The 144,179-nt window shown below is 45.1% G+C and overlaps 2 protein-coding genes and 1 pseudogene across 5 annotated transcripts; 1 reads left to right on the forward strand and 2 right to left on the reverse strand.

The window, feature by feature from the left end:
- Nucleotides 1–673: 673 nt before the first annotated feature.
- On the reverse strand, nt 674–1,856 carry LOC136313177 (cyclin-J-like protein pseudogene; annotated as a pseudogene).
- Nucleotides 1,857–37,502: 35,646 nt separating this feature from the next.
- On the reverse strand, nt 37,503–86,196 carry POLR3A (RNA polymerase III subunit A). Of its 2 annotated transcripts, XM_066242930.1 has the most exons (31): nt 86,020–86,195; nt 81,330–81,465; nt 80,936–81,073; nt 79,826–79,997; nt 79,419–79,573; nt 77,103–77,342; nt 76,823–76,985; nt 76,508–76,644; nt 75,333–75,436; nt 74,774–74,915; nt 72,079–72,219; nt 65,629–65,698; nt 65,084–65,211; nt 64,757–64,895; nt 62,852–63,016; nt 59,649–59,821; nt 57,219–57,330; nt 55,872–55,990; nt 54,133–54,270; nt 52,185–52,355; nt 51,160–51,273; nt 45,997–46,083; nt 45,827–45,909; nt 45,096–45,266; nt 43,966–44,059; nt 43,691–43,783; nt 42,247–42,411; nt 41,625–41,789; nt 41,261–41,392; nt 39,909–40,041; nt 37,503–37,914 (listed from the first exon to the last, which is right to left on the reverse strand). In XM_066242930.1, exons 1-31 carry the CDS (start codon nt 86,061–86,063, stop codon nt 37,766–37,768), a joined length of 4,173 nt encoding a protein of 1,390 aa, XP_066099027.1. In that variant the 5' UTR covers nt 86,064–86,195; the 3' UTR covers nt 37,503–37,765. The 2 variants fall into 2 exon arrangements, with proteins under 2 accessions (XP_066099027.1, XP_066099028.1); XM_066242931.1 differs by lacking the exons at nt 37,503–37,914; nt 39,909–40,041; nt 41,261–41,392; nt 41,625–41,789 and having other exon boundaries at nt 42,398–42,468; nt 86,020–86,196.
- A 613-nt stretch (nt 86,197–86,809) lies between these two features.
- Nucleotides 86,810–94,169, forward strand: RPS24 (ribosomal protein S24). 3 transcript variants are annotated; one of them, XM_066243082.1, is made up of 7 exons: nt 86,810–86,911; nt 88,675–88,740; nt 89,225–89,434; nt 91,100–91,210; nt 91,846–91,863; nt 93,689–93,710; nt 94,083–94,169. In XM_066243082.1, exons 1-5 carry the CDS (start codon nt 86,909–86,911, stop codon nt 91,849–91,851), a joined length of 396 nt encoding a protein of 131 aa, XP_066099179.1. In that variant the 5' UTR covers nt 86,810–86,908; the 3' UTR covers nt 91,852–91,863; nt 93,689–93,710; nt 94,083–94,169. The 3 variants fall into 3 exon arrangements, with proteins under 3 accessions (XP_066099179.1, XP_066099180.1, XP_066099178.1); XM_066243083.1 differs by lacking the exon at nt 91,846–91,863; XM_066243081.1 differs by lacking the exons at nt 91,846–91,863; nt 93,689–93,710.
- The last annotated feature ends 50,010 nt before the right edge of the window (nt 94,170–144,179 follow it).

The following is a 144,179-nucleotide window of genomic DNA, read 5'->3' on the forward strand; positions in this document are numbered from 1 at the left end:
CGACAGCCTGCACATGAGACAGGCAGTGTGGCAATCAACATTGTTTTTCTCCTAAGGATTTTTCAAGTATCACAAAATCCCTGATATAGTATGTAAACAAGATGTTTTACTGACCAAAAAAAAACTAGATCGCTTTGGGAAGCAGCAGCATGTGAAATGTCTAAAAGGGCAACTAAGGTTTTAGGTTCAACTTTAAAGGCGAGACAGCCAGCCACCATGCCTCAGAAGACAGGTGCTCAGGCACCCCACACTCACAGGCCCCTGCATGGAGCCAGGGGGAGAAAAGCACCTGGTCTGCAATCTACTGGAGTCTTGAGAACACATCAGGCTGCCCCGTCTTCTTCATTGGCAAAGAATGAAGGAGTCGTTGATGCTAAACACTGGGCATGCTCGCAGGCGGGTATCTGCATCCAGCTCCCAGTCTCCTGGCCTCTTGCCAGGTGTTTCTTGAGCCTCTGGGACCCTGCTCCAGGGGATGGCCACCAGGCCACCCTACTGCACCTGAGGCACATGTGGAAGACTTTTCCAGAGGAATGCTCTTGGGCGAAGTATCTAATTGGCTTGTGCTCTGGATCCACTTTATTTTAAAAGGGCACAGACCCTCTCCAATCAAGGGCAACGAGGTTCTGCAGGGATAGCCTCCCAATCAACTTGCTCTCCCGAGCTGTCCTTGTCAGTCCTTTGCCTGGCTCTCCAAAGCCTCCCTGGGTGGCCCAATAAGGCTTTGTCTGTTGAAACAGCCTGTGGGGCTGCTTCTGTAGGTGGTCTCAAGACAGTGCCTTGGCTGGGCGGCTGGGCTGCGGTGGCCATCTGCATGCTGAGGGATATAGGGAGGGGCATAGGGCAAACATCCAGAGGCTGGAGGGAGGATTATAGGGTGTGGAGGGATAAGCCAGTATTCCCTGAGAGCAGGCTCCCTGAACTGTGGGCCTGCAATGAGTCCCGATAGGAACACAGGTCCTGCACAGGAGTTTGGAATTGTGCTAGGGCCACCAGAGAAGGCTGGCCGAGGGCAGGGTAAGCAAATGGCTGGGACAGCATTTGGGTTGGGGTTGGGGGTAGGCTGGGCACCATCACCAAGGTCTGACTTCATGACATCCTTGAGGACATTATCATAAGCTACCATGAGGATTTAATGCATGTGCTGAGATGTCACAAAGAATAGTTTGAGACCCTCTGCAGGTCTCTGGTCCAGTCGGGGAAAAGCTGAAGACAAATTCTAGAGGGCCCAATGCAGGTTGCAGTGACCACAGAAGGCTGGAATTGTAGAAAATACAATCTTGCAGGCTGGCCTCTAGGAAGTAGTGGGCGTACTCCTCGAGGCACTTTTTTGGTCTTGCGGGACAGGTGCTGGGCCAGCTGTGGCAGTGCTGGTCTTTCTAACTAATAGAGGCCAGGAAGTAGCTGTCTAGGAAGTGGGTGAGCGTGTGCAGGCAGAGGCCCCAGCCCAAGGCCTCCAGGAGCAGCTGCTCCATGCTCAGGAGCTCCTTGGTGAGGGTGAGGTTCGGGCTGCTCAGGATCCTCCTACTGTGTATCTGCTACAGCTTGGGCATATATGGTCTTCCCTATCCTCGAATTTCCTTGCTAGCAGGAGGCAGAAGACCACCAGAACGTACAGTTGCTTGAGATGGTAATGTTATAGTGAACCAGGAGTGGTCCAGCCGGTGGACATCCAGGTGCTGGCCTCAGGGCAGAGCTGGCTGTGGCTGCTCAGCAGGGTCAAGATGCCCACAAAGAACTGACGGCTCTTCAGGAGCAAGGAGTCGGCTTGGAAAGGCAGGCAGCTTCAGTTCCTTCTAGAGCAGGGTGCAGTGCGTATCTGAGGCAACAGACCCTTCCCACAAAGACTCCTCCATCACCACATTTGCAATGCCAGACCCCAGCTACCAGGCTCTCAGGGAGCATCGCATCCCCCTCTGGGCGTAGGGGGCTGCCCTCTGGGCGTAGGGGGCTGCAGGCATCAAGCCCCTCCCCGAGGCGAGGCAGCAGGCCATCAGGTGCCAGCAGGCAGCTAAGCCCTCACTTCCCAAACCCCACACTCTCCCTGGCCACCTCTGCAGCCCAGCTTGCCACCGCATCCCTGCTTACGCTGGGGTCCCACCAGGTCCACAGTCTGGGGGTGGTTGGGGCCTCCCTCTCTTGCTAAGACATGTGACATTTAAAAGGATTTTCTTTTTTATCCACTCATCTACTGATGAGCACTTGGGCTATTTCCAGATCTTGGCTGCTGTACTGCTCAATAAACATAGGGGTGCATATATTCTTTCAAATTAATGTTTCTGATTTCTTTGGACATAATGCCAGAAATGAAATCGCTGGGTCAAAAGCAGTTCCATTTTTAATTTCTTGAGGAATCTCCATACTGGTTTTTTGTTTTGTTTTGTTTTGTTTTGTTTTTTCATTTTTCCGAAGCTGGAAATGGGGAGGCAGTCAGACAGACTCCCGCATGCGCCCGACCGGGATCCACCCGGCACACCCACCAGGGGGCGATGCTCTGCCCCTCTGGGGCGTCGCTCTGTTGCATCCAGAGCCACTCTAGCACCTGAGGCAGAAGCCACAGAGCCGTCCTCAGTGCCCAGGCCATCTTTGCTCCAATGGAGCCTTGGCTGAGGGAGGGGAAGAGAGAGACAGAGAGGAAGGAGAGGGGGAGGGGTGGAGAAGCAAATGGGCGCTTCTCCTGTGTGCCCTGGCCGGGAATCGAACCCAGGACTCCTGCACACCAGGCCGATGCTCTACCACTGAGCCAACCGGCCAGGGCTCCATACTGTTTTCCACAGTGGCTGCACCAGTCTGCATTCCTACCAACAGTACACAAGGGTTCCCTTTTCTCCACACCCTCGCCAGCACCATTTTGTTGATTTAAAAGCTGTAATACATTTACACAATGGAATACTACTCAACTGTAATAAAGAAGGAAATCTTACCTTTTGCTACAGCGTGGATTCACTTATGCTAAGTAAAATAAGCCAATCAGAGAAAGACAAATAACAAATGATCTCATTTGTATGTGGAAGCTAATGAACAAAATAATTTAATAAACAGGATAAAAACAAAAGCAGAGATACATAGTACAGACAGCCGTTAGAGGGGAGGGTAGTTGGGGGCTGGGTAAAAAATGGTGAAAGGATTAAGCAAAGCAAAGAAATATATATATGTGTGTGTGTGTGTGTGTGTGTGTGTGTGTGTGTGTGTATATATATATATATGGAGAGAGAGAGGGGGGGGGAGTATATCACATAGACACAGACAACAGCATGGTGACAGCCAGAGGGAAAGGGGAGTCGGGGAGGTAGAGGAGGGAAAGGAGAGGTAGATCCATGAGGATGGAAAAAGACTTCACTTCAGCTGAGGACGTACCATCCAGGGGCCAGATGAGGCTATGTTAAGTTGTGCACTTGAAACCTGTATGGTTTTGTTAACCAATGTCCCCCCAATAAATTAAATTTTAAAAGTATAAAAATAAACAATTTATTTGAAGTGTTTTTAAAAACAATGAATTCTCCCAGGATACTGAAAATGAAATTCTATTTATGAAAATGCCATGTTTCACACAACTTTTAGGAATGCTATGCCAATGAAATGAACTATACCTGTTAAGAAAAATATTAGTTTGGCCCTGGCTGGTGGCTAAGTGGGTAGAGCATTGGCCTGGCGTACAGATGTCCCAGGTTTGATTCCCAGTCAGGGCACACTGTCTGCTTCTCCTCCTCCCTCCTGCACCCCCTTCTCTTCCTCTTTCCCTCCCACAGCCAGTGGCTCAGTTGGTTTGAGTGTGGCACCAGGCAGTGAAGATAGCTCTGTTGGAACTTATTAGCCTCAGGCACTAAAAATAACTTGGTACTCGAGCATTGGCCCATGTGTTGCCAGATGGATCCTGGTCAGGACATATGCCTCACTATCTCCCTTCCTCTCACCTAAATATATATACTTTTTTTTTTTACACTTGATTTTTGGTAGCTTCCCCAATCATAAAGATATTTTTCTTCCAGACCACTTTTGTTCTGAGTTCAGGAATAGCCCAGAGGCAAATGCCCTAAGATTTTATTTTATTTTATTTTTTAGAGAAAGAGAGAGTAAGGGGGAGAGATGAGAAGTATCAACTCATAGCTGCAGCACCTTAGTTGTTCATTGATTGCTTTCTCATATGTGCCTTGACCAGGAGGCTCTACCTGAGCCAGTGACCCCTTGATCAAGCCAGCGACCTTGGGCTCAAGCTAGTGACCAGTAGGTCATGTCTATGATCCGACACTTAAGTTGGTGACCCTGTACTCAAGCTGGTGAGCCCATGCTCAAGCCAGATGAACCCACACTCAAGCCAGCAACCTTGGGTTTTGAACCTGGGTCCTCAGTGTCCCAGGCCGCCAACTGCACCACTGCCTGGTTAGGCAAGATTTTAAAATAGGAAATCTAAGAGAAACTCATATCTAGTAATGAATCCTGCCCAGAGTACTGGGACAGGGCAGAATTCGGAGATCAGAGATTCAGAGTATTTGAGAACCTTAGAAAAGATAAATGATTAATAACTAACTAACTAAATAAATAAATAGCAACTATTTATTGAGTGCCTGCTGTGGACCAAGCATCAGGCTAGGCCCTCAGGCTACCCACCTCCTTTTGCAGATAAAGGTCTGAGAGTGGCTTGCCCAAAACCACACAACCAATCACTGTGAGAAGAGGGGCAAGTATTCACGTTCATCTCCTAAATTCATTGATCTTTGTACCCGAGCCCATGCCCTCCTTTGGAGTCCTCAACTTCCGTTTTCAGTCCTTTTCAACACCAACCCAACTCTCTGCAGCAACCCTGCAAGGCTTCTGCCCCAGCTCCTCACAGTTTCTTTCCCCTTCCCATTAAAACACTCCTAAGGTGTGTTTCTTCCACAAAAACCACTTTGAAGTCACATTTGGAAAGGATCTGATACTAATCGATAACTTCCTGGTTCCTTCTCCCAAAGGATTGGTAGTTTGACAACCGTGGTGCTGAGCTCAGCAGCTGTCTGGATGAGGTCTCCTGGGCCAGGACTGGCCCACATGGTCTTCCTCCATGTTCCATCCATTCCTCAGAACACTGTGCTACTTACTCTCTTCTTCCTCGCGTGTCTTCACTGGCTCCCTGTTGCCTATAGGACAACATGCAACTCCTTAGATAGACATTCAATGCTTGTTGTCTTCCGACTTCATCTCCTATTAGCTCCTCACCTCCCCCAGGGCTCCAGTGACCTACCTACGCTGCCCTCCCCTTGGGACCCCACTTCCTCTGGCTCCTCTTCACCTGTACAACCCACTCTCATCTATTAGGGCCAGGAAACCCTCCTGCTGACTTAACCTGAGGGAAGTTGCTCCTAAGGTTCTATCTCATTCACTCTTAGTTCATTTTGGCTCCATAGACACGTGCTAACCACCACGAGAAGTCCAGGAGGACAGAAACGAATAAGGCTTTCTCCACCTCAGGTCCAGCACTTCTCTGGGAATGAGGAGGCCACCCTGCTAATCCTCCCGCCAATCGCTTCAGGGCCTTCCAAATGGTGAGATTTGTCTTATATTCAGAAGAGGGCAGAATGTATGCGTCAATAGATAATACATGTGACAGCAGAGGGGTACATTTGATACCCAGATTCTTGGGCCCCAGCCCAGACCTGCTAGGCCAGGCCCTCCAGGGCAGAGGCCTGAGTCCCTGCACCCCAGATGAGTCTAATCAGTAGTCTGGGAAACTTAACCCAGGACTGGGACTTTATGAAGTCCCTTTTTAGGGACAGTCAATGTAGCCAGTATGTTAAGCTTGGAGAACTTCATCTTGACTTGCATATGGGCCCTAAACAACAATCCCCAGTGCTGTGCTATGTGGAGAGGCAAAGAGCTGCAAGAAGGTCCCAGCTAGATCACTCCTTAACCTCTGGTGCGCCACTTCTACTAGAATTCAGTCCCTGAAGGCACAGGGCCAAATGAGGCCTGTCTGTCTGTTGCTAGACTCTGAGCCACAGGAGAAAAAAGGCCAGGTTTGTTTGCTTTTATTAGTTAACTCCCTCCTGTCACCATCTTCCCTCCTTCTGACACTTTGGGAATTTCAGTAATTATCAGCTGAATGAATATATTAATGACAGAGGGAGACAGATGCATTAATAGTCAACAGTAATTGAGCAGAACAGAGTAGTAGGTCGAATGAGTCATGATGCCAACAGGAAAGGAAGAGGGAAGAGGTAGTCTTCCTCTCTCCCCTGCACTGTCTCAGCAGACTCTTACCTCTTCCTCTGCCTTTCTCCTGCAGACTCAGAAGAAAGCAGAATGCGCATGTGTGGAGTTTAAAGAGTAATTCCAAAACAAACACCCATATAGCCACCCCTCTCCTACCACCATGGTAAGCAATAGAACCTTGCCAGAACCCCAGAAGCCTCCTGCATTCTCCTTTGTGACAGCCCATCACCCCTTTCTTTCCCTCTTCCAACCTCTGTCCTGAATCTGGTCTGAACCATTTTCTTGCCTTTTTTTTTGGGGGGGGGGTAGATTGGCCATGTATCAATAGGTAACACATTATTTAGAGTTGCCTGGTTTTGAATTTTCTACGACTTCACAGTTTCTTCTGTGGCTTGCTTTATTGTGCAATGTGATATTTTTGGAGTGTTCCCCACGTAGATGCTTTGGTGGTAGTTCATTCCTGCTCACTGATGCTCATTAGATTCTTTTATGTAAACACCCACGGATTTAGCCATTCTCCTATTGATGGCTATTAGAGTTGTGTCCAGCCTTTGGCGGTTACTAACACTGCTGCTGTATGTGACTCCTTATATATGTGACTCCATGGTGTAGGTTCCTTCCACCTTGTTCCTCCACACGCGGCTTGAGCTGCTTAAACTCCCATGAGGCTGCTTGATCTCCAACCATCACATCTGTATTTCAGCTAACAAGAAGGAGAAAAGAAAGTTTCATCACTTTTTCTGAATACACTTTCAGAAGATACAGTATACTGTATTCAGAAATACACTGAATACACTTTCTGAATACACTTTCAGAAAACAAGAGACTTCCTCTTATGTCCCAGTAGTCATACTTAATCTCACGGACATAACTCACTGCACGTGACCCTAGGAAACATCATCTTTATTTTCCATGTCCTATGACTACCTATAAGCTGGGAGTTCTATCATTTAAAGAAGAGCGAACACAACTGTAGGGCAATGAATACTTTCTGCCACAGATGTCCTTGCTCAGAAGGGAATTTCCAAGCAATTCTGCCTAATACTCTTGTCACACAAACGTGCACACACGTACATATGCCACAACACAAAATGCTGGTGAATAAAATATGTATTTAACAGGCTACATCCTTAAACACTGTACTATCTTTTCATCTAGGAAAGTGTGGTGTCTACATGGCCAGTGTTAAAGGATGTTTTCCCTCAGTTATAGTCTTGTCTTCCTCCTCTCAGGGTTCTCTACTCCTGACTTTCTAAGTCTAGGACTTTTCCCCAGAGGCCTCTCCTAAAAAATTGGTTATTAAAGTTCCTTTGGTACATAAACATGGCACTGAAACTAGATGGGATGTCTTAGAAGCCCACACATCCAGCCCAGGTAAATATGCGGTAAAAACTCAACTGCAAACAAGTCCATATATCATATTCCAATAAGTCTGCCTCCAAAGCTCCCTAACTGCTAGAAAAATATGACAAAACTCTTGGCCGTTTAAAGGCTCTTTGTAATCTGACTCAATTTATCTTTTTAGCTATAACTGTTGTCACCTAACGTAGACCAAAAACAGTAACAATAGCCTGACCAGGCGGTGGCGCAGGAGATAGAGCGTCAGACTGGGATGCAGAGGACTCAGGTTTGAGACCCCGAGGTCACCAGCTTGAGCGCGGGCTCATCTGGTTTGAGCAAAGCTCACCAGCTTGGACCCAAGGTCGCCGGCTTGAGCAAGGGGTTACTCGGTCTGCTGAAGGCCCACGGTCAAGGCACTTACAAGAAAGCAATCAATGAACAACTAAGGTGTCGCAATGAAAAACGAATGATTGATGCTTCTCATCTCTTTCTGTTCCTGTCTGTCTGTCCCTATCTATTCCTTTCTCTGACTCTCTTTCTGACTGTAAAAAATAAAAATTAAAAATTAAAAAACAGTAATAATAATGATGATGATGGTGTTGGGTAAACAAGAGGTTTTTTTAGGTTTGCTCACCTGTATTGGGTCAACACCTTGTGTGTATCTTCTATGGAAGGCTGGAGGGGGGGCAGGGGCTTGTCCTCGAGCAGCAGATTGCAAATTGAGGATTGCCTTCCTGCTTGGGAGGGGTCATTGCTTGCTATTGTTTGGTTTAGAAGGGTTTTTTTCCTCAACCTGTTTTGCTGGCAAATGCAGAGAGAGAGAGAGAGAGAGAGAGAGATTGAGATTTTGGCCAGGCCTGTTTGGCGGGGGACTGCTGCGATTGGTGGGTACTGAAAGAGTTCTTTTACCATCTGCCTGAATCTAATGGGAACCTGCATGGCCTTGACGGCAGCCCCTGGCCTTATAGATGGTAATAATAATAACAACAGTACTGGAAATTACCATTATATGAGTATATATTATGTGCCAGTCCTGTGTTAAGGTATTGACATACATTCTTTCATTTAATCCTCACTGGACTCTCAAAATATTGTAATCTTTTCCCCCCTATTTTACAGATGAGAAAACTGAGGCTTAAGGAGATTAGTGAATTTCCCTAAAGTCCTAAAACTGGTATAATACTAGAATTCTCTGGTCTGGTTAAAACCTGCTCGTCTTTGAGAATGCAGCTCAAATGTCCTTTCCTCCATAACCCAGCCCCCAACCCCTTAGCAAAATGAAACGCTTCCTCCTCTGTGCTCCCCTAAACCATGTTCATTCTTGGGTATAGCACAGGGGTCCCCAAACTATGGCCTGCAGGCCGCATGCATCCCCCTGAGGCCATTTATCCGTCCCCACCGCACTTCTGAAAGGGGCACCTCTTTCATTGGTAGTCAGTGAGAGGAGCATAGGAGCACATAATAGGTGCCCAATGATAAACTGTTGAATCTGCATCCTGTGCTCCTGGAGTACTGTATGTGACGGCGCCACAAAGTACAGCGTCGCTCACGTACAGTACTACTTCCAGTGACGCGGGACACTCCCATCACGGCTCCAGAAGCACGTCATATCACTTGTTAAGGCTAACAGTGAAAAATATGGAACCGGACATTGACCATCTCATTAGCCAAAAGCAGGCCCATAGTTCCCATTGAAATACTGGTCAGTTTGTTGATTTAAATTTACTTGTTCTTTATTTTAAATATTGTATTTGTTCCCGTTATGTTTTTTTACTTTAAAAAATAAGGTGTGTGCAGTGTGCATAGGGATTTGTTTCTAGGTGTTTTTTTCTTCTTCTTCTTCTTCTTTTTTTTGTATTTTTCTGAAGTTGGAAACAGGGAAGCAGTCAGACAGACTCCCTCATGCACCCGACCGGGATCCACCCCGCATGCCCACCAGGGGGCGATGCTCTGCCCATCTGGGGCATCACTCTGTTGCAACCAGAGCCATTCTAGCGCCTGAGGCAGAGGCCATAGAGCCATCCTCAGTGCCCGAGCCAACCTGGCTCCAATGGAGCGTTGGCTGCGGGAGGGGAAGAGAGAGACAGAGAGGAAGGAGAGGGGGAGGAGTGGAGAAGCAGATGGGCGCTTCTCCTGTGTGCCCTGGCTGGGAATCGAACCCGGGACTCCTGCATGCCAGGCCGACGCTCTACCACTGAGCCAACCGGCCAGGGCCTGTTCATAGTTTTTTTTATAGTCCGGCCCTCCAACGGTCTGAGGGACAGTGAACTGGCCCCCTGTGTAAAAAGTTTGAAGACCCCTGGTTTAGCACTTTCCAACAAGGATTCAACAGTTTATCTCTGGGCACCTATTATGTACCAGGCATTAAGTAGTGTGGCTATGTTTCTGTCTTTCTGTCCAGCTAGACCTGGGTGTGTTAGTAGAAGGCATTGGGTCTCTTTTTAAAATATATATATGCCTGACCTGTGGTGGCGCAGTGGATAAAGCATCAACCTGGAAATGCTGAGGTCGCCGGTTTGAAACTCTGGGCTTGCCTGGTCAAGGCACATATGGGAGTTGATGCTTCCAGCTCCTCCCCACTCTCTCTCCCTTTCTCTCTCCTCTCTAAAATGAATAAATAAAATTAAAAAAAATATATATGTGTGTGTGTGTGTTTATTTCAATTGTTCTAAAATATAACATAAAATTTACTGTTGTAACTATTTTCTTTTTTAATTTTATTGATTGATTTTAGAGAGAGAGAGAAAAAGAGAAACATTGATTTGGTGCTTCACTTATTTGTGCATTCATTGGTTGATTCTTGTATGTGCTCTGACCAGGGATTGAACCTTCAACCTTGGTGTATCGGGACAATGCTCTAACCAACTGAGCTACCCAGCCAGGGCTACCATCATAACCATTTTTAAGTGTACAGTTCAGTAACGTTAAGTACATTCTTATTGTTGTTTAACCACTCCCCAGAACTCTTCTACCTTACAAAACTGAATCTATACCCATTAAAGAACAAATCTTCATTTCATTACTTTCCCCAGCCCCTGACAACTACCCTTCTACCTCCTGTCTCTATGAATCTGACTGCTCTAGGTACCTCATATAAATGGGATCATGCAATATTTGTCTTTTCTGTGACTGAATCATTTCATAAATGTCTCAAGGTTCACCCCTGCTGTAGCATGTGACAGGATTCCCTTCCTTTTTAAGGCTGAATAATATTCCATTGTATGAACTACTACATCTATTTATCCATTCATCCTTCAGTAGATGTTGAGTTGCTTTTGAGGATTGTCTATTCCAATAATGCTGCAATGAACATGGGGATACAAACATCTCTTCCAGGCCCTGCTTTTAGTTATTTTGGGTGGATGACCAGAAGCATATGGATATATGCTGGATCCATGGTAATTCTATGTGCACTATTTTGAGGAACCTCATACTGTTTTCCCCAGTGTCTGCACCATTTTATGTTCCCACAGTGCCCGAGAGTTCCCATGTCTACATATCCTCATCAATACTTCTTATTTTTTATTTTGTTTCACTCTAATGAGTGTGCGGTGTTTTACTTTTTAAAAATTCTTACTAAATTAGCCCAGATCCTGGTATATCAGTGTTTATGGATTGAGTGAATGAATGAATGAATGAATTTGACCATAAATAGATGAGGTAATTTTGATTTCCAAGATGTGTTCTATGAAGAAATAGTCTCCAATAGGTTTGTGTCTTGTCCAAGGTCAAAAACCTGAATTTGAACTGCAAGAACACATTCTATACAAAACAGAAGCTTTCCTATGAGCCCCAAGGGGTTTGTTCCTCCCAGCCAGGCGCCAAAGGCCCATCTTCAGTCCTCCTGGTGAGCAGCTCCTGGGAGTGGAGGGAGGCAGCTCTTCCCTAGAAACACCTCTTCAGTCTGGTTCCGTCTTGCTCCAGGCAAACAAATCCAGGAGAAAGAAATTCACTGGTTTGCAAAATCCAAGGACCCTATGCCCCCCAAACCACCAGGGATGTTCTAATAGCTGAGGAGGGGGCAGGAGTCCAGCCAGCTCTCCCTTCCCACCCCAGTGCTCAGTGGAGCAGAGCGAGTAGCATTCCAGCAACACTCCCAGGCCAACTGGGAAGCTGAATCGAGTGACTGCCACCTCTGTGTAAGCACTCCTCCGGATGCCTGCCGGCTTATGCTGGGCTGACTCACTTCCTCACCTTAATTCTCCCTAATATCTTCCCTTTCTCTGCAGCTTTACTCCTGGCACCACTGTCTAGGTGTGGAATGTCTGGCGAAGCTGAGCAGGTGGGCCGGCTTAGCTGTCTGCCCAGATGTTACAGACCTGACCATGGCCGGGAATACAGAATGTGGGGATGAGAGTGAGGGACAAAAGTAAAGCCAGGTTTATCTGCTAGCTCTGAAGTGCATCCTAATCCCCTCAGCCAGCTTGATCTCTGAGCACAGTCAGCACCGACCTGGAGCAGGGGCTGTTGGAGGATGGAGCAGCAAATGGAGAGGAGCAGAGGAAAGGGTGGAGAACTATGGCTGCTTTGGGTTCCAGGCACTTCCATCCAGTGGTGGGATTCAAATAATTTGATAACCGGCTCTCCACCCTAATGACCGTTTTAAGTATAAAAAAATGATATACCAAAAGGTAGTTTATTATTTCAGGCATTTGATACTTAAATAAGAACAATAAAAGAGGTACACAAAACTAGATTATGTTATAAGAAAGAGTTTTAAAAATATTAGTGAAAAAAATATTAAATAATACCTGATAAAAGCAATAAAAACTGTTATTTAAGATATTTCCATATTGCTTCTTAATTGGCATCCTCACTTGCAATTGTTTTCACCTATGGACGGAATGAACATTGCTACGGGCACTTAGAATACACTGTTGCACAGATGAATGTTAAAAAAAAGTGAAGAATGTAAATTTGTGATTTCCACATTGGGCGGCTGCCCAGGTGCCCAACTTAGAGAGATCCCTGATTACAAGTGCCATTTTAACAACCAGTTCACTGAACTCAACAAAAAATTAGGTATCGGTTCTCCTGAACTGGTGCAGCCCAGCTGGATCCCACCACTGCTCCCACCCCTTGCCACCTCTCCTGTGGATGCTCTCACTTGCTATCCCTGGGGGAATCCTGAAGGGCAAATTGAAAGGTTATGTTCTGTGTTCTGGTTTCCAGGAGGAGTCCAAAGAGGTCTTGCTACTTGCCTGGGCCCACCTCTGTTTGGAAGTGCCACTCTTCTTGTCACCTACATGCTTTCCTCTGCTACTAACCTTTCTTTAGGATCCTGCATTCTTCAGCTCTCTCTCCTTAACATTGTTTCCTGTATCTGCCTGCCTAAGCTTGTACGTTCTAAGATAAAAATCAGGACAAAGTTTTAATTTTTACCAAAGTTATTCCTTCATATAGCTCAGAGTCAAATAGCGGTGTAAGACTTAAGAAGAGCCATCTCCCTCATCAGAGATATACCCCTTCAATGTTGATGGCTCATTCCTTTGGTATTTACCACAATTTCCTAAATAATGTAGTTTTTATTGCTACTTGATTATTTTTAAGTTTTAGGCACTACTTATTGTCTTTCTCAGTCCAACAACCCACTCTCACTTCCTGGCTCTCATCCTCCCAATATAGCCAGATAATAATTTGGTTACAGTAACAGTTGGTGTTTACATTACCACTAGATAAACACTATTTCCATGTGTTTACAAAATAAGCCCTGGGATGGACTATCATTACTTCTCTTTTCATGCATAAGTTTTTATTTCTTTTGGAGTTAATAATTAACCCCCCTAACCCATTCACTTATTTTTCTTTGTACTCAATGCCAACCTTTTCCAATTACTGAAATCTCCACTCGATAAGCTAAAATGGTATCCTACCAATTTTATTTTCTTGAAGACATCTCTCCTGGAGTTTTTTACCTAATTTGATTTAGGCTGGCTGTCCTCTAGGTGTGTTTCATTGTGTTCAACCTGCAACATCTCTTCACTAATACCCTGAGGGATTCTCTACACTGCTCACCAGTGTCAGACTCCTGTTCCCTGTTCTCTGTCATTTTCTTGGTTTACTACTTTATTTTGGTGAAGCCAATCCTCCAGCAGCTTCCTGCATACGTGAAAAGAATGTTTTATCTTAAATGACTGAAAATGTCTTTTTCTACTTTCAAACTTGATTGATAGTTTGGTTAGGTATAAAATTTGCAATTGGGGATAATTTTCCTTCAGAATTTTGAAAGCATTGCTTATGTACCATTTAACTTCCAGTGGTTCTCTTGAGACATTTAAGCCATTCTAATTCCTGACCTGTTCCCCAATCCCTTTGGAAACTCGTAGAACCTTTTCTTTGTTTTCAGTGTTCTGAATTATAATGATTTGTCTTGGTGTGTGTCTATTTTCATCCATTCTGTCAGGCACTCAATGGACATTTTTAACATGTCCTTCAGTTTTGGAAAAATTTCTTCATGTACTTCTTTGATCATTTTCTCCACTCCATTTTCTCTGTTTTATTCTGGAACTCTTATTATTCAGAAGGTGGACCTCCTGGATTAGTCATTAGTTTTCTTATCTTTCTCTTCAATTTTCCATGTCTATATTTTTGCACTACTTTCTGGGAGATTTCCTCAGTTCTTCCCTTCTAATATTCCTATTAAGTTTTATTTATATATATATATAACTTTATATATATATATATATATATATATATATATATATATATATATAAAACTTTTTAAGAGCTCCTTTTGCCTTCTGTATGTGCCCCTCTTAAAATACAATAATACTGTGCTCTTGTTTTGGTTTATATGACATGTATATAATGTCTGTATAAAAATATGTTAATATACATATTGTATACATTTAATAGTATTGTGTTTCTATGCAGTGATGCATTATATTTTAAATCACTCTAAGGATATTAATGTTATTTTTTATGTTTTGTTTTGTTTTTAAATTTTTTCTTCTCCCTAACTAAGCCATTTCCTTCTTTTTTATTTTTATTTCTTTTTTTTTTGTCTGCCTTTCTTGTTAGATATTTTTGTCAGATGTCTGAAGATGTTGGTTTTCTGAATGGAAGCATTAAAAAGCAGATTGGAAACTCTGAACAAATGGCTGAAGCTTTTTGATTGGCTGAGCCATTTCATTAGTGAACCCAGAATTAGCATTCTTAGGTCTTTGTGGGGGGGGGTAGTTAGATTTCCCAAAGTACTTTTTCATCCATTGCCTAGAGTTAGCGTACCCTGGGTGCTGAATTGTATGAAGTAGGCTAGAGCCCCACACTACATCTGTAAATGTTTACTTAATCCCATGCTGAAAGTACAGAGCCCCATTAGTAGCTTAGCTGGTATCTCCTACTCTACAGACCTTCTAAAGACCCCTTCACATTGTGAGGTATGAAAGTGTTGGATTACTATATTGTACACCTAGAGACCCCCCCTGAGAATAAACTTTTAGTCTTCTACTAATTACTTGGATGATAAAATAAGAGAGAACATTTGAGTGTCTAATTTCTTTCTACATTTTTAAACAATTCTCTCTCTCTCTTTTTTTTTAATCAACTGAGAGGCAGGGAGGTAGAGAGACAGTCTCCATGTGCCCAACTGGGATCCACCTGGCAACCCCCATCTGGGGCTGATGTTTTGCCCATCTGGGGCTGCTGCTACATTGCTTGACAACCGAACTATTCTAGCCCTGGAGGCAAGGCCATGGAGTCATCCTCAGTACTTGGGGCCAACTTGCTCATTTGAGCCATGGCTGCGGGAGGGGATGAGAAAGGGGAAGGGGTGGAGAAGCAGATGGTTGCTTCTCCTGTGTGCCCTGATTGGGAATCAAACCCAGAATTTCTACATGCCAAGCTGACATTCTACCACTTAGCCAACTGGCCAGGGCCAATTCTCTTGTTCTTACCCCACCTTCAGCCCTAATTCTGATGACACCATTTTTTTAGCTTTCTGCAGATTCTACTTGCTTTTAGCTTCTTTCTTGGCCAATGTAAGATTCAGTTGTCTTAGATCTGTTAAATTAGTTGCCACTTATTCACTTGTTTCCCAGCTTCAAAAGTTGTGTGGTTATTGTTGCTGTGTTGCTGACTGGATTCCCATTCCCAGGGAATGGCCCTTGTGCATGTGCATGGCCTTTCTGAGAAGTCAGCGGAAAGCCACGTTCCCTCTGCCTGCCCACTCTGGCTAGGGCCTAACCTCAGCTCTCCCCACAGGGAACAGCCTTGGGGCCCTGGCCTCAGCAGTCCTGCTGCAGGGTCTGCTTTCTGCTCTGTTCCCAAATCCTGCCTTGTGCCTGATAGTTTAGGAGTCAGTCAAGCCTCAAGGGGGATTTTAAAGTAATCAACTGTATTGATTTGCTTATAATAAAATACACTTATTTTTAAGGGTACAATTGAGTGACCTTTGACAAATGTAAACAGGTGTGTCACCATCAATACAACCAATGTATAGAACATTTTCATCACCTCAGAAAGCTTCCCTTTGTCCTCAGGAGGGATTTTCATGTAGGTTTTTTTTGGCTTCTCTGCATTGCCTCCCCCTGCTCCCCTATTAGACACTATTTTTGTAGTTCAGAAAATGTCCTTAAGGTGAATGCTGAGGTAAAATTTATGTTAATGATCACGGCCCCACTAGAGCTGAGGTCCCATGTATGCAAAGTGATGTGTAATATATTTTGTCCAGTTGCTATAGTTGCTTACACAGGGGTCAGGGAAGCGTAAATGTGATACCGACTACTCCATCATACCAGGAATCAGAAGTTTAAAAATACCTTGTATAATAAAAAAAAATACTAAAACCATCAAAAGAAATGCAGACTCATAGAAACAGAGACCAAAAGGGTGGTTACCAGAAGGAAGAGGAGGTGGGATGGGAGAAAAAGACAAAGAGGAACACAGTCAATAACACTGAGATAAGTTTGCACAGTAACATATAATGACTAATATTAGTGGGATGATCACATTGTGAGGTATAAAAGTGTTGGATTACTATATTGTACACCTAAAGCCAGTGTAACCACTATAATGTTGTATACTAAATAGATTTAAATTTTTAAAGATTTTTTTGGGTGTGTGTGTGTGACAGAGACAGAGAGAGACAGAGAGAAGGATAGATATGGACAGACAGGAAAGGAGAGAGATGAGAAGCATCAATTTTTTGTTGCGGCATCTTAGCTGTTTATGGATTTCTTTCTCATATGTGTCTTGACCGGGGGGCTACAGCAGACCAAGTGACCCCTTGCTCAGGCCAGCAACCTTGGGCTCAAACTGGCGACCTCGGGGTTTCGAAACTGGGTCCTCCACGTCCCAGTCCAATGCTCTAACCACTGCATCACCGCCTGATCAGGCTTAAATTTTTAAAAAATATGTTTTCAAATACACATATTATACATTTTTAAAAATATGCTTGCCAAGACAGAGAGCACGTGGAAAACACCTGCCAAAGTCTTTCATACAGCATTCAGGTGGGGAGCCCTCATGTTTGGAGCCCTCTTGACACTTGAAGAACATTCAAAATCTGGATAGAATGGACCAGAAGATCAAGATTATATGCTGTCATTTATTCTCTGGATGACCTCTGGCCACTCCTGGGGAGGAGGGTATTGTAATTGTCAAATCAACCACTTGGGGAAGTTGGTGACTTTAGAATTAAGCGGACCTGGGTTTGCATCTTGGTTCCAACATTGACTGTGTGCCCCAGGAAAGTGATAGACCCACTGTGGTGCTTGGTTTTCTCATTTACAGGTAGAGTATTGCCAACCTCAGAGGATCATTTTAAGAGTTAATGATATAGCAGTGACGTCAGAGAAATGGCGCTGTAAGGAGCGATACTGAAAAATCTCCCCCAAAATTCAAAAAGATTTTCAACCAGAGACAGAAAAATCTATCCTTGGAGCCTTCAGCAGTTCCACATTAAATGCAAAGTACTGTCAACAAAACCACCCTCAGATGCCATTAAGGAAAAGGAAATCAAATATCATGGATACAAAAGACAGAGAGGTAGCACGGATAGATGAGGAAAAACCTATGGAGAAAAAATTTAATATATTGAAAACCTTGGCGTTAAATGACAGAGAATTTAAAATAGAAACCCTAAAAATACTCAGAGATATACAAGAAAACACAGAAAGGCAATTTAGGGAGCTCAGAAAACAACTCAACAAACACAAAGAATATATTACCAAAGAAATTGAAACTATAAAAACAAATCAAACAGAGATGAAAAGCTCAATTCACGAGCTGAAAATGAGGTAACAAGCTTAGCTAAAGGAACAGGCCAGAAAGAAGTAGGATTAGTAAAATAGAAGACAAGCAACTTGAGGCACAACAGAGAGAAGAAGAAAGAGACTCAAAAATTTAAAAAAATGAGAAAGCCCTACAGGAATTGTCTGACTCCATTAAAAAGAATAACATAAGAATAATAGGTATATCAGAGAAGAAGAGAGAGAAAATGGAATGGAGAACATATTCAAACAAAAAATAGATGAGAACTTCCCAAGCCTGTGGAAAGAACTAAAGCCTCAAATTCAAGAAGCAAACAGAACTCCGAGTTTTCTTAACCCCAACAAACCTACTCCAAGGCACATCATAATGAAATTGGCACAAACCAACAACAAAGAAAAAATTCTCAAGGCAGCCAGGGAAAAGAAGAATACAACATAAAGGAAGGCCTATTAGATTATCATTGGATTTCTCAACAGAAACTCTAAAAGCTAGAAGAGAGTGAACCCCCCCAATATTTAAAATCCTGAAAGAGAGGAACTTTCAGCCAAGAATACTATACCCATCAAAGCTATCCTTCAAATACGGAAGAGAAATAAAAACATTCACAGATACAGAAAAGATGAGAGAATTTATCACCAGAAAACCCCCACTCCAGGAATTCCTAAAGGGGGTTCTCCAACCAGGTACAAAGAACAAAACAAAACAAAACCACAACTAAAAGCTCCACCAAGGAAAAAATAAAACCAAATTTAAACTGTGACAACAAAAAAGCGGCGGGGGGGAGAGGATGGAAATTAAGAGTAGCAAAGGACAATGGAGTACAGAAGTACTCATAAGATAGTGCATTACAATGAAGAGGGTAAGACCCTTTTCATTACTTAATGGTAACCACCTTTGAAAAAACCACCACAGAAGCACATGATTTAAGAAAGATAGCAACAGAGGAAAGAAGTATGGAATACAACCAAACAAAAACAAAGGATAGGAAAACAAAAGAGAAGAATTAAACAAGACACAAAACAAACAGAAAGCAATGTATAAAATGGCAATAGGGAATCCACAACTGTCAATAATTACACTAAATGTAAACAGATTAAACTCACCAATAAAAAGGCACAGAGTAGCAGAATGGATTAAAAAAGAAAATCCAACTGTATGCTGCCTACAAGAAACTCATCTAAGCAACAAGGATAAAAACAAATTCAAAGTGAAAGGCTGGAAAACAATACTCTAAGCAAATAACATCCAAAAAAAAGCAGGCATAGCAATACTCATATCTAATAATGCTGACTACAAGACAGCAAAAGTACGCAGAGACAAAAATGGTCATTTCATAATGATTAAGGGGACGCTGAATCAAGAAGACATAACAATTATTAATATTTATGCACCAAACCAAGGAGCACCAAAATATATAAGACAGCTACTTATTGACCTTAAAACAAAAACTGACAAAAATACAATCATACCTGGAGACGTCAATACACTGCTGATGGCTCTAGATCAGTCATCCAAACAGAGAATCAATAAAGATATATTGGCCTTAAACAAAACACCAGAGCACCTGGATATGATAGACATCTACAGGACATTTCACCCCAAAGTGACAGAGTATACATTTTTCCCTAGTGTACATGGATCATTCTCAAGAATTGACCATATGTTGTGCCACAAAAATAACATCAGCAAATTCAGAAAAATCGAAGTTGTACCAAGCATATTTTCTGATCATAAAGCCTTGAAACTAGAATTCAACTCAAAAAAGAGGGAAAAAAACCCCACAAGAACGTGGAAACTAAACAACATACTTTTAAAAAATAAATGGGTCAAAGAAGAAATAAGCGCAGAGATCAAAGATATATACAGACAAATGAAAATGACAATACAACCTATCAGAATCTCTGGGATGCTGCAAAAGCAGTGATAAGAGGGAAGTTCTTATCACTTCAGGCCTTTATGAACAAACAAGAGAGAGCCCAAGTGAACCACTTAACTTCACACCTTAAGGAACTGGAAAAAGAAGAACAAAGACAACCCAAAAGCAGCCGAAGAAAGGAGATAATAAAAATCAGAGCAGAAATAAATGAAATAGAGAACAGAAAAACTATAGAAAAAATTAATAGAACAAGGAGTTGGTTCTTTGAAAAGATCAACAAAATTGACAAACCCTTGGCAAGACTTACCAAGGAAAAAAGAGAAAGGACTCATATAAACAAAATCCAAAATGAAAGAGGAGAAATCACCATGGATATCATAAATATACAAAGAATTATTGTAGAATACTATGAAAAACTTTATGCCACTAAATTCAACAACCTAGAAGAAATGGATAAATTCCTAAAACAATACAACCTTTCTAGACTGAGTCAAGAAGAAGCAGAAAGCCTAAACAGACCAATTAGTAGGGAAGAAATAGAAAAAACTATTAAAAACCTCCCCCAAAATAAAAGTCCAGGTCCAGAAGGTTATACTAGTGAAATCTATTGATATTAAACATTCAAAGAAGACTTGGTTCCTATTCTACTGAAAGTCTTCCAAAAAATTGAAGAAGAAGCAATACTTCCAAACACATTTTATGAGGCCAACATAACCCTCATACCAAAACCGGGCAAGGACAGCACAAAAAAAGAAAACTACAGACCAATATCTCTAATGAATACAGATGCTAAAATACTAAACAAAATACTAGCAAATCAAATACAACAACATATTAAAAAATAATACATCATGATCAAGTGGGATTCATTCCAGAATCTCAAGGATGGTTCAACATATGTAAAATGGTTAATGTAATACACCATATCAACAAAACAAAGAACAAAAACCACAAGATCTTATCAATAGATGCAGAAGAGGCATTCGATAAAATACAACACAATTTTATGTTTAAGACTCTCAACAAAATGGGTATAGAAGGAAAATATCTCAACATGATAAAGGCCATATATGATAAACCATCAGCTAACATCATATTAAATGGCACAAAACTGAAGGCTTTCCCCTTAAATCAGGAACAAGACAGGGTTGTCCACTCTCTCCACTCTTATTTAATGTGGTGCTAGAGGTTCTAGCCAGAGCATTCAGACAAGACAAAGAAATAAAAGGCATCCATATTGGAAAAGAAGAAGTAAAGGTATCACTTTTTGCAGATGACATGATCCTATACATCGAGAACCCCAAAGAATCTACAAAAAGACTACTAGAAGCAATAAGCCAATACAGTAAGGTCTCAGGATACAAAATTAACATACAAAAGTCTATAGCCTTTCTATATGCCAACAATGAAACATTTGAGAACGAACTAAAAAAAATAATCCCCTTCACAATTCCAACAACAAAAAAAATATCTAGGAATAAACATAACAAAGAATGTAAAAGACTTATATAAAGAAAACTACAAAGCATTGTTAAGGGAAATCGAAAAAGATACAATGAGATGGAAGAATATTCCTTGTTTTTGGATAGAAAGAATAAATATAATAAAGATGGCCATATTACCCAAAGCAATATACAAATTTAATGCAATTCTCATCAAAATTCCAATGACATTTTTTAAAGAAATGGAACAAAAAATCACCAGATTTATATGGAACTATAAAAAAGCCCGAATAGCCAAAGCAATCCTAAAGAAAAAGAATGAAGCTGTAGGAATTACAATACCTGACTTCAAACTATATTATAGAGCCATGACAATCAAAACAGCATGGTATTAGCAGCAAAATAGACACTCAGACCAATGGAACAGAATAGAAAGTCCAGAAATAAAACCACATATATATGGTCAAATAATTTTTGATAAAGAGGCCAACAACACACAATGGAGAAAAGAAAGCCTCTTCAACAAATGGTGCTGGGAAAACTGGAAAGCCACATGCAAAAGAATGAAAGTGGACTATAGTTTGTCCCCTTGTATGAAAATTAATTCAAAATGGATCAAAGACCTAAATATAAGACCTGAAACAATAAAGTACACAGAAGAAGACATAGGTTCTAAACTATGGACCTGGGTTTTAAAGAGCATTTTATGAATTTGACTCCAAAGGCAAAGGAAGTGAAGGCAAAAATAAGTGAATGGGACTACATCAGACTAAGAAGTTTTTGCTCAGCAAGAGAAACTGATAACAAAATAAACAGACAGCCAACTAAATGAGAAATGATATTTTCAAACAACAGCTCAGATAAGGGCCTAATATTCAAAATATACAAAGAACTCGTAAAACTCAACAACAAACAAACAAACAATTCAATAAAAAAATGGGAAGAGGACATGATCAGACACTTCTCTCAGGAGGAAATACAAATGGCCAACAGATATATGAAAAGATGCTCATCTTCATTAGTTATTAGAGAAATGCAAATCAAAACTGCAATGAGATACCACCTCATATTGCATCACCAATGTGATTAGCTATTATTAACAAGACAGGTAATAGCAAATGTTGGAGAGGCTGTGGAGAAAAAGGAACCCTCATTCACTGTTAGTGGGAATGTAATGTAGTACAGCCATTATGGAAGAAAGTATGGTGGTTCCTCAAAAAACTGAAAATAAAATTACCTTATGACCCAGCAATCCCTCTACTGGGTATACACCCCCAAAACTCAGGAACATTGATACATAAAGACACATGCAGCCCCATGTTCACTACAGCATTGTTCACAGTGGCCAAGACATGGAAACAACCAAAAAGCCCTTCAATAGATGACTGGATAAAGAAGATGTGGCACATATACACTATGGAATACTACTCAGCCGTAAGAAATGATGACATCAGATCATTTACAACAAAATGGTGGGATCTTGATAACATTATACGGAGTGAAATAAGTAAATCAGAAAAAAACAAGAACTGCATTATTACATACATTGGTGGGACATAAAAAAAAGACTAAGAGACATTGACAAGAGTGTGGTAATTACAGGCGGAGGGAGAAGGGAAGGGGAAGGAGGATGGGCACAAAGAAAACTAGATAGAAGGTGTCAGAGGACAATTTGACTTTGGGTAATGGGTATGCAACATAATTGATCGACAAGATAACCTAGACATGTTTTCTTTGAACATATGTACCCTGATTTATTGATGTCGCTCCATTAAAATTAATAAAAGTTAAAAAAAAAAGAGTTAATGATATAGAAGATGTTTTGTATCCTGTTAAGTACGTCAAAATGTTGATGGACATGCCTGATCAGTAGTGATGCAGTTAATAGAGTGTTGACCTGGGATGCTGAGGTCTCAGGTTCAAAACCCGTGAAGTCAGTTGCTTAAGTGTAGGCTCATTTGGCTTGGGTAAAGGCTTACCAGCTTGAGTGCAGGGTTGCTGGCTTGAGCCCAAGGTCGCTGGCTTGATCAAGGGGTCACTGGCTTGGCTTGAGCCCCCCAGTCAAGGCACATATGAGATGCAATCAATGAACAGCTAAAGTGACACAACTATGAGTTGATACTTTTTATCTCTCTCCCTTCCTCTCTCACTCTCAAAAACAAAACAAAACAAAAACAAAAACAAAAAAACCCAAATACCAGAAGACCTTTTCTACATCATTAGCCAAATTTGGTTTGTGGTTCTTACCAGGAACTCTGATTATTACACCTGATGCCAGACAAAGCAAGTTATCAAAGTGTGGCAACCATGTCTGAAATGGCAATGGGATGAGGAAATAAAGGGACCATGTATGCTGTCCTGGTTGCTCTCAGAGGATTCAAAACAATCCACTTGTAGCCCTGGCTGGTGGCACAATAGATATAGAGTCATTTCGGGGTGCTGGAGTCGCTGGATTGATCCCAAGGTGCTGGCTTGATCCAGAGGTCACCAGTTTGAGCCCTGGTCAGGACACATATAAGAAGCAATCAATATGTGCATAACTAAGTGGAACAATGAGTTGATGCTTCTCTCTCTCTCTCAAATCAGTGGGAGAAAAAAAAACAGGCCACTTGTGGAAAATGAAAACACATAGTTAACAAAAAAGTAGAGTAGATAGCATTTTCCCCATCACATTAGGTAATGTACGTACATACATGTATCTGTATGTGTGTATTAAATTATAATAGCTGATAAGGGCAGGGGAGCCAAATGTCCCACCCACATCACAGAGTACTCAGCTTCAGCTGACCCCACAATAGTCCGAACAAGGGTCTCAGACCTCACTAGTGGAGAAATACTTTAAAGATTGCTTCTCGCCCTGGCCGGTTGGCTCAGTGGTAGAGCGTCGGCCTAGCGTGTGGAGGACCCGGGTTCGATTCCCGGCCAGGGCACACAGGAGAAGCGCCCATTAGCTTCTTTTTTTTTTTTTTTTTTTTTTTTTTTACAGAGACAGAGTTAGTCAGAGAGAGGGATAGACAGGGACAGACAGACAGGAACAGAGTGAGATGAGAAGCATCAATCATTAGTTTTTCATTGCGCATTGCAACACCTTAGTTGTTCATTGATTGCTTTCTCATATGTGCCTTGACCGCGGGCCTTCAGCAGACGGAGTAACCCCCTTGCTGGAGCCAGCGACCTTGGGTTCAAGCTAGTGGGCTTTTTTTTTTTTTTTCTTCTCAAACCAGATGAGCCCGCGCTCAAGCTGGCGACTTTGGGGTCTCGAACCTGGGTCTTCTGCATCCCAGTCCGATGCTCTATCCACTGCGCCACCGCCTGGTCAGGCCCATTTGCTTCTCCACCCCTCCCCCTCTCCTTCCTCTCTGTCTCTCTCTTCCCCTCCCGCAGCCAAGGCTCCATTGGAGCAAAGATGGCCCGGGCTCTGGGGATGGCTCTGTGGCCTCTGCCTCAGGCGCTAGAGTGGCTCTGGTCGCAACATGGCGACGCCCAGGATGGGCAGAGCATTGCCCCCTGGTGGGAAGAGCGTCGCCCCATGGTGGGCGTGCCGGATGGATCCCGGTCGGGCGCATGCGGGAGTCTGTCTGACTGTCTTTCCCTGTTTCCAGCTTCAGAAAAATGAAAAAAAAAAAAAAAAAAAAAAAAAGATTGCTTCTCGCAGTTTTGTTATTATTTTACAGGACAAGAGGGGCAATAGTAATTACTCATAGGTGCATGAATTTGTTGGGAAGTATAACTTAGCTGTGCCTACTTGTTGACTGCAGCATTATTTTTTTTTAATTTTATTTATTCATTTTAGAGAGGAGAGAGAGAGGGAGAGAGAGACAGAGAGAGAGAAGGGGGGAGGAGCTGGAAGCATCAACTCCCATATGTGCCTTGACCAGGCAAGCCCAGGGTTTCAAACCGGCGACCTCAGCATTTCCAGGTCGATGCTTTATCCACTGCGCCACCACAGGTCAGGCCGTCTGCAGCATTATTTACAATAGCCAATATTTGGAAGCGACCTAGATGTCCATAAATAGATGAGTGGATAAAGAAGATGTGATACAGGCTCTGGCGGATTGGCACAGTGGACAGAGCATTGGCCTGGCATGTGAAAGTCCTAGGTTTGATTCTCGGTCAAGGCACATAGGAGAAGCAGCCATCTACTTCTCTTCTCCTCCCTTTTCCTATTCTCTCTCTTTTCCCCTCTCGCAGCCAGTGGCTCAATTGGTTTGAGCGTCAGCCTCGGGCACTGAGGATAGCTCGGTTGACTCAAGCATCGGACCCAAATGACATTGCCAGTGGATCCTGGTCGGGGTACATGCAGGAGTCTGTCTCTCTATCTCCCCTCTTCTCACAAAAAAAGAAAAAAAGAAAAAAAGAAAAAAAAAGATGTGATATATATCACACATATACCATGGAATATTACTCAACAATAAAAAAGATGAAATCTTGTTATCTGTGACAACATGGACGGACCTAAAGGATATTATGCTACGGAAAATAAGTTAGGCAGAGAAAGACAAATATTGTATGATCTAACTTACATGTGGAATCTAAAAAACAAAATAAATTAACACACCAAACAAAACAGAAATAGACCCACAGTGATAGAGATCAAGTTGATGGTTGCCAAAGAGGAGGTGTGAGGACATGGGAATAATAATAAAAAAAGGACAAGCAAACTGTGTCTTTTTTTTAAATGTGGAAAAATATACATAGCATAAAATGTACCATTTTAACCATTCTAAGTGTTCAATTCAGTGGTATTCAGTACATTCATATTGTTGTGCAAACAATCTCTAGAACTTTTTCATCTTGCTGAACTGAATCGATACCCATTAAACAATTCCTTTCTCCCCTGAATGCATGGAAACCACCCTACTTTCTGTCTCTATGAATTTGACTACTTCAGAATCTGTCTTATTGTATCTAGCATAATGTCCTCAAGGCTCATCCACATTGTAGATTGTGTCAGAATTTCCTTTCTTTTTTAGGCTGGATAGGGTTCCATTGTATGTTTATACCACATTTTGTTTATCCATTCATTCATCCATTGATGAACATTTGGGTTGCTTCCACCTTTTGGCTTTTGTGAGTCGTACTGATATGAACGTGGCTGTGTAAATATCTGTTCATCTGTAGCCTGGGTGTCTGCTCAATTCATCTTCCTTTGAGACGTAAATAAAATTAACTTGAAGTACACCAACAGCTTCCTACTCTCATAAACAAAAAAGAATGGAAGGCTTTCTTGACATTATCACAGTCCCTAGGCTCTGCCTCCTCCTAGAGCTCGTGAGGACTCTGTTTCTGGACTGCTAGGTATGCCACAGATCTCACCTCCTTCAGTCCTGGTGACAGTCCCATCAAGTGGATGAAGGCCACTCTTGGCCCATTTGGGTCTTTCTTACTCTTCTGAAGAGATCCAAACTTGGAAAGCACAGTGGGGGCTGGACCAGAGGCCCTGCTCAGGCCCTTGGCATAGCCCCCTGTGTAAGCCACAACTAATTGTGTATAAAGCACAATTGTACAGTGGGCCCTGAGGCAGGCACAGCTGGTAACCCAAGTACATAGATGAGGACAGCGAGACATGTTGGTGAAGAAGTTTGCCTGAGGTCATCGAGGGCCAAGGCAAGCTTAGATCCCGGCAGAACAAGACCAGCTTTAAAGTGTAGATCTGATTTTTATTTAGGGATGAGATAGTGTGTTCCACGGAAGGGCCACACTGGGAAGAACCACTGTCAGTCAGGGCAGAGGGAGGGAGGGGAAACACGGCAAGAGCTTTTATTGTGGTTTTTGGAAGAAGTACGGGCAAGGCAGGGAAAGCAGGTCTAGGATGGGCTAGTTTGAATCATTTCAGGGGGCTCTGGGGTGCGGAAGCTGTCCTTGGCTTTCTGGTACCTGGCCTTGGGGTGATATAGAACAGGGGAATAGGAACCTAAAGTGTGAGAGAGCCAAATAAAAAAGGTGGGTGGGCTGTAGACTCCAACTAGACTGTAGACTCCTATGAACTGGTTTCCTAGGTTTCCCTATGAAGGGAGCGCTCCCTGAGGAGCCCTTTACTCCATATCTCTAAGAACTGGCTTTCCCAGGCAGGGGAGGGGCAACTTCTCCAGAGTCAGCAAGGCCCCAGATGTGAAAGAGTCAGAATAAAAACCATGCTTTGTACAAGGCCAATGCCCAAGTTCTTCATCTTTTTGTTGTCCCTTCTTCACACTTTCTCAATGGATTTCAAATGTTCCTTTTCTTTTCCTTTGGCAGCGGACCCCCTTCTCCACGTGGAATGTGGAGGCAGCCCAGTTTGCTAAGGATTACTGTGCTGGCTGAGGCGCTGGGGTGTGTGTGCATGATGTGAAGCCTTGCCCACTCATTCCAGGAGCTCTTAGAGCCTTGCTGCCCCTTCCAAGAGAGCAGAAGGGGTGAGAGGAAGCCAGCCAGGAGGCAGGACCTCAGCAGTGGCGTGCCCTTAGGTTAGTCCTTTCCCTCTCACTCTCTTTTTAAAACAGCTTTATTGGGATATCATTTACACACTATACAGCTTATCCATGTAAAGTATACAATTAGTGGTTTTTAAAATATTCAGAGTAGTACATTTGTCTCCAAAATTAAATTTAGAACATTTTATCACCCCTAAAACGAAACCTCATATCCAATCTTTCCATACCCCAACCCTAGGCAACCACTAATCTACTTCCTATCTTTATAGATTTGCCTATTCTGGACATTTCACATATGTATAATCACCTTATATGTGGCTTCTTTGGCTTAGCATAATGTTTTTGAGAATTATCCAAATTGTAGCATGTGTCTAATACTTCATTCCTTGTTATGGCTTCATAAGATTCCAGTGAGCCTGCCCTGTGGTGCAGCAGTAGATAGAGAGTCAACTTGGAATGCTGAGCTCCCTGTTTGAAAACTGAGGTTGCCGGCTTGAGCGTGAGCTTGCCAGCTTGAATGTGGGGTCTCTGGCTTGAGCGTGGGATCATCAACATGATCCCAAAGTTGTGCTGGCTTGAGCCCAAAATTTGCTGGCTTGAAAGGGCTCACTGGCTCAGCTTGAGCCCCAACCCCGCCCCTCCACTCCCTGTCAAGGCATATGTGAAAAGCAATCAATGAACAACTAAAGTGAAGCAACTACAAGTTGATGCTTCTTATCTCTCTCTTCACTCTCTCTCCCTTCCTGTTTCTAAAAAAAAATTAATAATATTTCATTGTATAGATATACCATATTTTGTTTATCCATCCATCCATTGACAGACATTTCGGTTGTTTGTGGTTTTCCATTATGGATAATACTGCTATGAACATTCATGTACAAGTTTTTGTGTTAACAGATATTTTATATTCTCTTAGAAATATGCCTAGGCATGGAATTACTGGGTCATATGGTAAGTCTGTGTTTAACATTTTGAGCAACTGCCCCACTGTGTTCTAAAGTGGCTTGTTATGAATTGAATGTTTGTGTTTCACCACCCCCAGCCCAATTCATATGTTGAAATCTTAAAGCGCAATGTGATGGTATTAGGAGGCGAGGCCTTTGCTAGGTAGTTAGATTTATATGAGAACGTGAGAATGAAGCCCCCATGATAGGATTAGTTTCCTTATAAGAAGAGAATAAGCTTTCTCTCTTTGCCATGTGAAGATATAGCAAGAAGGCAGCCGGCCATCTGCAAGCCAAGAGGAGGTCCTCTGCCAAGTACTGAATCTGCCAGCACCTTGATCTCGGTCTTCCCAGTGTCCAGAACTGTGAGGAAAAAATGTCCATTATTTAAGCCACCCATTCTATAGAATTAGTAGTGTATGAAGTTTCTAATTTCTCAGTATCTTCTCAAACATTAATTACTCTTTGGTAATAGCCATCTAAATGGGTGTGCAAAGGGGTCTCCTGGGTTTGGTTTGTATTTCCCAAGTTGCTCTGTTGGGCCACAGCCTCTTTCTCTGCTAAGATAGAATCTAGAAGTTCTTCAAGGGTCTCTCTAGACTGACTTTTTTTTTTTTTTTTTTTTGTATTTTTCTGAAGCTGGAAACTGGGAGGCAGTCAGACAGACTCCCTCATGCACCCGACCGGGATCCACCTGGCATGCCCATCAGGGGGCGATGCTCTGCCTATCTGGGGCATTGCTTTGTTGCAACCAGAGCCATTCTAGCACCTGAGGCAGAGGCCACAGAGCCATCCTCAGCGCCTGGGCCAACTTTGCTCTAATGGAGCCTTGGCTGCAGGAGGGGAAGAGAGAGACAGAGAGGAAGGAGAGGGGGAGGGGTGGAGAAGCAGATGGGCGCTTCTCCTGTGTGCCCTGGCCGGGAATTGAACCTGGGACTCCTGCACACCAGGCCAACACTCTACCACTGAGCCAACCGGCCAGGGCCATAGACTGATGTTCTGAATCCTTTAAGTGTTGCGTTCAGAACCCCGAAGACCCACTGCTGTGGTTGGGGATCAGGGAGTGGGTGAGAGAGAGGAAAAGGGAAAGAAGGGCTTCCATAAGAGTTCAGAGAAATCCTTCTAAAGAGCCACTGTTGCCTGACCAGGCAGTGGCATAGTGGATAAAGCATGGGCCTGGGATGCTGAGGACCCAGGTTCGAAATCCTGATGTCACTGGCTCAAGCACGGGCTCACTGGCTTGAGCACAGAATCACCAGCTTGAGTGTGGGATCATAAGCATGACCCCATGGTTGCTGGCTTAAGCCCAAAGGTCGCTGGTTTGAGTCAAAGGTTGCTGGCTTAAGCAAGGGGTCACTGCTTGGCTGAAGCCCCCTGGTCAAGGCACATTTGAGAAGCAATTAATGAATAGCTAAGGTGCCACACCTATGAGTTGATGCTTTTCATCTCTCTCCTGTCTGACCCTCTATCTATCTCCTTCCTTCGCTTAAAAAAAAAAAAAAGCCGCCTGACCTGTGGTGGCACAGTGGATAAAGCGTCCACTTGGAAATGCTGAGGTTGCCGGTTCGAAACCCTGGGCTTGCCTAGTCAAGGCACATATGGGAGTTGATGCTTCCAGCTCCTCCCCTCATCTCTCTCTGTCTCTCCTCTCTCTCTCTCTGTCTCTCCCTCTCCTCTCTAAAATGAATAAAAAAAAAAAAAAATTTAAAAAAAAAAAAGCCATCATTACTAGCTGTCAGAGCTGGTGGGACTTTTGCCTTCATCCAGTCCAACTGCAGATGAGGACACTGGGGTCCAGAGAGGAGATGGTGGCCTGTAGGTGCTCAGCCTGTGACTGCGGGCCACTTTCTGAAGCACAGTTTCCCCATCTGTGTGAGGGGGATAATATCTAGCTTATGGGGTGTTGTCAGGACATAAATAACACAGTACATTCTCTGTAAATAAGTTATTTACTTTCAACTGTGGAATAATTAATATTTGCATATTATGATCAAAGAACTTCAAACTATACAAAGAAGCACACAATGAAAACTAAGCTTCTCCTCTCCTCCCCCTCCTTGGGGCCACCACTTAGTAGCTTCCTGTCTTTCCCTTCAGATCTACTAGATCTACTCCGTACATATAACAGAAGTTATTTATCACATGGTGCCTTACAGTTGATGGAGATCATTAACTTGCCTTCCATTCTAAGCTGGTCTTTCCCACTCTGCCCCTGCACCCACCGCTCTGCCAGTACACACAACCGTGGGGCTCCCTTATTTGTCCAGCTCCCCCTTCCCAAGCCCCTTCCACCTGGTAATGATTTTCTAGACAGTCTCCCAGAGGTCTCTATGGGGACGTTTCCTGCTCCAATCTCCATGGTAACTCTTCAGGTTGCCATGGTGACACTTAAGTGATTATTTGGAGACCCTTAAATAAATCACCCATGGTGGTATATGCTAGAAGCATTTGGCTCTGACTCTCATGTTCAGGGCCAGGGTTGGGGACCAGGCCACAGGCAGAGGAGGGAGGAGGCGGGGAGGTGGTAGTCAGGGCCTGTTGCCCTTAGTTCTAGTGCTGATAGGGGCCCTCTTTGGGTAAAGGTGGAATTGAACCTTTCAGGAAGTGGTGCTAGGAAGAGCAGCCAGGCCTGTGCGATCTTGAATAGTGGTTCCGCAGCAAGAAGGATCCTTTAATAGGACTGCAGGCTCAGGACAGGGGCGGCCGCGAGGAAGCTGGGAAGTGACTGAGCAGGGATTCATACGGGACCACTGGACTCCAGGGCCTCACTGCCTGGAGCTGAAACTGAGAGGGAATTTAAGATTGAATCCATGCCTTCATTGATTTGATCAATATTTTTAAAGCACCTACTATATATGTCAGGCACTGTGCTAAGCATTGAGGATACAGCACTGAACGGACCAAGAACACCTGTCCCCATGGAGCTTACATTCTACTGGGAGGAATATAATTAGCACAATAAATAATGAAACATGTAGGCCAGAGGGTGGTTTCAGTGTCAGGGAAGGAGCTGGACACTGCCCGGACAAGCTGTAGCAGACGCTGTCACAGGGGCTCTGGTCCCTGGGCAGTCATAGGCTCCCGCTCTTCAACAACTCTGGAAGGGAGGAGGATGAAGTGTGGGAGGTGAAAATTCCATCAGCAGTGCTTGCCTCCTTCACGAGTTCTGGGAGGTGAAAATTCCATCAGCAGTGCTTGCCTCCTTCACGAGTTCTGGGAACAAGGTGTCAGGCTTCCAGCTTCCTGGACACCTCAGCAGACACATTGAAGTAGACAGGCATGGCTGAGTTTAATCTCTGTTTTACAGCCTGGGAAACTAATGGCAGACAAAGGGGGGCAGCATGCCCGTGGCAATGTGTCTAACGGCAGAACTTGAGGGCAATAGCGTAGTCCAGGACCATTTCTGCCAGGCCATTGGACTTACCATCAAGTCTGCAAATTCATACCTGCCCCAAGCACTGTGTTGCAAAAGGCTGAATAAATTGCTTGTGTTTAGTATGCTAGGCACGGGTGTGTGTGTGTGGGGGTCTGGTTTATTTTATTTCTGCTGTCAACCTCAGGTGGTTATGATACACTTTCCCTGACCTGCATGTCATGAATTGGTTATGCTTCTTCAGCAGCAGAACAGACCAGAGGGTATGATTCTCCTAACCCCTGGCTTCCCTGGGAGGCAGTATCTTTTCCAGGAAATGGAGAAGATTGGAAGCAGAGGGCCAAGCACACAGTGCAGTGTGGACTCTGCCAAAAAGCTTACTGAGAAGGCGGTGAGACTCACGTCTCTCCACACTAGGCTCTCTCTGCCTTTTCTGAGTGTGATTTATCTACTGTCAAATAGGCCAGAGGGTTTTGGGCCAGGTAAACAGGCAATAGAAAATTATTTCTGGGACAGTTTAAGCCCCGAGAAGTGTTCACTGGAAAGGTCCTTGGATAGTGAGTGGACAAGCTGAGCATCTAGCTTCGGGACGTGCAGGAGGCCATAGACACTCTGGGGCCTGGGCTCAGCTCAGACATCAGTGCAGTTTCTGGAGAGGATGTGATTGGTCTCCTACTGGTGGGCTTTGGCCCTTGGCAGGTCCGGAATCCCCCTTCCACAGGGGCCTCCTGCACACTAGTCCCTCTGTCTGACCCCCCACCCCCCGCATCCTTCAAGTGTCAGCTCAGCGTCACCTCCTCGAGGAGGCTTTCACAAGCTACCCGGTGGAAGCTGGCCTCCGCATTTCTCCTGTCCGACTAGAGCTATCTCTTCCTCAGCTCTTAGCAGATTTTAACTACTTGTTATAAGAACAGATCAATGTTTCTGTCTTGCTCTCTCTCTAAAATCAATTAAATAAAAACAACAAAACAAAAACGGGTTAAAGAATTGGGTTTTAGTTGTGAACTTCCAAGCCATATTTTTCAGTAAAAACAGTAGTAGTCACATAAGTACCGACTTAAAGTGTGTATGCTGTACCAGGCACAGGTCTAAGGCCTGTGCACAAGCACACCGAGACATCAGGGTCCTGAGTTAGGTACTAAAAAGCACCCCTACCTTTATAACTGAGTGAGGGAAAGAGAGGTTAAATTTAAGGTCACCAGACAGAAAGGGGAAATTGGGATTGGGGTTCTCACAGTCTGATCACAGAGCCCAGGCTTTTAAGCACAAAATGACTGCAGCCAGAAGGGTAAGCCCCACATATGCAGGGATCTTCCCTAAGGGCCCAGCACACGGGTGGGTACTGAGCAGAAGCTTAACAAATATTCATGGCCTTAAATACCCCTCATTCACACTGCAAATATGTTGGGCTGAGCGAGGATGGTAGCACACTTTCTTGGTGACTGCAGTCTGAGTCTCTGCTTCAAGGCACACCCTCAAGAGCCCAAGTCCAAGGAAGGAGGCCAAATGGTGGGGGCTTGAAGGGCCTTGCTGGGAGGGTTGGAGCCTGTGCGGGAAGAAGCTGCCCGACTCAGAGGGACCTTTCTCTTTGCCCTAGTGAGGCCTGATGCACCGAGCTTGCCCATAGGAACCAGGCCCTACATTGTGCTGGACATAATTTTGCCAAGTTTGATGCAGAATTTCTTTTCTTCATCCCTTTTCGCTGAACCATTTAGATGCATTAGTCTCTAATTTGCCTGCTTTATGGCTGTACTTCTAGTAACTAGGACAGTGCCTTGGACAAAGTAGGCCTTTATTTGTTGAATGAACAGTTAAGCTAGGCACTTGTTCCTAGCCAGGTGTCACTTCCAGGAAACAGATTTAGGAGACAAGGCATTGCCTCCCACTGGGTGTGAATTAGCTAGGAGTGAGATTGCTGCTGGGAACATTAGTTATTTTAGGGCTCAGAGTCCACACTCATCGCATCTCAATCACCGTTTCACAACCCACAGTAGTGGCTTTCAACCTTGCTCATCTCACGGCACACAGAAATTACTAAAATTCAGCAGCACACCAAAACATGTATTTTTTGTCTGACCAAAACCAAAAACAAAAAACATATACTATTGATTCATTCACACTGTATGGCTATTGTGTTGGCTGTTGTCATTTTAAATTTTTAAAATTTTTTAAATTTATTTTTTATTTTTTGTATTTTTCTGAAGCTGGAAATGTGGAGGCAGTCAGACAGACTCCCGCATGCGCCCGACCGGGATCCACCCGGCACGCCCACCAGGAGGCAATGCTCTGCCCATCTGGGGAGTCGCTCTGTTGCTACCGGAGCCACTCTAGCGCCTGGGGCAGAGGCCAAGGAGCCATCCCCAGCACCCGGGCCATCTTTTGCTCCAATGGAGCCTCAGCTGCGGGAGGGGAAGAGAGAGACAGAGAGGAAGGAGAGGGGGAGGGGTGGAGAAGCAGATGGGCACTTCTCCTGTGTGCCCTGTCCAGGAATCGAACCCGGGACTTCTGCATGCCAGGCCAACGCTCTACCACTGAGCCAACCGGCCAGGGCCCGTCATTTTTTTATTTGACAATCTAAGAGCAAAGAGGTCAGTGCCCCTGACTAGTCAGGTATTGCGTGTTTTAAAAATTCTTGCGGGCAGGGATGAATTGCTAATTTCATGTATAGCAAGTCTTTTTTAAGTTTCGGTAGAAAAATAAAATTCTGCCAAGAGATGGCAAAAACTCAAGAAAAATCATTTTACACTGTGAGGTTCAATTAGATGTGAATCAATTAATACACATAGACAAACCTTGAACTAGAAACACATCATCATTTAACTGAGAGACACTGAGACTCCAGGATGCTTTTCCTACTCCTGATGCTGAACAGTGTAGGCAGTTGTAACTTGAGTTGATAGTTATTTTAATCCTCTTTGTGGAAAATATAAAAAGGGCAAAGGAGTAGACAGATTTCTAGTTAGAAATATGTACCAGTTAATGGACCAGACAGAATTGAAGTGTTTTTCTTATTTTTTCCCAAACAGGTCCAGAGTAAAATCCTCACCTACTGAGCTCACTCTTGAGATTACATTGCTTTCTGGTCTTCAAGCTCTGCTCTTGCTTTAAAGATGAATGCCAGGGGCAGAGCAGATAATCACATTAGGGAAAATTTTACCACCTACCCATGGCACACAGTGGGGAGCAGAGTAGGGTTCACCAGCCAATGCTGCCTATGCAGGTGGTCCGAACAGGGCTGGTAGTACTCAAGGAGCAGCACCACCTGTGACACATCACTTCTTGCTGGGTGGGGAGCTCCCTTGCATAACCCCTCTCCTGTCCTGAGACACACGCTGACCTAAACCCAACACTGTATGCACCCATCTCACGGGGACTCATCAGCACCCAAAGGCACTCCCCTCAGGTGGGATGGGGCTCCTGGGAAAGCGCCTTTACTACTCAGCACACTGCTGCCACAATCTCTCTCCCCTCAACTGTGTCACACATGGGGGAAAGTAGGGGCTGGTGCTCCCTCCCACTCCCTGGCCCCAGTGTCTTCCCAGTAGTCCTGGATCTGATCAGGTCTGCGGCTTCCTTCCCAGGCAAGGTCTCCGGAAGGCAGCTTTGCAACTCTGGTTCTTCTGCAGGTTGTGAGCACTGCCTGGGGTGAGGCCTCAAGTGGCAACTCAGTGTTACCAGACCTACTCCTTGGTCTTGAACCAGGCTAGCTCAATTCAAAGATGCAGGGGAGGCTGAACATGAAAATGACATTTATTTTCATATCATGGATACCCTATGGCAAGTTCATAGGTCAACTTTCTGGGTGAAGGGGGACCATAGGGCCAAACTATCAATACAAATTGTCATAGAAGTTCTTTCTTCCTTTATTTTATTTTTTTTAAAAAAAGCTTATTAACTGATCTTAAACAGAGAGGAAGGAAGAGAGAGAGAGGGAAGTATTCATTTGTTGTTCCACTTTGGTGTGCATTCATTGGTCACCTCCTATGTGCTGATTGGGGACAGAACCTGCAACCTTGGTGATTTAGGATGATGCTCTACCTGACTGAGCAACCAGCCAGAACTTAATTGTCACAAAAATTTTTTTTCTTCTTTTAAAAAAATTATTTATTTTTTAAAGTGAATTATTGGGGTGACACTGGTTAACATAATTAACCACACTGTTGTCCATGTCCATGAGCTTTCTTTTTTGTCCTTTATAGCTTTCTCCATTTAAAACCCGAGTCTTGGCCAAAACTAACTCAGGTCAAGAATTCCTAATTCAGAACCCAATCAGTACGGGAGCCCTCACTCTAATGCAGACAGAAGCACCAAGGCTGTGTACTAAGTGCCTCGGCAGCACTAGTTCCAAACGTGGGAAATCAGCTGGGCAGTATGCAAAGAATGTAAGTGCACGTCCATAATTAGCACGTGAGTTCCTCGAGCTCTCCTTTACCTTCCACCACATCCATCTGCTGAATCTTCCAAACCTCCTGCCGCGCAACACTGAACTCCATCTCTTCAGTTTGGGCTTATTTCCCCCAGTGGCTTTATATAGGGAAACAGCGGCGGGTGGTTTTAGAAATACACTTCCTCAAGTGCCTGGAGCCAGAAACCAGCGCCAAAGCCACACTTTCACCCTCACCTCACTCCCAACGATGCAGCCTTGGTCTCCCCGGGCCCCGCTGGGGAGGAAGAGCCATTGCCATCTCTCCCATGGCCTGGGCCGATCCTAATGGCAAATCTGGTACCAAGAGACTGTCCCCAGGAGCAGAGCCTTTCTCTGTTCACTAGAAGATAAGCTGTGCACACCTCACTTCTGCCTATGCTGCAGAAACCCCCTCAGAAGCCCTGGGAAACACCAGCAATGGTGCCTGCCGTCTCTGGCGAACACCCTACAGATGAGTAAATGTGGTCCTTCTGGGGTCACCGCCGGGTCTCTCCTCACGGCCACCTGGGCCTCCCACTGGCACAGTGCTTTCCTCTCCGAGAAGCCTGCTGTGGCCAATGGGGGGAGCCGCTGCTCCAGCTGGCCGTCCTCCACAGGCCCCTCCCTTTCTGTCTGCTGACCTTTCCCCCGTTATAGCTGGCACCTGCTGCCACTGCCCCTGAGGCACTTTTTAGGCCACCAGTTGTGCACCTGTCCTGAGTGTGTGCAGGCGGCCCGGACCTGCCTCAACCATCATCTCCATGTGTACTGACAGTCCCCATCTTGGCAGGCCCCAAATGCCGGCAAGGCCTCCAGAGGCCACAAAGAATGGCCCGACGCTGTCACAGATAGAGTGAGAAGGCGGTTCCACAACCCGTGGGAACTGGAGGTAGATGAAAACAACGGGGTGGCCAGGGCATCTGTGAAGGCAGTCAGAGCAGCTTGGGCCTCCAGACAGTCTCAGCTCAGTTACAGACCCTGGGCCGTCTCTACTGCTGAAACAGTTTTCCCAGGGACACTTCGAGGTTGGCTTTCTTGGTTTCCATAGCTTCCTGGTTTCAAAGTAAAACCAAAGAACAAAAACTCCAATATTTCCAAACACAGCAAATAAATAATAGTAACAATATGTACAGGAGTCCATCACACTGAGATTCCGCATGACTGCGGAACTGAAGACCCGGACTGCCTTGGCCCCGGGGTTCAGACCCCTCAGCCCAGGCAGCTGTGAGACACCCTGGGAGCCAACAGATACGCAGGTGAGGTGGGAATGAGTGCCAGGGCCTCCTCCGAAGAGCAGGGAGGTGGGGTGGGTTGGAGGTGTGGAGCTCTTTATAGGTTAGGTTGCACATGACAGAGAAAGCTCAGTTGTCCTGACCAAGCATTATGGTGAGGTCAGGGTTAGTGGGTGAGGTGCTCCCTGGAGCGCAGGGGGCCTTCTCTGACTGCTGGCTTGGTGGGGGCATCACGGCCTCTGTCCTAGGGAGCACAAAGCCGAGGCAATAGCTGGTCTCGAGCCCCTTTCCAGACAGGACCAGGAGCTGAAGTCAGGAATGGTCCCCCTTTCCCTGGACTATGTCACAAGGGGTATGTGGAATTCGTTTGTGTCGAAGATCAGGGGCCTCCTGGGAGGGCTTGGGTCCCTGTTGGCCTTGTGGAGCAGCTTGAAGAGCCCGGTTCCAATGTTCATGGGGATCCCCATGATGATGCATTCGGACACCCCTGGAATCAACCAGAAAGGAAATTAGAGGGCTTCTCAACACTCAGGCGGGCTGTCCGAACAGAAAGACTGCTGACTCAGGAGCCAGGAACTGGGATTCGAGTCCCGGCTCCACTACACGTCAACTGGCTTAACTTGGGCTGGTTGCTCTACTCCTCATCCCTGACATGGAGATGGCTGCAAAGCACAGGCATGCACCGTGCTCCTAGATGGTGGACAGAATTTACACTTGGGGGAGGGGGTGCCCACTCACAGCCCAGTTGCTAGCTGGAGACTGACAGCTCAGTGGTTCCCTCCATCTGAGCCAAAGACACTCTGTAGCATTATACTCAGATAGCAAGGCTAGGGAATGATGCTCAGGGAACCCTGGGTTTGCTACCTGGTGTTTCCTTAGCTTAGTCCCTAGAAGAAAAGCAAACAATAGGATGATACGATCAGGCAATGGTCCCCCTGAAGGCAGCAGCACATTCTGTTCACTGTGCTCAGCTGCCAGGGCCAGGCCAGGTTTAACGGCATGCCCAAGCCTTGGGAGACCCTGGCCCTAACTCCAGACACTCAGAAGGCAGGGCTCTGTGGAGCGACAGAAATAAGGTGGTAGTGCAGATTCTTTTTCCAAGCTCCATTTCAGCTTTATAAGATCCAAATGTTGGGTTCTGCATCAGGCTTCAGGTTCTAAACAAGCAAATATGTGCCTACTACATTCTGGGCTTTGTGCCGCTGGGAAATCCAACTAAAACCCACATAGAACAAGGACACTATGTCACAACATGCAAAGGACCAGGAGGAGCGAGTGGGACGGCCACACCCGGCCCCTGGGCGGGGGTGGGGGTGGTGGTGGTGTTAGGAGGGAGGGAGAAGGCCACAGCGTGCAGCACAGGCCCAGGCTCTGCACACTGGGGCAAGGCTGGGTGCGAGGTCTTAGTGTCCTTGTCAGGCTCACTTGATCTTAATTTCACCTTGGCTTTGGCCTTCTGCCCTAATCTCTGCTCTGTTTTTTTTCCTTTCTCCTTTTATTATCTTAAAGAATGTCATTTCTCTTTCCCTTCATCTACAACCTATACCTTTTTTGAAAGGAGGAAAAGTTCATCTTAGGTGTGTACTGACTGGTGCCCACTTGACCATCACCTGTTTGGCAAATCCACATAAAAATAGGAGTGAGGGGGAAAATGGCCACTAGGAAGCGGAGCTCTGGAGGAGCGATGGCGGCCAGCCTTGGGATCCCTGCGTGGGCTGAAGAGCTTGTGACTTTGGGAGGCTGCTGAGCCTCCTGCGCTCCAGCCCCTCATGAGTTCCCTCCACAGGCCAGCAGGGTCTAGGCACGAGAAAGGCTAGCATAAAGCAGACACTTGTCAAGGGCTCAGGGAAGAGGCAGGCAGGCCCAGGCACCTTTGTGACAATCCCTGCTCGTACTCAGAGATGCACGGTGTGGTTGGGCGACAAGGCCAGTGCAGGGCAAGAGCTCTGCCGTCAGACTCGATGGCACACAAGTTATTTTCTTCAGTCTCCTCCCTTGTGAAAGGGGTTAATACCGACACCTCACAGAGGCGCTGAGATACAGGCACTTAAGGTGTCCAGATCAGGGGCTCAACAAATGGAAAAGGCAAGCCAGCTGCCTTTCCCAGGGAGGCAGGACAACAGGGACACCTGGCACTGCTCCACTCCTGCCAGCCTTGGCATTACAAAGGGTGTAGGCACAGTACAGCTGACTTCATGGGCTCGGAAAGTTCCTACATGCGCAGGGTCCATATTTTCTTCTTGGACCAAAAACTGACTGTACATATAGAGAGGCCTTCTCACATACGTGGGGCATGCAGGGTATGGGAGTCAGCCTTTGGAGATAAAAGATTGATTGGTTTCAATTCCATGACCTGACTTTAATCTTAAAAAATAAAAGCTTTACCTATTCAGCTTGTTTACCTCCCAAATAGCCTCAGTCAGGGTCTGAGTTGCAAACAACCAAGGCCTCTGGGGATGTTATTAAAAACACCCAACCTACCACACACAGAGTCCTTCTGCCCAAAGTAGGCAGCGTCGAAGAGGTGGTCAGCTGTCTTCTCAAAGGACGCCAGCATCAGCACACTTTCCTTCATCTTGGCCAGGCCAAACCTAGTAATGCCCAAGACTTCGCCCTGTGTCAGGGGAGGAACATGTCAGAGTGGCACCCAGGCCACTTTGAAAGCTGAAAACCAAACCACACTCACAGCATCCCCTCAACAGAATAAGCAAAAACAGCTAAATCCAGTAGTTAAGTCACAACCTCAAGTTTGAAAAAGATACCAACAGCTGTCTGTCCACCTGTGTCTCACTGAGGCTACTAGTCACTGACAACATCGGTCCTTATGCTCACAAGCAAGAGCCACTGGAACAAAGAATTAAGAATTGAGAACTAGAATTAAGAACCTAACTAAAAAAAAGAAAGAGTACTTCTGAAGATGTTTATTATGGCTCAAAGAGCTCAAAACTCAACTTAAAAATCTCAATGCAGGGAGACAGTTAAGTATATGTAGGTGTTTTGACTCAAAGGAATATTCTGTTATCATTAAGAAAGCACACTTCAAGACTATGTCACACATGGGAAATGTGAAGAAGTCAGGATGAAAACGGCATGCCCAACATGGCCTGCAACTACAGTGACATGACATAAGCAAAGAAAGAGTCAAAGGGAGACTTAAAAATGACAGCTTTGCCCTGGCTGGGTAGATCAGTAAATTAAGCATCGTCCCAGTATACCGAGGTTGCAGGTTCGAGCCCCAGTCCCAGTCAGAAGACGTACGAGAAGCAGTCAATGGGTGCACAACTAAATGGAACAACAAACTGATGCTTCTCTATCTCTCTTCCTCCCCTTCTTTCCATCTCTCTCTCTCTCTCAAATCTAGTGGTATGAACGGGTCACTCTCCCACCTAGTTTCTGAACTTTCTGTAGAGGCGAGAATGGGAAGGATCATGAAAACCTGTTGTCCTACAGCACTGCTAAGGGAAGACATTTTTTGGGAAAAGGAAAAAAAACATATAACCAACCAACCTCCATATCCCTCAAGATCATGTTAATTTATTCTTTTCCTGAAAATAGCTACAGAAGAAATGTGATAAATGGGGAATAAACACCCTAGCTTGTCAGGAACTCCGTGGGCAATGGCTAGCTGTGCTTTAGCATCATTTCTCAACAAAAAGCACCTTCCAGCTCCTACCATGAGGTGGCAATGTTCATACCAGAATTTTACCAGAACACCCAGCCTGACCACCACTCTGGTTTTGAGGGATGGTGACGTCTCATTTTCTGCAATGATCACCATGGCATGTCTTAGAAACATGACAGCGTCTCTCTCCCAGGTGGGGCCCCTCACAAACCTTGTAGGTCATCAGGTCGGACAGCAGCATCACGTGCCGCCTGTCGATGCTCATGCCATGGTTGACCATCGTGTACTGGATCTCATTGATGATAGTGGTCCGGGCGGCTTCGATGCCCAGAGTCTTCTCCACCTACGGGGACGGCATGAGCAGAGTCAGCTACTTCTGGGTGCTACCCACTGCTCTCCATGCCCTTCTCTGCCTGCAGGGTCATGGCAAGCCCTGCCCCTTCTCCAGGAACAGCTCTTCAGTTGTAGACCCAGAGCAACCAGCAAGGTCCAAGGAGTGTGCTGGCACCGCTGAGGGCCGAGCGGGGGCACCGAGGGAGACAGGATGAGGAAGGGGCCCTGGGCATGACCAGTACCTCATATGTGTTGTTGGAGGTGGTCCGGGTACCCTTGACACCGTGGGTGGCCATGACTGCCCGCAGGTTATCCCCCTCCACCAGGAGCTTGTACTTCTCCTTTCCGCTCTGCTCATCGATGTGGATGACAGCTCTGGACACCTCTGGGATGCCCTGCACCACCACCTGCACTCGGGGACACAGAAGGTTTGAGACCCTGCAGTGCCCATGCCCCACCAACCGGGAGCCTCAGAAACCACAGCAGCAGTGAGAACAGGGAACATCAAGCCCTGGCTCTGCCACCCGGCTCGGCGCCTCTGTCAGTGTTGAGAAGCAGTAAGTTACACACCAGACCCCAAAGGGCCTGCCCACTGTTGGGGAATCAGGGAGAAAAGCGGAAGTTCAGAGAGCCATGTCCTTTTCAACCATCAGTTCTGAGAGAACAGAGAGGAATCGAATAGACAGAACTGGCATGAGAGTGCTAAGTCGGGAAGGACTGCCACCCTGAGTCTCGGTAGTGACAGTCCCTAGGGTTTGCTGGCATCTGGCATCTAGATACGAACGTCAGAGGTGAATGTGGGCTCTCCCTTTCCAAACGTGCTGGCATTCGGATGGCCAGGGCCTGCAGCAAGTGTCGTCTTACCTTGGGGAGGTCCTCTTTCAGGAACTGCAGCACGTAGTACATGGAGCTCTTGCTGTTCTCTCGGGGGGTGACACACACCACAGCCTCGCCGTGAACGGCCACGTCGCCTGGCTTCACACGGAGCTTGGACGTGCAGATGGAATACCGCACAGTTTCAGCATTCACCTGCAAGGTGGCCAGGTGGGGGCCGCATGCCCAACATTACTTCCCAGGGTCTGGAGCCTTTTTAAAATTATTATTAAAATGTTTATTTTATTGATTTTAGAGAGAAGAAAGGAGAGAGACAGACAGACGACAGAAACATTGATCTGTTCCTGTATGTGCCTTGACCGGGGATTGAACTGACAACCTCAGTGCTTCAGGACGATGCTCTAGCCAATTGAGCTATCCCGTCAGGGCAGTCTGGAGCCTTTGATGCCAGTGTTTCTCAGCCGGTTTCATCACCGCCCCTCTAAGTGTTTTCAGAGATTTTTTGTCTAACTTCTCTCCCCATAATGAATTCTAATACCAATGACAGATTGCATATTTGTTATATACTGCATGTAATTTGTGCTTTATTCATAGAAAGCATAATAATTTTTTCCCTACAGATCCCTTGCCCCGCTGAAAATGCATGCTCAATTCACGGCAGCACGCATGGGTTCCGGGGGGGGGGGGGGGCGCGGTGGTCAGGAGCTGGTGGCCAGGCGATGACACGCATCAGTGGAGCCTCCCCGGGACCAGGCCGAGCTCAGCACAACTGCTTGAGTGCTACAACCCTTGATGCTGCCCACTCTTCTGGTTAAAGGGCCACAGGGCAGTGGCCAGAGCCAGGCTGGAGAGCACCCCAACCAGAGAGGCAGCTGCTTAATCTGGGTCATCTTTCACATGGACAAGACACGAATGTGGTACTTGAAGGAACAGGATACGGAATGTGTACAGACTAGTAGAGATTTCAACTCTGAAAGACAGAGGAAGGAGCCAGAAAGCAACTTGAGTTTTCTCCTTGCCTTAGTTTGTCCCTGAGAAAGGCCAATAATCTTTCAACTGTTACCTATATGTAACTACCAATGTAATAAGCAAGGTTAACACACCCATCCAAAAATAGCTCCGAGGCTAGCCAGGCGCTGCACTGGTGCTGGCCACAGCTGTGAGACAGATAGCCCTGGGGTCCCTCCGGGCTCTGGGAAGACAGGTGACTGTAATACTTTGTCACAGTGAATGGGTTACTGTGGCCTGCACACAATTCCAACTCATTTCCTGCGTGTCTTGAGATGGCAACGTGTATGTGCGAGTCGGGCTCAGAAGGCCAGAATGGGATGGTACAACAGACTGGCAGACAACCACCACCCGAGCAAAGCCTGCACGCCTCCATGTCTTGCTTCTCTCCCGGCCTAGCTTATCAGCGCCTAGCTAGGGACGAACAGAGAACGACTTCCTCCACACATGTAACTACATGACTCACCTCCAGCCTCAGCAGTCTAATCCGTTCCAGGGAGAGCTTGACAAGAATAAAGCAGTCATCAGGAAGAAACACTTCTTCAATGTACTCCGAAATCTGTGGTGTCAGAAGACCAGAAGTCAGTCACTTTCTCCTTTCCCAAGGGTATTCCGCTCACTCTTTTTTTCAAGGTCAGCCTAGTGTGGACACTGACTGGTGTGCCCACTGCACCTGCTGTCGGTGCGTCCCTGCAACACTGCTGGTCTGGTTCCCTGTTGTGAAGAGGGGTTTCTCCTCACCTCTCCCAAAAGGGTCTTCTCAATTCTCCCTTTCACGAGGCGGGCGTAATCTGCATCGTCATCCTTGTCCAGCTGTGCCGTGATGATTGGCGTGCTGGGAAGTGAAGGACGAACAGTTACACTCAGGAGCAGTCCGCCCGAGGATCACTGCCTTGTGGAGTCTGAGGACTACTTAGAATCGTGATGTTGAAAGCAACTGAAACTCACTAAGCGTTTGCTCTGTGTCAAGGATGTCCTTCAGACATTCTCATTTAGATTTACTATTTTTAGAGCTTATGAGATAATCTACTCTGCCGTGAATGAAATGGCTTCCAGAAAATTCTTTCTGACCGAGTGAACCTACCTCTTCCTCTTTGGTCCTAACAAGTAGTTAATTTAGTTCTGTTCTCTGAGTAAGCTGGCTCTCTGTGCATTACAGCTTCCTCTCTCCCTTTCCCTGCCCCTATTACTGCTCTTCAGAACACCCCCAGCTCCTCCAACAACCAGCGACCAGCTTCCATGCCACTGTCCTGAATGGTGTCCCCTGAACCCACTCATGGAAGAGGTGTGACCCTAAAGAGGCTGGCAGAGCTCTTGCCACCGCGGGCGCCCCCTGCTGAGCTGCAAAAAGTGCAGCTTTCCTTCACTTAATGCTATTTGTCATTTTTTTTAAAGTTTCAGACCATAGATGAATCATTCTCATCAAATACACTGCAATATGTTCCTACCTTTTCTAGTCTCAGATCACCTACAAATCTTATCATGAAATCATGCGGTGGCCACAGACTCTGACCACAGCCCAGTGCAGACACGTCTGTCAGGTCTGGTTAGGTTGGGAACATGACATCAAAAGTTTGAAATCTACAAGGACACACTGCTATAATTTTTCCAGTAGATTTTTTATGTTTCTCTCTTTCACGTGACCTGTGGCCAGAGAGAAATACTTCTTCCATTTTGACTGGATCTAATTTTAACTTATGTTTTGTCAAGTGGTTTTTTTTCTTTTTTAAAAACTAAAACGTGATTAACACAAGCACGCCACCGATGTTTCAGAGACTGTCCATTTAAATTGCACATCTGAGAAGAGAATCACTCTTCTTCAAAACACATGACAGGAAGTGTGGGAACAGAAGGGCAACAGAGCCAAGCACCTGATGGCCTTGGAAGCGTTGATGATCTCCTTGATCCGGGGAACGCCCAGGGTGATGTTCATGGAGGCCACGCCTGCAAAGTGGAAAGTCTTCAGGGTCATCTGGGTGCCGGGTTCGCCAATGCTCTGGGCGCAGAGGGCGCCTACTGCAGAGCCCGGCTCCATCTGCGCCCTACGAGGAGAAGACCGGAATGAAAGGTCCAGCAAACTGCTGGGAAGCCTTCTGGTTATCTCCTTTCAGCAGAAAAAATGCAGATGGCTTCAGGGTCAGAAAGGAATTGGAATGAGCCAGGCTGTGCTGTGAAAGAGGAAGAACGGCACAGGGTAATATCAGGTGCAAGAGGAAACAGTGCTCAGAGGGGTCCAACCATGAAAGTGAATGTTGGGTGACTACATGTGGTTACTGTGCGATGACTGGGCCCACAAGTCCACTGCCTCAAGATAAGAGTCTGCTAACAAATAGTACTGAAGGTGGAGGTAGTAGGTGACATTTGCCAAATATATTGGTCGTTTCACTGTGGGGGAAAAACACCTGAAAATTTCTGCATTAATTTCACATCTTGGTGCGTCCTATCTACTCCCTGGACTCCCTAGGCAAGAGGTGACAGACCTGCTCAGACACTGGCAGTCAGTAAGTAGGGTGGGTACAGACTTTTATTTCTGTGGGGAGACAGGAAGGACACATGAGACCCATGTGACTGCCCAGCAGTCTAAGGCAATTAGCATCCCTACCTCATGTACTTGTCCCTACAAGTCTCCAGAAACTTTTCTAACTGGGTGGGGGTGATCCGGTCCAACTGGTACAGCACACGGGGCTGGAAGAACAAAAGCAAGTGCAGAGTCAGGGCCGGCAGCCCCTGGAAACACCTGGGCGTCCTTCCCCCACTGGAGAGGCCGTTTACCTCCGTCGTGCCGTTATCGTTGATGCCGTATTTGTCTCTGGTTTTCTTGATCTTCTCAGAAACCCCCTTAATGAATTTCTTTATTTCCTGAAAGATGACACAGCAAACATCAGTTGTATTATTTCTCAGTAATTCAGACGATATGATGTGTTTTAAAAACTTCAGTAAATATGATGATCCCATCAGATTTTAGTGATAACTAAATAAATATGTAAGAGCTACAATATGGATTAAGTTTCTACTAGAAAATGTCCAAGGAATACACCAAATCACCCACACCCTGCCATATCACTCCTGGTTAGGTGTTTCCAAGGCCGTGTGACTCCAAGGGTGCTCCAGCAATGGCATGCACCAGCACTCTCGCTGCCCTGCCCCATCGCCCTGATACGGTGCATGGGAGTGACAGCAGGATAAGCCTCTGTACCCGCCCATTCTCTCCTCCCTGCGTGCATGCCACACTGCCACTCACACAGCCCAGAACAGAAGTGCACCATTTATTCTTTCAGTCTCTACACTGATTGATTTTTTAATTTCTTTTGAAGTTGTTATAATCAATTTAAACACTGACAAGCTAACGCAGAGCTTTGCAGATGTTGTACACACTTCACTCCCATGCTCTGAGCTTGCCTTTACTTCCGAGGAAACACCCCCGAGCTCAGCTTCTCCCCCCGCCCCCCCGACCCCGCCAGACTCTCACCATGCCGCCATCACTCCCGCAGCCTCACACTCCCCACCCACACATAGAACCTGGGAGGGGCTGCCGGAAGCCACTCTTAACACTGCAAGTAAAACATCAGTATATAGTATTTGCTATTCCTGCTGAATTTAAGAACAGTACTCTAAAAAGAAAAAAAAGGGAAGAAACAAAGGATGAAAAGAGCAGTACTCTTAAGTCTCAGGATGGAGACAGAATGGAGCAAAAAAGGTAACAAGTGTGTTATGTGGAGGGGACACAGGGCAGTGCTAGAGATCACTGACCTGGCTCCAAGTTTCCGGCAGACATTCAATGGGGAAATGCCCACCTGTTTTAGGACTGACAGTGAGCCTGTGAAATACACCCAGCCTCGTGGTCACTCCCAGCACCTCCTCTCGGAGAGTGCTTACAGAGGGGGTTTAGAGGGGAGTGTGCTTTGGACAGCCCAATCCAAGCCCTGCTCCCAGGGGTCCAGCCTGAACCACAACCGATTGTTCTTAGAGTACTTCTAAATGAGCTGAAGGCACACGCCATACAACAGCAACAGTCCTTTAGAGGTCGCTGTCAATACAGTCCTGGGGCCAGCCAGTGGCTCTTTTGATCCAGGGGCATTTTTGAGAATATGGGGAGAGTGGACAGACTGCACTCCCCTCTGAAGCCCCCTGAGAAATACAATTTCCCCCTATGATTTTGGGTAAGTCATGGAAAGAGGGAGCAGGAATGGGACTCTGGCCAATTGTAGGCATCCAGCTGCATGGACAGACCAGTTAGCTGGCCCAAGGGAGGGAATGCATATTGTGGTGACCTCAACGCCTCATGAGGTCTTATTTCTGGACTCTGAGGTTTGCTGAGGGGCTCTCAAAGAGAAGACCAGCATGCCTGCCCCAAGTTTCCTCAGTTAATATCACAGAGCTGAAAATGCTCAAGTTTTGTCTGAAACAAATGTTTTAAAAAGCAGACTGAACCAGAAGTCCACTTTTGCAAAACTAAACCCTACATGTTACCTATAGAGAGCTTAACACTAACCCAGTTCTATCCTAACCCTGCCAAAGTCAATCTCTTGAGCTTCCCATACACTACCTAGCAATTTCTGTTACCACCTTTTCCAAAAGTAAAATAGTCAATGGCTCGTGGGCCTTCTGTCAGCGACTGTACAGCTCAGCAAGACCTATGAGGTGGCATGGCACTTAACCCCATCACTCCAGAGCAGAGGGACTGAGGGGCTGAAGGTCAGGTGCTTGGCCAAGGGGACAGGCCCCTCCATGAAGTCAGCTGCTTCCTCCAAAGTCTGCTCTCGGGAAGGGGTTTCTGCAATGTCTTCTTTGCCCACTGCGAATTCCATTCTGTGTCCTGGGAGCCCAGGTGACTGAGGGGGAAGGACGCTAAGGTATTTGTTCTTCCAGCCCCATGGGAGGGGGATCCACTACCCTTGACTATCCCTCGTTCATGAACATGGCCTTTGCCTTCTTATTGGGAAAGTGTGCAGATACTTGGGGGGTGTATTGTGCCACAGCCATCACTGTATGCAGAAAGGTCCTTAATTGATTTGCAAGAACTTGATAATTCTGAGGATTTAAAAAAAAATTTTATTTATTCATTTTAGAGAGAAAAGAGAGAGAGAGAGAGAGAGAGAGAGAGAGAGAGAGAGAGAGAAAGAGAGAGAAGGGGGGAGGAACAAGAAGCATCAACTCCCATGTGTGCCTTGACCAGGTAAGCCTGGGGTTTCTAATCAGCGACCTCAGCATCGCTGCTCAATGCTTTATCCATTGTGCCACCACAGGCCAGGCCTGAAGAGGATCTTTCTAAAGAGAAACTCTCCAGGCTTGCTTACTGATTACGAGTGTGAGACTGCATTTTCAGATGCAGTCAGTCAGTGCAGACCAGAGAGGAAACTAGAGCTGGGAAGGTGGTGAAGCAATCTCTCCTGGCGTGGCTCTGCCTCACAGTGGGAATATTCAGTCAGTAACAGCCTTTGCCATTTAGTTCTTCCTGTGTCATTCAGTGTAAAGAGCCTCTTTCACACTGCTGATTCCCAGCCCCCAGTCTGCTTGTGCACTGTTGATATGAAAGCCCTCTTGGCTCAGACACTGCCATCTGATCACCAGGTGGTAAGAGGCTGCCCCACTTGTTGGTGCACGGAAACCGGAACGAGAGCCTATGGCTGAGCAGACCCAGGGGACTTTCATCTGTGAGGAACTGCACAAATAGGAGCAGAGGACACCCTAAAGCCATTCCCCAGCTCAGGCACTGGAAATGAGATCTTTCAGCTGCCACTCACAAGGACCCACTTCCAGTGGCTTTGCTGAAAGGAATGACTTTCCTAACACAAAAGTTAGATATTCTGGAGGTTAAAAAATAAAGCTCATTTTGAAGAAATGAATACTGAAACAGGCTATTAAGAGCTCAGCTGAATCAACCCATGCATCCTACAGGAAACTCACAACACGGCAAATGGCAGGCAATTAACCACACAATTGACCAGTTTAATGGTGACACTCATGCCACAGCAATCTGTGAGCACAGCACCAGCCTCTGGCACGGGTGAGGGCCAGGGAGTTTCAGAGGCTCAGACAAATCTGTCTGGCCAGTGGATTTTGAACCCTCTTAGCAAAACTGAATTCATAGATTGTGAGCTACTGAAGGGCAAGGGCATGTTTAGTCATCTTTGTGTCCTCAGGATCTGTACAGTGTGTGACAGTGACGGCTGAACGAGGGCTAAATCAACACTGCTGGGCAGAAGGCCACCGGCCAACCTGGTCAGAGGAAAGAGAGGAACCAGTCCAAAGTGAGGCGCAGGCAGCCAAGCCTGCGGCACACGAGGCCCCTGTCCTGGTGCCGCATGCAGCCGCCGCACGGGCCCGCCTGTGCCCAACACTCACACCATGCCACATGCATCACCTCGGTACACTTCTCATAGCCTGTCTCAGTCAAGGTCTTCAAGGATAAACAAAGAAATAAGTAAATATAACTATGTAGAAAAATAATCACAATCCTAATTTGTTAAAAATCTATAAAAATAAAACAAGGCACTCTTAACTTTAAATATTAAAATCTGTAAGAATTTCTTTTTCACATTCAACTCAACATATAAAAGAAAGACTTTCCCTTCATGTTTTGATTTCTTTTTTCTTAGAGAGAGAAAGAAAGAAAAAGAGAGAGACAGGAAGGGAGAGAGATGAGAAGCATCAAGTCATAGTTGCGGCACCTTGGTTGTTCATGGATTGCTTCTCATACGTGCCTTGATGGGGGTGGGGCTTTAGCTGAGCCAGTGACCCCTGGCTCAAGGTAGTGACCATGGGGTCATGTGTATGATCCCACGCTCAAGCTGATGAGCCTGCACGCAAGCCTGATGAGCTACTCTCAAGCTGGTGACCTTGAGGTTTTGAACCTGGGTCCTTAACATCCCAGGCAGATGCTCTATCCACGGTGCTACCACCTGGTCAAGTGGTTTTGATTTCTGATACACCGAAAGGGATATATTCCTGCTGATTTTATTTTTTGCTGCATTTGAATCACCAATCAGTACACAAAGGTTACCGCTTACTGGCTTCTGTATTCCTTGCTTTTGATTGTCACCATGATTATAAACAGGAAGGAGCTGCCTGAGCAGGTCAGTGACATTAAGAAACAAACAAAAACGTTAAGAGGATATTAAGATGACAGTTCCCTGGAAGAAAAAGGAAGTCAGATACCATGGAGTTCTGATCCACACCAAAGTAGAAGAAAGCAATTCAAAGTCAAAGGTACTGAAACAATACCTCTTCCAACAAAAATTAGTGGGATTCAGAATGATGGAGGGAAGAGCTGGTCCACAGGATAAGAAAGTTGTTGTAGGGTGTATAGAGCGGTAGAGTTGTTTTCGTTTTTATTGTTTATTTATATTTTTGGTAGAGTTGTTTTTTTAAAAAAATCAGTTTTCCAGCTAAAGCACTTTTCCTCTAATAGAAAAAACACGTGAAAGCCATAAACTAAAAAAGATGTGAGATAAATTCTTCACAGCGGCTGGTGAGATTTCACAGAGGCAATTCTTAAAATTATTTTTTGTGACAGAAACAAAGATAACAGAGAGAGGAACCGGTGCGTGCGGACAGACAGACAGGCACGGAGAGAGATGAGAAGCATCAATTTTTTGTTGCAACACCTTAGTTGTTCATTGATTACTTTCTCATATGTGCCTTGACTGGGGGACTACAGCAGACCAAGTGACCCCTTGCTCAAGCCAGCAACCTTGGGTTCAAGCTGGTGAGCTTTGCTTAAACCAGATGAGCCCGCGCTCAAGCCGGCGACCTCAGGGTTTTGAATCTAGGTCCTTCGCATCCCAGCCAGACGTTCTATCCACTGCGCCACTGCCTGGTCAGGCCATTTTTAAACTTCTTAACAAAGGAACACACTTACAAAGTTCACCTGCTGGCAGCTGGCGAACAATTTCTTGTGGGAGGCAGGTGAGTGTAGCTACCATGTGGACTTACCTGCAGGAAGCTGTCCTGGCAGCAGAGGAACTCGTTCTTCTTCATGATGGACTCCGTGGTCAGAACCAGCTCGTTCTTGCTGAGAGCAGGCTCACTCGGACACGGGAAGACTGCCTCAAGTAGTAAAAGGAAACAGTATGATGTGTGGGGGCAATGGAGCAGGGGGGTGACAGCAAAAGCAAGAACTTACGAGAGACACAACAACCTTACTCAGAGTGATCTTTTAGCAACTCATGATGATTTTTCCCTTCAAAACGAATCTTAGATTTTACCTTTAATATAAAAGGAAAAACTGATACAGGGAAACTTACAGAAGAATTCTGGGTTGGCCAGTGGGTTTTGTTTCATTACTCCTCAAACTTTGCCCAAACACAGATTTTCATTAAAAGTGCAAACTGTTGTTTAAAAAACACACAAATACCCCAAATACTTTAAGAGTGAAAATATTCTTCCACCCTTAAACTCATGGAATTTCCCCAAAGCTGTGATGGCTCCATGTCATCCTGATGCATAGGCAGACCATTTATACATCTGGGGTCTTCCCCACTGATAGTTTTCCTCTATTGTAAACAACACTGGGAAAACACTCTCACACTTAGGTCACTTCTGGAGGCAGAGTCCTGTAATTGGAGCTCTGGAGTGACAAGGCACTCCTGTTTAAATTCAGATCAATACTGTCAAACTACCTTCCAAACAGGTGTTTCTAAATTACACCCCCAGTTAAAATATGTGAAAAGTGCCTGCTTTTCAACACCCGTGACTTAGAACACTGGCCTGTTACACAGCAACCAAAGCCCTCTTCTACTGGCATTTGATCACTACTAATACTAGACTTTGAAATTGAGAAAATGTTTCCTTTAATATTTGGGAAAATGATTCAGAGGAACAGAAAAAGGAAAACACTAAGCCAGTAGTTGGGTAGGTACCAGTAAGCATTAAGGGTGTGTGATTTTCCAAAGGATACCTCCATTCTGAAGAAATGTCCTCAGAAACACTCTAACCCCAGATATAATAAGAAATCTTACTTTGATGTTGTCCAGAACCCTTTTAAACTCCAAGGGCTCATCTTTCCCCTCCATGGCTGCGGGGTCTAAGCCGTCCCCCCCGTAAATGAACTGGATGATGTCGCCCGTGGAGCTTCGGACCGTCAGGTCATACTGTGAACAGAGATCTTCGAGGGACTTCACGAGTCTTCTCTAACGGGAAAGAAGCAGAGGAAACCAAGCCCAGCAGCTTTGGGAAGGCTAGTCCCATGTGCAGAGAATGAGATTTGCAACTCTAAGTTCCAAGGTTACTAGCCCTTTAATCACATAAAAACATTTTATTAAAAATCTCTTTTAAAGATTCCCCTGATCCCAAGAACAAGTAAGGCCAAAAGGGCCGAACTAGCCTGTCCAGTGAGATTTAGAATATACTCCAACCTCCAGCACTTTAATGTGTTTTAGAATACATGCAATTTATATCACATCAACCCCAAAGAAATACGCACTGTTTTCCTAGCCTGCTTTGCCTTCCCTCTTCTTCTCCCTAAGGTATAAATTAATGTAATAACTTTGCATTTCTAAACACAACTTAGTCTAGGACCCTTGTGGACTTCAATATGAATTACAGAGGATCAGGTGCAGACTCTGTTCTGGGACACAGGGGAAAGCGAGAGCAGGGACAGCATTGTGTCTGAACCAGCAGGCAGTGGCCACTTCTCAAACCTGCTCAGGGAAAGCCTTTTCCCAGCAGAACATACTCTAGCCGGCGATGTGACGTTGGCCCAGTGAACTGAAGAGAAAGAAACCTTCCTCTCGGCAATTTCAAAACAAAAATCCCTCATGTCAGAACTAATTTGTTCTACATTAACACACTGCTCTGGGAAAGTTGTACTCCACTTCAGAATGTAAAGACAAAAAATAAAGTCAGAAGACATTCTGGCAAGCGTGGTAAAGCATTTTACTGTCTGTTGGGTTTCTGACAAAAGCAACACACTCCAAACTGAAGGGCAATTTCCCATCAAAAGATGATTAAGAAAGACACATCAGTAATGACACAGGAGGCACAGACGGGGCTACAGAGATGGGTGTCTACTGACTCGAGTCCATTACGCCCCGACATCGGCCTTGTTTGTTGCGGCCTACTCATTCACATCTTCACATTATCGATCCTGGTTTCCCATGTCCAAAGGACCATGCTTCCCAAACTGGGATCCAGAGCGGCAGAGAGGGACACAAAGCTACAGCAAGTTCATGGTCCAGCAACTTGGAGTATTAATTTTACTTGGTGTTTATATATGTATATATATGTATTTATACACACACACACACACAATGGAGCATACAGAAATAAAAATCAGACTGAAAAAAAATTCTTTGCTTGTGGTCTTTTGGAAGAACAAAGTAGGAGTGTATTTCCACCCCTTTGCCATTAGAGGTACCTTTGTGCAGTCTGAGGAGTACAGGCACGGAAACCCTCTGGCGTAGCCCTGTCCCTGAGTCTATTATCCTAGAACTGTACACACAGTGGGAGCCTACTCTCCAGGCCCTTCTGCCAGAGCCAAAATAGGTTCTTAGAGCCAATTAGAATGATGCTAATAATGAGTTATGTAAACAGCTGTAAAGTGAAAAGCAGAGTCCTCTCAAAAAATAGAAGGCATGCACTGTCATGCCCATTCTCATGCATTAGGAAACAGAGGCTCAGTGAGGCTCCCTGGTGGTCCCAAGATGCACCTCCAGCCCACATTCTCCTCTAACAGAGCCTTGGCGTCTGTGGCCCCGGTCTGGAGACCATTCGGGGTACATAGGATTTGGAACATTAATATTACCCTTTTCTGTTATTTCCAGGGCACCTATGTTTCTTAATTTTTTCTTTTAAATATCAAGACCAGATCAACTTTAGCTCATGTACAAATGTGTAAACACTCAGTAATAAAAACCCTCTGAGCCCTGAGCGACTCCACTGCTAATGGCCTACATTTGTTCAGGTTACCTGCATGTATCCTGTTTCAGCTGTCTTCACGGCTGTGTCCACTAGACCTTCCCGGCCAGCCATTGTGTGGAAGAAAAACTCAGTTGGTGTCAAACCGGAATAAAAGCTATTAGCCACAAAGCCTTTGGCAGCTGGGAGCTAAAGACATGTAAAAAAAAAAAAAAAATTAAACAAACAAAAAAAGTTCAAGGTCCATCATTCTAAAACCCATTCACATCAGAAAATGCCATACGTTCCAGCTATTAATACCTGGTTAGTGCACTCTCATGACATGGCAGGTTTTACATACGCTTTCCTAAAGGAGAATAAATTTGGCACAACTCATCCTTTCCAGAGACAAGGAAGGAGAGGTCCCAGCCAGGGCTGGTGCCGGTGCCAGTGGCAGGCAAGTGGCTCAGGAGAGGGAAACCAAAGCCCAGGCTGCTGTCCATAGAAAGGCAGTCAGTCAAGGACCCCAGAGGGCAGCCACTGACTGCAGCAGCCTGCCCATGCCCTGGGAAACGATGTCTCCCTAAAGACATCTTCCCTGTGGGCCAGGCTGCCCACCTCCACCATATAAGCACATGTTGCTAATGTTTATAAGGTTTCATTGTGGGGTGCTGTAAATGTTTACCACCATAGTGATGCTCACACAACTATGTAAACATACTAAGTCACCGAACTATACACATTGAATGGGTGACTATGTCACATAAAACGTATTTCAATAACACTGTAAAAAATATGTAAGTATATAAAATGCCATGTGAAATGGCCAAATGGTTGTAGAACTTGATTGGTCTATGTTCACCACAGGACAATCTTGACAAACAGACCAACCTGCTGCTTCCTGACTTTGCTTAAGGGCAGCTGGTGTACACAGCTATTTCTAGGCAAGCACAGATACCCTGAAGTCTAATCTAGCCCAGGGTCAGGGACGGAGCAGTCTGGATGCCCTGGCCTCTCCTCTTTAAATTAGGCTGCCGTACAGCTCTGAGCCTGACAAGCACAGGCAGGTGCCATTTCAATGACTGCTCATCTGCCTGACTTCCATGAACTCTGACCGTGGGCCGAGGACCTGAATTGGCTCTGGGGCTACCTGATACAGAGAATCCCCACGTGTCTCAGTACAGAGGGGATGAACAGACCTATGGCGGTTCCATGAGGAAGGAGCAGTTGGGGCAGCTGGGCCTTAATGGGAGTAGGAGCTGACTCCAAACCCAGAATTTACTGTGTGACTAAATCTACTTTAAGTTCCTTAACTACAGACTTATTAGTTGTCTGCCCTTGGATTCCAGAACATCCTCAACACACGCCTGTCCCTCTCTGCTTACACTAGTGCCCAAACTAGAATTCAGAGAAGTCATTTAGAAGATGAGTCTGAGAATTCCAGAGAACCTGAAATTTCCTGGTTGTTCTAGTGTGGTTTATACTATCGCTATTTTAGTATCCTTATATAGGTTGAATGTATATATAATTTAAGCATTCACTTTAATTACTTAAGTTGGATGGGAACCTGAAATCCTTCTGGAGAGAAAATATACAAGGGGGCATTGTCCAAAATTTATAGCTCTGAATTTAACGAGGCTCCTTCTACACGACTCAGTCCAGGCTGAAGAGGGAGTGCCAATCCCGAGCAGCGCCCGCCTGTACACAACACCTCCTGGAGCCGTTTGGGTGGCAGCCACAGAGCTTCAATTACTCTTTTCTGCACTCCTGATGTCGTCCTTCAAAGTTCTGCCTGATCCACCACAGCTTACCTTTGAGTGTTTCTCAAAGTGAGGTAAGGACCTGTTTTCAAAGCCATCTGGCACTCGGGAGCCACTGATGGCTTGCTGTCCCACACAAGCAATCATCTGTGATATGTTAATGAAGGAACCTGGGGAAACAGATGAGGAAATAACATGAACTGAAGTGCGAGCAGACTTGTGGAATGAAACAGGACCACAACCCAGCACAGCCTCTTATCCCTAGTCAGTGCACGGTCCAGGGCAGAGCTCTGTCACACAAGAAAGGCAGGAGGGAGCAAACGAGCACTTCTGGGCAGGGGAAAGACTTCTGGTGCACCTTCGGGAAGCACCAAGGGCCAGCTTTCTGGCATAAACAGAGGTGGAGGGAGGAATTCCGATATGGGTGGAAGAGCAGGAAACAAAGACACGGGAATGGCTAAGTGTGGCTATGTACCAGGAGCAAAAGTAAAAGAGGTGAACTTTATCTGTAAACAATGTACAGATACAGGAGAAGCACAGGGGTTCTGAATTTGAGCACAGCATCATGAAACCTAATGCTTCAATGTCCTGGATGAGTATGAAATTAAAGTTTTTTGCCTCATCACTAAATATTGTGCATTATTTTATTTTATTTTTTTCTTTTTTTTTCTTTTAATAACTGTTCTTTTTTTAAAAAATTTTTTATTTATTTATTTTTATTTATTCATTTTAGAGAGGAGAGGGAGAGACAGAGAGAGAGAGAGAGAGAGAGACAGAGAGAGAGAGACAGAGAGAGAGAAGGGGGGAGGAGCTGGAAGCATCAACTCCCATATGTGCCTTGACCAGGCAAGCCCAGGGTTTTGAACCGGCGATCTCAGCATTTCCAGGTTGACGCTTTATCCACTGCGCCACCACAGGTCAGGCCATTGTGCATTATTTTAAAAATCCCTAGCTTTTAAAAGAAGTTGTTTTAAAAAGCTGCTCAAAATACCTTCAAACTCAGAAACCCACATTCATTACCAGTAAGTTCTTCTAGAAGAGTTAAATTCCTCAAAATGCAAATAATCCTTTTTTTATGTACAGCTGACCCTTGAATGGGAGGGTTGGGGATCCAGCTGCCCACACAGTAAAAAACCCACATGTAATGTAAGTCAGCCTCCATATACGTGGATTCCCAACTGCGGGCTGGAAGTGCAGTGGATTAAAAAATTATAGCATATAAGGAACCCACGCAATTCAAACTCCTGTTGGTCAAGGGTCAACTGTAAATGATTTAAAAAGCCCTATTTTTATAAACAAAGGGCAGTCTGAAGTTATTTATGACTTACATTTTCCAGAATAAACCAGCCAGCCCGCAGGGAGAATACAGTGACGGCAGCAGCCAGAGAGCACACTCACCTTTGGAGCCACACAGGGCCATGGTCAGGGGGCTGTTGCTTTTGTCCAGCTCCCGGAGGCAGGCGCTGCCGGCGTGGTCCCGGATCACTGACAGCTCCTTCAGGATCAGGGCCTGGGGCAGAAGGGGAGAGTGTGGTGGGGTTACCCTCACTGGCTCTGCTGATCTCAAATGTACAGTCTAACTTTAAGGGACTTTGAAAAAATTTAAGCAAGATGTCAGAATGCCAAAAGATAGAGGTTTCAGTGCCTTAGAAGACCAGGATGACCAATATATACAGACCAACATCTTCCATAAGGTTCCAAAATCAGTGTGTAAGGTAAGTGATTAGTAACAAAACCTTGAATACTTTAAATGGCAGTACTATTGAATGCACATGGCTTTGTATACAGCAACCTATACAACAAAATATCTGTACCTATATTGCTATGGATACACATACATACCTAAGTATAAAGTGTAAGACAGCACTTGTACTATTTATAACATTTGTGTATTTTTTCTTGCCAAGAACACATTTAACTTCCCCAAGTTAACTGTGTGATGAAGTGACTCTACAGGAATATTCTAGTCCCTGAACTCAGCCATATCATCACTCCTTAACTCACAACTTACGATGCCGAATTTAGAAGTTGTGGTTCCATTAAATATGAGTGCTGTCGAGGCCTCAAGTAATTTTCTAGGTGAGAAACATCCATTTCTTTCTCCCTCTGTCTTTAAGACTTAAGTGCATAAAGACTGAACTAAAGGACCTGGCCGGTTTGCTCAGTCAGAGTGTCATCCCAGAACAAGAAGGTTTTGGGCTCTATCTTCAGTCAGGGCACATGCGGGAAACGACCACTGAATGAACAACTAAGTGAAACAATAAATGAATGTTTCCTCCTGACCCCCTTAATTTGTCTCTCTAAAATCAATTAAAAAAAAAAAGAAAGAGCTAATAAAGGTAAATATCTCACACAACTATGCTTTACAATTCACTTCTGGCCCGGGTCAGTTGGCTTAGTGGATAGACCCAGGTTCAGTTCCTGGTCAGGGCACACAGAAGAATCAACTATCTGCTTCTTTCCTGCTCCTTCTCCTCTGCCTCTTTCTATTCCTCCCCCACAGCCAGTGGCTCAGTAGGTCCAAGCATCAGCACCAGACACTAAAAACAGCTTAGCTGATTCAAGCATTGGCCCTAGACGGGGTTTGCCAGGTGGATCCCAGTTGCGGAACAGGTGGGAGTCTGTCTCACTAGCTCCCCTCCTCTCATTAAAAAAAATAATAAGGCCCTGGCCGGTTGGCTCAGCGGTAGAGCGTCGGCCTAGCGTGCGGAGGACCCGGGTTCGATTCCCGGCCAGGGCACATAGGAGAAGCGCCCATTTGCTTCTCCACCCCTCCGCCGCGCCTTCCTCTCTGTCTCTCTCTTCCCCTCCTGCAGCCAAGGCTCCATTGGAGCAAGGATGGCCCGGGCGCTGGGGTTGGCTCTGTGGCCTCTGCCTCAGACGCTAGAGTGGCTCTGGTCGCAACATGGCGATGCCCAGGATGGGCAGAGCATCGCCCCCTGGTGGGTGTGCCGGGTGGATCCCGGTCGGGCGCATGCGGGAGTCTGTCTGACTGTCTCTCCCTGTTTCCAGCTTCAGAAAAATGCAAAAAAAAAAAAAAAAAAAAAAAAAATTCACTTCTAGTCTGGCCGATAGCTCTGTTGGTTAAAGCAGTCTATAAGCACAAAGGTTGCCAGTTTGATCCCTGGTCAGAGCACATACAGGAACAGATCGATGTTTTTGTGTCTCTCTTTCTCTCTAATAAAATATTCACTTCATCAGAAAATTTCTTACTGCTTAAAGAGCCTTTCTTCCGTACTTAGGTAGGTCAAAGCTCTGAGACCAAGGCTCCTGGGGAAGCAGAGGAGGACTGTCACCAGTACAGTCAGACTGCTGACCCAGGCTGCTCTAGGGGAAATGCAGGGCTCCCAAAGGATGGAGCAACTGATTCTGACATGTGCTGCTCCTGTTCTCAGCTAACCTAGTTTGAAATTTTTCGGGATATGACTCTCGACATGAATTTTCCATCTTCTGTACCCAAGTATCTTTCAAACATCATCCACTTAAACAGCTGTGGCACCAGCTCTAGTCAAACGGTGTCAAAAATAGAAAGGGCAGAAGCACTTAAGTACCAGCTCCATAAGGGCCAAGCATGTTGTGGGATCAAGGGCAGTCCCGTGTGGCCACATGAAGAGCAAGGGCTGTTTCCACCACTTAGAATGCGACAGCTGAAAGGGATGTAAGGGACTTGTTGAAGGCCCTCCCTCTTAGACAAACAAGGACAGGCACAAGCAGCACAGGGCCAAGACGAGACTGAAGCCACTGCCTTTACTTCCCTTCTCCTTAAGGCTCACTGCACAACCCTGTGAGCACAAAGGGGCTGAACTGACGGACACAAAGCGCACTCACCTCCAGGGTCTCCTCAGCGGTGCAACCAGGCTGCTGCTGCAGCTTGCCTGTGTTCAGGGCTTCGATATACTCATCACATTTTTTGTAGCCAGCATTCAGCAGCTCATACTTGGCCTTTAGCAGCCCTTGACCTGGTGTGACATCACCAATCCCAATTGAGAACCCACGGTTTGCTATAGAAAAGTTGGTAAATAAAGCAGAAAGAGAGAGTCATGGATGCCAGTCAATGTTTTGTGGAAACAAGTTGATACCTTCAGAGAATTTGCCATAATTCAATTAAATTTAAATATACTGTATTAGCCCCTAGGGAGTTACACAAACACGACTAAAACTAACTATCTCCTCTCTGAGACCTTACAGCTTAGTGGGGAGGACGGTGATATCCCAACTAACAATAATATAAAAGCAGACTGCCCTTAATACTGGAGAGCAAGCTGAAAGAGCCAGCTATGGAAAGTGAGCAACTGACTTCTGGTTCTAAGGCAGCATCACAGGGACCTAGATTCTTTCCCACACCCCCAAATCCTGGCTCTCTTCAAAAAATAATTCCAGAACACAGAGACTAAGAAACAAATGTAAACTCCTCCTTGATGGAACTATGCCCCATCAATAAACCTAACCCTTATATATGTAGAAAGTGAGCAGATGAGAAGTGGGGAATAAGATGCCTAAGGTGGCTATGGAAATGAGGACCAACAGAAAGGCGCAGAGGCTAGATCACCAGGTTCTGCAGGTGACGGTGTATGTGCTGAAAACAGAAACCCAGTGTAAAGTCTGCATAAAAAACAGGCCCCAGGCCCTTCCTTACCCCTGTGGGAGACTGGGGTTTACTACCCAATAAATGGATGTCGAGACTCTGGGTTGGGGGTTACTAAGGTGCAGACAGATGGGGATGACTGAAAATCAGCCACTGAGGGAAAGTCTTCATATTCCACAACTAAAGAGTCCTTGGCCTCTCTCCCTATCCAGCTCCCAGAATCCTGGCAGCCAGGTCTCCATCCTTGGTAAGGAGGGTGAGACTGAAGTATATCTCTGGAGAAACCACGTCTCTTTGGAGAAAAGCAGTACTGATAGGGAGACTGGGTAGTTCCACAATCAAAAACTGGTTTCCAGCTCAGTAAGAAACCCAGAGGTCTATCAACCAACCAGCTCCATTTTCAATCAGTGTTTTAGTGCCTCACTCAGAAAATAGCAATGATAGCCAGGGAACCAGATATTTGAGGAAAATCTTTACCACAAAAGACAGAAGACAAGAAACATGCAGAAAAAAGACAATATTCAAGGAGCAAATAAAATAAAACTGAGTGATATTCTCTCAGACCGACAGAGAAGATATTTCTGGGGAGCAAGAACAGGAAGTCTTAGAAAAAAAGGAAAAGGAAGTAAATAACTAACTATGGATAAGAACAGTGGCTGGAAAGTAAATATATGATAGTGAAAAGATGTTTAAATCAATAGAAGTATTAAAAGATAATACAAATCCTGAAACAAACAAACAAAAAAATGGACAAGGAAAAGAAGATAATAAGAGTCAATCCAGGAACTCTAATAGGCAGTTAACAAAAATTCCAAAAAGATGCCTGACCAGGCAGTGCCTCAGTGGATAGAGTGTCCAACTGGGATGCTGAGGATTGAGGTTCAAAACCCTGAAGTTGCCGGCTTGAGTGTGGGATCATCTGGCATGAGCGTGGGATTATTTGGCTTGAGTAGTGGCTCATTGGCTTGAGCATGGGATCATAGACATGACTCCATGATCGCTGGCTTGAAGCCCAAGGAAGCTGGCTTGAGCCCAGGTAAGCAAGTGGTCACTGGCTTGGCTGGAGCCCCTGGGTCCAAGCACATATGAGAAGCAATCAATGAACAACAAAAGTGCTACAACAGAGAGTTGATGCTTCTTATCTCTCTCCCTTGTCTGTCTGTCCATGCCTCTCTTACTTTCTTGCTAAACAAACAACTAAAAAAAAAGAATTCTATAAAGAAAGACCAGAGGAAATAAAGAAGAGAAAGTTATTGGAAAAATAATAGAAGAAAACTTCTGGACCCGAAGGACACACAGTTGCAGATTAAGAGTTTACAGAGTGGTGAGCACAATGAATTTTAGAACACCCATGTCAAAGATATACCACTGTGAACATTCAGGGTGCCAAAAACAAAGACAGGATTCTTAAAGCTTTCAGAATAAAAAGACAATTCAAATACATAAACTTGGAAATAAGAATGAAAATACACTTTAACAGCAACCCTGAAAGCTAGAAAAAAATAGGACAATAGCTTCAAAATTCTGACGGAAGTAATTTTCAATCGAGAAGTCTATATCTAGCCAGCCAAAGAATCAATCAGGTATAAAAGTATATGAAAAATATTTTTGGGCAACAAGAATCTCTTGCCTGACCAGGCGGTGGTGCAGTGGATAGAGTGTCGGACTGGGATGCAGAAGACCCAGGTTTGAGACCCCGAGGTCACCAGCTTGAGCATGGGCTCATATGGTTTGAACAAAAAGCTCACCAGCTTGGACCCAAGGTCGCTGGCTTGAGCAAAGGGTTACTCGGTCTGCTGAAGGCCCGCGGTCAAGGCACATATGAGAAAGCAATCAATGGACAACTGGGGTGTCGCAATGAAAGAATGATGATTGATGCTTCTCATCTCTCTCCATTCCTGTCTATCTGTCCCTGTCTATCCCTCTCTCTGACTATCTCTCTGTCCCTGTAAAAAAATAAAATTAAATTAAAAAAAAAAGAATGGCTCAATAAAGCCAATAAAAAATAATTAAAAAAAAGAATCTCTTGACCCATGGCATGCTCAAACCATGAGTAAATAAAGGAAACATCACAGTGCAAAGATAGCAGGGAAATACTGAGTAATCTAGTAGGGCTAAATCACAGAAAGCCCAGAGGGCTATAGTGAGTGCAAGGGCCTTGGAAGCAACCCTCAAGGGCTCTTTATGTAACACAACCCTATCTGAGAGGCAACAGGGAGCCACTCTAGAGTTTGAAGAGACTGAAAGGCAAATTCAGATCTGCAGCCAAATTATTCAGTATTGCATTAATTTCAGTAAGGAAAGCATAAATGTTTACACTGGACTAAGTGTCCTTTTCTCTTTGTGTATGTGTGTGGGGTGGGAAAGGGAGAATGAAACAATAGCAGAAGAAACCCCTAAAATCTCAACAAATAGAGCAATAAAATGAGGATGCCAAGATACTCACAGAGGTACACAGGAGCCAGCCTGGCAAGCCGTGACATGGCATCGGCCGCTTCATTCTGCCCCCAGTCTCGCAGCAAAATGTAAAAAATATTGTTCTTGGATCCTGACCCCAGTGTTCCTTTGTCCATGCTGCCACTCATCAACTCACTGTTCTGGATAGTGACGTCTGGAAGGGTAATAACGATTATGCATTTAAACAATCAATTAATATACTTAGCCTCATCCTCAAAGAATTTAAGGTAGTTGAGAAAATTCATTCCCATATTAAAAATAAAGCAGAACAAACAGGAATTCAGTTTAATTGTTCCTTTGAGAGGGGGAAAAAAAATAAATCTAGCAACTTTTAAAAAGCAGGAAAAGGCCCTGACTGGGTAGCTCAGTTGGTTAGAACATCAACTCAGTATGCCAAGGTTGTGGGTTGTGGGTCTGATCCCCAATCAGGGCACATACAAGAATCAACTGACAAATGCCTAAATAAGTGGAATAACAAATCAATGTTTCTCTCTCTCTCTCTAAAATCAATCAATAAATAAAAAATTTATTAAAAAAAATAATGAAAGATCCAATTAGTTAGAGTCCTAACTCTGAAATGTCCTGGTTGATCCTCCTCTTCATCTGTGAACTGTGAATGACAACATCAAGCACTTGCCATCTTTATTTCATGGGGATGCTTTGGGCTCATATCAATGAGATCATGTACAGCAAAGTATTTTATAACCAAAGTGCAAAGCACTATGTTATTCACCTAAGATATTGAAAACTAACAGTAGCACCATCATGAAGAGTCTATCCAATAAAAAAATAAAATTCTTATCTAGAAAGAAAACAAATCTAAGAAAATCCAAAATATCTAAAAACAACAACAACAAAACCAGTGTATTTTTCAAAGGAATGGTTATAAACCTGGGAAAAAGAATGCTCTTTGAAACATTTCATCTTCATTACAAGACATAAACCTTGGCCTTTACAGAGACTCTACAGTTCTTCAGTATAGAGTTCTAAAGATCCACTTCCTATCACAAGGCCTCGCTAGCAAAGCCCACTCCTGTTGTCAGTCTGTGATGACCTCAGGAGCTCATGGCAGACAGTAAATGCTGGCGCAATGACATCAGTCTGTGGACCACACTCTGGGTGAAACGAGTCTAGATCAGTGGTTTTCAACCGTTGGTCCATGAACCAGTCGACCAGAAATTTTTTGCTGGTCTGCAAAAGTTAACCACCCTGATATTGTATGAAGATTGTAGACCCAATATCTTAGTTGAATTTGCTTATGCTCAGGGTAATTTCTACCTTAGTGGTCCCTGAAATAACTCTCCTATTTTCACTAGTCTCCAAGTGTAACAAGGTTAAAAACCACTGGCCTAGATGACTCAGTTGGCTTATACTTAAACACTCCCACTGTTTCAGCTGATGTTTATGTTATCAGAAAATTCACTGACCAAGTGAGGCAGGTAACAAAACTGGTCTTTTTCGTTATAGATTTTAGTCATACTTAATAGTCAATAAACACATTTTTGGACATAAAATTATAAATTATATGCCTTAAGTAATGAAACCCTTGTTGATGAAAAATAAAAAAACTCCAAAAAACAAAAAAGGAAAATAAAAGAAACTGCATTAAGTGATAAAAGCTACCAAAAAATACAAAAAACAAAAAAGACAGAAACTAACCACTTAAGACTAAACACCTTTGAAAAGAACATTCTAATTGCCGGATCACGTGTCTATAGGATCTCTGCTTCTAGAGAAATGGAAAATCACTTCTGAGAGGAGAAACATCAGCCACAATTCCCTGAAGAACAAACTTCCTGCCTAAGGCTAAGGCCTTAGAGAAACATCGAGCTTGTGAACGTTATTGATATCTTGCTTTTCTGACACCCCTCCCCCTCCCATAAGTATAACTCACAGGAATCATTGACACAGAGATCTTCTCCTCTCCCGCAGTACTGCTTGCCCTTGGTTCGAAGGTTGGCCCTCACTGGGTTGTCATCACTAGGTCTGAGAATGATGCTGAAGATCTGCTTTCCTGTCCAAAGGGTGACAGGCTGGAGGAGGAGAAGGAGCCAGAGCATCACTGGTCAAGTCTTGTCTCAACTACCTTTCAAGCAAATATGAGACTGCAGTGATCACATGTAAACAAGCACCATCATGGGTACATGCATTTGGGTATATGAGGATGGACAGATGGATGGACACAGACCTGTATACACACACACACAGCTCCTGCACAAACCTTTAATATTGTAGGAGGTGGGAGGCGAACTTTAATTTTCTCATCCTTGCCAACCAATATTGAAGCAATGATTTGGCAAGCCTTGGCTCGGTCAAAGAACGTGTCTTTAAGTGTGAGGAGATAGGCACCTAAAAATGTAAAGAAATACATACACAGACACACAAAGATGAAACTGAGAGGAAATCACATTTCAACTTTAAAATACATACATACTACTACTAAAATGTGACAAAACCTAGGGCTGCTTATTGGCTCTCTTCTCCAGCGAGAATCTAAGCTCCACAAGTAAAAGGACTTGGATTTACACACTCCTGTATCCTTAGTGAGTAAAACAATTTCTGTCTACAGTAAGAGCTCAATAAATGCTTATGATTCAATTAATAATCAATCAATATAAAACTTCTCAAATAGGTTCACAGTTAAACTTAGTAAACAACAGAATTAAAAAAGGCACTAAACAGCTTTCCACATTACCACATAAAACCACTGTGAATGAGAATCACTGTGTTCCAAAGTCTCCTTTCAAGTGACTTTCACAAACTCACCTGTTAGAAAATCCTGAATAGCAGCAATTAGTGGTTCTCCATTCCTTGGAGTTACAAGATTTGCTTTAGTCTGAAAAGAAAAAGGAATACAGTAAGTTAGCCGTTCTGCAGACATGTACAGTCCAAAGACCTGCACACCCAGGATGAGAAAGGAAGCCAGAGCCTTAGTCCCCTCTTTGTCACTAATTTCCAGTTGCTTCCTCTGTTGAGGGGAGAGAAGAAACCCCAGCAAGACAGACCTCAGAAGTTCCTAGCAGCACTAAAATAAAATACCGAGTGAAGATGTTTTAGACTCCTATAAAAAATTCAATTATCCAAGACTTTATTGTTATTAATAAATTCACTTCTCCAAAGATAGTTCACTTCTATGTTATCTAAGTGTGGAAGTGAACCAATTCCACACTTGTCCCCGACGATGGCAGAAGTGTTAAATTTCTCTTGACATTTAGTTCTAACAACTAACAATTTAGCAATAGGATTCAACTAAAATTTAATGAGTGCCACATTGAGCAAAGAAGGATGCTCAGGGCCCAGGTAAATTTAAAGACATCTCCGTGTGTCAGAGCGCATCTGCTCAACACTTGGTGCGGAGGTGCTCAGACGCACTTGTGGGTATTCTGGGCCTCCATGCCCGGGCTGAAAGGCAAAGACCCGTCTCTGCCTTCTTCTGAGCTATCACCTGTAGTAGTGATCTTTCAACTGGGCAGGAGACAGCTGTTCACTCTGGTTAAGGCAATTATCTGGAGTAGAGCAGCGAGCACCCTGGGGTGGGAGCAGACTGCATGAACCTGAGATGTGCATATTTTGGAGATAAGTCCTGGGTAACTAGGGCCACATTCAAGCTAGGGCCCAACTTCCTCCACTGAAACAGGACTGGTGAATCAGCACAGCAGGTGAGCTTCTCACAGGAAATTGAGTGGATTTGTCCAGATAGTAACAACAGACTCTTCTACCCAACATTGTTTTTGTTTTTAATATTAAAAAAATTTTTATTTTTATTTTACTTACTCATTTTTAGGGAGGGAGGGAGGGAGGGTGAGTGAGAGAGAGAAGGGGGAAAGAGCAGGAAGCATCAACTCCCATATGTGCCTTGACCAGGCAAGCCCAGGGATCCGAACAGGTGACCTCTCTACCCAACATTCTTGAAGACTGTTTTTACTGTTTTCATTTGTAATCCATGAAATATGTTATCATAAAATGTCTAATAAAATGGAGCTATAATAGCAAAGTCAATGGCAAAGTGTGCTTGGCTGAAGCTGATAGCTATTATCACTAATAACATTCCAAACATTCCTTTTAATTACAAAAATAACATATCCATTATAGGGAAAAAACCCCTAAAACCACTGCTTTAAGATTTGGTATATAATGCTTCCAATTTCTTTGTTATGAAGTTTCATATACATATAAACATCTACAATATTTACTAAACAACTGCATATACCACTATGTCATGATTTTAAAGAGCCACAAAGGGTTTTGTTATAACCAATTTCTTATCGATAAACATTGTCTATGTTCTATTATTGCAAATTATTTTGCAGCTCTAATTATTTCCTCTAGAGAGCTTAAAATAAAAAAGAAAGCTTTCCTTATTCTAGAGGAAATCTAATTATTTCCTCTAGAGAGTCATCAGAATGAATGACTACTGATCTATTCACCCTTTGAGTATATGAGCACAGAACAAGAACTCATTCATGGCTATCCATCTTCCATAAACCACCCACCCATCAACCATCTTGTACTCTTTTATTACCCACCAATTCCCAACACAGCACTCATTACCATTGCTACAGATATTCAGGCTTAGGAGAAAACAAGCTAGGCTCGTTTCCCCAAGTGTGATTATACCACAGGGCCTTCGCACCCGCTGCTCTTCTGTTTGAATTATTCTTTTGCTGACAGTCCCACTGCTTATTCTCCCACTTCTTTCAGAACTTGGCTCATGTTACCTTTCTAGTGGCCTTCCCAGACTATCCTAATGTGAAAGAGAACCCCCTTCATTCTTTCTTCCTTATGCTTGATCCTTTTCTTCCTAGCACTTATACTCACCTGACATATTTTGTATTTGTTTATTCCCCATCTCTCCCTACTCAGATAGGAATGAAAGCAAGAATCTGACTTTTATTCACTGCTCTGTTCCTAGAAGAGTGCTTGACACACAGTAGTACTCAATAAGCATCAACTAAATCACTTTAAAAGGCCAAAGAATCTAAAGAAATAATTCAAAAGGACTCTAAATAAAGATGGTCCTTGAGGAATTAATTCTCAAAGCAAATAAGAAAAACACGTTAGTCTGATCAGGTGGTCGCGCAGTGGATCGAGCGTCGAACTGGGATGCGGAGGACCCAGGTTTGAAACCCTACGGTCACCGGCTTGAGCACGGGCTTATCCAGCTTGAGCATGGGATCACAGACATGACCCCATGGTCGCTGGCTTGAGCTCAAGGTTGCTGGCTTGAGCAAAGGGTCACTTGCTCTGCTGTAGCCCCCTGGTGAAGGCACATATGAGAAAGTAATCAATGAACAACTAAGGAGACTAAGGAACCACAACAAAAGAATTGATCCTTCTCATCTCTCTCCCTTCCTGTCTGTCTGTCCCTCCCTCTGTCTCTGTCACAAAAAAAGAAAAAATGAAAGAAAAACATCTTAAACAACAGATGGTAGAGGAGTCATGGTGTGCTAAGTTGGGAGAAATACGGCAAATCCATTAAAATCAATCATGAAGACTGCAACAAATTGGGTATTTACAACATATTAAGCAGAAAAAAGGAAAACAAAGGGTATCTAAACCATTACAACTACCATCTAAATTAACAAACTGAGGGATGGATGAGGAACTGTTCCTTGGATGAGGAACAAACTGATTAGAGGTGGAAATAAAGAAAACTGTCATGTCTAGAAACTTTACCTGATTTAAATAACTTCCATTATTATGCTAGAATGTTTTAATAAATAAGAATCAATGTTTTAAAAAGTTGAAGACCTCAGTCTATTTTAGCACGTCTTAGAGTTATACAATTCTCCAAAAGATAAACATGTATATACAATTAAATGATACATTAAATATGTATTTAATTCATCAGAAAAGGTATGTCAACTTGGCCATGCAGAACCCTGGCAAGGGCCATAAATGCAGCACCCCCTTCCTGTGCCCACCAATCCCTATGGGCTTTAATATACTGCTCACAAAAATTAGCGGATATTTTATCACTTCATATTCATTTTGAAATATTCCCTAATTTTTGTGAGCAGTATAGATTTGCCTAGAGAATCTACTTGCCTTTACTTTAGAATCGACACTTAGCTCTCGGGCCGCGGTTTGCTGACCACTGTCCTAGCATGTGGTCTATCCTAGAGAATGTACCATGAGCACTTGAAAAGAATGTATATTCTGCTGCTTTAGGGTGAAAGGTTCTGAAGATATCTTTTAAATCCATTTAATCTAGTGTGTCCTTTAAGTCTGCTGTTTCTTTGTTAATTTTCTTTCTTGAGGATGTATCCAGTGATGTTAGTGGGGTATTGAAATCCCCTACTATTATAGTATTGCTGTTGATCTCGCCATTTATGCCCATCAAAGTCTGCTTTATATATTTAGGTGCTCCTATATTAGGTGCATAGATATTTACAATGGTTGTATCTTCCTGTTGGATTGCTCCCTTTATCGTTACGTAGTGACCTTCTGTATCTCTATAGCCTTTGTTTTAAAGTCTATTTTGTCTGACATAAGTATTGCTACCCCAGCTTTATTTTTCATTTCCATTTGCATAAAATATTTTTTTCCATCCCTTTACTTTCAGTCTATGTGTATCTTTTGTTTTGAGGTGGGTCTTTTATAGACAGCATATATATGGGTCCTGTTTTCTATCCATGCAGCTACTCTATGTCTTTTGATTGGATCATTTAATCCATTTATATTTAAAGTTATTATTAATATGTAGTTGTTTATTGCCATTTTATTCTTTAAATCTACATTCTTCTTTTACTAGATTCCCCCTCCCCCCTTTGTTCGTTTACAGCAGGTCCCTTAACATTTTCTGTAGCATTGGTTTGGTTGTAATGAATTGCTTGACTTTTTTTTTGTCTGGGAAGCTTTTTATTTTTCCTTCAATTTTAAATGATAGCCTTGCAGGATAATGAAGTCTTGGTTGTAGGCTCTTGTTTTGCATTACTTTGAATATTTCTTGCTATTCGCTTCTGGCCTCTAATGTTTCTGTTGAGAAGTCAGATGTCATCTGTCATCCTTATGTGGGTTTCTCTGTAGATAATAGACTGCTTTTCTCTTACAGCTTTCAGTATTCTTTCTTTATCTTAATTTTTGTATTTTAATTATGTGTCTTGGTGTTGGCCTTTTTGGGTTCATGGTTAATGAAACTCTCTGTGCTTCTTGAACTTGTGTGACTTTTTCCTTCATCAATTTAGGGAATTTTCCAGCTACTGTTTCTTCAATCAGATTCTCTATTCCTTGTTCTTTCTCTTCTCCTTCAGGAAGCCCTATGATGCAGTTATTTCTCTTCATGTTGTCACAGAGCTCTCTTAGAGTTCCCTCAGACTTTTTGATCCTCTTTTCCTTTTGCTCCTCTGCTTCTGTGCTTTCATTTATCTTGTCCTCTAACTCACTGATTCAATCCTCAGCTTCATCCTTCCTGCTTTTAATTCCTTCCAGTGTGGTCTGCATCTCTGATATTGTATTTATTTCTGACTGATTCCCTTTTATTATTTCAATGTCCTTTTTCATACTTGCTATCTCTTTATTTAGGTGCTCGTTATGTACATCCATTGTTGCTCTAAGATCTTTGAGCATCCTAACAATCATTATTTTAAACTCTGCATCCAGTAATTTCATTATTGCTGTCTCATTCAAATATTTTTCTGGGGATTTATCTTGTTGATTCATTTGTGTTGCATTTCTCTGCCTTTCTATGTTGTCTGTGTATAAGAAGGGTGTGGCCACAGGAGTTCAATAGGTGTGGCCTGTGTTCCCTAGGTGTGGTCTATCTGCAGGCCCACCACTGCCTCGGGGGTTCTGGCACAAGCACTGGCGGTGCCAGCCTGCTGTGGTGGTCACTGAGGCTTCTGCCTCACCTCCACAGGCAGGACTGTGTTTGTGTGCCTGGGATGCAAGCGTTGGTTGGCCCCAACTCTGCACTGCCCTCAAGGGCAGTACTATGCTCGTGTGCCTAGACTGCAAGCCTTGGCTGGTCCTCGTCCTTCGCACTATCCCCGCAGGCGGGACTATGTTTGCACGCCCAGGCAGCAAGCCTCTGTCCCGCAAGTGGGGCTGCACTCCTGTGCCTAGCCGCAAGTCTTAGCAGGTTCCCCGGCTTTCGCCTTGCCACTGTGTGCGGATTTGCAGGCCAGACCGCTCTCAAGTGCTCTACCTGCTGCTGCAGGTTGGACAGCTTTCGTGTGCCCCCTCCACCATCACGGCTGCCCTTGGCCTCTGCCCCAGCCAGCCGAGACTGCACTCATTCCAGGCCTCAGTTGCAGCCTGCCCTGGCTTCCGCCTGCACCGACGGGATGTTGCTCCTGTGTCCTGCCACTGCCGCCTGCCTTCCAGCGAGCACTCAGCAGTGTAGGGGTGGCATTGTAGCTCAGACCTCAGCACTTAATACTGTATCCCTGACGGGCTCTGTGCTTCTAAGCGGTTCTGCTCTGACTGTAGCAGGAGCGCTTCTGTTTGGCTGGTGACCTGCTTCCCTTTGCTGGTATTGCTAGTTCCAGGAAAAATATTCACCTCAGATTTGGGGAGTTACTCAGCCCAGGGTTAGGGTGGCTGTCCCTCAAAGTGTTTCTCCCTGTGTTTCGTAGATTACACTCTTTTCCTGGTACTCCAGTCTTCTCAGCTCTTCCCGCCCCCCAGAGCCCCAAGTGAGTGGTTTTGAAAGAGGTTTTCTACGCAGACCCTTTAAGACGAATCCTGTTTCTTTCTTGCAAACAGTATCCTATATTGTTTCGCAGCTAAATACTGTTTGCATGCCTCTTCTAGGCTCTGGGGCTGCAGGCCCCACCCCTCTCCGCTAAACTCACTTCCCGCCGTGTAAGTCCCTCTGGGCTGCTGCTCGCTCCTGGGAGCCAGGCAGCCCCTTCCACATTTCTGCTTTTCCTACCAGTCTCAGTGTGGCTTCTTCAGTGATCCTTAGTTAAAGAGTCCTCTTAGTGTAGTCCAAAGTTAGTTTTTCCAGATGATGGTTCTTAAAATTAAGTTGTAATGCACTTTAGTTCTAGGAGGTGGAAGTTGGTACATCTGCCTACTCCATTGCTATCTTGCAGCCCTACACTGCCATTTTCTCTCAGGAAACCACATTATAGGTCAGAATATATCAACACCCCCAAAAGCACCTAATACAGACACTAACTCACATAAACACTATAAGATGTTTTCTATCAAGGCACACCCCTTTTCACTTCTTTCATGGAGCTACAAGTGGGGCTGCAGCACTCTACGTACCCCCATTAGAACAAGGGCCTCTGCTTTAGCTTCTTCTGTTTGAGGAAGATGAAGATTCATTTCATCACCATCAAAATCTGCATTGTAGGGTGTACATACACACTCGTTAAACCTGAAGGTCCGGTGCGGCTTGACCCTGGCCTGTGGAACACAGAACAAGAGAAGAACTTAGTCGTTTATCCAAAAATTTCTTAGTTTCAAAACATTACAAAATGTCTTCCTTGCACTGGCAGGATAGCATGGTTGGTAGAGGATCATCCTAAAGCAGAGGCCACCAGTTTAACCCCTTTCAGGGCACATACAGAAACAGATTAATGTTCCTGTCTCTCTCTCACTTTCCCTTCCTCTCGTTCAAATCCATAAATAAAAATTTAAAGAAGAAAAAAAAATGAATTTTGAGAAAACTGGGAAATTTAGATTAATTTCTAGTATATTCTGTCAAATGATATATGTCACTCGGGAACTCATTCATCACCACCAATGCAGTGAACTTGCTTTTTAATACTGTGAGGCAAACATCAACACTGGAGCCATGTGAAGGGGCTCTCTCTGGCTAATGATATCACAGTTTGATATAAAAAAGATTGATGGCAGCCTGACCAGTGGTGGCAGAGTGAATTGAGTGTCGACCTAGGACACTGAAGTCCCATGTTCGAAACTCCAAGGTCGCCAGCCTGAGCATGGAATCATCAATGTAATCCTAGGTTGCTGGCTTGAGCCCAGGGTCTCTAGCTTTGCTGGAGTCCCCTCCACCTCAGTCAAGGCACATATGAGAAGCAATTAATGAACAACTAACATGCCACAACTATGAGTTGATGTTTCTTATCTTTCTCTCTCTTGCTAAAAAAAATTTATGGCAGAAGCTGATTCAAACACACTGATTGCATAAAAACCCATGACTTTATAATGACAGTGAAGAAAGAATATGCCAAAACAAATAAATACAGACCCTAAAATAATAAGTTGAAAGTAAGTGAACACAAACTTTTTACTTCCAAATTGACAATAAAGGAAAAGGGATTAGGTATTTAGACTGCTTTTCCTATATGAATTTTATTTCTAGGTAAGCAAGAAGCCTTAGTTTTTCAGTATAAGGATCTTATAAACTAAATGTGTGAAAGAAATGATAAATTAGAGCCAGCATTTTGCAGCCCCAATGAAATAATGTAGGCTCATAAAATAATAACATTCATAAATACATGAAACTATTAGAAAAAAGGTTGATGAGGAACCCTTGAAAGAAGACATCAAGGGAATCCCTACCCTTTTTAGCACAAAAGTGGGGCATTCAGATAACATGTGCTTCCTCAAGCCCTCCTGGAAGTAGCCAGTGCTACCCAGTTGTTCTTGTCAGAAAGTTGAACCTGAATTTAATCATGTCTTGGGAGCTAATTTCCAGTTTATAGGAATAAAAGGCAGAATGAAGAAATACTTAACATCATACCAATACAAACTGAGAACATGAGACATTCTTTAAGACAAACAACATGTTTTTTCCAACAATGACATTAATGTTTAAAAAAGGAGGGAATACCATTCTAGATTAATTGAGGCCTAAGATATGGATCAACCAAATTTAATGTACAGACTTTGCATTCTGGCTTGACAAATTAGCTGCAGAAAGGTTTCTGAGACTCTTGGATAATCTGATTGTGGACTGGGCACCAGACACTACCAAAGAATGACTTCACTTTGTGAGGTATGATAATGGCACTGTGGTTATTATGTGTGTCTTACTGAAGTAAACTGAAGCTCTGACTGGATAGCTCAGTTGGTGTCATCCTGATACGCCAAGGTTGAGGGTTCAATCCCCAGTTAGGGTATATACAAAGGAACCAATAAATGCCCAACTAAATGGAACAAACTGATGTTTCTCTCTCTCAAATCAATAAATTAAAAACAAACTAAATCAAACAAAAAAAATTTTATTTAAAAAAATGCTCTAAAGCCAAGCAGAAGTTTCTAGAAAAGCAAGGCTCTGTTCTTCCCAGACCCCATAATCATAACCTCATAATCATAAGCTGTTGCTTTGGTATATCCATCGTTAGGTAAAAAGACTGATGTAATATGTTCAAAAACTACTGAAAAACTGAATCCAAAAAACACTACTTTAAGAGCCTGTTTAAACACTATTTACAAATGCTTATGGATTTAATAGCTTTGAAGATGGGAAAATTGATGAATATTTAACAAATTAAAGTTGCATCTCATTTCCATTTTAATTTCCAGAGAAAGAACTGCTGCTGTTGTAAAACTATGTCACCAAAAAATATGGTTTAGGGTCTTAGTTGGAGGACTACTGCAAAGGAAAATCTAAGCATTTTAGTTCCTTAGTAATGTGATAAGTTAAATCAAAAGGCAATTTTCTGCCATATCAATTTTACATAAGTTTGTAAGCACATATATGTATGTATTTTCGTTTGCAAGTAAAATCATGCTAGTCACTTTCTCACTAATTTTCAATTAGTTCCTCTGTTTTACAGTGTATGAATATTACATTATAAATATTAAAAACATTTAAATGGAAGCTTGAAATTTAAGTTTCATTCAAATTAAAAAGTGAGAGAAAAGGAAAAATCAAAGTTATGAAAATTTGAGTTTCCTGGCAATTTAAATTTTAGATATCTGAAATTTAGCATTGCATACACAGCAATTTCCACCCCACAGAAAAGAAACCCAGGAATCTCCTACTCACCAGATGCGCCATGATGCTCAGTTTGTGCAGCGAGGGCTGCCGATTGAACAGCACCACATCCCCATCGATGAGGTGTCTCTCTACAATGTCCCCATACTTGAGCTCCTGAGCCATCTTCTCCCTATTTCCATACTTCAAAAACCTTAACATACAATAATGAACATGATGTGTGAGAACAAAGTTCCCTCACCAGGTTTTTCTCTCTTCGTATCAAGATTCCATCTCTAAAATGATCATGTTTCCATTGAATCTAAGGTGACCACAGGGGTCATCAATAAAACTACGACAAATTGATTGTAAAATATAGCTTAATTTATCCTAGGGTATTTTGTCCACCTAGACAGTAACACTAAGTGCTAGGGAATAAATTAATACTCCGTGTATATTCAATCATCAAACACGGCAAATGGCTTACCTAGGCTCACTGTAATTTAAACACGTTTCCCATATGCTAACATGTCCCAAAACTATTATGGACTGCATTCTGTGGCTAAGTATGGCAACAGTGGACTTAGTCCTGAGAAGGTTGTCACATCCCACTAGACTGGGAAAGCATTACCTTTTCATCTGTGTGTGTCTCTGCTGAATGAAATTGGCTCCTGGGTGAACTTCAGGTCCATTTTGAACCAGTTTTCTCAAAAAGTTAATGTTTGCTTTGTTGACCTGCAGGACCACAATGATACTTAGATTTTGCTTCTTATACCTCTACCAGTTGTATACTATACTGAGTTGTCTCAATCTTACTTTCTGTGTGGTTCTAGGAGAAAGAGTGCAGCACCCTGGGCACCCTGCTGCCTAGGGTCTTGAATGTAATGACAATGGCTTGGCACATGGGAGCTCAGGTTCCAGTCTGAACTTGGTCACTCACTCACTGGATGACATGGCCAAGTCTTTCACTGGCCTTTGATATCACTATCAGTAAAATAAGTGGGCTGGATCGATCCTGTAGGAACATTCCAGCACATACTGTGATCCTAAGCCCATTGGCAACTTTAACGGCAATGATTCACCATGGGTTCCTAAGGCTCAAAGCTGTGGCACCAGCACCTGAGGCCCTGGTCTGCGCTGCAGGGTCCTACAACCTCTTGAACAAGTCTCCTGGAACCCCATCCCAGAGGAGACTGGATCACCAGTACCTCAACTGAGGTGACTGTACACAAGTTTTACCAGAACCATCTATGATCTGGACTCATTATGAATCTCAAGGGCGAAGCCATTAATATCCCCGTTACTAGGCCTTGTACCGTACACTTTATAGTTATGATGAGTGTGGACTGGGTGTAAAGCGGTGCAGCCTTTCTGGTTATGCATCAACAGCCTTAAAGTATTCAAGGCCTTGACTCAATGATTCTAAGGTTTTAAAAAGAAAAACCCATCTCAAGAAAATTAACTGTGTGTGGTGCTTATCATTTAGTTACTTTAAGGCATGAGGTACGAAGAAACATAAAAGATGTCAAAGATGGTATTACTTGGAAAAAAAGTTGCAGGACAGTGTATTTAATTCATCTGTGAGTACATACACTGTCTGGTTATATATGCTGTGGACATTGCATACGGTGATGTAGGTGTAAAACCTGAAACAAACTGGAAAGATACACACACTAACACACACCTAACTGTGGGCTGGGTGGGTTCCTGAGGATTTTCTACTACTGTCTGTTGCTTGGAATCTTAGACTCTAACATAAAAGACTGGATTAGGAACAAAAGACTCAAGCAGCTGAATGGTACTTACTTTCTCAGGAAAAGTTAGGATTTTGGCCACATGAACTGGCACAGCTACCTCATCAATTCGGAGGTTGGGGTCAGGTGAGATGACTGTTCTGCCTGAAAAATCCACCCTCTTTCCTGAGAGATTGCCTCTAAATCGACCTAAATAAATAAAAAGGTGTCACAGGCCTCCAAACACAAGGTGAACCATTTGGCTAATATTAGCAGGAGACAAAGGAAAGTCTGTGATCTCCAATTAGTTAAGTTGGACATGCACTCAAAAACAAACAAACAAACAAAGGCAGAAGACTGTCTTCTCCACATTTTGTTGGCAACGTACCCTGCTTTCCCTTCAGGCGCTGGACAAAGCCCCTGGTCCATTTCTTGGGCGCCATGTTAAGGGGAATGCCCGAGAGCTCACTGTTGATGTAGAGGGCACACTGCAGCTGCAAGAAGTCCCAGTCCTCCATGATCATCTGGGTCTTAGCTCCTGATATCCGATGCTAAAGATGAGCAGAGAATGAAGAGAAACAAGCCTCGTCAATGTGACATTCCTGCAAGTGTCTGCATAGTTACACTCCAAAACTTAGGGCTTGCCAATGCTAATGGGAAGCACTGACCTTTTTAATGACATCATTTAGGAAAATGATTTCTGTCAGTTTCATTGTCAGATCGTCTTCATTGGTGCCAGATTTCAAGTCGCTCACGACTGAGGGTCTGATACACAAGGGTGGCACTAAAAGTCGCGTGAGAATCAAATCAGCGGGCTTTCCAGCTTCTGGGTTCATCAGAAGAAGAGGAACGTCTTCAGCTGGGATTTGCTTAAATAAATTCAGAACTACTAAGGGATTCAAGTTTTCCTATGGAGAGGAAAGAGATATATTAATTTCCCACAGCTTGGGCTAGGCTTACTTCTCCATGCTCCAGTCTATTCACCACTTACAGGAAGCGTGAGTGATGACAGAGAAATGAAATCATGGTAGAGCTATACCTCGAAAAGTATGAAACCATTAAAAAAAAAAAGGACACTGCTGTTGCCATGAAAGGTGTTCACAAAATATTAGTAAATCAAATAAGCATGTGTACAATATGAGCTCATTCAGGATGCACATCTATACAGAAAAGAGGAAATAAAAGAGTTTACCAAGGTTTTAACAGTGCTGTCTTTTGCTAAGTCGAATTTTAACTGTTTTGCTTCTAATTTTACACTTAAGTTTTTGGCACTGAACTTACATTGGTCTGTATTAATTTAACAGAAGTGCCATAGTGGAACAAACAACTTACTCATACTACATGAATTAGGCAAATTATCAGAGATATTCAAAGATCAAAGGCAAGAATGATCACCTTGTGTCTTGTTGCTGCTTATTAATTTTTCTTGCGATCAAGGATTGTGTGACTGAGAATATATGCTACAACCAGAATTTGCTATGCTTAACGAGGAGCAAAGTTCAGAAACTGTTTGAACAGCTACTCCCTTAGAACAGTGATACAAAAGAAAGTTACTGCGGTCCCACCCTGGGGAAAATGGAAGTGAAGTCGGGGAGAAGGAAAGGAAGGTTTCCCAATCCACACCATGTCGCTTGAGTGCTAAAACCTTCGATGGCCCACACTCCTCAGAGCAGGAGGCCCTCTACAAAGTGGTCTCAGTTGTTTGTCTTTGGCCTGCACACCACTGACCTGGCAAGAAGTCTTGCTCTATCACTCACTGTCATCTTGCACAATGCTACCTTATAATGTTGTGAGGATTCAGTGAATGAGGCAACCCGTCTAAAGCACCTGGAATAGTACCTGTGTAAAACAGCTGTCACTAAATATGAAGTACTTCCATATCACTTGGTCTTTCAAACAGAACCTCCACTTCAGAACGAGCCTAGACCCTGTCACCTGGACATTTGGAGATTACTGCCCTTGGCACTGTAAACCCTAGTGACATTGAAGAACCAGATCAAACCACACCTGTCCTCACAGTCTTCCCTAACCAAGTCCAAAGTGACATTTTCCTTCTGATTTCCCACTAAACTTACTGACCTTGCCATTCTGTGACACTCAGCACTGCGGCCTATGATATTAGTCATCTTTTCACAGATTAATGGCTGCTGACACATCCGAACTGTGGGATCTTTGAGAGCAGACCCAGTGCCTGGTAGTTCCTGATGGTTCCCCATAGGTCTGACAGGGTCTGGTACTCAGTAGCCCCTCAACTAATATGAGAGTTTCATACAGTATCAATTCTAGACAATACCATGTAAACTAAGAACTAATCAGATTCAGCCTGACCAGTGGTGGTGCAGTAGACAGAGTGTCGACCCAGAACACTGAGGTTGCCGGCTTAAGCACAGGATCATTGACACAATCCCAAGGTTGCTGGTTTAAGATCAAAGTCACCAGTATGAGCAAGAGGTCACTGGCTCAGCTTGAGCCCGAGGTCATAGGTCCAATCCCCAGTAAAGGCACGTATGAAAAGCAATCAATGCATAACTAAAGTGAAGCAACTTCAAGTTGATGTTTCTCTCTCTCCCCCTTCCTGTCTCTCTCTCCTTCTCTCTTTCTCAATAAATAATCAAACTCAGAGCAAGGTAAAAACAAGACACTTCATAAATTCTCTTGGTTAAGTTTGTGCCAATTAAAATAATGAAAATTACCTACAATTTCTTATGTCTCATTATCCAAGTGAGAAACAAGATCTTTCAGTTTATGCTCTACACAGCTATTTTACAGTTTTTTACAATAAAAATATAACACGTTATCCGGACAATTGAAAATTTGTTAGCTACAAGGCCAGTACACATTATACTTGGTGTTAAACATCTGTCACATGAAGTATTCCTGGAGATCTAACATAACTGGACTTCTGGCTTTGAAGCTGTAGGGACAGAACACGTGTGAGACCTGGGGGCGGGGAGGCAGGAGGCAGGCACATCCATCAGGCTCACCTGCGCTCTCCCCAGCAGCGGCTCCACTTCCTTGTTATGCTCGATGGCGGTTTCAAAAGACTGAAGGAAATTAGACACAATAGGATCCACCACTTTTTTGTTGGTTTTGTATTTCTCATGAATTATCTTTAGTAATCCACATTTCTTTACAGTACCTGTAAGAATTTGTTCACCAAGGTTTAGTCAATGAGGTTCTTGGTTAGGCTGGCCTGTTGCAGCCTGGTTATTGAAATTGCTATAGCAATGAGAGATGCAAGGTGCATTTCCTAGCAGGGCATCAGCTGCTAGGCTCTAAAGGCCAATTAACAAGGAAAAGATGACCTGGAAACCCTGCATAAAACTAGCAAGCAAAGCAGAGAGAATGAGTGGAGAGGGCCACTGCTTAGCCTTCTCGGCACTCTGCTTACCATTAAAGGCGCCACAGTGATGGCAGATATTCCTTTTTCGGCATTTGTCAGAGATTTTCTTCTTCAGCCCTCGCTTCTGCAGGTAGGTCAGGCTGGGCCTCTTCAGATAATCCAGAAACTGTTTCTTCTCCTCCTGGGACAGCATGATGTGGCAGCAGGTTTTGCAGATCATCTTTCAAAAATTAAACAAAACAGATAAAGGATAAGAGGATGAACGGCACCCCCACTTCATGCCCAGGACACTGAACAGAGTGGCCACAGGCACAGGTCTACATGAAGACATGCACACAGAGACAGCCATGCTCACGAGAATGCCAGCCAGTCATAGCTGGCTGGCAGGGGTTTGTTCTTTGTGTTGTGCTGTATTACTTGAATTATGATTTTATTATCTTTTACAATGTTCATCTTCCACCTACTCAAGGAAATTCAAGGAATAAACTCTTTGGGGGGGTTAACACACAGTATAGTGTAAAGTGATATGTTATAGAATTGGGCACCTGAAACCTGTATAATTATGTTAACCAGTGTTACTCCAATAAATTAAAAAAAAATTTTTTTTGGAGGGGTATTTTTCTGAAGTGAGAAGCAGGGAGGCAGAGAGACAGACTTCCACATGCACCCAACTGGGATCCATCCAGCAAGTCCACTAGGGGGTGATGCTCTGCCCATCTGGGGCATTGCTCCATTGCAACTGGAGCCATTCTAGCGCCTGAGGCAGAGGCCATGGAGCCCTCCTCAGTGCCCAGGCCAACTTTGCTCCAATGGAGCCTTGGCTGCGGGAGGGGAAGAGAGAGACAGAGAGGAAGGAGAGGGGGAGGGGTGGAGAAGCAGATGGGCGCTTCTTCTGTGTGCTCTGGCCGGGAATCGAACCCGGGACTTCCACACCCTGGGCCGACGCTCTACTGCTGAGCCAATCGACCACGGCCTCCAATAAATTCAATTTTAAAAAAAGAATACTTACGCAACTTAGTTTATTGAAGATAAAATATGTATTTAGTATAAAAATTTTCCCTAATGTATCTCCCACCACTCATATTTCCTAAGCTCACTGCCGTGTCCCTAATTGATAACTGTCAAGCTCACATCTGGATGTGACAGTCACACACTTACCTGTAAGATGCCTATCACTGCTCTGAAGTACCCCACGTGAAAACATGGCAGCTCCAAGTCAATGTATCCGTAGTGGCCCAGACAGTCAGCCAAGTTTTTCCCACAGGTCTCACAAGGACGGTCCTTCTCACTCGTACCCTTTGAATAAAAGCACACCCAGATATCAATAATGACTATTGGACAGCCGTCCAACCAGGTGGCCAGGTGACTCAGAAACAGAATCACCTGGAAAGCTAAAGTGTATTCCTATCCAAGGGGCTGACGGCTGGGGGTCCTGAGATGCACAGGGGAACAGGTTGGATGGAAAGAAGCTCTTGCTTCTACCAGCCTGGTAAGTCACCTATTTCATCAGCATGTTAAAACACAAGGAACCAGGAACGGTCAGGGGTCTTACCATCCTATGGTCGAGCACCCCATACAACAAGGGTGCATGGTTGTTGTCCTGGCTGTACAGGTTCTTACTCACAACTTGGATGTGTGCCTGTTGGCGCATCTGCTCGGGTGACTTCATACCAAAGCAGATGTGGCTTCTGGAATGAAAAGAAACACAGGAGCAATTATATCAAAACCACTACCGAAAATGGTGATTATACACGTGATCCACCATAACCAAACACATCCTTCCAATTCTCTACAGGCTCTGCTCTTCCATTATTATATACGGTCTACCGGAAAGTTCTGTCCGTTTTTGGAATAAAACAAAATACAAATTTTTCTTACCGTCAATAAACTTTATTAAATAATTGCCATTACTATTAATGATTTCTTGCCAACATGAGGGCAATTTGTATATCCCATTTTTGAAAAATGCTTTATCTTTTGATGCAAAAAATAGAACCAGTGCTTGTTTGATATCTTCATTTTTGAATTTTTTGCCCTTCAAAAAATTTTGTAAGGACAAAAACAAGTGATAGTCAGAGGGTGCTAAGTCCGGGGAATATGGTGGATGCGACAGAATTTCCCAGCCTAGTTCTGCAATTTTTTGACGAGTCCCTAAAGCAGCATGTGGCCTGGCATTATCATGATGCAGTATGATGTTCTTCTTATTGAACATTGCCAGCCTCTTTTCTTGGACTGCTGTCTTTTTTTTTTTTTTTTTATCTTTTTTATTTTTTTATTTATTCATTTTTTTAATTCTTTATTTATTTATTCATTTTAGAGAGGAGAGAGAGACAGAGAGAGACAGAGAGGAGAGAGAGATAGGGGGGAGGAGCTGGAAGCATCAACTCCCATATGTGCCTTGACCAGGCAAGCCCAGGGTTTCGAACCGGCGACCTCAGCATTTCCAGGTCGACGCTTTATCCACTGCGCCACCACAGGTCAGGCTTGGACTGCTGTCTTTAAATTATCCAGTTGCTGACAATACTTCTCCGAATTGAGCTTTTCATTTGGTTTTAAAAGCTCATAATGTATTGGTCCTTGAATGTCCCACCATATGCACAACATTCTCTTATTCAGAGTCAAATTTGGTTTAGAGATGGAAGGGCTAGGTTTCCGGGTTCACAATATGCCCTTTTCCTTACAATGTTCTCGTAGGTAATCCACTTTTCATCCCCAGTTATCATCCGGTTAAAGAAGGGCTCGATTTTGTTCCAAGCAAGCAGAGATGTGCGTATGACGACTCGATCATCCAAATTCTTCTGACTTAATTCATGTGGCACCCATCTTGAATATTTCCACACCAATCCTATCTTCCGAATATGGTCCGAAATGGTTTGCTGAGCTGAATTAAGCCTTTCTGCGATCTCCGATGTTGTCAGAAAAGGATCTTGCTCCAACATGGTATTAACATTGTCATCGTTCAAAGATGGTCGCCCAGAACGTGGCTTATCAGAAAGGTCGAAATCACCTGTTTCGAATTTTTCGAGCCATCTTCTGCATGTCCTATCAGAAACTGTACCTTCACCAAACACTTTCAATAAATTTCTACATGCTTCTGTAGCATTTCTTCCTTGTTGAAATTCGTAAAAATTATAGTGGCGTAAATGAACTTTATCAGTAGCCATGGGTACACATAAGACTAATGTGAATCAACTTTGTTTTAGTTAATTTGCAATGTCAGTATGTATACATTAAGTGATAAAAATAGAGAGGCACACATGCACCAAATAAACATGTGCTTACGTGTTGAAACTTGTTGTGATAGAAACGGACAGAACTGGACAGAACTTTCGGGTAGACCTGATATATTCAAACCTCTCCCATTTTTTCTTGGTAAGCATTCCTTCATCCTGCTGGAATTGTTTCTACTCTATCAAGTGAAATGGTGTTCAGCAAGGTCACCGAGTCTACCTGCTTGTTGCCAAACTTAATTAATTAGAACATTCCCATTTTGTCTAGCTGTAGCATTAGCAATTATGCTTCTGTCCTTGTCCCTTGTAATCATGAAATACTGTCTTCTCATGGCTTTGGTGACACCATATACTCTGAGTTTTCTTCTCTTCCATGGCTGTTGCTTTTGTGGTCTCTTTTTCTACTGCCATTGCTTAAATACTGGCATCCCTCCCTACCTAGGGTTATAACCCTCATCCTCTTTTCATTCTGCACATTCCTCCTGAGTGATCGTGTCCCTTGATTATATGTTGGTGTCTGTTTAATCCCTGTCTGTAGGCCAGCTACCTCTACTGGGCTGGAGACCATACAGACACCCCTTCCAGACAGCTACACTTAGATATCCCATAGGCACCTCAAACTCGATACATTCAAAATAGGGCCCAATACGTTCCCTACCAAATCTGTTCCTTCATTCATTTTCTCTCAAACTGAGAGTTTACAATGTTCCAGCCACCATTCCGAGGGGCTGAGAATACAGATTACATAAGACAAACTAGGTGCCTGCCAATGTGGAGCTCACAGTTCAGGGTAGGCAAGGCAGATAACACACTGACACACAAAAGTGAATAAATGCACAGAATGAAAATGATGTGAAAGGGTAGGGAGAGTCTGAGGAGCCTGCTTTATGTTGTGTGATCAGAAAGTCTAGCTATAAAATTGACTTTTAAGCTGAATTTTGAGTAAAAAGGAACCAGCAAGAAGATGACTCATTGGTTGAGCACTTGAAATAGAGCATTAAATAGGGCAAGGGTCCTAGGGACTAGCACAAGCTTGGCATTTTCAAGGAACCAAATAAAAGTTGCATACTAGAGCACAGAAAGCTAACGGTACAAGATGAAATCGCCTGACCAAGTGGTAGTGCAGTGGATAGACTGTCAACCCAGGATGCTGAGGACCCAGGCTCAAAACCTTGAGCTCACTTGCCTGAGTGTGAGCTCACCAGCTTGAGTGTGGTGTCACTGCTTAAGCATGGGATCATAGACATGACACCACGGTAGCTGGTTTGAAGCCCAAGGTCACTCACTGGCTCAGCTGGAGTTCCCTGGTCAAGGCACGTATGAGAATGCAATCAATGAACAACTGAAGTGTTGCAATGAGGAGTTGATATCTCATTTTTCTCCCTTTCTGCCTGTCTGTCTCTATCTCTCTCTCTCTCAGAAAAATAAAAATAAAATAAAGAAGTCACTGTGGTGTGCAGGGGCCAGATCACGTAGGGCTTGAGAACTATGGTAGGGAATCTAAACGTCAGTGCAAAGAAACCACTAGATTTTCAGCTGAACTGTCAGGAATGTAATCTGCATCTAAATGGAGTCCCTTGGGTTGCTTTGTGAGAACAGATTACATATGAATACAGGCGGGATTGTGGGTGTGAGAGGCCAGGGTAGATTTGGATAGATGGCCTGGGAGCATTCACCCAAGTAAGGCAATGTTATTCCCCGGTCCACTGAAAGACAGCCATCATACAGCTGCCCAAGCAAGAAATTCTATTTGTCAATCACATTTCTCCCTTACCTCAACCCTACCCACTTCATACCCTACCAGTGGCCGGCAAACTCATTAGTGAACAAAGCCAAATGTCAGCTGTACAACGATAGAAATTTCTTTTGAGAGCCAAATTTCTTTACCGAGGTAGCGCCCGCACGTGGTATTTTGTGGAAGTACCACACTCAAGGGGCCAAAGAGCCGCATGTGGCTCGCGAGCAGCAGTTTGCCTAACCCCACCCTAACCCCTTGGAATCCACTGCTCTCCAATGACTCTACTACTCTAGTGTGGGCCATCGTCATCCTCAGCCCGGGTCCCTGGGGTGGCCTCCCTCTACTTCTGTCTCTTGAATCAAGAGATCTTTCAGAAAAACTCTTAGCACACCTCCTCTCCCTTGCTTAATTAAAACCCTCCAAAGGTCTCTCGCTGCTTGCAAGAGGACTCTAGAACACAGCTGCAAATCTCCTGCTTCCTTCTCATCACCCACCCGTGCTTCCTCTAGTATGCTCCTGAAAAAGGCTGGTCTGTCCTATGTTCTTCTGTCTGAACCTCTTTCCCGTTTGGTGCTCTCTGAAGCCTCTATGCCTACCCTGTCCTTGCACTTGTCCTAGCCAACGCTGGCTTGCCTACCTTCTCCAGGTAGACTAAGCAGTCAGGTCTTAATTCATGTCGTATCTCCAAGGCCTGTCACTGGGACTAGCACACAGTACCTTCCTCAGTAACTGTCTGCCGTCAGGACGAGTGATTTTCATCTGGGGGCTCTAAGGAGAGGCATGGCCTAATAAATAAGCTCTGAAGGAGAAGGCCCAGAGCAGCGGCGTCACTTCTAAGCTGCTCTCCACGGCCGGTGGGACAGTCCTAACTGACGAGTCTACCTTTTCCGTCAATAATGCTGCCTCTCTGTCATGTGCTCCACAGCACAGCCAGGATTACACAGTCCTGCCCTGCAATGCTCGCCACGCTGCAGCGGGAAGAGAGGGATCACCGCTTGACCTCGGCAGGGCTAGCGCGTCGCCGATGCTCACGCCCCATCCCGCCCGGCCCAGGGACCACCCCGGCCGGCAGTCCCCTGATGAAATGCTTTCTGCCTGATCACTACTCTTTGATTTCCCCGGGTAGTTCTGATCTTTGCCCACACCTTCGGCTTGTTCCGGGCCTGCTCCTTCCAAATGGCCCTCACCTCAATCCCTTGAAAACCCAAGACCCCGACCTCGGACCCCTCTGCCCCTCGTTTCTCCTCCCTTTGGCCACTCTTGCTCCATCTTACATTTTTTTGGCCACATCCGTCTCCCGGAACTGCTCCTTCACCATGGTGACGGCTGCCGGGGTACCACTCCGGGAGCTGGGTCAGAAATACGTTTCCACACCTCCGCGGAGTGCCTTTCCACTCGTTACTGACATAACCGCCGCATCCTCTCGGCCACCGTAAGGCACCCCACGTGGACGCTTCCGCTTCCGCTACTCGCCGGCTCGTCTGTCAAGAGAGGCTTCCGCACGCTGAATTTTTAGTTCTACCTACATTGCCGTCTTGCGGCACCGCCTTGAAACTGCGGTGAGGTCGTCCCTGTATTTTCAAAATCCCATTGCTGCGCCGTTTCTCCAGGTCATCTGACACCTGCAGAGCAGTTACAATGAATTGCCTCAGGACTTTTAGAGAATCAGCGAGCCAAAAATTGCATAAAATTAAAAATAGTCATTATCAACATTAATACCATTTGAATTAAAGCCTGTAATTGTTTAAGGAGAGTTGGAGCCTAAAATTAGTCCTCCTAAGGAACAGACAGCACCATCTGGAGGCCCACCCCTTCAGTGTGGCAGAAAATACTGGCCATGCATGTTCCTCTAGCTCACAGTTATTTTTAAAAATTATTTATTTATGTATTTATTGGTTTTTAAAGAGAGGGAAAGGGAGAGAGAGAGAGAGAGAGAGAGAGAGAGAGAGAGAGAGAGAGAGAGAGAAACATAGGTTTGTTTGTTCCATATATTTATGCATTGGGCCTTCTGCACTTTCAATCCGGCATTGGCGTGGTCGGCCTCGCGGTCTGGCCACGCCCACACGCCTGCGACGCCCGGGGTCCTTCCATAGCGTTGATATGATTGGCCGGGGTAAAGTGGCTCTCTTTTCCTCCCTGGTTGCTTGAAGATCGGCTGCTGTCATGGTGAGTTTACCCGGGTCGTGCAGTCATCCATTGCATATCCGAGCCATCCTACGTCCCCCGTTTCTCCCGTCTGCGCTGCAGCCTCCCGAAATCTGTTTGTTTTTATCCGGCCGCGTCTGATGGACGCCGGTTGTTGCGGGCCCCGGAGACGCCGGCGGTTTTCTAGGCAGCGCTGTCGACCCGAACACGCCGGGCGTCAGAGTAAAGGGCCTGGGCAGTGTTGTAGCAGCTGCTGCGTGTTTTTGATTCGTGGAACTTAAAGGGCTGGGTGACGTAGAAGGAAACATCGCACCTACGGTCGCTGTTTGGGATGGGTTTGCAGGCGTTGGCAGTCCAGGAAGTGGCTGGGTGCCGGCAGACCCCAGGCGAGTTAGGACAAGTGAGAACCGTTGCCAGGTGTAAGCCAGAATATTGTCAGCTGATTGGATCGTTTTGTTATACGTTGAGGAAACTTGCCCTAGAAAGAAGCCATCAAGTTGTGACAAGTTAGTTGTATCATTCTAAAGGTTCAGCCTCAGTTTTTTTTTTCTATTAATTTTTGCATTGATTGAGAGGGAAGCGTCAATTTGCTGTTCCACCTAGTTCCATTTTGTTGTTCGCTCATTGAGTCCTCATACGTGACCTGACTGGGGATTGAATTTGCAACTTCTACCTCGGTGCGCGCCCAGGAGGCTTGATCCATTGAGCCACCTGGCCAGGGCCTAGCACCAGTTTTTGAGTCTACTTCACTTGTGAGCCGTTTTTTCCTGACCCTTTGCTTTTATGATGAGGTGCTTTCGAAGTTAACTTACTTTGGTGTAGTTTTTCAAACAAATTGAAATCTAGTTACCTGTAGTTGGCATGTGCAAGCCTCCCCCTTCTCCATCCTTTCAGAGGGTAACCTTTTAGTCAGGGTAACATGCTGCATGCTGACATCCCTTGGTGGTTGTGTAAACAAGAGCTGTGGGCATTCAGAGGGGACCTGGTTTTATGGGCTGGAGAGTTGGCCCTTCAGGAAGGGAAGTTTACATGTGGGTAGTGCAGCTTTGGTGTCAGGGTCATACAGGATGCTGCTGTTAGTGTGAGTCGCAGTTTTACTCCAGACAAGGTGTTCTTAACTGGGGTTGGCTTTTGCCCCAAAGGGAACAAAGTCTGCAAACATTTTGTTTTGAAGTGGGAAGTGGTGCTACTGGCATCTAGTGACTAGAGGCCAAGGTTGCTACTAAAATATCTTACAATGCTTAGGACTGTCCCCACAGCAAAGAATTTGCTGAACCAAAACATCAGTAGTGCTGAGGTTGTAACAGTGCTCCAGGGTGATTCCCATAAAGTGAAGTAATATTTACAGGTTCACACAAAGCTGCCGAGTCCATTTTCTTGGTACGTATATTGTGTATGTGAAGTGTGCCCTGTGAGTTAGGCACTGTGATAAGCGGGTTGGGGAGGAGAAGGGAGTTTATACCCTTTTTTTGTTTTCAGAGTTTAAAGTAAAAGTTTATTAGTGGAGCAGTGAAATAGAGTGGCTACTCCACAGAGCAGCTGTGTCTTTCACCTTATGTTGAAGCTTTCCTGCTACCAGTCCATGTGGCTCTTAAACATTTGAAATGTGGCTCCTGTAACTGAGGAACTGGATTTTAAATGTTACTTAATTTTAATTAATTACCCACATGTCACATGTGTTCAGGGTCTGCTAATTTGGACAGTGCAGTTCTAGATCTTGGCAAATCACAGGAAGGCCAAGGAAAGGTTGAGTAGTTTTATTAACTAGTGTGTTACGTTTTCAGAATGACACAGTAACTATCCGGACCAGGAAGTTTATGACCAACAGACTACTTCAGCGGAAACAAATGGTAATGGCTTACTTAGCACATTGACGTTTGGTTAATTGTTCTTCAGTCTTCTTTTTTTTTTTTGGTATTTTTCTGAAGCTAGAAACGGGGAGAGACAGTCAGACAGACTCCCGCATGCGCCCGACCGGGATCCACCGGCACGCCCACCAGGGGGCGATACTCTGGCCCTCCGGGGTGTCGCCCTGCGGAGACCAGAGCCACTCTAGCGCCTGGGGCAGAGGCCAAGGAGCCCTCCCCAGCGCCCGGGCCATCTTTGCTCCAGTGGAGCCTTGGCTGCGGGAGGGGAAGAGAGAGAGAGGAAGGAGAGGGGGAGGGGTGGAGAAGCAGATGGGCACTTCTGTGTGCCCTGGCCGGGAATTGAACTTGGGACCCCCACATGCCAGGCCGACACTCTACCACTGAGCCAACCGGCCAGGGCCTGTTCTTCAGTCTTTTAAAGATGTGTTTCACTATAATAAATACTAAACTTGATGTTTACTCTTAGGTCATTGATGTCCTTCACCCTGGGAAGGCAACAGTACCCAAGACAGAAATCCGGGAAAAACTAGCCAAAATGTATAAGACCACACCAGATGTCATCTTTGTGTTTGGCTTCAGAACCCATTTTGGTGGTGGCAAGACAACTGGTTTTGGCATGATTTATGATTCCTTGGACTATGCAAAGAAAAATGAACCCAAACACAGACTTGCAAGAGTGGGTATCTTCATTTTGTTCAACAGCTGCTGAAGACATTTGTCAATAGCGTGTGTTTTGGGTACAGTGGAATAAGCCAGAGCAAGCAGTCTGGGCAGGGACAACGTTCAGACTTACAGAACTCTTAAGGGAGAGGGTGGGGGTTCAGAGGTGGGGTCTGCAGCATTTGAGTTGGGTCCAGATCAGCAGGTAAAATAGTATTCCTGGAGGTAGGAACTAGAAGTGGTGAATTTGGGGAGGAAGGTTGGCACCAAATAAATTGAAGTCCTTATCATCAAACGCTGTCTGAGTTTGGAGTTAGTTCCCATGGGTAGCCAGGAAACAAAAGATTTTTCGATAATTTCCTAAGTGCCAGGCACTAGAGTGAACTACAGTAAACTATAGTAGTGGACTGGGCAAGCTTCCAAGCTTACATCCTACATGGTAAACTAAACTAGCAAGTAGATTGTTTCTTATGTCTGTCCTCTAGCCCTTTTCTTCCCTACTGTCAGCTAAATCTTCCTGGAGCAGGGCTCTGATGGAGATCACTGGTGTGGCATTGGGTTTTGTTTGTTTGTTTGAGAGAGACAGATGAGAAGCATCAGCTTACAGTTGTGTCACTTTAGTTCATGATTGCTTCTCGTATGTACCTTAATGGGGTTGGGGGGACTACAGCAGAGCGAGTGATCCCTTGCTCAAGCCAGGACCATGGGATCATGTCTGTGATTCCGTGCTCAAGCTGGCGACCTCAGGGTTTCGAACCTGGGTCCTCAGTGACCCAGGCTGATGCTCTGTCCTCCATGCCATACCTGATCAGGCGGTGCTGCACTCTTGAATTGGGTGGTCTGGGAGGCGTAGTGGTGGTGTTGAAGCTGAAATCCTAGTAAAGATGTGGAGCAGTCTTCTAGGCAGCAGGAACAAGTGAAACATGGCAGAGTGAAAATAAGTGTGTTGATGATAGCATTCTTCATGGAGGCTGGGTAAAACTCTTGATAAAGGCTCTTCTGCCAGCTGGGCGTAGTAAGTCTGGAGGTGAAATGGAAGAGACCTTGAAGAGAGGTCAGAATATGAAGACCTTGTGACCTGTGGGTTTAAGGCTAGACAATGATAGCCAAGTCCCCTTAACTTACATGCAGGGACTGTGGAGTGGATGTTTGTTTCCCATGTTACTGTTTGTTTATTTTATTAAGTGGGAGGTGGGGAGGCAGACAGACTCCTGCATGCACCCGACCAGGATTCACCTGGCAACCCCCATCTGGGCCTACTGCTCTGCCCATCTGGTGCCACTGCTTTGTTGCTTGGCAACTGAGCTATTTTAGTGCCTGAGGTGAGGCCATGGAGCCATCCTCAGTGCCTGGGGCCAACTTTCTCATTTGAGCCATGGCTGTGGGAGGGGAAGAAAGAGAAGAGGGAGGAAAGAGGTAGAGAAGCAGATGGTCACTTCTCTTGTGCACCCTGATTGGGAATCAAACCCAGGACTTTTACATGCTGGGCCGACGCTCTACCACTGAGCAACAGGGCAGGGCACATACTGTTTCTTTAATGAACTTTTCTGTTCCAGTATTAAATGTATTTGGAAAGATTAAATTTGGGGAGCTTCATTTCTTGAGCTCCAGCCTCATCCATTTCCCTACCAAATTAGTAATGATGTTTTGCAAGTCATTTCTGTATTTCTTTGTTTTGCAGCATGGACTGTATGAAAAGAAGAAGACCTCAAGAAAACAGAGAAAGGAACGCAAGAACAGAATGAAGAAAGTCAGGGGGACTGCAAAGGCCAACGTCGGTGCTGGCAAAAAGGTATAGTTAACGAGAAAGTACAGAAATGTCAACTTCAGGTCTTTAGTTTCTAGAAAAGAGGGCTTTTAATTTTTAAATAACCTCTCTTAATGTTTCTTCCTTTCCACTTCTTCTGTAACTTCTGGATTACAGAAGGTAATGTATTTTGAGAAGCTACATAATGTAGTGTCTTAACACCACCTCAGTAGAGTAGCGTCTTCCACAGCAGCTTTACAACAGCTCATAGATTAGCGCAGTACAGGGGCCACATTAGTTCAGTGATCATCCTGGTGGGCGCCTTGCAAGCCCGATCAGAAGTTCCATTTTATTGCTAATTGGCATAGACTTACTGGGGCAGCAGATCTAGTTCTGAGACTTGACTTTTGTTAGAATGATGACAACTGGTTTAAGAAGCAGTTGAATCAATGTGGCCCACGTTTTCCTGGTGTGCTGGAGAGGCAGCTGAAATCTCAATTGTTTACCTCTCCGGTTAGCCAAGACTTTAGTGAATTTAATGATACCTGGCTTTTTACCAGCTTTGCCTAGCTAATTAAACTGTTGAATTAAGGTGGTGGGTTGTTAAATTAACAAATAATCAAGTGTTCTGTGAACTTTTCTTTTGCCTTTTCCTTCTACTTGGATTTCTTGTTCATCAGAAATGAAGTGTCTGGCAGGTACTGAGATTCTGAGCACGGTGTGGGATGCATCACCTTCACTGAGTTTGCTTTGATGCTTTGCATGTTGGCTTTGAACAGTGGAGTTTTGTAGTATAGTTTATTAGGACACCACTGCTGTGTTTCAAAATAGTACATTGTGAACAAAGGAGAAAAACTTTTAATCACGCTTACTTTGGAAGCTCAGAAATGCATGTTGTGAAGTGACCCAGTGGAGGAAGGTGGCCTGCTAAGTGGGCACCCTTTAACATAACACTTGGAAAGCTGTGTTCCAGAAAGTTGCACACTCAGGAGGTGACTTCAGTTAACACGGGGTTTGGGAAGGGTTCTTTAATATGAATAGTCTTTCCCTTGGGGACTTTGGAGACTGCTCCACTCTGGCAGTTCTGGTAATAAACTGGTCTGGGAAATCTGACAAAGCTTCTGTCCTGGGCTCACCCACTCACAGCTGCCTTTTACTATTTCCTTTATCTTTCCATTGTTTTTCAATGCTCTCTAACTTTTCATCTGATATCTTTTTAATTGAGAAATTTTCAATATAATTGTATATTCACATTAAAGCCTTTGCTAAATATGCTTTTCCCACAAGTATTTGGTCAGAATGGTCCACTACCCTGTTTTAAACACATTTTGCACAGTTGAACAGCCTAAACCATGTATAGGGGGCTGAGCCTGGGTTGGAGATGGTAGGGTTTTCACACAGTGATGGTCACTGCTCCTATGGGCCTCCTTTAGACTCCCCGCCAGGCCACGCAGTAAACATGTTCCACCTGCGAAGCACTCAGGTCACATTGACTTCCCAGTGCCACTAAGTTGTAGTTAACAGACTGTCAAAGGAACTGTTTGTGCTTAGAGCCACTCCCTGTTTGTGAGTCTTATACTTGTTGACAAGTTCTGGAGGTTGCAGAAAAGAATGAGTCAGTATTTCTGATCTTAATCTGAGGGATGTTGAACACATTCTTTTCATCATTTAGCCTGAGTCTCGTGTTAGTGCTCAGTGGTGCCCAGTGCCGAGGGCTCCCTGTGGGGCCGGGCCATCACGGCTCCTGCTTCAGGGTGCACTGGTTGCACTGCACGAGCCCTGCTCTGGAAAGGCAGCTGGGAAACGATTGCATAAATGAGCACGTGGATTTTTTTTGACTAAAAAAGTCAGGCATATTACTGTTCCTTTATTTCAGTTTTTGTTCAGATATTGGTATTTGCTTTATCTTTTGGGTGCAATGAGTTATTTTAAATGAAGCAATAAATAATCATGTTTGAAGAACAGTTGAAGCATTTTTAATTTTGCTAAATTTTGTCACTTTAAATACTAATTTGTGCTAACTTTGTTGACCATGCATGGTGGCTTTTAAAGAATTGAACTGAGACAACTTTTAAAAGACTTGCTCGATCATTTAGAACTCTTCCACTGTGGTTATATGACTTCAGTCTGGAATGATTACCAAGTCTGTGGATGGTGCTAGTTGTAGTGTGCCCAGCACAATGTTGCTGGGCAGAGCAGAGGGCCAGTATGCCTACTTCATCTATATGTAGGCAGCGGCAGCCTGCTATTATACTGGTCGCTCTCCATTGTGAAATCATCACGCCACCTTGTTTGCATAAGAACCATAGTAATCAGGCAAGGTATTCTTAAAATTGAGAGTAATAAAATCAATGTGTATGTCCAAGGAGTGTTCTGTATGCACTTGCAAAGAAGAAAGTGGTCATCTTTAAGGTATGGGATTGCATGCATGAACTGCAGATTATGTTGGAGTTTCAAGAGACTTAATGAATGTTTCTTTTCCTTCTTCGCCCTTCCCTTCTCCTTTCCCTGCCACTGGTTCAGTGAGCTGGAGATTGGAAAACAGGTATAATTCAAGCTTTTCATTTAGATCACTAGACTTCTTGGTTTACTGACACAGTAATTGAAAAATAGAGCATGTGAAATAAAGTTAGAAGTGATTTACAAATGCTCTCGAGTTGTAGCCTACTAATGACTAATAATGACATGGATTTGTTTTTAAAAATTTAGTAGTATTTAACTTATTTTTTACTTCATTCCTAACTTGAATGTTTTATTTCTTGATGCTTACATTGTATTAAGAGGAGACAAACCTGACATGATTCTATGTTACTAATATTTGTTCTGCATGAGTGTCATTTTGGAGTTTGTTGAGTGCTTTGAACTTTTAATTTATAAAGTTCAGCAGTTACTAACAATTTTTTTCTTTGATTCACAGAAGGAGTAAAGATTCTTCAGCGACTGTTTGTGGTGGTTATGCAAATTTCTCATGAGAGGATTAATAAACAGAACTTTTCTGTGTCTACTTGTTGTTTGAAATATATTTGAAGTTTATTGGGAGTGTAACTAGTCTGTTGTGATGGGGTGGTGGTTATCCTTTCGTTTAATAGCACAAGATGCCCAGTGTAGAGTAAGGGCATTATGGGAGCGTGGAGGGCCAGTTTGGAGTATTCATGCTAATATTTTGCATCTGTAGTTTCTCTTAAGAGAGAGACTTAAAATCTGAATTTCTTTTGGCCTTTCTAGAACCCCATTTAGTTCTTATTACTGAAAAGATGATTTGCTAGCCTCAATAAAAATTAAAATGAGGCCCTGGCTGGTTGGCTCAGCGGTAGAGTGTCGGCCTGGCGTGCAGGAGTCCCAGGTTCGATTCCCGGCCAGGGCACACAGGAGAAGCGCCCATCTGCTTCGCCACCCCTCCCCCTCTCCTTCCTCTCTGTCTCTCTCTTCCCCTCCCACAGGCGAGGCTCCATTGGAGCAGAGATGGCCCGGGTGCTGAGGATGCCTCTGTGGCCTCTGCCTCAGGCGCTAGAATGGCTAGATGCAACAGAGCGATGCCCCAGAGGGGCAGAGCATCGCCCCCTGGTGGTCATGCCGGGTGGATCCCGGTCGGGCGCATGCGGGAGTCTGTATGACTGCCTCCCCGTTTCCAGCTTTGGAAAAATGAAGAAAAAAAAATTTTTTTAAATGAGGTCACATTTTCATTTATCCTGAATAGGATCTACCGAAATTGTGTGTGTGTTGTAGGTGTATACTTATGGGATAAATGAGTGGTTTATCATGAGTGGGGAATTTGAAAGAGGCTCTAGGATAATGAGTGTTTGGGTGTAGGGTATAAATCTTGATTAGTCTGGTTATATGCACGCTTTCTGTAAAATAGCGAGAGTTAGCTGGTGCTGCCTTGTCTACCAGATCTGATTCAATGGCTTTTTGAAGCATCAGGGTTTTGGCCCTGAACTTGGGTTAGTGATTAGTTGTGGGGTTGAGAGACTTGAGGGGTTGTGTCAGGATTACAGTGTGGCTTGAGAAGCCTTTCGAGAGCATAGAAGAGTTTAGGCGTTAGGGGAGAAGAGGCATTAATGGCTTATGGGCTTTGGATTCTATTTTATTTTTCCCTGATTGGCTTGCACTTTAGGTGTAGGTGGATCCATCTGGGAGTCAAGTTTACAGATGCTATTAGAAAACATGGCAGTGGATGAGAAGCTCCAGAGAAACCTCAGGAAGAGGTAGAGGAGCTAAAAGACTGGTTGGTTGGGTACAAAAGGAATCCAGGAAGAAAAAAGCATGACAAGAACCTTGCAGGTGGGAGTCGTAGGTATTCTGGAGAGAGAATGGTGAGAGGCCTTGACTGAAGAAGGAGCTACAAACTGGTGGGAGGAGTAAATAAGTAATAGAGGGGTGTGTGTAGTTCATTTGTGGTTATGCTGAGGTCGTGTACTATGGTTTGTGGGACCTGTGGTCTTTTGGGTTCCCTTGCTAGGACCAGGAGACAGCAGATTGTCTACTAGTAGGGAGAGTGGAGGAGTGGGGCATTTAGGCCTGTAAGGTTCAGTTTTCACCCAAATGACTAATGGGTATAGAATAGGGGATTTTGAAGTTGAGTGGCATTTTAAAATTAGTCATGCACAGAGGCCAGAGCTCATGTGTGCCTGAGGCAGATGCTGCAGTTTCGTGTGACAGCTAGGGGTTGGGAGTAGGGGAGTGGTGAGCAACATGGGGCCAGACTGGGAGGATACTAGGAGACCGGGAGAGGTTAAATTCAGGCTGGCTGGGTACAGGGCAGGGGTGAAACGAAGCAGGGGTTGGAGATGCATGGTCCCAGGAGCTGGACACAAAGTTAAGGAGCAGGGCTAGTAGAAGCAATGGATCAAGAACTGAAGGTAAGGTGGTTTTCACAATGGGGTACTGGGGTCTGATGTGAAGATAGAGGGTGCAGCTGCAGGAAGTCTGAATGGAGGTGAAGGTTGGCATCAAAGTCAGCGTTATTTTTTGGGATGTGCTCAGGGAGGGCAGTTTGTAGCTGTAGCCTTTGGAGAAGAGAACTGATTAACTGGCTGGGCCTGTTTATTTAGGGGAGCTGCCTGGGTTGGGATGCTGTGGGTCACAAATTGGCAGTCTTGGACAGGTAGAACATTTTAAAACAACAGACTACATGAAGATCCAGATTTCTAGCCTCTAAATCCGGTCGGGAACCTATGGCTCGCAAGCCAGACGTGGCTCTTTTGATGGCTGCATCTGGCTCATGGACAAATATTTAATAATAAAAAAAAAATGTTAAAAATATAAAACATTCTGGCTCTGGCTGGTTGGCTCAGCGGTAGAGCGTTGGCCTGGCGTGCGGGGGACCCGGGTTCGATTCCCGGCCAGGGCACATAGGAGAAGCGCCCATTTGCTTCTCCACCCCCACCTCCTTCCTCTGTCTCTCTCTTCCCCTCCCGCAGCTAAGGCTCCATTGGAGCGAAGATGGCCCGGGCCCTGGGGATGGCTCCTTGGCCTCTGCCCCAGGCGCTAGAGTGGCTCTGGTCGCCCTGGAGGGGCAGAGCTTCGCCCCTGGTGGGCGTGCCGGGTGAATCCCGGTCGGGCACAGGCGGGAGTCTGTCCGTCTCTCCCCGTTTCCAGCTTCAGAAAAAAAAAATTTAAAAAAGTTAAAAAAATATATAAAACATTCTTATGTATTACAATTCATTTTCTACCGCTCATGTTCATGGTTGCAGGTGGCTGGAGCCAATCACAGCTGTCCTCCGGACAACACCAAATTTTTATTGGATAATGCATAACACACAGGTCGTATGGCTCTCAAGGAATTACATTTTAAAATATGTGGCATTCATGGCTCTCAGCCAAAAAGGTTCCCAACCCCTGCTCTAAATAGAGGAAGCATCAGCTGGCCCATCCTCCAGCATGGTGACAGTTGGACAGGATTAGAGCTTTGTCTGGGAGCCTCAGGAGAGGTGTATTCACCAGTCCATGGTGGCCTCTGCTCCCACCACTGGCCTGTGCCCTGTGTACCTGCTCTCTGGTCTTGTGTCTCCTCTGCTCCATTTCATCTAGTCCAGCTGAGTGGGCAGGTCACTTGGTCCCCTGATTGGGTTAATGCCTCTTAAATTGGGGCTCCCAAGGGTACTTTGCTGCCCTGTGTTGTCTACTTTGAAGCTTGGGGGATGCATCTTTGTGAACAGTGTGGAAACTGAAGTGCCTAGCGACTGGGACTTGCAGTAATTCTCTTAAATTGTGGACAGCTGTGCTGTTGAACTTCAGGGTTCATGGAGATTCAGCACATTGTTGGCCCTGACAGTAATCACCACACTCCTGCTGTCAAACAGGCTTTGAAGGAGCCTCCGTAAAACTGCAAGATTGGCTTTACAAACGGGAATCAACAGGAGAGCACATCCCTTCCCTCAACTTGATGTTAATGGTGGAATGGGGTGGTTGCTGGGGCTTTCTGGGTGATAGCAAGGATCTTTGGAGGGTGGTGAGAGGAGAAGCTAGAAGTGGTTCTGAAAAGGGCAGTTTTAAAGAGCCCAATGAGTACTGGGGTGCTTTATGTTAGAAATAACTACAGCCCTGAATCCCATTTGTAGTGGCATGTGCCCCCCATTACCCAGCAGCAGCTTTTCATGTGTGTACATGGTAGAGACAAAGATAGGCACACAGGCACAGGAAGGGAGAGATGAGAAGCGTAACTTGGTTGTGGCACCTTAGTTTATTGACTGCTGCTCATACATGCCTTGACCAGGAGGCTCTAGTGGAGCCAGTGACCTCTTGCTCAAGCCAACAACCATGGGGTCCTATCTATGATTTCACATGCAAGTTGGCAATCTCGGGGTTTCGAACCAGGGCCCTCAATGACCTACGTTGACACTGCTGCACCACCACCTATCCAGCAGCTTTTAATGTTTTGGTCTCTTCCCTAGTAAGTTGATGATTTGGGGCTCCTTAAAAGCAACATCTTAAATCCATACTTGGAGCTGAAACAGGTGCTGTTAACTGTATTAAACAATCACCTCCTTTAACCTGCACAATAACTCATGAGTCGGGTCTTACGGGCCCACATTAGAGAGGGTTTAGAGCAGTTAACATACCTGAAAGAGCTGAGATTGGAATTCAGTCATATGACTCCCAGGCTTCCTTGTGTATTCACTTAAATATTCAGGAGCGGTTTTCTGCAGGACATACAATGTTCTACATAAGACTCATGATTTGTATTCCTACTATGTGTTCAGTAAGGTGTCTTGCCAGGGAACTACTGAATTAGTTATTAGATGGCCAACTGAATTCCCCATCTACCGCTGAGCTGTGTGCTAGTTCCTGCCCTGAGAGATGGATGAAGAAGCAGTCCCTCTGAAAGCTCGGAGAGGTTTCAGCAACTCAAACAGTCCCGTGGCCTGGCTTCTGCTCCTTACCATGAAGCAACAGACAGTGCAGTGGGGCTGGGTATTGGCTGGCTTCGGAGAGAGTTAACACTTCCTGGGGCAACACACATGATCTAATCTAGACACGCAGGACAGGGGTCTCACTTGGGGCCATGAAAGATGGAAAATAACACAGGTGGGGACAGCAGGCAGCCATGGTATGAAGTGATACCAATTATTCTGTTGGGGGAAGAAGGGATCAGATTGGGGAGGGTGGGAGCAGAGGGCAGGTAGGCATTTTCTCCAGTGAGCTGGAAGGCCCCGTGGTTGCAGGAGCGTAGAGACCACACTTGATTCATGTATGCTGACAAAGCAGAGGCTTTCCTGGGTTCTAGGGCTCTGGAGTGTACATCTGGGGGTGAACAGACTTCCACACTTTTCACTTGTTTTTCCACATCCACGCACCCTTAAACTTCTTTATGACACGCTGCAGAAGTGAGATGCCTCAGAACCGCAAGCTGCCCGTAGTCTGGTTGGGAGGGTATGCGGGAGGCCCTGGTGGGAAACGACGGGGAAGCTCCTCAGGGCACAGGTCAGGGAGGTCCTTGTTTGCCAGGCTAAGGATTCCTCTTCAATAGTTTGGTTGAATGAATAAGAGTCAGATTTCGGCAGAGGATTGGATTGAGTGTCTTGGACACGTGCTGAATTCTGTGCGTGGGAGCCCCTTGAGCTGTTGGTCTGCTTATCATGTGAGTAGGAGAGGGGATTTGTGCAGAAGGTTGGGTTATGAGATAGCATCCCAGCAGTTCAGCTTGGGAAAGGACTGGACTGGAATCCGGAGAATTGTTGGGCTATGGAATGGCAAGGGACTTTCCTTTTCTGGACCTCCGTTTCCCTGTCTAGATGAGGTACAAGGGCCAGATAAGTGGCTCCCAAGCCTGGTATGTGAGGGCTTGTTCAAAATACAAATAAATACCCCAGGCCTCTGGTCCTAGTTTCTAGACTTAGTAGTTCTGGGTGGCACCCAAGCATCTGAGAAAAAAAAAATTTAAATTGATTTTTAGAGAGACAAACATTGACCTGTTGTTCCATCTATCTATATACTCATTGTCTGACTCTTGTATGTGTCCTGACCAGGGATTGAACCTGCAACCTTGGCATATCAGGGTGCGGCTCTTAACCAAATAATCTATTCATCCAGGGCAGCATCTGATGTTTTAACAGCTTCCAGTTGATGCTGCTTATCAGCTAAGTCAGGGAAACTGCACTGACGAGTCTCCGAGGTCCCTTTTGCCCCTGAGAATTGTGTCTTTGGGCAGGAGACATGGTCTCTGTCCTCAAGAAACTGGCAGATAAACAGTGATACTGTTACATCTAATAAAATAGTTAATGACAGCAGAATAGTGTTCTACGTGCCAGGTACAACTAAGTCTTGCACGGGTTATCTCATTCACCTTTCATTACTACTCTGTGAGGGAGGTACTGTTATCTGCATTTTATTTTTAAATTTTTCCATTGATTGAGAGGGGGTTAGGGGAGGGAATGAGAGAAGCATCAACTCATTCCACCTAGTTGTTTCATTTCATTGTGCACTCATTAGTTGCTTTTCCTATGTGCCCTGAGTGGGGATCAAACCTGCTACCTCCATGTGCCAGGAGGCTTTATCCACTGAGCCACCTATTATCCCCATTTTTTATTTTTTTTATTTTTCTGAAGTTGGAAACGGAGGCAGTCAGACAGACTCCCACATGCACCTGACCGGGATCCACCCAGCATGCCCACCAGGGGGCGATGCTCTGCCCATCTGGGGCGTTGCTCTGCTGCAACCAGAGCCATTCTAGCGCCTGAGGCAGAGGCCACAGAGCCATCCCCAGCACCCAGGCCAACTTTGCTCCAATAGAGCCTTGGCTGCGGGAGGAGAAGAGAGACAGAGAGGAAGGAGAGGGGGAGGGGTGGAGAAGCAGATGGGCGCTTCTCCTGTGTGCCCTGCCTGTGAATCGAACCCGGGACTCCTGCATGCCAGGCCGACGTTCTACCACTGAGCCAACCGGCCAGGGCCTATTGTCCCCATTTTATAGACAAAGAGATTGAAGTTCAAATAGGTTAAGGAAATTGGTCAAAATTACAGAGCTTTGACATTCTGTGACACATTTGGGGACATTTGTGGGACTTTTCACAAAGGAGCTGCACTGAGGTGTTTTCTCTTTTTTTTAAGCAAGAGAGAGGGAGAGAGGGCGAGAGAGACAGGGAGAGAGATGAGAAGCATCAACTCGTAGTTGTGTCACTTTAGTTGTTCATTGATTGCTTCTCATATGTATTTTGATGGGGGGGAGGCTCAAGCCAGTGACCTTGGGCTCAAGTCAGTGACCACAGGATCATGTCAGTGATCTCATGCTCAAGCCGGTGACCCTGCACTCAAGCTGGCAAACCTGTGCTTAAGACTGATGAGCCTACACTCAAGCCAACGACCTTGATGTTTTGAACCTGGGACCTCAGCATCCCAGGTCGATGCTCTATGCACTGCACCACCACCAGTCAGGCAACTTGTATCGAGGCTTGATGGGTGTAGAGAAATTAGTTGAGGCAGTGGTTCTCCCAAAGTGGTTCTGAACAGGCAGCATGAGCAACAGGGAACTTGTTAAAAATGCATATTCTTAGGCGCCACCCCAGAACTACTCAATTAGAAACTGAGTTGCGTCCAGCAGCCTGTGTTTTAAAAAGTCCTCCGGGCGATTCTGATGTGGGCTGAAGTTTGAGAAACACAGCTAGGGGAAGAGAGAGGAAGATATTCCAGCGGGGACCGTCGTGGAGATTAGGAGTACTATAGACCACCCCATCACTGACCTTCCCTTTGGTGGTAAAGAAAAGTCTGATGAGCCACACAGACTCCCGCGAGGGGGCACTGTGGGCACAGGCTTGGATGCTTCCTGCTTTGTTGTAAGGGCTCTATCCTTGCGGAACCGTGAAAAAGCCTGATGACACATCAACTGGAGAGGTCACTCTTTCTTCTCACAGAAGGTCTAATGGGGGTGGTAATCTTGTTTATAAGATTCTGGCCTTGTAGGGAAGCGGAACCTGCAGGCTATCTGCTGTTCCCACGTGCACGGCCATGTCTGCACGGCCGTGTCTGCACATCCTGTGCAGACGGCGTAGCTCTGGTATCTGTGCAGCCAAGGGGCTTGCAGGTTTTGGGGAGGAAGAATGCTAGAACCTACCCAGAGGCCCAATTCTGACTCAGTCTTCCCCCTACAGTGCCATGCCTGTCCTGTGTTTTGACAGTTTTGGGGGGGCAGAGTGCTGGGTACAAGGCCTGTCTTCAAGCCTTACCTGTGCCCAGCCATACTTTGTGATCTCAGGCTAGCCCTTTCTTCTCTGGGACTCAGTCTTCTGCTCTAAGATAGGGAGTGGCACTGAGAAGGTGGCTTCGGGCACTTCCTCCACACATGGGAAATCCTGTGGTGGGAGGTGAGGAGGAGGGAGACTTGTCCCACTCAAGGAGCTCGGGTTGCCAGGCAGAGTAAGCCCTGCTGCATGATATCCATCACCTGTATCCCTTAAGTAAGCCTTAGCAGGGATGTGGCGCAGGGCATGAAGGTGGAATATATCAAATTGGATATTTTGAAAAGTCTGCATCCTTGGACATCAAGGATTTGCCTGTATAGATTTCTATTCTGCATTGCTTGGAGGAAGGAAAGATTTTCACCCTGTTCTCCTCTCAGCTGCAGTATATATTTCTTCTGAAATACTTTGCTTCAGAGGGAGGGGCTGCGGCAGTGGGGGCTTCAGCATTTACCTCATTCATTCAGGGATCAGTGCCCTATACCTCACAGTGACCGCTCACCCAACTGAGGGGCTCTGCCTGGGCTGTTTGTCTCTGGAATTATGTATGCAGAAGGCTGTAGATGTGTGCATCAGAGCCAGGCAGGCCTTGAGAGAGGGTCTGGTCCGGTCCTCTGCTGGCCACTGCTGTCAGCGATGCTGTTTAGGGAGTTTGGTTAGAAGTTGCCCAGCCTGTCACTGGTGGTTACCGCCGAGCTGCCGCTCCTTGGTGAAGCGAATGTGGAATGATGTCTCTCTCCTTCAGGCTTCCTTGCAGGAGGACAGAAAGCTCTCAGGGGATCTGGCACCTGCATTTTGCAGGCAGTAGCACTGCATTGTTTCTGCTGGCTGAGATTGCTGAGGTCCAGAGAAATCCGGTGACTTTCCCCAGGCCCCTCAGCTTCTCAGTGGGGGGGAGAGGCCTGAGTTTCAAGCCTCTCCACCTTGAGCTGACTCCCTCCTGACAGCAGGTGAGCCATTTGCTACTCAGATACTATTTCCTTTTTAATGTTCTACCCTTAGGTGTTTTTTTTCTTTTTTCATTTTATTGAGATATAATTGACATATAACAACACAGTATTAGTTTAAGGTGTGTAATAGCATAATGACTTGATATTTGTATATATTGTGAAATGATCATCACAGTAAGTCTAGTTAACATTCATCACTTCAAAGTTACAATTTTTTTTCTTGTGATAAGCAAACTTTTTTTTTATAATAATTTTATTTTTTTAATGGGGTGACATCAATAAATCAGGATACATATATTCAAAGATAACAAGTCCAGGTTATCTTGTCGTTCAATTATGTTGCATACCCATCACCCAAAGTCAGATTGTCCTCTGTCACCTTCTATCTTGTTTTCTTTGTGCCCCTCCCCCTCCCCCTTTCCCTCTCCCATTCCTCTCCCCCATAACCACCACACTCTTATCAATGTCTCTTAGTTTCACTTTTATGTCCCACCTATGTATGGAATAATGCAGTTCCTGGTTTTTTCTGATTTACTTATTTCGCTTCGTATCATGTTATCAAGATCCCACCATTTTGCTGTAAATGATCCGATGTCATCATTTCTTATGGCTGAGTAGTATTCCATAGTGTATATGTGCCACATCTTCTTTATTCAGTCATCTATTGATGGGCTTTTTGGTTGTTTCCATGTCCTGGCCACTGTGAACAATGCTGCAATAAACATGGGGCTGCATGTGTCTCTGCATATCAATGTTTCTGAGTTTTTGGGGTATATACCCAGTAGAGGGATTGCTGGGTCATAAGGTAGTTCTATTTTCAGTTTTTTGAGGAACCACCATACTTTCTTCCATAATGGTTGTACTACTTTACATTCCCACCAACAGTGGATGAGGGTTCCTTTTTCTCCATAGCCTCTCCAACATTTGCTATTACCTGTCTTGCTAATAATAGCTAATCGAACAGGTGTGAGGTGGTATCTCATTGCAGTTTTGATTTGCATTTCTCTAATAGCTAATGAAGATGAGCATCTTTTCATATATCTGTTGGCCATTTGTATTTCTTCCTGGGAGAAGTGTCTGTTCATATCCTCTTCCCATTTTTTTATTGGATTGTTTGTTTGTTTGTTGTTGAGTTTTATGAGTTCTTTGTATATTTTGGATATTAGGCCCTTATCTGAGCTGTTGTTTGAAAATATCATTTCCCATTTAGTTGGCTTTCTGTTTATTTTGTTATCAGTTTCTCTTGCTGAGCAAAAACTTGTCAGTCTGATGTAGTCCCATTCATTAATTTTTGCCTTCACTTCTCTTGCCATTGGAGTCAAATTCATAAAATGCTCTTTAAAACTCAGGTCCATGAGTTTAGTACCTATGTCTTCTTCTATGTACTTGATTGTTTCAGGTCTTATGTTTAGATTTTTGATCCATTTTGAGTTCATTTCAGTACAGGGGGACAGGCTGTAGTCGAGTTTCATTCTTTTGCATGTGGCTTTCCAGTTTTCCCAGCACCATTTATTGAAGAGGCTTTCTTTTCTCCATTGTGTGTTGTTGGCCCCTTTATCAAAAATTATTTGACTATATATATGTGGTTTTATTTCTGGACTTTCTATTCTGTTCCATTGGTCTGAGTGTCTACTTTTCTGCCAATACCATGCTGTTTTGATTGTCGTGGCCCTATAATAGAGTTTGAAGTCAGGTATTGTAATGCCCCCAGCTTCATTCTTTTTCTTTAGGATTGCTTTGGCTATTTGGGGTTTTTTATAGTCCCATATAAATCTGATGATTTTTTGCTCTATTTCTTTAAAAAATGTCATTGGAAGTTTGATGGGAATTGCATTAAATTTGTATATTGCTTTGGGTAATATAGCCATCTTGATTATATTTATTCTTCCTAGCCAAGAACAAGGTATATTCTTCCATCTCATTATATCTTTTTCGATTTCCCTTAACAATGGTTTATAGTTTTCATTATATAAGTCCTTTACATTCTTTGTTATGTTTATTCCTAAGTATTTTATTTATTTTTTGTTGCAATCGTGAAGGGGATTATTCTTTTGAGTTCATTCTCAATTGTTTCATTGTTGGCATATAGAAAGGTTATTGACTTCTGTATGTTAATTTTGTATCCTGCGACCTTACTGTATTGGCTTATTGTTTCTAGTAGTCTTTTTGTGGATTCTTTGGGGTTTTCGATGTATAGGATCATATCATCAGCAAAAAGTGATACCTTTACTTCTTCTTTTCCGATATGGATGCCTTTTATTTCTTTGTCTTGTCTGATTGCTCTGGCTAGAACCACTAGTACCACATTAAATAGGAGTGGAGAGAGTGGACAACCCTGTCTTGTTCCTGATTTAAGGGGGAAAGCCTTCAGTTTAGTGCCATTTAATATGATGTTAGCTGATGGTTTATCATATATGTCCTTTATCATGTTGAGATATTTTCCTTCTATACCCATTTTGTTGAGAGTCTTAAACATAAAATTGTGTTGTATTTTATTAAAAGCCTTTTCTGCGTCTATTGATAAGATCATGTGGTTTTTGTTCTCTGTTTTGTTGATATGGTGTATTACGTTAACCGTTTTACGTATGTTGAACCATCCTTGAGATTCTGGGATGAGTCCCACTTGATCATGATGTATTATTTTTTTAATATGTTGTTGTATTCGATTTGCTAGTATTTTGTTTAGTATTTTAGCATCTGTATTCATTAGAGATATTGGTCTGTAGTTTTCTTTTTTTGTGCTGTCCTTGCCCGGTTTTGGTATGAGGGTTATGTTGGCCTCATAAAATGTGTTTGGAAGTATTGCTTCTTCTTCAATTTTTTGGAAGACTTTGAGTAGAATAGGAACCAAGTCTTTTTTGAATGTTTGATAAAATTCGCTGGTATAGCCATCAGGGCCTGGACTTTTATTTTTGGGGAGGTTTTTAATGTTTTTTTTCTATTTCTTCTCTACTAATAGGTCTGTTTAGGCTTTCTGCTTCTTCTTGACTTAGTCTAGGAAGGTTGTATTGTTCTAGGAATTTATCCATTTCTTCTAGGTTGTTGAATTTAGTGGCATAAAGTTTTTCATAGTATTCTATAATAATTCTTTGTATATCTACGGTGTCCGTGGTGATTTCTCCTCTTTCATTTTGGATTTTGTTTATATGAGTTCTTTCTCTTTTTTCCTTGGTAAGTCTTGCCAAGGGTTTGTCAATTTTGTTGATCTTTTCAAAGAACCAGCTCCTTGTTCTATTAATTTTTTCTATAGTTTTTCTGTTCTCTATTTCATTTATTTCTGCTCTGATTTTTATTATCTCCTTTCTTCAGCTGGTTTTGGGTTTTCTTTGTTCTTCTTTTTCTAGTTCCTTAAGGTGGGAAGTTAAGTGGTTCACTTGGGCTCTCTCTTGTTTGTTCATATATGCCTGAAGTGATATGAACTTCCCTCTTATCATTGCTTTTGCTGCATCCCATAGATTCTGATATGTCGTATTGTCATTTTCATTAGTCTGTATATATCTTTTGATCTCTGCACTTATTTCTTCTTTGACCCATTCATTTTTTAAAAGTATGTTGTTTAGTTTCCACATTTTTGTGGGATTTTTTTCCTCTTTTTTGCAGTTGAATTCTAGTTTCAAGGCTTTATGATCAGAAAATATGCTTGGTACAACTTCGATTTTTCTGAATTTGCTGATGTTGTTTTTGTGGCCCAACATATGGTCAGTTCTTGAGAATGTTCCATGTACACTGGAGAAAAATGTATACTCAGTCACTTTGGGATGAAATGTCCTGTAGATGTCTATCATATCCAGGTGCTCTAGTGTTTTGTTTAAGGTCACTATGTCTTTGTTGATTCTCTGTTTGAATGACCAATCTAGAGCCGTCAGTGGTGTATTGAGGTCTCCAGGTATGATTGTATTTTTGTCAGTTTTTGTTTAAGATCAATAAGTAGCTGTCTTATATATTTTGGTGCTCTTTGGTTTGGTGTATATATATTAAGAATTGTTATGTCTTCTTGATTCAGTGTCCCCTTAGCCATTATGAAATGGCCATTTTTGTCTCTGAGTACTTTTCCTGTCTTGTAATCAGCATTATCCAATATGAGTATTGCTACACCTGCTTTTTTTTGGATGTTATTTGCTTGGAGTATTGTTTTCCAGCCTTTCACTTTGAATTTGTTTTTATCCTTGTTACTTAGATGAGTTTCCTGTAGGCAGCATACAGTTAGATTTTCTTTTTTAATCCATTCTGCTACTCTGTGCCTTTTTATTGGTGAGTTTAATCCGTTTACATTTAGTGTAATTATTGACACTTGTGAGTTCCCTATTGCCATTTTATATTTTGCTTTCTGTTAGTTTTGTGTCTTGTTTGATCCTTCTCTTTCGTTTTTCTATCTTTTGTTTTTATTTGGTTGTATTCCATACATCTTTCCTCTGTTGCTATCTTTTTTATCTCATGTGCTTCTGTGGTGGTTTTTTCAATGGTGGTTACCTTTGAGTAATGAAAAGGGTCCCTACCCAGCAAACTTTTAAAATCTATCCTTTTAGCAACTTTCAAATGTACAATACAGTATTGCTAACTATAGTCAATATTCTATGCATTACATTCCCAGAAGTTAGTTATAACTGGAAGTCTGTCCTTTTTGACCCCTTTCACCCCTTCACCCACCTTCCACCCTGCCCATCCCCTCACCCTGCCTCTGGCAGTCACCAGTCTGTTCCGTTTCTGTGAGTTGTTTTTGCTTTTACATTCCACATGTAAGTGAGCTCATGCAATCCCTCTCTCTCTCTCTCTCTCTCTCTCTCTCTCTCTTTCTGACTTATTTCACTTAGCATAATTCCTTCTAGGTCCATCCATGTCACAAGTAGCAGGATTTTCTTTTTTTATGGCTGAATAGTATTTCTGTGTGTGTGTGTGTATATGCATATCTTTTCTTTATTCATTTCTCCTTTTGTAGGCACTTAGATTGGCTATTGTAAATTCTGCTTCATTGAACATGGGAGTGCAGATATCTTTCTGAGTGAGTGATTTCATTTCCCTTATATGTATACCCAGGAGTGGAATAGCTGGATCACGTGGGAGTTCTGTTTTTAATTTTTGGAAGAACCTGCATATTGTATTCCGTGGTGGCTGCACCAATTTGCGTTCCTACCAACAGAGTACAAGTGTTCCCTTTTCTTCTCATCCTCGGCAACACTTACCTTGTCTTTTTGATAATAGCCATACTAACAGTTGTAAGGTGATAACTCATTGTGGTTTTGATTTGCGTTTCCATGATGATTAGTGATGTGGAGCACCTTTTCATGTATCTCTTGGCCATCTGGATGTCTTCTTTTGAAAAAATGTTTACTGAGTTCCTCTGCCCATTGAAATATTTCTTTTAATTAAAATTTTTTTAATTTTTCAATTGCAGTTTACAGTCAGTGTTATTTTTTTTATTAGTTTCAGGTGTACAACACAGTAGTTAATCATATACTTTATAAAGTGTTCCCCGATATTTCCAGTACCCACCTAGCCCCATCCATAGTTAATACAATATTATTGACTGTATTTCCTATACTGTACTTTACATCCCCATGACTGTTTTGTAACTACCAATCTGTACTTCTTAATCTCTTTACCTTTGTCACCCATCTCCCAACTTTTCTGCCAGCCTTTTAAGTTGTATTGCTCGTTTTTTGTTTTTGCTAGTGAGTTATATGATTTCTTTTATATGTTTTAGACATTAATCCCTTATCCAATATGCTGTTTGCAAATGTTTTTTCCATTGAGTAGACTGCCTTTTCATTTTTTTGATGGTTTCCTTTGCTCTGAAGAAGCTTTTTAGTGTGATGTAGTCTCACATGTTTATGTTTTTGTTGCCTTTGCTTTTGGTGTCAAATACAAAAAATCATACCAGGACCAATGTCAGGGAGCTCACTGCCTGTTGTTTTCTTTCAGGGGCTCTCAGGTTTCAGGTCTTTAATTCATTTGGTTGATTTTTGAGTGTAGTGTAAGATAGAAGTGCAGTTTCATTCTTTTGCATTTGGCTGTCCCACTTTCCTGACACCATTGTCCTATTTGTAAGGTTACAAAGCACTGCAGTGTTGTCTAGTGTTCTAGTGTACTTTTCTATGCTGTTCAGCTTATTGCTGGGTGCTGTCTCACAGGGTGTCAACTGTACAGAACTGTTTTCTTGGCGGCTGAGTGTTGAAATGTCTACAGTTGGTGTTCTCTGATCTGGCTTTGTCTTTGGCTTAGATGGTATGTTTGGTAGGAGGCCTTTAGCTGCAAGTAACTGAGAACTCATCTTAAATTGCCCTGTACAATGAGTACATGTATTTGCTTAATAAGAAGCCATCTAGATGCAGAGGAGACTTCAGGGTTTATTGATGCAACAGTTCAACAATGTTGTCAAGACCTAGACATTTTCTCTTTCTGCTTCGCTACTCACAGTCTGGGCTTTATTTGGTAAGATGGTGTCAGTTGCAGTGGGGCTAACACGGCTAGGACTAGAGCAAGGCAATGAGATGCCTCGGATGGGAAATCTAAGGAGGCATTCATTCAGGGTGGTACAAGTGAAAGGTCAGCGCCTTTATGACCCCAGAAGTACCTGACTCCATGCAGGGCTGGCCCTTGGCTCACTGTACCCTCCTTCATGTTGGTGGAAGAGAGACTGCCTTCCTGCCTCGTTTTAGCTACAGCAGGCTAACTTGTAACAGATAGGTCTCCAAATGTGATGGGCATAAACAGAATACAATTTTTAAAAAAGATTTTATTTATTGATTTTAGAGAGAGGAGAGAGAGAGAGAGAAAGGGGTAGAGGAGGAACAGGAAGTACCAACTAGTACAGTAGGTTCCCATATGTGCCTTGACTGGGCAAGTCCAGGATTTTGAACCGGCAACCTCAGCATTCCAGGTCGATGCTTTATCCACTGTGCCACCACTGGTCAGGCAATATACAAATTTATTTTTAATTCTCCTAATAGTCTAGGGTTGGGTAGTCATGGTCAACAGGGAACTTCCCTTCCAGCTTTCTGCAAAGGCCTGGCCGGAAGTCCACCCTTGTCATTTCTATTCCTATACCTTGGCTGTGGCTTAGTCTCCTGGCACACCTACCTGCCGCGGGGGCGGGGAGGGGGCTGTGCTGGGAAATGTGGGCTCAAGCCAGTCCAGGTAACGGTGAGGAGAGTGGCTTAGGGGACAACTCTTGGTCTTTCCCATGGCAGGAAGAAGTAAATGGGTACTTCATAGGGACCTGCTGAATATAAGTCTGTCAAGCAAAAGGGGGAATTTATCGGAAGCTGGGAGATGTCAGACAACTAAAACCTAGGCGATGCTGGCGGCCTCCCTGAGAGTGAGGCTGGAAGGCATTCTAGTGTGCATCCGCTTTTCCTCTCTGAGCCACTCCGCTCTGGGTGTGGCTGGCTTTCTTTGCTCCTCTTCTCATGACCGCCACTCCAGGCTTCCCATTACTTCCCATTGCAAGCAACCCAACAACACTAATTAGCTCCGGTGCTCGTCCCTTCCCAGGAATGAGATGCTTCATTCCTGGGGTCCCTTCCTCGTCCTGCCAGCTCACGGAGACGACTCTCCACTTCTCTGTGGCTGAGAGAAGGGAAGGCAGAGGAGGCTGCTGACGCGGCACAGCAGCCACCCCTCATGTTGCTGTGGCGTCTCCTCTCCTTGTCATTCCCAGACTGCACCATGTTGCTGCTTAAAAAAAACACAAAACTATATTTAAAATTTTTTTTAAATGTTTATTTTCTTGATTTAGAGAGAGAGGAAGAGAGAGAGAGAGACAGGAACATCAATCTGTTCCTGTATGTGCCCTGACTGGGGATCAAACCCACAATCTCTGTGTTTTGGAACAATGCTCTAACCAATTGAGCTATCGGGCCAGGGCTTTAAAATTTTTATTTAAAAAATAGCTTTATTGAGATATAATTCACATACCAAAATGTTCATTTTTGTAAAGTATGCAAACAGTGGGCTTTAGTCCATTTGTAGAGTTGTGCAACCATCACCACCACCTAATTTTTGAACATTCTTGTCATGGCAAGGGAACTGTGCCATTCAGCACTCACCCCAGACTCCCTCCAACTTCTACCCCTCGCCCTGGGCAGCCACTCATCCACTTTCTGTCCCTTTACATTTGCCTGTTCTGCACATACTATTTTATATAAATGGAATTGTATAATCCATAGTCTTTGTGATTGGATTTTGTTTTTTTCTTTTTAAACCTGGATTCTTTCACTTCCTATGTTCTCAAGCTTCATCCATATTGTAGCCTGTGTCAGTGCTTTATTACTTTTTAAAAATACAGCTTTATTGAGATATAATTCACATACCATAATATTTACCCTATAAAGTACACAACCCACTTGTTTTAGTGTATTTACAGAGTTGTGCGCACTCACCTAGATCTAGTTTGGGGCGTTTTCATACTCTAAACAAGAACCCTCCTGCTCATTAGCAGTTTCTCCCCATTCTCCCTCCTCCCAGCCCGTGACAACTATTCATCTGCTTTAAAGTCTATACAGATTAGCCTATTCTCACATCTGCCTGGCTTCTTTCGCCTAGCATAATGTTTCCTAGGTCTGTCCATGTTGTGGCATACTACAGGGTTCTAATTTTTCCATGTCCTTGTCAAATAATCCATTATATGGATGTACCATATTTATTCATTCATTAATAAAGTCCTGTATTTATTCATTCATTAATTGATGGACTTTTTGGCTATTAAAAATAATTCTAGGGAGCATTTGAAACTGCTCTCTGGCATATGTCTTCATTTTGACTCAAATATACCCATAAAAATTAAAAAATAATTTCTACTATGCATTATTTACAGTAGCCGGGATACAGAAGCAACCCAAGTGCCCATCAATAGACAAGTGGATAAAAAAGCTGTGGCACATACATACAATGGAATATTCTTCAGTCATAAAAAGGAAACCATTTGCAACAGCATGGCTGGACCTTGAATATATTATGCTAAATGAAATAAGTTAGAGAAAGACAAATACCATATGATTTCACATATGTGGTATCTAAAGAACAATATAAATGAACAACACAAAACAGAAACAGATTCATAGAAACAGAGAAGACTGATGATTGCAAGGCCGAGGGAAGGTGGTGGGCTGGGTGAAAAGGGGAAAAGGATTAAGAAGTACAGGTCGGTATTATAGAGTAGTCACAGGGTTGTAAAGTACAGAAAAGGAAATACTGCAACAACTATGCATGGTGCCAGCTGGGTACTGGAAATAGTGGGGGGATCACTTTGTAAAGTATGTTGTTGTCTAACCACTATGCATTCATCTGAAACTAATACAAAATAATATTGACTATAAAAAAACGCTCAAATACTTATAGACAACAACAACATAATTCTGCTGCTATGAAAATTTATTAGCAAGTTTTTGTGTGGACATATGGTTTCATTTCTCTTGGGTGTATACCTAGGAGTGGAATTGCTGGGTCATATTTGTAACTATGTTTTTTTGTTTGTTTGTTTTTATTTTTGTGACAGAGATAGAGACAGAGAGAGGGACAGATAGATAGGAAGAAAGAGAGATGAGAAGCATCAGTTCTTTGTTGCGGCACCTCAGTTGTTCATTGATTGCTTTCTCATATGTGCCTTGACCAGGGGCTACAGCAGATCGAGTGACCCCTTGTTCAAGCCAGCGACCTTGGGCTCAAGCTAGTGAGACTTGCTCAAATCAGATGAACCTGTGCTCTAGCCAGTGACCTCGGGATTTCGAACCTGGGTCCCCCGCATCCCAATCTGATGCTCTATCCACTGCACCGCCACCTGGCCAGGCTATAACTCTTTGTTTGACATTGTAAGGTATTACCGAACTATTTTCCACAGATGTAGCACCATTTTATGTCTCCACCAACGATGGATGAAGGTTCTAATTTTTCCATGTCCTTGTCAACACTTATTATCTGCACTTTGATTTTAGCTATCCAAGCCAAGTTGGTGTGAAGTGGTATCTCGTTATGGTCTGTGTGTGTGTGTGTGTGTGTGTGTAAAAGAGAGAGAGAGAGACAGACAGACAGACAGACAGACAGAAAGGGAGAGAGATGAGAAGCATCAACTCATAGCTGCGGCACCTTAGTTGTTCATTGGTTGCTTTCTCATATGTGCCTTGACTAGGAGGCTCCAGCTGAGCCAGTGACCCCTTGCTCAAGCCAGTGACCTTTGGACTCTAGCCAGAGACTGTGGGGCCATGTTTATGATCCCACACTCAAGCTGGTGACCCCATGCTCAAGCCAGCAACCTCAGGGTTTTGAACCTAGGTCCTCAGTGTCCCAGACTGATGCTCTATCCACTGTGCCACCACCTGGTCAGGCTTATTATGGTTTTGATTTGCATTTCAAAATACTATTGGCGTTGAGCATCTTTTCATATACTTATTGGTGGTCTCCTTTAGAAACATGTCTATTAAAACCTTTTGCTCTTTTAAAATTAGGTCATTTCTCACTTTATGGTTGAATTTTAAGTGTTCTGTATATATTTTAGATATTAATTTCTTGACAGATGCATGGTTTGCAAATATTTTCTCCTATTCTGTGGGTTGTCTTTTCACTTCCTTGATGGTAGTCTTTATTTTTATTTGTTTTTTAAAACATTTATTTTGTTATTTTAGAGAGAGAAGGGAGAGAGCAGGAGAGAGACAGGAACATCTGTACCTGTATGTGCCTGCACTGGGGGTTGAACTGGCAACCTCTGTGCTTTGGGATGACGCTCCAACCCACTAAGGCAGGGGTTGGGAAATTTTTTGGCTGAGAGAGCCATAAACGTCACATATTTTAAAATGTAATTCCATGAGAGCCATACAACGACCCGTGTACCTTACGCATTATCCAATAAAAATTTGGTGTTGTCCCGGAGGACAGCTGTGATTGGCTCCAGTCACCTGCAACTATGAACATGAGTGGTAGGAAATGAACGGATTGTAATACATGAGAATGTTTTATATTTTTAACGTTATTATTATTTTTATTAAAGATTTGTCTGTGAGCCAGATGCAGCCATGAAAAGAGCCACATCTGGCTCGCGAGCCATAGGTTCCCGACCCCTGAACTAAGGCTATCCAGCGAGGGCTTGATGTTATTCCTTAAAAGGCAGAAGTTTAAAATTTTGTTGAATTCCAAATTATCTTTCTTTTGTCACTTGTGCTTTTGATATTTTATCTGAGAAAACATTGTCTAAGTCAAAGTCACAAAGATACCTATATTTGCCTGACCAGGCGGTGGCACAGTGGGTAGAGCATCGGACTGGGATGCGGAAGGACCCAGGTTCGAGACCCCGAGGTCTCCAGCTTGAGTGCGGGCTTGTCTGGTTTGAGCAAAGCTCACCAGGTTGGACCCAGGGTTGCTGGCTCAAGCAATGGGTTGCTCAGTCTGCTGAAGGCCCACGGTCAAGGCACATATGAGAGGGCAATCAATGAACAACTAAGGTGTCGCAACGAAAAAACTAATAATTGATGCTTCTCATCTCTCCATTCCTGTCTGTCTGTCCCTGTCTGTCCCTCTCTCTCTGACTCTCTCTCTGTCTCTGTAAAATAAATAAATAAATAAATAAACAAAAGATACCTATATTTTATTTTATGAGTTTCATAGTTTTAGCTCTTACATTTTGGTCTATGATTAATTTTGAGTTTTTGTATGGTGTGAGAAAGGTGTCTGACTTCATCCTTTCACATGTAGCTACTAACTTGTTTTAGCACCACTTGTTGAAAAACTGTTCTTTTCCCACTGAATTGTATTGGCACCCTTGTGGAAAATCGGTAGACTATGTTACCACTTCTTGGGTTTACTGTACTTGGAAACTGCTGTCAGGGCTCCCAGGAGACTCTGATGTAACAATAATGCCTTTCTTTTATTAAGCGCCTACTCTTATGGTAGGCATATTACATATATTCTCTCTTGCCTTTACAACAGGTTTGCAAGGCTCATTGTCAACAAATATTATTATCCTCAGCTCAGAGATAAGCGAGTTGAAACTCAAGATTTAAGCCATTTGCTGAGGGTTATTCAGTAAGTGGCACAACCAGGCCTTGAACTTAAGCCAATGTGGCTTCAAGCCCTCGGTTCATCCCTTGGCTGTGGTTCTCTGCTCCCAGGAGGCTCCACCAGCTTGGGCACCATTTCTGGTGTTCTTTGAGGTCATGATTAGCCAGATATACTTGTGATAGGGGTTATGGTCTGAATCCTAAATGTAAATATATGACTTCATAGTGTAATTTGGATGTTAAAGAAAGCAAATAGTTCCCTCCAGCTGCCTTTGTAGGAAGTGGGCACCTGGAATGAAGGTCCTGTCCTGCCCTGTCCTGTTGGACCACTGCTGGAGATTTTGTTATTTCTGGAAGCCATGAAGTGGAGCCCATTCAGACAAGAGCATCGGGGTGGCCTGCCTTCAGACAATGGCTTGTGAGGCCTGTTTGATATATTTAGCTGGAAGTGAGCTGAGCAGTGCTGTGGTTAAGGGCTATCATATAGAAAAAAGGGTAAGATTTGTCTCTGAGTGTAGAAAGTATGGCGAAATGGTTTGGTCTGACAGGAGTAAGCTTTAAACTTCAGAGCTAAGGGAGGAAGGCAATGGCTGCTTCGGGGAGTACTGAGCTTCCTGTCTCTGGTGGCGTACAAACAAAGCAGGCTCTCGCTGCTTACTTTGCAGGATTGCTGGAGAAGATCTTTGGCCTTCTGTGAGGTGCAGGCCTGGGGGATTCTTTTATGGTTTCCATTGACCCCCCAAAGCCTGAATGTCATGCTTCTGGTTTTACGGGGACATCCTGTCCATGCAGCTGGGATTGCTCCCAGCTCGAATCTGTCAGGCCTCATTGATCCCGAGGGCTAAATTTGGAATTTAATAACAACACTTTGGATTTATGTAGCCTGTTTCCTTGGAGGCACTTCATCTGTTATCGCATTAATTCTCATAACCCATCCTGGGTGGAAGGTGAAGGAGGGTGATAGGAAAGGTGTCTCTCTCTGGACTCTTCACATCCTGAAGGTGAGTGGGGATGGCTAGATTAGGAGCACTCAGGGAACTGGCCTAGTGCACAGCCCCTTTTGCTGCTCCCTCGCCTCCAAAAATACAGGTGGCTCATGGGGTAAGGCATGCATCCCCCAGTGGGAAGCTCATGTCTTGGACATATGCTTTATATTGGTAATATGATACCATAAAAAATTTAAGATATTGCCATGCATAAGGATTCAGGTCCACTCTGTCAGGAGTGGGAGTGGGGGGTTGTGGAGATGAGAAAGTGAAGTCTGAGCCCCAAGGTGAAGGGGAAAGCCAATGTGTCCACCACTAACTGGCTTGCAAAAGTTAAGGGCCAGGGATGGCAGGAGGGCTTTTTCAGGGAGAGGGGGTTTGAGCTGAGTTTGGAAAGGGCCCTGGAGAGAACCTGGGGGTTGGACTTGCCGTCTGGAGCTCCGAATTTGAGTCTGGTTTTCCTACCTCCTAGACATGTAATGTGGGCAAAGTCCTTGTCCCCCTGCTCACTGTTCCCAGGGGATGGCTCCTATTGGGGGCCCTTTAAGATTTTAAGCCTGTGAGCTGAGGGTTACTCCTGGGTGGCTTGAGAGCCAGGGTCTGCAGAGGCGGGCCTGTGACTCGCTGAGGGAAGGGGCTGCTGGAATCCATGATGGATGAGCCTGGGTGCAAGGAGAGGTAGCCTGGGTTAATGACTGCTTGGGCAAGGGCTGGTTGGCTTTGGGTTCTCATCTCTTCAGCCATGCTGTTTGTAGCTCCTAGCTCTACTCAGACTCTCTGGGCACCTGGCTTCTTATCCTTCCCAAGCTCTTTCTCTTCAAGCCTTGGCTGGCCCTAGGCCAATGCCCCAGCCTGTAGTGGGGACACTCTTGGCTGGACTGACTGCTGCTGGTCTTCCCTGGCACCAGGCAAGGAGGCAGGACACAGAAACTGGTCCCTTGAAGATCACCTGATATCACACTCTCCCCTTTTGCACATGAGGGAATTGGGGCTCAGAGTAGCAAGCACAGGGAGAAGTCTACCAGGAAGAGAGAAGAGCAGGTGCCAAGACCTGGAGCAAGAGGAAGTGCGTGGGTTTGTGGGGTAGAAGAGCCAGGAGCCAGGAGTGATGGAAATGGGGCTGGGGGGGGGGCTGTGCTGTAGGGACCGGAGCAGGTGTTTCCCGGTCAGGCTTTACCTGGAGGGCAGGGAAGCTTTGAAGCAGAGGAATGGTGCCATAAGATCTGTCATTTAAAGGTCATAGGCCAGAAATGGAGTATTCCCTATGTTCCCCTTTTCCCCACTGGGCTTATCCCCTGTGGCAACTTTGTACTCTGCTTTCTGTGGCTGAAAACCCTATAAACAGCCTTGACTCTCTCACCCCACATCGACTCCATCCACAGAGAGTTTGGCTCTTACTTCAAAGCACATCAGGAATCAGAGCACTTCTCACCACCTCCACAGCTCCTCTGGTCCAAGCCCCGCCCCCCATTTCACCTTGTCACTGTGCTCCTGGTCATCTTTGCCCCTTCAGCGTTTCCTCCACGCAGCAGCTGCAGTGCATTGGGAAGGTCAGAGTCAGACGAGGTCAATTCTCTGTCCAGAGCTCTCTACGGGCTGCACATCTCACTCAGTGAGACGCTGAAAGGCTCTCCATGGTCCACATGGCCCAGGCCTGGTTTCTCAACACCCTTCCAGCCCCGGCTCTCCTCGTAGCTTGTCAGCCCTGTTCCTGCCCCAGGATCTTTGTATTTGTTATTTCCTCTGCCTGGCCCACTCATCCCCCAGCTAACCTTGCAGGTCATGCCCTTCCTTCCCTGTGGTCTTTGCCCAAGTTTTACCTTCTCAGGGACATCTTCTCTGATCGTCTTATCAAAGGTTGTAACTATCCTCACATTTCCTTCCCAGCTTCAATTTTTTCTCAGTGTTCACTTTAATATGTTCTTGTGTATTGGTTGTTTCCCCACTAGAAAGGAAGCTCATGAAGGCAGGAATTTTTATTTTTGTATATGTATCTAATGTGTCCATTGCTGTATCCCAAGAACCTAGCAAGCACAGTGACCGGTTCCCAGCAGGATAAATAAATATGCATTGCTGAATGGCCGGCAGACCAAATGGCTGTGTGGGGAGCATGCTGGGCTGGTGAGCAGGGCCGCCGTGGATCAGGGATGCCAGCTGGAGGCTGAGGAGAAACCGGAGGGGAGGTGATGGGCTCTTGGGTCTACAGGACACCAAGGTTAGAAGTTTCCCCTTGCTGTGATGTGTGAAGTGTCAACTGAGAACTTTTTGGTCTAGTTCGTCCAATTCTCTCTTTGGCCATGTGAGTAAACTGAGGCTCACGAAAAAAGTGCTCCACAAAGTTATGAGAAGAGCCCAGCTTCCCTGTCTTCTTCTTCTTCCTCCTCCTCCTCTTTCTTCTTTCTCTTCATTGATTTGAGAGAGGGAAGAAGATGGGGAGAGAGAAAGAGAGAGACAGGAACATCAATCTGTTCCTATACGTGCCCTGACCAGGAATCAAACCGACAACCTCTGAGTTTCGGGATGAAGCTCTAACCAACCAAGTTATCCGACCAGGACTCTCTCCTGTCTTCTTAAAGAACTCTGCTGTCTGTGGGGGAGGGGAGATGCTCAGGCTTGTGTGGCCATGACTGAGAGTGGCCGCTGGTACCCTCGGTGGCAGGTTGAGGGCTGTTGAGGTGACCAAGGACATGTATGAAGTGCCTTTCTCACTTGGAGTTTCCAACCTTGGGGTTAAATGGCCCTGTCCCAGGTGCTGCCAGTGAGGCTGGGGCTGAGCACCTGCTTAGTGGCTGTGGAAAGAGATCTTGGAGGATCTCCCAGTTGCCTCACCAGGTGTCCATTCATTTCTCCTACCACTCTTCCCACTTGTTTTTCTGAGGGAATGGTTTTGACTGGCATAATAACAGTATGGTGTCCACTCCTGCCATAGCTTGGTGATGGGCAATGACACAGACCTAAGCCTATCATTGCAAGGAATTTCCCCTGGCCAGAGTGACTGATTGAGGTTGGGCCAATCAGAATTGGCAGGAAGGCTTCCTTTTAATGGCTGGGAAGAGATCACTCCTACTCCAGGGTCACCTGTGGAGTGCAGAAATGAGGCTTGGAACTGCCACACACCCTTTGCTACCACGAGGGAAGCCAGCTTGAGGACGAAGTTTAGCTGTGGAGCAGGGCAGAGCTGAGAGAATAGCGGGAAAGCAGCCAGGAACATGCAGATCTCTCTGAAGCACTCATTGTCCTGGACTCCAGTTATGGGGGCTAAGAAATGCTGTCTGCTATTGAAGGTCGTTTGAGTTGGTATTTCTGTCCTAGTCTTTAAAGAAAGCCTAATCGGTATTTGGGTGGATCAGCAGTGATGAGGGGACATGACTGGGGACCTGGTGTGGCTTCTGATGGAAGTGTGCTCCACAGCCCTGCCCAAGTCCCCACTCCCCTGAGAAGCCTTCTGTCCTGCCAGGCCAGAGGGTCAGTGTCAAAGAGATGCTCCAACCTGTCTCTTCCTGACAGTGGGCCAGTTTGGGCTGTGCTCATGGTTTCTAGCACTACTGGGACCATGGGGAGAAACCTATCTTCTTGGAGAGTCACTGGCTTTTTAACCCCTTTTCCTCTATGGAAACATGTCCTCTTAGGAGGCTGTTGCTCAGAATGGAAGGCATTGGTCCCACCTCTGCCGGTGGTCTGTGCACACATCCATATGGGCTCCTGTGAGCGCTTGCTGGACCACAGGCCGCTTCATGCTGTCCCCATGTGGGTCCTTCACCTTGTCTTTACCCCTGGCGGGCTGGTGACCAATGGGCTCCTTCCTAGAATTTTATAAAATGCATAAAAACATTAACTTAAAAAGAAAACCAATTCTGTTCAGGTATATTTAGCAAAATATTTAAAAATTTCTGATGAATATGCTTTTTAAAAATTTCCATTTATTAGTGTGACGATAACAGTATCTCGTGGCAGGTCTAATCTACTCTAACTCAAGTTAGTGATAGAGGATGGTGAGGACATTTGCAATACCTTAACAGCTGTGATGTTATATGAAAATATCTGTGATTTCTGTTGGTGACCAAGTCACTAGAACTGATCAAACTGCTGGGGTTTGCAGTCTACATTCATAGTTGAAAAAAGTGAGAGCTTGCCTGATTTGTGATGGTGCAAAGGATAAAGCGTCGACCTGGAACGTTGTGGTCACTGTTTGAAGCCCTGGGCTTGTCTGGTCAAGGCACATATGGGAGTTGATGCTTCCTGCTCCTCCTCTCTTCTTTCTCCTCCCTCTAAAAAGAAATAAAATCTAAAAAAAAATTAAAAAAAAGAAAAAGTTAGAGGTTAGTGAAATAAAGATGTGATTTCCTTTTCCCCATCCCACTTTCACTGCCTTCCTGCATTCTGTCTGCAAACCTCGTGGGGGATGTCTCTGGGCTGCAACTTAAGAACCCTAAGTGACAGGTAATTGTATTAAAAACAAAAAAAGCAAAACCCCTCACACACACACACACACACAATGTGGGTATATGCACCTACACACCTCAAACTACACAAAGCTACAAAGGATACCTCCTTCTTCTCCAGGTAAACATGCTGTGCATGCACACACATGTACAAGCACAGCACACCCAGAGAGACACTGTATGTATGTGCATGCACACACATGTACAAGCACAGCACACCCAGAGAGACACTGTATGTATGTGCATGTACACACATGTACAAGCAGCACACCCAGAGAGACACTGTATGTATGTGCATGCACACACATGTACAAGCACAGCACACCCAGAGAGACACTGTATGTATGTGCATGCACACACATGTACAAGCACAGCACACCCAGAGAGACACTGTATGTATGTGCATGTACACACATGTACAAGCAGCACACCCAGAGAGACACTGTATGTATGTGCATGCACACACATGTACAAGCACAGCACACCCAGAGAGACACTGTATGTATGTGCATGCACACACATATATAAGCATAGCACACCCAGAGAGACACTGTATGTATGTGCATGCACACACATGTACAAGCACAGCACACCCAGAGAGACACTGTATGTATGTGCATGCACACACATGTATAAGCATAGCACACCCAGAGAGACACTGTATGTATGTGCATGCACACATATGTACAAGCAGCACACCCAGAGAGACACTGTATGTATATGCATGCACACACATGTACAAACAGCACACCCAGAGAGACACTGTATGTATGTGCATGCACACACATGTACAAGCACAGCACACCCAGAGAGACACTGTATGTATGTGCATGCACACACATGTATAAGCATAGCACACCCAGAGAGACACTGTATGTATATGCATGCACACACATGTACAAGCAGCACACCCAGAGAGACACTGTATGTATGTGCATGCACACACATGTACAAAGCAGCACACCCAGAGAGACACTGTATGTATGTGCATGCACCCACATGTACAAGCAGCACACCCAGAGAGACACTGTATGTATGTGCATGCACACACATGTATAAGCAGCACACCCAGAGAGACACTGTATGTATATGCATGCACACACATGTATAAGCATAGCACACCCAGAGAGACACTGTATGTATGTGCATGCACACACATGTACAAGCACAGCACACCCAGAGAGACACTGTATGTATGTGCATGCACACACATGTATAAGCATAGCACACCCAGAGAGACACTGTATGTATATGCATGCACACACATGTACAAGCAGCACACCCAGAGAGACACTGTATGTATGTGCATGCACACACATGTACAAGCACAGCACACCCAGAGAGACACTGTATGTATGTGCATGCACACACATGTACAAGCAGCACACCCAGAGAGACACTGTATGCATGTGCATGCACACACATGTACAAGCAGCACACCCAGAGAAACACTGTATGTATGTGCATGCACACACATGTACAAGCAGCACACCCAGAGAAACACTGTATGTATGTGCATGCACTCACATGTACAAGCAGCACACCCAGAGAGACACTATATGTATGTGCATGCACACACATGTATAAGCATAGCACACCCAGAGAGACACTATATGTATATGCATGCACACACATGTACAAGCAACACACCCAGAGAGACACTGTATGTATGTGCATGCACACACATGTATAAGCAGCACACCCAGAGAGACACTGTATGTATGTGCATGCACACATATGTATAAGCATAGCACACCCAGAGAGACACTGTATGTATATGCATGCACACACATGTACAAGCAGCACACCCAGAGAGACACTGTATGTATGTGCATGCACACACATGTACAAGCACAGCACACCCAGAGAGACACTGTATGTATGTGCATGCACACACATGTACAAGCAGCACACCCAGAGAGACACTGTATGTATGTGCATGCACACACATGTACAAGCAGCACACCCAGAGAGACACTGTATGTATGTGCATGCACACACATGTACAAAGCAGCACACCCAGAGAGACACTGCATGTATGTGCATGTACACACATATCCAGCATATTGGACCATGTGTACACATCTCCCTACAGGAGTGTAAGCTCACACTTAAACATGCTCACACATGAAAGCACGTGCACACACATCTAGCTCTGTGCCCAGAGCCTTCTGTAGAAACATTCGTACAATCATAAATCCCAGGGTAGGTGAGCAGAGTCCTTGGGCCAGGTGTGACCATGGATGGCAGTTGTGCATGGACAGAAGAGGTCAAGCTCGTGCCATCTGGACATTGCCACCCGGTCCCCCAACTATCATGGAGGCCCAGTCTATGAGGACGAGAATTAAGTTCATCTACTTTCCCAGGAAATGGATCGAGGAGCCAGGAGGCCTCTAGAGTCTTCCCTCTTTCCTTAATGAAGTCCCAATCTTCCTCCGATGAGTGAGGGGAATTTGGCTGATGTCCCTGTGCCCCTGTGAGTGGGTCTCCAGGGAGGCCTCAGTTTGGGCTCTCGGAGCGGGTGGGGCAGTGGGCAGTAGGCCCAGTACAGTGCATAGGTGCCCTTAAAGGAGAGCATTCTTCATTGGTAATGAACATTATGTCTACAGAAACTAATGGCCCAGCCTCCTATTCAGTTTATGTAAAATAAAACAGGCCATATGTTGCTGCTTTCAGAGTTTGGGTGTTTAAATTAAATGTTGTTTAATGAATATTCAAACCCATTTGCTCCAAAGTTGTGCTCAATGTGGTGGTGGCTTTCATCTGTCCTCCTTCCTCACGGCCCCCTCCCTGCTCCAGTACCCAGGGTATTAAGCTATTAGAACGGGGTGTGAACATCCAGGCATCTGTCTTTCAACGGAAAGTTGGATATTAAAATGCTGGAGCAGATGACAGTATAAATAAAGACATACAGTGAGAGGCTCGTCTGGTGTTTTTTTTGTTTGGTAATTAAGACTGAGGAGGTTTGACTTAAGTTTTGTCTTACTGAGAAACAGAGGTGGGAGCTTAAGCTCTCCACTGCTCTTCTTTCTCCTGTGCCAGAGAGGCCAGAGAAGGGGCTTCCACATTGGCTCCCATGTAACTAGTCTATTGACCAGTGTCAGCTTGGTAGCACAGAGACATGGAATGGTTTGTTTCCCCTTCAGCTGCTGCTTCTGCTGAACTCTGTCAAGTCACTTTTAATGTCAGCTTGAGTGAGTCCAGAGCTTTATGGTCACTGAAGTCCAGGTTGGTTCAAAACTGCCAGCTCCCCCTGGCTGACTGTGGGCCAGACGTGTACTCAGATGCTGGCAGTGGGCAGGGTGTCTTTTGCTCTCCACTTGTCCCCCCACTCCAGTCACAAATCTCCTTCAGACTTGGGGGCAGAGCCTTCTGGAGAAGCAGTCCTGAAGGTGGTGGGAGGTGTCCCTGCTGTGCTTGTTGCCATGGCTGAGCTGGTGGTCTCTGTGGAGGTGGCGGGGCTGGGGTCCTTGGGGCAGGGTCCTGCCCATGCACCACTGCGGATGTCCTTAGAGAGGCAGCAGTTCTCCCCTCAGTCTCGTGAATGGCACCTACCCTCCCTGTCTCCTTTTGGGGTGAGGCACTGCTTCTTGGGCTGTCCCCTGGCTTCAGCCCCTCCTTTCCTCTCAGCAACCTCCACGTGGCAGCACAGGACGAGCTGAGGGCCTTCTGTCCTTCTATGCCTTCTGGGGACCACGGGACCACGGGTGCAGACACTCCCCCCTCCCATCTTCCTTGGCTCTCTAGTCCCTGGCCCTCATGTTGCTGGTGCTATGGCCTCCAATAAGCCTTCTGCCTTCGGAGAGCTCCTGGGACAGTGGAGGAGTGGAGAGCTCAGGTATCTGTCCAGCCCCAGGGGGCCCGAGTCAATCTCACCCATTACTCCCTCCCCAGATTTCCCCCTTTCTCATGGCAGTATCAGGGTGGGCTGCAGATGCTACAGCTCAGCAAGCACCCAGCTGGGGAGGGAAATGACAGCTTCCCTTCTCAAGGGCACCCACTCTTTCATGAGTGATTCTCTCGAGCCCCTCGCATCAAAACAACATGCTCTCTAGAGTCCAGTTCCCCCAGGGCCCCCTTCTTTCTCTGCTTCCCAGTCTTTTATATATAGGGTGTGTTTGTGTGAGAGAGAGAGTGGAGCTGGGCTGGGGTCTGCTGGTACAGGGGGCTGGTTTTCTCCTTGATGAAACCCTTTGGAGGTGTCTACTGCTGGTGGCTCTTTGGATGTGTGATAGTGACCATGTCATTGCCCTCGGCTGTATGCCCCAGTGTCTAGACTAGGGACCACAGTAAAACCCCAATTGACATCTTACTGCACACATTTAGAGTGAAGGTTTGTGTATGACTGGGATGATTTTAGGAGCATCCGGACGGTTTCCATCTCCCTCTCCTACCCACCAAGAGATGTTCCAACCCAAAGAGCTCTAATGCTCCCATGCTTTGAACTATCACCTTCTTGTGGGAGACCCCCAAGCCTCTGTCACCAGCCCTAGGTTCTCTCTGTGGCTCTGTCTCCAGCTGGACACCCCACCAAATTTCACTATGCTCATACCCAACTTTCTCATCTCTTTCCCTCCTCTCCTCCATAATCCAAACCAGTGTTTTCTCTGTAGTGAGAATTTACTGAACAAAAGTACTTAATTGAGCAGCTACTATACACCTAGACCAATGATAGGCACTAAAGATCCAAGGATGACCAAAAAATGGTGCCTGTCCTCAGGGTGTTCTTGGCCCAGTGGGGGCCATAGACTTACAGAGAGACGTGATATGAAATAGGAAGAGCTAAGGTAAGCATGGAAGTGGAGACTTCCTAGAGGTTATTTCACTAATCTTTGAGCACTTGAGCATTCACGAAAGGCTTCCTGGAGGAGATGACCTTTGAGCTCAGTCTTGAATTGTAATAACTAGCAAGGTAAGAAAGGTAGGAAGGGCATCCTAGGGAAAGAGAATAGCAAGGACAAAGACATGGAGGCATAGAATAGCATAGAGTGTGTAGAACTTGGAGCAGTTCCAGGGTCTAATGTGCAGGGCAGGGAGTGGTAAGCGATGTTCTGGTTTCCTGTCTCCATTCCTGGCACCTCTTCCTAGCCCTCCATGTGCAGAGTTGTGGCTGACTCCTCTTCAGCAAGCCTTCACCTCTGCTATGCATCCCACCATAGGACGAATGATGGAGTGGGCTGGCTGAGCATGTGGCATCTTCCTGCTTTGACATCATGCCACCAGTAGTGTGGATGGTGAGGTCTCTCCTGGGAGGAACCTTCTCCTGAAGGAACCGTTTGAGGATGGGAGGCTCTTTGGGGTAAGGCAGCTAACCCAAGGCTAGACCCTGTGCCCTAACACTGACCCTTCTCTGGGCTCAGCTCTTGGTCTGGATTCTGAATTGCCTTCATGTGTGACTTCTCTTTGCTTCCTTGGTCCCTGAGTTCCAGATTATGGCTCCCAGATTCCATCTGGTCCCTTGAATAGAACCCATCTCTGTTGGCATTAACATTTTGCACATCGTAGGGCACATCTCAGGGAAAAGGACTCATGCATGGACCCAAGGTATCCCTCATAGGTCCCTGCATGGCTGCCCAGCTCCTACCACTCCTGACCTACACACAGGATTGGGATATTCTAGGTGAGGCCTGCTTGGAGACTTCCTTCTCTGGCCTGGTTTTGTGTGTGTGTGTGTGTGTGTGTGTGTGTGTGTGTGTGCATGCATGTGTGTGCATTGAGAGAGACTGACAGGAAGCTAGTGTCCCAGCTGAGAATCTGTTCCCAAGGCTCAGAGGATGCTGGGCACCCCGCCCACTGGCCCTGGCTCCCAGTCATCTATATGTGCATTAGCCACTGTGGGAGTGTTCTATCCTGGTTGGAAAGAAGTCCTAGTCCTAAATCCATGCCCTGGGCTCTGACTCTTCTGGGCAACAGGTGTGGGCTTACGCCTACTATGGAGGTGACTGGCTCTGATGCCTAGTGCCATTAAACATGCTCATCACAGAACCTGCTCCCAACCTGCTCTAGACCCTGAACTCCTCGAGAACAAGAGCTATATCTTATTCATCCTGCTGTCCCCCAATTCCCAGCACAAGCTCTGGCATAGGTTTGAAGAATGAAGAAACGAATAGGTTCCTTACAGTGCACCCAGCTCCAGAATTGCTTGTCTCTGGTTATCATGAAAATGCATTCTGAGTCCACACCTGTTGCCTAGGAGAGTCAGAGCCCAGGAGGGAGGAGGCCCCAGGGGGAGAAGGCCCTGAAGTTCACTCTAGAGTGGTTTGGAGTTGGCAGAAGTAGTCTGCTGTTCCACTGAGCAGAGGTTCCAGGCCTGGTTTTCTGAGATCCACAGAGACAGGTCTCCCTAACCCTAAACCTGCTACAGGGGCCCTCAACACCCACAGGCAAGAGGAAGCTGCTCCACGTCTTGGGACCTCCTGTAGTCTTGAAGGTGGGAGAGACAGTGTTCAGGATAGGGCACCTGGTCTACCCGAGTCCACTTAGGCCCCCCCTGGTGCCCCCTGCAAAGCAGAATGAGGTCATCCTGGTGGGAGATGGAAAGACAACGGGTGTCAAAGGCTTTAACTGTGAGTTGGGGACAGTAGTACTTCTTCCTCCCCTTGCATCTGGGAGTGGTTGTGATGAGCATGTGAGACAATATTTGTGAAAGTATTGAGATAAATCAACTTCTACAAAGCTTAAAACTTATACTTCTGCCTGAATTTATCCCACTCCGTCGGTTTCTTAAACCCAGCTGTCCAGGCCGCTGCCCAACCATCACAACACGTTTATTTTGTACCTACTTGTTACCAGTCACTGCAGTGAGAGGCAACTTACAATGGACAGACAACCTCTTATCTAATTTTACACTATTTAAAAATAAATACATTATTTTGCTGAATCCTTTCCAAACCATATCAGTCATACATAATCTCCATAAAGATGAGAAATTTGAGCAACAGAGAGGTTATTTGTCCCGGGTCACAGAGCTGGCGAGTAAGAGAGCCAGCATTGGAATGCAGTGTTTTGACACCAAATGGCTTGCTTGGCTAACGATGCAGTGGTGTTGAAGGTTTACATTTTTATTTGGTGGAGGAGACTCCATTCCAGGAGACCAAACAATCTATCATGTGGTTGCACTGAACTTCCTTAGTAAAGGGCAGTAGCTGTAGGAATATTTTACGTATCTCTCCTCTTATGTTCAGAGATTGTTGAATCATGACCCCTGGAGTTCTGTGGAAGGCTAACCTGCATACTGCCCAGGAACTCGGGAAAGTCCTTGCCGGCATGTGGGGTCTGGGCCCCTGGAAAAGATGGAGAGTTGGGAAGAAGTATATTCAGAAAAGTATGGAGCCAGATCCCTTACACCAGGGCCAACAGGGCCCTGTAAGATGCACCCCTGATCCTTGTTGGATGCTCCTTGGCATCATTATTGTAGGTGAGGATCACTGGGTTGCATGGACTACATGCCAGCTTATGAACTGCGGGTTGGGCACAGGGCATGGCTATTGGAGCAATACAGGGCTCTTTGGATGGAAAGGGAAGCCAGCAAGCTCATGGGCAGTGGGAGGCCACCCAGAGAGAGGCCCTCTGTCTTTGTCTCCAGTCTCCCATCTCTCTTGAGCTGTAAGGCCTCTGCTCTTTGCCTCTCTCTCCACCTCTGTTCCGTTTTTCTCTCTGAAGTCAGGATTCTTCTGCTTATTTGTGGCTTCTCCACTCTGCATACCCACTCCTCCAGCTTGTTTGCTGCAGGGCCAACTATGGCCAAGGCTACACAATCCCAAATGCCCATCACTAACATGGTTCAAATTCTTTAGAGAAACAATCTGATTGGTCACTGGTTAACCAATGAACCTGATGTCCTTAGGTCAAGTATCCAGCTGTGGCCCAATCAGAGGAGAGCATGCAGTACAAAAATGGCCACTTAAGGCTGCCCCTTCATCTGGGGCTGTGGGCAGGACAAGTGTGCCTAAACACATCTGCCATAGGTCAAGAGCAAGCCAAAGATGTTGTCTCACCCAGACCATGGGCAGGAGGGCAAAACCAGGCTTCGTTTCTAGTGGTCTTATTTTCTCTGAGTAGGCAGCTGCCTTCGGGAGGTTCTGAGCAGAGAGAGGAATTGTGCCCTTGGAGAGGCCTGCAAGACTACACAGTTCACTGCTGGATTTCCACTTGACCCATGAAGAAGGGAGAGTACTCCAGGAGACACATACCCACAGTGGTCAAGAATCTAGTAACACTGTTTCCTGAGGCCTCCTAGTGCCAGCTTCCATGCTCAACATTTTACCCAGGGACTCTCATTTAATTCTCATAACTTTCCAGGAACATTGGGCCCCATGATAACCACCACACAAATGAAGATATATTCATTTGCTCACCAAGTGTTTATTGAGTGCTTCCTGGGTGCCGAGGCTGTGCTGAGTACTGGGGATTTAATTGTGCACAGTGGCTCCCATTACTGCACGCTAACATGGACCAGAGACCACGTGAAGGAGCTGGTAATGCTTATCCCTTTCAATCCTCAGAACAACCCTATGAAAGAGTTTCTGTTTTTAACCCTTTCTGCAGATGAGAAAATTATAATTCAGAGAGGATAAGCTCCTTGTAGATGGTCACACATTTAGGAAACGACACAATCTGAATTTGAACCCAGGCCCAAATGGCCTCTTAGGCAATTTAGGAATTTTGGGTAAAGACAGATTTTGCAGGCCAAGAGACACCTGGGACATGATGTTCTCATGGTTTCGGCTCCTTTGGGTACTTTGGTTTCCCAGGGAGCGGGGGGAGTGGGATTCCCTGCGTGCCCCTCCCACCTTCCTGCTTCATTGTCAGGGCTTACTTTCTGCTTTCTGGCCCCACTCCTCTCCTCCCAGCATGGCGCTCTCCATTCAAGGGCCACAGAGACTGTGGGATATGAGTGGTCTTTTCGTAGGCCACATCGCTGTAGCACGTACTGTGAGCTGCGTGCTTGTTGTCAGATCAGAATTCAGGTGTTAAAACCGTAATCCCCATGGTGATAGTGTTTGGAGGGGGGGTCTTGAGGAGGTTTTGGGCCATGAGGGTGGAGTCTCATGAATGGAAGCAGTGCCTGTATAAGAAATGCCCCAAAGTTTTCCCACCCACATGAGGACAAAGAGAAAAGTCTGTGACCTGGAAGAGGGCCCTCACTTGACCATGCCGGTGTCATGATCTTGGATTTCTAGCCTCCAGAATCCTGAGAAATAAATTTCTGTTATTTATAAGCCACACAGTCTGTGGTATTTTGTTACAGTAGCTTGAATGGACCAGGGCACTTTTTGTGCCCAGGGACTCTGCTTGCCCAGCTGGCTGGGCAAGGCCATGTGTGTCTGGCTGCCCTGCCAACAACGGCCCAGAACTGTGGGTCTTCCCTGTGCTGGGGTCTTGTCTTTACTGAAATAATAAGCTGTGTGTGTGTGACAGGGAGAAGGTGAGACATCAGAGGCCTTAACATCAGGGCTTTTAATGGGCAAAGTGATAAGGTGACTGTCTTTAATTGGCTATCACAGCAGCCAACTGGGTCAGGCCTCCTGCTTCCTCGAAGATCAGCTATGTTAGGTGAGGGCAACATGTGGTAGCAAGCTGTCAGGGCTTAGCTGGATCAGCTGGGGCTGGAGAGCAGGGGACAGCCTTCCTTCTGGCTCTGGGAATCCAGGAGACTTAATCCAGCAGGGATCAACTGTCATGGCCCGCTTTCTGGGACGGGAGAGGGCCTTCTCCCTCTGCCTCGTTGCTTTCATCATGGCCTAGAAAAGGAGCTTCTGGCTGGGAGTGTTTAACTCCTGGGCTGTTATACCTAACTCCTTATGTTATAATGAACCCAGAAGCCACCAGTGAGAGTATGGGCGAAGGAACAGTCCTGTTTTGGATGAGCTGGTAGAGTGAAAGAGGACCTTGGCTCACGATTCCCATTTTAGCTGAGGAGAGAAGACATAGTAATGTCAGAGCACTGGACTGCAGAAAGATGTCTGGCTTTCATGTCATGAAAAGAGCAAAAAGTAGGAGCCAGGGGCTTGGAGCAAAGTTCTAAGCAGATAGTAGCTAATAATAACATAGCACTTATTCTGGGCTGGGCACTCTTTTAAGCACTTTTTAAGTTTTAATTCATTTAATGTTTACAACAACCCTACAAAATAGGTACATCATTACCTGTACATTATAGTTGATGAAACTGAGGCACAGAGAGGGTGAGGTCACGTAGCCTATTAGTGGCTAAGCAGGCTGCCATGAGCTGTGCCAGCCTGCTGCATGACCTGGGGCACCCCTGAGCCTCCTTCCCTGGAGGAGCTGGTCTGGTGTTGTCTGCTGTGTTTGACATTGCAGTCTGGCCCACAGGTGTGAGATGGTGAGGGGTAGAGCTTCTCTTCCCAGGGACAAAGGAGCCCAGATGATGTCGTCAAGCTGCCGAGCCATCCTTTCCCGGTTGATCGCATTGGTCATTAATCTGCCCGTAGAACACAGTGTGGGGACCAGGCTCCAGGCCCTGTAGTCACTGCCATGTTTTCATGAGCCTGACAAATGATTCTGCTGGAAAAGGCTTGAAGAGCATCTGTGGAAAGTGGTTGTGAGCAAGATTCTTTTAGACATTTTTACACACTCCCATCTATTCTGAAATGAGAATGCTCGCAGTATTGGGAAGCCATGCTCTGATGGTCTTCAGAGTCAGAGGAAGCCTGTGAGGTCTTTTCCCAGGAAATTGGGGGTGCTTTAGAGAGGAGCTTAGTTCATTCTTTTCACTGCATTTGGGAGACCTTGGTACAGACGGGAGAAGGGACTAGCTTAACGTTGACCAGCATTGGTCCCAGTGCTAGGACTCTTAGGGCCACGCCTGATCTTCCTCCCTGCCCACCTAACATATCTATAAGACTGATACAGTGCATGCATTTTCTCCATCTATCCTCATGGAGATGAGTGCTATTAAACCCATTTTACAGGTGATGAAATTGAGCCCAAAGTGGCAGAACTGGGATTTGGTCCCTAATGTTTCCTTATTATTTTTTGTGCTTCCTTTTATTTTTTTTATTTTTATTTATTCATTTTAGAGAGGAGAAAGAGAGGGATAGAAAGAGAGAGAGAGAAGGGGGGAGGAGCAGGAAGCATCAATTCCCATATGTGCCTTGACCAGGCAGGTCCAGGGTTTCGAACTGGCGACCTCAGTGTTTCCAGGTCGATGCTTTATACACTGCGCCACCACAGGTCAGGCCTTCCTTTTAATATTAAGATTTCTTTATAGTTTCCTGAGCACTTTTTATTTCATGCACAGGCTGTCTGGTGGCCATTATTCCTGAACCAACAATCAGTATGGCCAGTCTAACTTCAGACAGTCCAGGTTCAAATCCCAGCTCTACCATTTACCATGTGCAGTCTTGACTAAGTCATGCATTCATTGAAGCTTCAGCCTTTATTTTGTAAGTTGGAGATAATAATGTCTAAATCACGGGACATTTTTTTTTAGAATAAAATGAGACAATCCTATGGAGGTACTTATAATATTAAGTTAATAAATTGTTATTATTATTTTTAAGAAGTTCTAATATTTGATGCTGAGTCTTGTCCTGAAAATCTAGAATTAAATTAGTTGTAATTATATGCTAAAGCTTCTGACTAATTTCTAAAGGAGAAACAGCTATTATGATTTCATTTAAGGTCTGTGGTAAGCTGAATAATGGGACCCCCAAATGTCCATGCCCTAAGTCTGTGACTATGTTACCTTATGTGGCAAAAGAGATGTTGCAGAAGTGATTAAATTAAGGATCTTGCGATGGAGAGATGATCCTAGATTATCTGGGTGGGTCCTTTAAAGAAGGAAGTAGGAGGGGCAGAGTTAGAGAAGCAGATACGATGGCAGAAGCAAAGTTCAAAGAGAGAGAAAGAGTTGAAGATGGTTTGCTGCTAGCTCTGAAGATGGAGAAGGGTACACGAGTCAAGGAATGTGGGCAGCCTCTAGACATGGGAAAGCCAGGAAGCAGGTCCTCCTTGACAGCCTCCAAAAAGTTTGCAGCCCTGCCAACCCATTCAGGACATCTGACCTGCAGAACTGTAAGCAAATAAATTTGTGGGGTTTTTTTTTCCTGTATTTTTCTGAAGCCAGAAATGGGGAGAGACAGTCAGACAGACTCCCGCATGCGCCCAACCGGGATCCACCCGGCATGCCCACCAGGAGGCGATGCTCTGCCCCTCCGGGGTGTTGCTCTGTTGCGACCAGAGCTATTCTAGCGCCTGAGGCAGAGGCCAAGGAACCATCCCCAGCGCCTGGGCCATCTTTGCTCCAGTGGAGCCTCGGCTGCGGGAGGGGAGGAGAGAGACAGAGAGGAATGAGAGGGGGAGGGGTGGAGAAGCAGATGGGCGCTTCTTCTGTGTGCCCTGGCCGGGAATCGAACCTGGGACTTCTGCACGCCAGGCCGACACTCTACCACTGAGCCAACCGGCCAGGGCCTAAATTTGTGTGGTTTTAAGCCACTAAGTTTGTGGTAATTTGTTATAGCAGCAGTAGGAAATCAATACAAGGCTCTTATTTAATATTTTCTATTCGAATTCCACAGGCATAGGCATCTCTAAGCACCGCCTTCAGGCCGGGTGCTATGCTAGTACTTCCCCTCACTGTGTTTCTGTGACAGAGTGATGAATGAGTGGGTGTGGAGAGTGTGGTCTTTGATGTAGGAGATTTGAGCAGGAATCCCAGTTTTACTGCTCATTAGTGATATGAGCAGTCACCTGACCTCTCTGAGCCTCAGTTTCCACATCTGTCGAGAGTTCAACACATGAAAAATACTTGACATGGGCCTGGCACTCAGTAGGTTCTCACCCAATTAATGCTGCTTCTGACTCCTCCCAGACTCACTCTCTTCCGCAGAGAGCCCTCTTGTCTGGCAAATGCAGCCTACTGTCTTGGGCTCCCCTGAGGAAGGGGCAGCCTGCCCAGCTGCCCCCAGGACAGAGTTAGAGCCAGGTGGTGGGGAAGAACTCACTCTCAGCCAGGCACTCCAGAGGTAGAGTCAGCTCCTTGCTACTCTCCTTGCTTGTAGGGGGACCCAGGGCCTGTCCTGTGCCACAGGGGCCTGGGAGAGACATTTGACTTGGGCTACACATTGTGAAGAGCCTCAGATGTGCACTTCTGATGCTGTCATCTCCTGAGGTCACACACAGTCACAGAACCTGCTGGTGGGACTGAGAAGGAAAGACGTGCACCTTGTGGCCCTGTGCTGGGCTCAGTGCTGGCCTCGCTACCCGTGCGGCCCGTGTTGCTCAGGATGCAGGCTTTCCTCCCGACTAGCACAGCCACACTGCCAGCCGCTTTGGGTGGCTGGGTTAAAACAGCGTTTTGGTAAAGGTGCACTCTGAACTCCCCCCACCTTTAAAAACATTCTGGCTTTGGCAATTTTTCATTTATCACTCTGCTCAGAGCTTCAAGAAGTGTCAGTAGCCTGAGCTGATCTTAACCTCATGAAGGCTTTATCTCCAGCCAGTATCTGAAAAAAAGTAAAAAAGATAAAACTAGCCAGTCTCCCACACGTGAACAAAGCCCCTCGCCCTTGGAGCCCTAACCCATTAATTCATTATGTCCTGTAACGCTCTCCAAGCTCTCTGAGGGCCATGTCCTCCTTCTCCTGACCCGGCAGCTGACTGGCTGTACAGGCAGGGGTACGGGCTGTGCGGACACCACTGTGCCCACGGATCTGGTCGTCTGCCATCAGCTTCTGTGCTGATTGGCCAGGGCATGTGCTGTGCGGATGGTTCCTTGTGGGAAGAGGACCCCTGCTCATGCCGGTTTACAGATGAGAAAACTCAGATAGGTGAAGGGTGTGTGCAAGCCAGGCAGCTGACCCCAGGGCCCCTGGCTCTGAGGATGCCGTGCGCTTTGCCCACTGCCCAAGCTGCCCCTCTATCTGGCCGGTTAAATCATGCTGGCTCTAAAGACCCCAATCACAGTACCTTGCTTTATTTTCTTTTTTTACCACCTTGGAAGCAGCTGTAAAAATATTAAAGCCAATTGCTGTCATCTTTCAGACTGCTGTGTTCATGAGATGTAGCTTTTAAATGAATGGAAATGATCGGAAATCCTTCCTGTTACATTCCGTGGGGCATTCCAGATTTATACAATATTTCTAAGAGTTCTTATAATAGGGTATATGTACAAAGGGCATTAATGAAGTCGGCTCAGAGCAGGCTGTTCTCATTTCATGGAGCTAATTGTTAAGTGTTTTGCATACTTACAATTGAAGTAAATTATTTCAAGCTAGCTGGTTTCAGGAAGTGTTAATTATATTTCAGTAAAGGAAAATTAAGGCTAAAAAATCATCCACTTAGAGCTTATCTATTTATGAACATCTCATTCTGGAGATCTCAAACATATATTTTAACACCATGTGAATATTGAGATTAATATTTCTTCACCAAAGGAACCTTTATCCTTCTTCCTTTCTTTGAAGAGCTTCCCCCCACCCCCTACCCCACAATCCTTCTGGCGTTATTCAGCAGCCTAGTCTGGAAGTTGAAGAAAGCCTTCCTTTGTATTTCTGGTGCCTCGAATCTTTAAGTTGTATGCCAAGAACAGCATAGCTCCATTCATCTTGAGTTCAACTGGCCTTCTGTAAATGATATTAAGTAATTAATTTATGGGTCCTACACAGACCATTTAGGACCAAGCACTCCCTTGCTTCTGGGGTTCTTTTTCAAGGAGGCTGTTTAGATTGAAGTTTTCACCTGGGACATGGGTTAGAGAGGGTGAGTGACCAAGTGTTGCCCTCAGTTCTTAGTACAAGGGAGGGAATGGGGGGTGGGGGAGGATGAGGTCTGCAGTGGGCGTCTACAACACCTGCCTTGTCCGTTCACATCTCTTCCTACTCACTGGATCAGAAGGTCTGGAACAAATGCCTAACATGAAGTTCTAGTTTCTTTTGCGTCTATTGCTCAATTTCTTTTCTATTTGTTTTTAACTTTCTGTTCATTCACTCACACATTCATTCATTCATTCATTCATCCATCCATCCAATGCATACATACTGAGCTATGGACAGCCCATCACACAAGAGCCTGGACCAGGGCCTGGCTGAGGATGGCAGGGCCCCCGCCCTCAAGAACCCTTATAAGACACAAATACACCAGGGTGTCAGACTCACCTGGAGGGCTTTTTGAAGCATGAGGTGCTGGGTCCCACCAGAGTTTCTGATTCAGCAGGTCTCGGGACAGATGATAATTCGCATATTTAGCAGGTTCCCAGCTGATGCTGATGCTTTGGTCCAGGGATCACCCTCTGAGAACCACTGCGGGAGACTGATGGGATTTCAGGAAGTACATCTCGAGACCATCTTGATTCGTTTCTAAATTTATATATGCTGCTATCACAGGGCTTTTTCTGGCTGGCAGATATGAGGGGCATTTTTTCCCCACAAATAAAGCTTTTTCATTAAAAATCAATTGTCTCATAAATAACGAGTAGAGAATAACCAATATGTATTGAGAAATGGATGTTGAGTGGTTAGTTGGGTTTATGAAACAGCTGCATAATTCCCTTTGCACAGTAGCCTTCCAGAATAAGATTCAAACCCAGACTTGTGTAACATGCCAAATCACTCCTTTGCAGAGACCTCCAGAATGCTTGTACATGTGTGTGAACTTGGGTGGAATTAATATTTAATAGCAGTGATACAAATGTCATCTTAGTGTTAAATCTACATATGTCCAGATGTACCCAGCACTTAAGTAGGCCTGGGCTTGGTATCTGGGCACTGAAGAAGACATGGTTAACTTGGAGAGAGAAGACATCAGGGAAGCACACAGGAAGTAGTGAGGTGACAATTCAGCTGGGGCTTGAAGGATGAATAGGAGTTTTCTAGCATTTCAGTGAGGGTGGGATGGAGTACATTTTGGGTGAGGGAATAGTCTTTGCAAGGTAGAGAGGTGAGAAAAGGTGAGGCTTGTTCACAGAGCCTGGAGAAGGGTGCAGACATTGCTGCATGATGGTATGCAGGGTAGAGGAGGAAGGAAGAGCAGGAAATGAAGCAGGATTACAAAAACCTTGACTTTAGGCTGAAAAGCTAGGACTTATTTATTCTGAAATACAAGTGATAGAAGACCACTTGATATTTTCTAGTTTGGGAGAGTGACTTGAGATGGCTGATAGATAGAGGTGGGATTAGAAAGGAAGTCTGGCAGTCTGAGAGTCTTGTGGGAGGTAAAATTAATTCAAATAAAAGCAAAGTTTCAGTTTCCTGGCATTAGTAGCCATGTTGTCAGGGCTCCTTTGCTACATGTAGCTGGTGGCTACCACTGGATGGTGCAGATAGAACTTCATCGGGGCAAAATGTTCTACTGGACAGTGCTAATCTAGAAGGGAACCATAGAGTCTGGTGGGCATATCCTGTTGGATCCACGGACTCTTTACTACATGGAGAGAGCGGTGTGGCAGAGGAGAACCATAATAGAGCCTTCTAAAAGTGCAGGACCTGCTAGTTGCCCAAGTTCAAGGACAATGTGTGAGTGGAGTCGAAGCAGTGCTCAGGGGCTGCTAACATGCTTTTGAAACAAAGGGAACGGCTGGAGAATCCTTAGTCAGAGGTCAGAGGAAAGATGGCCCAAGCTGAGTCCCAGAATCCAAAAAGGACAGTTTCAAGAAGTAGAAGCCATTGGTTAGCCTAGTATGGGCAGAGGTGGTCAGGAGGCTTGACCTGGACCGGTTGTTTTCTTTATCCTGGAAAGATGAACAGGAACATAGTGACTGAGTGCATTAACTGGAAGTGCTGAGTTGGAAGGCCATAATGCAGGGGACAGAGCCTGAGGCTTCCATGTTTGGGAGGTTATGGAGGCTGTGTGCAGGAAGAGGAGAAGCCTGTCTGTGGAGACAGAGGAAGAGGTCTACGCCCCTAAAAGAGACAGAGGCAGAGAGAGTCTGGCTCTGATCATCTTCTAGTACCCCCGAGGCCCTCTGTTCTCCCTTTGACACCTGGGCATCTTCACATGGTGCTGCCCCACTTGTAACCAAGGGAGTGTCAGTGAGTTTCCTTTTATTACAATCCATGGATCTATAAACACATTGACTCCCCACTGCTCAGCCTACCACGCGGCTCATGCCAGGTGCTCAATCAAAGCTTGCTGAGCTGCTGAAGTAGTGGGCGATTTGACTAATGGACAAGACTGAGACGGGCAGAGGGAAGGCGGCCAAGGATTGCCTCTTCATGTTGACAGACGCTCCCCCCTTCCCGCATCCCTTTGGGTTTTAGGCACCTGGAATACAGTGCACCCTTCTTCCTCCTTCCAGAGGCTGAGCGTGTGGCTGGCACTGTTTCTAATGACCCTCCTTGCATCACTACACTCTCACATCAGCTCAGATGGTGGGTTAAAGCCAATTAAAATTTATAAGCCACAGGTAGTGAGTGAAGTCCCAAGGATTAATTTGCTCAGTGGCGTGTTAATCTGTGTAATGTCATAGGCACTCCTTTAGCAAACAGGGCAAGATGGAGACAGGGAGGTATCTCTCCTCCCATGTTTTACTGTAAATGCTCTAATTGGTCCCACTGGGCTGGCGGTGGCATGTGGCTCCACCTCCTCTGAACACTGTGAAAGGGCAGAGCCAGCTACTTGGGCCCCCAGCTGAGCTGCTTAGAACCCAGCCCCTATCTTCTAGGAGAAAGCAGGATGACCACCCCCTCCCTCAGCTGCCAGAGACCTGCCCCTTCCTGCCAGCACTACCTGTGCTCTGTGCCTCCAGGGCATGGCAGGGGAAGGAGCAGGAATGAGCTGATCCCAACAGACCCCAGGACTTTGTCATTAGAATGCTTCTTAATTAGGAGGCGAAGTGAATCAGCATCCAAGTTAATAACAGGGCAATGCCCACCTGTCCAGCTCGCCACCTTACTTCTAAGACTGTCCAAAGAGCAATGGAGAGAATTTATTAATACCGAGAGCACAAAATCAGGTGTCCATGGTTGGCTGAATGTGAGCCTGTCCAGCAGACTTTGGGATACCTGGCTTCTAATTAAATTCCTTCCCTGACAAGAGCTTGGGTCAGAACTTTGTCTCAAGGCTACTTGATTTTATCCTGGAGAATCTAAACTCCAGTGTTACAGGTCAGAGCAGTTACTGCAGCTGGTTACCTTGGAGTCCAGAGGAACTTAAATGGAATGTTCAGAGAGCCAGACAGTGGCAAACACTTAATATAATGATTAAGAGTTCTATATTTGGAGCCAGATGGACCTGGATTCAAGTCCAAGTTCTGTATTTTGCAGCTGGATGCCCGTAGGCAAATTACCTAACCTCTCTGAGCTTGTTTCCTCATTACTAGAATGCATATCAAAATATTTATCTTGTAGGGTTACATGATGTAGATGAAATGTTTAGCACAGTGCTTTCAAATAGCTAACTCTTAACAAATGGTAGCTTTTATTATTATTAAAAATAGGGATAATAATAAATAAATTGCCTCAGGTGTCCTGGTCCCAGTTTATATCCTGTCCTCTCTCTTGGCCTCTCTCACCTTACCTGGTAATATCAAGACATGCCCTGTCTACTTCACCCATGCCTCATTATTGTGAGGCAGGAGAGCGGAGAGGACAGCTCTGAAGAGACGTCGTTGGTGCTTAAGTATAAGGCATTATTATTACTAATAAGCTAAGTTGAAGGCTGCGGAATGGTTGAAGGATTTTAAATTAAGAAATATCTTTTAGCATCACTATTTATTAGTGGCAAAAACTTTTACCTATATTCTGTAGGGAGAACAAATTCTAGCATAAACAATACGTTGAAGCAGTACTTAACTCATAAGGCTACTGCACTTTTTATCTGGACTACATTCAGAACCTTTCTCCAGGGCTGGCTGGCTTGCTCTGATGATATGAGGGAGGAAGTTCAGAACAAAACCTCCTTTGGCTTCAGAGGATTCTGATGGGGTCAGCGTTAGTCCAAGTTTGCTGTTGCCAGCAAAAGAAATGGGCTCTGGCTGGTTTAAGTAGGAAAGGAAACTGTTGAAAGAAAATATCAGAGCTTCAATGAGAGAGCTTGGGAAGCAGGAAGGCATCAGGATAAGGCTGGTGGGGCACTAGGACCACAGCCTGAACTGTTCTGCAGGAAAGGCTTGGCAGGGAGCTGGTGCCGTCTCTATCCTCTCTGTGATGCTCTGGGGACACAGGAGCTGCCTCCCTCTGGGATGTGTTCTCTCCTGACTGTGTCTCTCTCTGCCACTTACAAGTCCTGGGTATCAAACCTGCTCTTCCTGGTGACACACTGGACTTCAGCTGCAAAGAGCAGTAGGGAAATATTAAACACCTGCCAGACCTGCATTGTTTTCTGAATTAGGGGAAGGGCTCTGCTGCCTGCAGACTTACTTGCACAGCAGGATATTACATAGTGAGGAGACTCAGTTGTGGGGCAGCCATAAAATGATGTATGTCAGTGACAAATGCTGGAGGTCTTCAAAATTCCCATCCAAACAACAACAACCATCACATGGAGCATGATGATGTTGAAACATTTCCTGGTGTGTCTGTGTCTCCTGTTGTCCTGAGATAGGGACTTGGGCTCCCAGAAGTGGAGGCCCAGACCTTGGGGTTGGCAATGGCAGGCTTCTGGGGGAGCTCAGGAATTGAGGAAGGAGGGTGAGAGAATCAGTGAGGGCTGGACCCATCCCTGCCTTATGGTAGCTTGTTAACGAGTTCAGGCCAAGGGCAGAGTGCAGCTGTCTAGGGGCTAGTGAGTCAGGGCCAAGGTTGCAGGACAGGGAGAGTCGGCAGTGTAGCCATGGTGGGGAACCGCAATGTAGCCGTGGTGGGGAACTGCAGTGCAGCCGAGGTGGGGAACTGCAGTGCAGCGGCGGTGGGGAACTGCCGTGCAGCCGCGGTGGGGAGCTGCAGTGCAACCGCGGTGGGGAGCTGCAGTGCTGCCTTTCTGGAGATGAGCTTGGGCTGTGACACGCTCCTTGCCAACCTCCCCTCTGTATGATGGAGGCAGTGTTTTTCAACCGCTGGTCCACGATTAACTTTTTCGGCACTAAATTTCTGGTGGATTGGCCTTTTCCTGCTGTCTCCCAGGGACTTCACGCCCATCCCTTCTCACCCCCACAGTGGGTGACCACCATGCTCCTGGGAATGAAATGCAGCTTTTTATCACCAAATGATAAGGACTCAGCATGATGACTTCTGGTTTTTTTCCAAATACAGTGTTTAAGCAAACACCAATAAAAACTCAAAAGCTACTCTTATTCATACAAAAGAAAAAAGTAGCACTGCTCTGCCTGACTGGTGGTTGTTGCAGTTGATAGAGTGTGGACTTGGAATACTGAGGACCCAGGTTCAAAAGCCTAAGCTAGTGGGCTAGAGCATGGGGTTGCCAGCTTGAGCGTGGTATCATCGACATGATCTCAAGGTCCCTGGCTTGAGCCCAAGGTCACTGGCTTGAGCAAGGGGTCACTGGCTAGGCTTGACCCCTCCCCCCTTCAAGGCACATATGAGAAGCAATCAATGAACAACTAAAGTGATGCAACTCTGAGTGGATGCTTCTCATCTCTCTCTTTCAGAAAAAAAATGGCTGCACTGCTCTGTTCAAATTATGGTTGGTGGATGGCTGGGTGGGGGCCAGAGCCCACATAGCCTCCTTGCATCACCTCAAACAATACCATGAACCCTTAGGAGAGTGGTCCTCAAAGTGTAGTCTATCTATCAACAACTTTGACATCACCTGGGAAGATGTTGATCCCATACCAGACTCACTGAATCAGAAACTCTGAGGTTGGGGCCCAGCACTCCGTTTCAAAAAACTCTGTCAGGGGATACTGAGAACCACAGACTTACGATTTTGAAGAGATATGCTTTTTCTTGAATGGCCTCACTTTCCCCAACTGTTACAGTGGAGTATTTGAATGATTTGTTTTAAATTATAAATTTAAATAATTCCATGGAGTGGAAAGACCTGGGTTCCTCACATCTACTCTGTTATCAATAGCTGAGTGTCACTGGGTAAGTCGCAAACCTCTCTGGGTGCAGTTTCCTTATTCATCAAAGGAAGGTATTCAGATGGCTTTGTGGAGGAGGTGGTACCTGAGGCATGAACTGGATTAAATGACTTCTGTGGGCTGCCTGTGGACCCTGGTATGCAGGACCAGGTATATTTGCAAAGTGGCTTTAGGTAGCTCTGATTTTCAAAGCACCAGGGTGAAAACAGCTATATATCTACAAGTAGGATACTGATTACATAAATTGTGCACCTGTGCAATAAGATTTATTTTATTTATTTATTATTTATTTATTTATTTTTACAGGGACAGAGAGAGAGTCCGAGAGAAGGATAGATAGGGACAGACAGACAGGAACGGAGAGAGATGAGAAGCATTAATCATCATTTTTCGTTGCGACATCTTAGTTGCTCATTGATTGCTTTCTCATATGTGCCTTGACCGTGGGCCTTCAGCAGACCACGTAACCCCTTGCTCAAGCCAGCGACCTTGGGTCCAAGCTGGTGAGCTTTTTGCTCAAGCCAGATGAGCCTGCGCTCAAGCTGGCAACCTTGGAGTCTAGAACCTGTGTCCTCTGCATCTCAGTCCGACACTCTATCCACTGTGCCACCACCTGGTTAGGCTGCAATAAGATATTTTGCACTGTCAAAAAAAAAATCACCAAAACCAAAACAAAACAAAGCACAACAACAAGGAGAGTATACATGTACTGCTTTAGGCCAATCCTTCAGACACATTAAGTGAAAAAATCAAGATAGAGAACATTGTATATAATATGTTAAAAGTTGTGTGGGAAAGAAATAAATGTTTGAATACATGTCAGATAGGTCTGGCTATAGTGGATGTATCCTGGAAAGGGCACATTAGAGACTGGGGTTGAGGTGGATGGGAACAAGACTTACTTGTTACTATATCCCCTTGGTTGGAGTTTTTAAGGCACATACCTGTACTAAAAAAATGAAATGCAACAGAAAGCAGCATCAACAGAGATCCACAGTCCTGTCTGGCCCTCTGATATTTGGACCCGTGGAGTACTGGCAGCCAAGGCTGAATTTGAAGATGAACGTGGCTCACGTGGTCCCACAGAGAGAGGAGGAGAGGAGAGTGTGCAGCAGGTGTTGGCAGGTTCACCAGCACATGGAAGTGCATGGACCCCTGCTTGTAGCTGAGCAGGGAAGCGCTGGAGGGCAGAGCTGTGCTTGCCAGGCAGTCAGCACACTGACCTCATGGTGGACTCTGGCCGGGCACTTCTGTGAAGGAGTTCGGATCCCCAGAACTGCCTGGAGACGGTGAGTCTCCACTGGAACACAGTGATTCCTTGACAGGCTGCCTATTCACAGTGCCCTTCTCCCTGTGCGACCTCCATCTCAGGCGCACCTGTGAGAGGTCATTGTTGTTAACCTGGTCTACACATGGGGAAATGGAGGCTCATTTCTTCCAAGGACCTGCCCAAGATCTTATCACTGGTAAATGGCTGAGCTGGGATTAGAACTCAGTTTACTGGCTCCAAATTCTGTGCAATGAGTGGTGGAAAGAGGATGCTGGTTGTTAATGACCTGGCAGGACTGGGCATCTCCCTGCTTATGGTCCAGGCTGAAGAGCTCAGGGCCCCAGATTTGATAGTGGATTTGGTAGAGCTGGCCATGCACAGGCAGTGGCTGACGCTTGCTGCTTACCTCACGGGAGCTGGGAAGATGCCTCTGGGGCCCCATGGAAGGCTCTGCCATAGACTGGTCCCATTTCCCTCTTCTCATTGCCAAGTGCCAATCAGACCAGATAAATGAATAAAACAAAATGTTCTGTGCCTTTTGAAATCCTGTTATTCCTTCAAGGTTCAGCTCAAATGCCAATTTCCGTCCATGAAGTTTCTCTGAGCAGCCCCAGTGGGTGGGATCTTTTTTTCTCAGCTAGAACCCCAGGCAGAGTGAGGTAGTCAATATCCTCTTCAGAGATCACCCACCCTATGTCAAATTGCAAGTGCACAGCCACGTTTGTGAATGCTGAAAGGTCCCTAGGACTCATTTCTCCTCTCTTCAGAGAGAAATCCTTTAAGGTGACTAGTCTCATGTGGCTGGAACAGAGGGAGGTTGCAGGGCGTGGCCAGTGCTGGGAGCTGGGGTTAGTTGTGAAGGCCCTTTACCCTGCAGGCTGCAGGGAGGGGGTGGGAACTTGATCCCGGAGGCCATGGGAACCATGGCAGGTGCTGAATGAACCTGTGTGGTCCCTCTGTCAGCAGTACGTGGGAGCCTGGAGCTATAGGGAGAGAGAGCCTGGGTGTGTAAGACCAGAGGACTCGGCCCACCCAGGAAGACTGGGTGGGGCTGAATTAGGCGGTTGGGGAGGCAGTGTAGGGTGCAGCCAGAGCTGGAACCAGAAGGCAGGGGAGAGGTGGAGGATAAGGAAAGAAGAAAGGGTGGGAGGGGGCTTACATTACCCTGTGGTCTCTGATGAGAATACAGAATTTTAAGTGAAAAGAAGGGTCAGAGGAAGTCTCAAAACCCAAGGGGCACACCCTTTTAAAAAGGAAGGGTGATATCAGGCCAAGTTCACAGGCTTTAGAAGAGGTCAGTCTGGGAGGCAGGGGAGGAGGGGGCTGGAGTAGGCAGTTAGGAGTCAGGAAGCCGAGGCATTTGTCTGACCTGGGAGCGGGTGCCCAGTGCCTACAGGCTCACTGCTTGATTGGTTCTGCTGCTTGAACAACACAAGCAGCTGGAATGTAAACATTGCCAGATCTGCACGGCACCCCTGCATTGCCAGTTAGCCCTCAGGTGACTCCTAGCAGCAGAACAAGCGCGTCCCTCCTCAGTTCTAGCTGATCTACCTGAGCAGGGCAGGGCTGGCCCCACTGCCCACGGACACCTTGCCCCTGGTTCTCCTTAAGAAATGCCCCAAACAATTACCTAACCCTGCCTCCTGGTCCTACCTTCCCCAGGCACCAAGTTAAGAGAGGGCCTAATTTGTGTAATAGAAAAGTCACGCAGAGAGAATGTGATGTAAATGTTAATTGTTTTTTTAACTTCACATTATGTGATCCGTTAACATTA

The sequence above is a fragment of the Saccopteryx bilineata genome, chromosome 9 (assembly GCF_036850765.1).
Source record: "Saccopteryx bilineata isolate mSacBil1 chromosome 9, mSacBil1_pri_phased_curated, whole genome shotgun sequence".
Taxonomy (NCBI): Eukaryota; Metazoa; Chordata; class Mammalia; order Chiroptera; family Emballonuridae; genus Saccopteryx; species Saccopteryx bilineata.

What these genes read in the sequence shown, in the direction of transcription:
- POLR3A (XM_066242930.1), bottom strand. Translation starts at nt 86,063, where the DNA reads ATGGTGAAGGAGCAGTTCCGGGAGACGGATGTGGCCAAAAAAAT. An exon ending in TAAATGATGTCATTAAAAAG is followed by an intron (nt 76,986 to 77,102) that starts GTCAGTGCTTCC and finishes GCTCATCTTTAG; the next exon opens with CATCGGATATCAGGAGCTAA. An exon ending in AGACACACACAGATGAAAAG is followed by an intron (nt 74,916 to 75,332) that starts GTAATGCTTTCC and finishes TTGTATGTTAAG; the next exon opens with GTTTTTGAAGTATGGAAATA.
- RPS24 (XM_066243081.1), top strand. An exon ending in TACTTCAGCGGAAACAAATG is followed by an intron (nt 88,741 to 89,224) that starts GTAATGGCTTAC and finishes GTTTACTCTTAG; the next exon opens with GTCATTGATGTCCTTCACCC. An exon ending in CCAAACACAGACTTGCAAGA is followed by an intron (nt 89,435 to 91,099) that starts GTGGGTATCTTC and finishes TTTGTTTTGCAG; the next exon opens with CATGGACTGTATGAAAAGAA.